The sequence below is a fragment of the Phyllobates terribilis genome, unplaced genomic scaffold (genome assembly GCF_046119375.1).
Source record: "Phyllobates terribilis strain yellow unplaced genomic scaffold, ASM4611937v1 Scaffold_8__6_contigs__length_399053987, whole genome shotgun sequence".
In the NCBI taxonomy this organism is placed as follows: Eukaryota; Metazoa; Chordata; class Amphibia; order Anura; family Dendrobatidae; genus Phyllobates; species Phyllobates terribilis.
In genome coordinates this window covers 312,404,614-312,548,792 of record NW_027362768.1, presented here as the reverse complement: position 1 = coordinate 312,548,792, position 144,179 = coordinate 312,404,614, and the positions used below count along the sequence as shown (strand labels likewise).

Here is a 144,179-nt window from a genome sequence, read left to right as displayed (position 1 = left end):
TATAAATTATGCTATTACAGACAGGAAAGAAGGGGGAGGCTCCTGCTGCAGCCAGTAGACTTACAACCACACACAGGACAGTGAAAAGGAGGGGGAATTGGTTGAACTCTTGAGACACAGAGAATATTTCTTTCTTTATATATATGTCACGTTATTGCCAGGGACAATGAGCACCTACCATGCCCCACAAGCTAGGGAAACCCTAGGCTATCCCTGTCCTCCGGATTACTCCTGATGGTGGAGACGCCGGGGTCTCGTACGTTGCTTGGCTCCTATATTAACACTAATCTGTTCCCTCTCCCATCCAGGAAGGTATGGGACAGAAGTGTATATGATAACACAAACCAGACTGACAGGGGTAAACAGACAGGGATAAAAGAAAACTATAATCATACAAATACACTCACAAAACAACCAAAGTGAGAAACAGGGGAAGTGTAGGAGGGACAAACCAAATGGGAGAAGATAGGGAGGAAAATGCACAAATCAACTCCAGGTAGAAATCTCCTGAAAATCAATCCAAAACAGTTGTCACTAACACCGAACTTCTTCTTTAACTCCAAACCCAATTGGTAAAACTATAACTGGCAAGGAAAGAAGCCAGGTTGTGGGTTTTTAAACCTGCAGGGAGTAACAAACTCAGAACAGCTGATACAATAAAGACAGAGACTCCAGGAGTCCAACTAAGCAGTTTCACCCTTGCAGCACCAGAGTAATGAAAGCCAGAACTGCTAATAGGACGGTGAAGCGGTTTCCCCGTGATAATTCATATACAATACATAATAATATGTATATTTATATATATATAATATATATATATTATTTTTAACGTACATATGAAAAAATTTGATCAAAAATGGTGTCCTAGGATTTAAAGATTGTTATGCTTTTTCTGTATTTAAAATGTTTCTACATTTAAAGAAGATCTACGGACAAGAAGGTAGAGATACTGGGCCAAGAAGTCACCTGACCATGCCCTAATCCTACCCAATCTGGTTTGATTGATTTTCCTGGTAACAGGGCATTCCCTAGGGATGTCAGTTAAGCCAGATTGTGTCTGAACTTTGCAGAACAATTTGCTGCAGTATGAACAGACAAAACTCAGATCCCAGTGTAACTCACCACTCCTGGACCCAGTGCCGGCGCAGCTTCCTCCTCCTCCCACCGACTGTGTTCCTAAGTGCATCTGTTTGCCATGGCATCCTGACGCACAACTCTGATGTCATTATCCCAGGCCTGGCCAGCTCTGCTTTGAACTCCGTGAGAAACTCAACTTTGCTATATCACTGAACCAACTTTGCCATTCCACATGCCATAGTGCTACATCACTGAATCTATTCTGTTTTAATGTGTCAGCTCTGCATTGGACTCTATGTCAAACCCAGCTCTGCTTCTTCTGATATTTCACTTGGTAACTCTGCTATAATTCTTTGCACCTCAACTCTGCTACACTGTTTTTTCAACATTGCTTCACCAGTTCTTCATCTATGAGACTCCTCTACTCCCTTGCCATTACAACTCTTTTACATCTCTTGCCATAATCTCAACTTTGCTACCTGCCTGTTGTGTCTGGCTCGATCTCTGTCGGTACAGAGCGGTCACAGGCCGTTCCTGTCGGCAATTCAGTGGCTTCCGCTGAAGTCACGTGCACAGAGCAGCGGCTTCTCTTCCGCTCTTCTCTGTTGACGGGGCGTGACTGCCGATGTCATGCTGATTGACATCCGGCTCCCCTTTGCCAAACCGCGAGGAGCTGGCTGTCAATCAGCATGACGTCGGCAGTCATGCCCTGTTAGCAGAGCAGCCCGAAGAAGAAGAGCTGCTCTGCTGACGAGGAGCAGCTGAATTGCCGGCAGGAGCAGTCAATCACAGCTCTGTGCTGGTGCCGAGTAGAACAGGCAGGTAGTTGCCTCTGTTAGGCCCATAGTAAAAAAAATATATAACATTTTATATCATCTGTCCATTCTGCATAACAGCTGCTCATTCCTCCGAGAGCTTTGAGGATCTACCTCACAGGTGAAACATAACCCAGACGTTTAACATTTCAGTGTCACAATCAAACTTGACCAAGACTGGTGGTGATGGTTCACTGACATGATTGCCAGGATTGATTTTACCTATGAAGACCTGACCCAGGATGCAACATATTGTACAAAGTTACACATGTATGCCACTAAATTGTAAGATATACTCCCTTTATGTTGCAAGTATGGAACAGTATGCACGTCTACTCTATTATCCATCCATGCCTGGAGGTCATTGGTTGGCAGACATATACATTTTATCATGGTATAGGGCAATATGGAACTAAGTTTAGGCAGTACTGTAGGAACACTCGGAAGGCAAGTTTACCTGCAGAGAATAAACCAAAGAAAATAAATTGCAAAAGAGGAACAAAAATCAAGACTGCTCAACAATCTTTACGTGTAAAACTTTTTTTTACCATTAAATTAAACAGACTTCATATCCAAGTTTTTATTGGATTTACACTACAAACCAGCGAACCATTCATAACTAGAATATATCCTTTATTGGCAAGAAATTCATTATTACTTTGTGCTGGTTTATGAAGCAGGTTATCACTGCTGTGGGGCAAGCAGAGCCACTGAGATACATTCCCCAGATGTGATAAATTCATTCAGCCTGTCCTACTTTTGCTAGCTCAGAGGATTAGGGGATAAAGGACTGCACTGGAACTTTGGCTATCAGTGCATTTCTTGGACTGGCGTAAGATGAGATGCCCTGAATTTACCTGAGCTAGACAAGAATGAACTAGGTATCTCAGCCTGGAAAGACACGAAGTGCAGACAAAGAATGAGCAACACAATGGGGTCTTTGATCACCAATATTATACAGGATATGAATTCTTCCCAAATCGGCTCATATTCCCTCCACTGAATATCCTGCTAGCCAAATCGAGGGTATCATTGGTTAGAGAGCCTTCCGTTTAATTAATTTGCTAATGTTTTACAAAGCCAAAAATGCACAAATATCCCGAATGATAGTTTATGAAATGTCAACAAAGCGAGACGCCTGAACCTGACCGTGAGAGCAGCGAGATAGGCAAAGAATAGAAAAGTTGTTGGATAAGCAGTGGACTGGAAAACACAACTCTCGAGGATTGGAGGAAGCTAGATTCTTTTCACTGGAGAAGATGGGGATTAAGCGAGATGTCATTATCTGATTGTATTCTGCACATGCCTAAACCTAGCACACAAGACAATGAAAGGGAGCCTGTTAGTACAGGAAAGTCCAGAATGATAGCAAGAAGGAAATGTCCAGTCTTATAGAATGATGAAAGTGACATGTGTTGTCGTAAAGGAAAACAGACTGCTGCCTCATTTGAGTACTTATACATGAAGCTACTGTAAAATACCATGAGTGTTTGGCTGCATGACAGCTGCCTGGCATTGGGGACTCGACTTATAGCTGCACAATTCACCAATTAGAAAAGTCTAAAATAAGGCTTTTATGGCCAGGTCTGAACCCTCTCCTATGACCTATAGTCAACACCACGCTCCCACCGCCAACAATATTGAAGAATGCAGGTGTGGTCTTATTTTACATTAGTCAGGCTGGGACTTGCGGTCCTGCACAGACCGAATATCTATATCTTTCTGTATGGTACTAGTTATCTGTCACAATCAGTTCTCTACTGTGAGGATTGGGTGGGACCACTCCCTATTTAAACCCCCAGCACTTGGTCTGTTGTTTAGTCTAGCCCTTGTATCATGTATCTTCTAGGTTTTTAGTTCCTGGACTTAGTTTTTATTTTGGATACCTGACTGTTTCTTGACAACCCTTCTTTCTGCCAGCTCGCTGCATCAGCCAGCAGCTATTCCATGGACATAACCCATAGGGCCCTGTGTAAGTCCAGATCCCTGTATAGTGGTTAAATGGTGAAGACTAGGGTTCCCCTGTGACCTATTAAATGGAGTAGCTTGTGCAAAGAATGACCATGGAAGTCCTATAAAGAGCTGCCTCGTTCAGTGGACTATTACACTTTTAAAAGGGACTGCACGAGATTAGGGCAAAAAAACAGCATCACCCTTGTTCATAGGCTATGTCTACTATTGCATCCTACTTGAATCAGGCTGAGGTGTAGGACTACAGTTGGGCCATGAAAGTAGACCTTTTTTCCAAATCTCATACAATCCCTTGGTTGTTTATTACTGATCAATAAGGGTGAGAAATAATATGAGCAGTTCACAGCTTCTTCTTCTACTGTCAGTAGAAGAACAGATAGAAAGCAGAAAATCAACTGCAGAATCAGACTACACACAGGGTTTGTTTGTAGTCTGTAACCATGGCGACACATAGATCTGCATAGGAACTGTATACACATAACCGAGATGACTTATAAAGTGGCTTTTTTTATTTTTCATTCATTAGACTAATCTAAAAGGGTAATAATAAAAAAAAAACATGGCCTCTATAGAAGCTGCTCTTAGATGTTGGACACTAGGGGCTGCCAACATGCTATTCCACCTCGACCAAAGCAGATATAGGGCTAATACAGGAAAACAAATCCTCGCTATTAGTGAAGGTATCCCTAGCTATGACTTGCAGCTTGCAAGGTATAAAATTAACCAGGATGGTGCTTCCTAACTCCAAGGACCCAATACCATTAGTACCCTTGCAACAGTGTATTGCATTTACAGAGATTTGAATAGACTGGATAAAATTGTAATAAACCCTCGGTTGTAAGAAATATTTGGTGCGGTCAAAATTTTTATCTTCTAGATGAAAATAGAAATGACCCCATTCACTGTCATGAAATAAATGTCGTGAATATGGTGATATATAGAATGGAAAGGAGATTTTACATTTACAATGGCCGACCAGTGTTTACATAAAGCGGAATTCCGATATGTGATTAATGAGCAGAATGAAAAATTTCACAATCTACTGTCACAATTGCAGTAACAATTACAATCAGGATTATGCATTTCAATTAATATCCACCTAAAAATGTCACAAGCACAATACATCGCCTTGATACATTGTTGCATGTCCCTCACTATGGGAATTACTATGACATCTTGCATTGGGGATGAAATACTGCTATGGTTACATGCAGAGTCAGATAAGGATACATTTAACCCGTCATGGTCTAAGTCTACAAGAAATTATTACTTTAACTTGCGTGTTTTGTCAGGAAATTAATCCTAGAGAATTAATATATTCAATAAATCAAGACAAGCGCAAGAGATTTGTGCTGTGGATATTAAGATAGTATTTTAAGTCAGGACGGCTGCGGCTGAAAAAAGCAATGTGAATGTCGTGGGTAAAATGTTAATGAGGCATTTTTTAGTATACACCGCTATGATCTAAAGGTATTTTCTGCCACAGGAGGAAATAAATTTTCAGGCTGATAATGTAGCGAGATATATATATTTGATTTTGACTTAGGAATGAAAGTTCAAAATAATCACAATATATTTATTGCTAGTATATTACCAGTAGTGACCCAGTTCTCGCATGCTGTGAGATAAGCCTAAATCTGCCTAAGTCTAATCTAGGTGTAATACAATATACAGTGGTGGCCAAAAGTATTGGCACCCCTGCAATTCTGTCAGATAATACTCAGTTTCTTCCTGAAAATGATTGCAATCACAAATTCTTTGGTATTATTATCTTCATTTAATTTGTCTTCAATGAAAAAACACAAGAAGAATTGTCCTAAAGCCAAATTGGATACAATTCCACACCAAACCTAAAAAAGGGGGTGGACAAAAGTATTGGCACTGTTTGAAAAATCATGTGATGCTTCTCTAATTCGTGTAATTAACAGCACCTGTAACTTACCTGAGGCACCTAATAAGTGTTGGCAATAACTAAATCACACTTGCAGCCAGTTAACATGGATTAAAGTTGACTCAACCTCTGTCCTGTGTCCTTGTGTGTACCACATTGAGCATAGAGAAAAGAAAGAAGACTAAAGAACTGTCTGAGGACTTGAGAAACCAAATTGTGAGGAAGCATGAGCAATCTCAAGGCTACAAGTCCATCTCCAAAGACCTGAATGTTCCTGTGTCTTTCGTGCGCAGTGTCATCGAGAAGTTTAAAGCCCATGGCACTGTGGCTACCCTCCCTAGATGTGGACGGAAAAGAAAAATTGACGAGAGATTTCAATGCATGATTGTGCGGATGGTGGATAAAGAACCTCGACTAACATCCAAACAAGTTCAAGCTGCCCTGCAGTCCGAGGGTACAACAGTGTGAACCCGTACTATCCGTCGGCGTCTGAATGAAAAGGGACTGTATGGTAGGATACCCAGGAAGACCCCACTTCTTACCCCGAGACATAAAAAAGCCAGGCTGGAGTTTGCCAAAACTTACCTGAGAAAGCCTAAAACGTTTTGGAAGAATGTTCTCTGGTCAGATGAGACAAAAGTAGAGCTTTTTGGCAAAAAGCATCAACATAGAGTGTACAGGAAAAAAAAAGAGGCATTCAAAGAAAATAACACGGTCCCTACAGTCAAACATGGCGGAGGTTCCCTGATGTTTTGGGGTTGCTTTGCTGCCTCGGGCACTGGACTGCTTGACCGTGTGCATGGCATTATGAAGTCTGAAGACTACCAACAAATTTTGCAGCATAATGTAGGGCCCAGTGTGAGACAGCTGGTTCTCCCTCAGAGGTCATGGGTCTTCCAGCAGGACAATGACCCAAAACACACTTCCAAAAGCACTATAAAATAGTTTGAGAGAAAGCACTGGAGACTTCTAAGGTGGCCAGCAATGAGTCCAGACCTGAATCCCATAGAACACCTGTGGAGAGATCTCAAAATGGCAGTTTGGAGAAGGCACCCTTCAAATATCAGGGACCTGGAGCAGTTTGCCAAAGAAGAATGGTCTACAATTCCAGCAGAGCATTGTAAGAAACTCATTGATGGTTACCGGAAGCGGTTGTTCGCAGTTATTTTGGCTAAAGGTTGTGCAACCAAGGATTAGGCTGAGGGTGCCAATACTTTTGTCTGGCCCATTTTTGGAGTTTTGTGTGAAATGATCAATGATTTGATATTTGCTTCATTCTCTTTTGTGTTTTTTCCTTGCAAGCAAATTAAATGAAAATAATAATACCAAAGAATTTGTGATTGCAATCATTTTCAGGAAGAAACTGAGTATTATCTGACAGAATTGCAGGGGTGCCAATACTTTTGGCCACCACTGTATATCTACTACTGCAGAAGTTAGCAAATGTTTTTTTTTGAGTGGGCTGCAGGGATATTGTTTCTTCTGCGGTATAAAGGTGTATTCTGGTTTATGTAAAGAAAGATTAATTACTGTGTAATGAAAAGTTATGCAACTTTCTAATATACATTGTGTGTTTTACTTTTCACCTAGAGGCTAGGTACAGGGTTAATGTGTTCATGTCCTTTCAGGAGTCTGTTCAGAATCAGGTGTCATGTGTGTTTACATGAGGAATAACATTATTTATGGCAATTATATGACTTAGCTCCTGCATTTTTTAACATATTTTAAATTTTTAGTTGCCTCTAAGCTAGTGGGTGGATGATAGCTGCTATGATGTCTCCCATACACAGCACACACAGTCATGATGGATTAATTTTCTTTTATTTCTATGGAGCACATGTTTCCTGAATCTTCATCTATAATTTTTATTTGCCTCTGAGCTAGTGGGTGTATGCTAGCTGCTATGATGTCTCCCAGACACAGCACACACAGCCATGCGGGATTCCTGCTCTCCTGTTTCTACATAGCACGTTTCCTGCATTTTTCAACATCTTTATCTATAATTTTCACTTGTCTCTGAGCTGGTGGATGGAAAGTAGCTGCTATGATGCCTCCCATAAACAGCACACGCAATCATGAGGGATTCCTGTTTCTACATAGCAAATGTTCTGCAATCATCGGTACATAACAGTGGAATACAAATTTTCATAATAGTTTTATAGTGAAAACATACACTGTAGCGCTTTACATTTCAGAATCTCCATGTACAAACAATATCAGACATTTATACCGTAGCATACTGTAATTTAGCAATTCAAACAAGAGGAGTGAGGGCCCGGCTCACAAGAGCTTACAATCTATGAGGACATAGGCAGGGGCGTACATAGAAATCATGGGGCCCCATAGCAGAAGTTCTAATTGGGCCCCCCTCCCAAAAAGAAAATAAATAAATAATTGTCGGGGTCACAGAAGAGCAGATCTCACAACTTTCCAGCCTCTACATAGTAATTTTCCTCCAGCTGAAGTCCTAGATTCCTCTTTCCTTGCCCCCATAAAGTATTATGCAAACAAAAGTGCCTGTCAAACACAGTATGATACCCTCATGGTGAATTCCTCCACGTGCACAGTATAATGACCCTACTGTACCCCACCTCAACTCCCAAGGCAAAGTATGGTGACCCCAACACAGTATGATCCCCCAACTGTGACCCCCCACACAGCTCTTCATGCAGTATAATGGGCCTACATACAGTATAATGGTCTGCACTAGCCCTACAAACAGTATAATGGTCCCCACACAGTATGAAAGACCCACACAAACCTTCACACTGTATAATTGCTTGCATACAGTATAATGTACCCCCACATATTATAATGGCCCCACATAGCCTTCCATATAGTATAATACGCCCTCATAATCCTCCATATAGTATAATGCACTCCCCATGGTCCTACATAGAATATAATGCACTCCCCGTGGTCCTCCATATAATAAAATGCTCTCCCCATGGTCCTCCACACAATATACTGCACTCCCCATGGTCCTCCATACAATATACTGCACTCCCCATGGTCCTCCACACAATATACTGCACTCCCCATGGTCTTCCATACAATATAGCGCACTCCCCATGGTCCTCTATACATATAATTCACCCTCCATTGTCCTCCATATAATGAAATGCTCTCCCCATGGTCCTCCATATAATACAGTGCACTCCCCATGGTCCTCCATACAATATACTGCACTCCCCATGGTCCTGCATAAAATACAGTGCACTCCCCATGGTCCTCTATACAATATAATTCACCCTCCAAGGTTCTCCATATAATAAAATGCTCTCCCCATGGTCCGCCATATAATAAAATGCTCTTCCCATGGTCCTCTATACAATATAATGCACCCCCCATGGTCCTCCATACAATATAATGCACCCCCATGGTCCACCATACAGTATACTGCACCCCCGGTCCTCCACACAATATAATGCATTCCTCCCATGGACCTCCATACAAAAAAATGCACCCCCATGGTCTTCCATATAGTATAATGCACCCCCATGGTCCTCCATACAGTATAATGCACCCCCCATGGTCCTCCCCACAATATAATGAACTCCCCCATGGTCCTCCACACAATATAATGCACTCCCCCCATGGTCCTTCATGCAATATAATGCACCCACCACACTGTATTATGGCCACCGGTCACTAATTTAAAAGAATAAATACATTACTCACCTCTCCTGCATCCACCTGATGCTCCAGTCTCCAAGTCCTCAGTGTGCGGTGTGAAGCACGGCCAGACATCTCAGAGCAGCGCGCGCCCTGTAATGACGTAATCGTGCCCGCTGCTTTGACACGTCAGACGCCGAGGAAGAATGATGGGGGTGGAAGCGTCTGCTGACGCTCCCTCCTCCAACATCATTGCTCACACTGGGCTCCCCCTCTGGCCGTCAGCGCCAGCAATTATGATGGAGGAGGGAGTGTCAGCAGACGCTTCCACCCCCATCATTCTGTGCGGGCGGCCAGGCAGTGCCGGTGCTAATGGGTGGAGGCAGGGCCCAGTGCAGTGAGGGCCCGGTGCGGGCCCCCCAGGCTCACGGGTTCCATAGCAGTGACGTGGCCTGCTTCCATTGGCGGTACGCCACATACGGATGACACAAAGGAAAAAGTTCTTGTAGTGTACGGTTATAATAAATAAGGGTATTCATGGAAAGCTACATGAAGCAGTCACCAGCCAATATCTGTACTTGTGTAGATACAAACCACTATTGAGGTCATGTAGTGTGTGGGCACAAATGGTATAAAAGACCAGATTTTGAAGAAAATGTAGGAAAGGAGAACTAAGAAAAGTTAGATTAGTGACGTGATATGATAAGCTTGTGTAGCGCCCCGAGGGTTCGGTCGCTACAGGGGTATTGCACCTCAACCAGAGGTGTGATATCCCACTCCCGGGTAAGGATGGTGTGTGGACCGGGACTCAGTTAGCTGCATGCATCACACACACCCCATTTCCGGGGGACAGCTCAACGGTGCTCCCATTAGTACAGTAATGCAGGCACGACAGAACATGTCCCTGGCTGGAGTGGGGAGGGGGGAGGAAAACCCAGTGATGTAGGAGCAGGAGGGGACGGTCTCTGGGCATAGGTAGGAGCCCATTGGTTGCAAGTCACCTGGGCTCATACACAGAGAGGGAGGTATATAAGGTGGGCACCATCTTAGAACAGGGTTCAGTCTGAGAGAGGAAGTGACACAGCAGGGCCTCTGTGGAGCTCTGCTCCGGAGGCGGGCCTAGCCTGTGAGGCCCAGCCAGCACTGAAAGAGAAGAAGTCAGTGCAGAGAGTTGGAGAAGAGAAGGAGTTCAGCCAGAGAGGGCTGACAGGGAGCTGTGGCTCAGTCTGGGCCCAGCTCCACGAGGCAGGCCTAGGGTGAAGGCCGGAGCCAGAAGGAAGGAACAGAAACAGAAAGGAACAGAGCACCAAGAGAGGCCCAGAGACACGAAGGCAGAAGGAACCCTAAGGACCCAGGAGATTGCGGGTGACGGGTTGGCAGAACAGGGTACCGGATCCCAAGTTGGTGGAGGTGACTAATCCTCAGCCAAGGACCGGCGGTCGTGATCATATCTTGGTGCGACCCCTCGCTACACCTACTAGAAAGGCACACCACATAGGGTCAGGGAAGAGGACACCCAGTCCTCCCAGGAGAAGACCCGAGGCAGCTGGACAGAGGTAGTGTCACTGGTGGGGCACGGCTGACGAAAGGATAGAAGGGAGTCCTGTGCCACACTCCGGAATTGCCTGGGGGTTGATCGAGCCCCCTGCCTGGTGGATGCAGAACGGCTCGGGCGGTCCTACCTGCGCACAAGTGACCTGGATGAGAACTGTGAGTAAAGAACTTGAACTGCAACACCTTGTCTCGGTGCTTTCTCACCGCATACAGCACTACTAGTGCTGGGACACCCGCACCATCATCCCCACCATCTACTACACTGCCCTGGGGCTGCACTCCTCTTGTGCGGAGTTACACGACCTCAGCTGCATACACCATCAGCCCCAGCGGTCTGCCTTGTAGCGGCGGTTCGCACTGACCGCAATCCACGGGTGGCGTAGTCGGACATTAAACCACAAAAACCCCATAAATTGACTGCCACTGGTTTGACCACCCTGAGTCGCGGTACCGGGTCACCGCCACGGTGACTACAACCCCCAGAGACTCGGCTCCGGGTAACCCACACGCTTGCACACACGGCCCAGGGGGCGAGTCACTTGTCTAAAGAGATATGTTTTTAGATCATGCATAAAACTGTGGACATTGGAAATAAATTGGATTTAATGGCGTAGTGCATTCCAGAAAACTGGTGCAGTGTGAGAGAAGTCTTGGAGACAGGAGTGGGAGGTTCAGAGGATTGGTCTTTGTTAGCAGAACAGACAGCATGGGCAGGGTGGTAGACAGAGATGAGAGAGGAGATGTAGGGCAGTGGAGAACTGTGGAGAGCTTTGTGGATGTGAGAGATAAGTTTATATTGTATTCTATAGTGGATGCGTAACCAGTGCAATAGCTGGCACAGAGTGGAGGCATTGGTGTAGTGGTTGTACAGAAATATGAGCCTGGCTGCTGCAACCAGGACATAGTGGAGAGAGGAAAATCAATTAGTATTGAGTTGCCGTATTTAATGAGAATGAATCGGAGTGACAGTAAGAGTTTTTGCCGTTTGAAAGAAAGGAAAAGGGAGGATATAGGGAGTGAAGGAAAGATCTGAGTCAAATATGACCCCAAGACAGTGAGCTGCTGCCTGGGGGTATAATGGTACCACACATAGAAATGGAAATATCAGGTTTAGTTAGGTTAGTAGAGGGAAGAGGGGGGGGTTTACATTTTGGAAAAAATCAGTTTCCAATAGAGGGAAGACATGTCATCACAAAGCAGACAGACAAGCTCTAGTATTTTGTAGTAATGCAGGGGTGATGTCAGGAGATGTGTATAATTGTCATGAGGATAGAGATGGAACTGAAAACCAAATCTGCTGATTGTTTATCCAATAAGAGGGGTGTATAGAGTAAAGAGGAGGGGACTAGGACCAAACCCTGATGAACCCCGACAGTAAGGGGAAGAGGAGAGAAAGAGGAGTCAGCAAAAGATACAGTGAAGGTGAAGTCAGAGAGGTAGGGAGAGAACTAAGAGACACCGGTGTCCTCAAGGCCGATAGAGTGAGGAGGAGCTGGTGATCCAAGATGTCAACCACTGCAAAACGGAGAATAAAGAGAGAAAAAAAGAGTAGTTATAGTTACCAATAGATTTTGCTTTTAGTAGATCGCTGGAGAATTTAGAAAAGTCAGTTTCTGTAGAAAGAGCGGAAACCGCATTTTAAGGGGTCAAGAAGAGTGTTATCAGATGAAGGTAGACCAAGCGTTCCAAGAGTTTAGAGATTAAGGGGGGTTAGAGACAAGTCTGTAGTTAACAGAACAGTTCTGGTCCAGTGATGGATTTTTTAGTAAAGGCTTTATGACGGCATATTTGAAAGAAAAAGAGAAGATATCATAAGAAAGAGAGGTTAAATACTTTAGTTAGGTAAGCAGTGAAAGCTTGGAAGAGATACTGGAGCAGGTGAGAGGGAATATGGTCACTGGTGCAGGCTGTAGGGCAAGAAGGAGTGAGGAGGTAAATTATTCTGTGACTGGCTCAAAGGTGGAGAGTGAACTGGAGGAGGAGAGGGAGGGAAGGGCATCCGTGCTATTAGGGTGGTGGAAGACAATTTCCTGTCATATATTAAAATTCTATTTCTTTGAAATAAGTAGCCAGATTGTTAGGACTTAGATTAGTAATAGGTGCTGCACTATAGGACTATGGAAGGAGTTTAAAATGTCAGTGACCTTCAGAAGTAAAGTTTCAAGTTGACATAGGGAGACTAATAGGTCATGCAACGTTCCCCTAGGAATTTAAATATGCCTTCTTATTTGAAGTAACAATCATGCAAATCAAAATCAACTCTTTAAAGTACCTCACTACATGACTTAGGATAAGAATCCAAACGAGAAACTTCATTTTCAGACGTTTAGGACTTCTACTTCCAATAGGTGGCGCTAGAGTTCTAGTCCTCTTCTTCCCTGAAGAGGCTATATACTTATTTAAATTCAAAGGGGAGTATTGCATGGCTTATACTGTAAGTCTGTGTGCCAACTTGTTACTCTCTACAAGGAGAAACACTACCTCTTAGAGCAGTGTTTCCCAAACTCCTGTCCTCGCCGCCCCTAGCAGATCATGTTTTCAGAATTTCCTTAGTATTGCCCATGTGATAAAACCTGTGGCAATTTCTGATGCCTTGATAATAATTTCATCACCTGTGCAATTCTAAGGCAATTCTGAAAACATGATCTGTTGGGGGCCATGATGACTAGAGTTTGGAAAACAGTGCCTTAGACCCTCTGTCAAAGGCCTCTCACCCAGCTAAACAAGTTATCCTGCTTTGCACTGATGAGGGGCAAACACCCCAAAACACTTTTCTGCGAATAGTTGGCACTAGAGTTCCTGTTCTCTCTAAAAGGCTATTTGCATATTTGAAGAGTTGTTTTAGATCATTGGAAGATGTGAATTTAGTGCTAGGTGGGATAAACACTTACTAGAAAGCAGTGGCACCATCTATGTGTCTCTCCACATGAGGGGTAGTACTAGAAAACATCAACAGCAACGTGTTACAAGAAAACCAGGAAGTGATAGGATTGCATGGGAACATTTTCACAAAAATATACCTTCAAGTAACATTTCAGGATAAGTTGTCCTAGGTGTGTACATGAGTAGCATCTGGCATTTTCACCAGTTTTCACCTCTGAAAGCACTACCTGTTAATTTGCAATTGACTCTTAGCTGGTATGGAGGATAATGGCTGTTATGATCTCTGCCATATACAGTAACGCAAAAAGAAGGATTCCTGCTCTCCATTCCTTTTTTAGCACAAAGACAGAGCCAACAAGGACATTATACAGCAGTACTGAGCTGTGTAGAAGTGAATCAAGGATGAGGTAAAAGTTAGAATACTGAATACAGTCAGCATTTAAGTTGGATTTACATGGGCAGAGTTCAGGCGTTAAACGAGCGTGATCGACAACATAGAAGTAACTTGGTCCTTGTTTCCCGGCCTCGATAACACCAGGTGAGGAAGAGTGATGGGGACAGAACGATCACTAATAAATCAATCTGTCCCCACACAGCATTATGTTATCAGCAGCATATCTGCAGTTTGCAGCGGGTGATGTGCTACTGAGAACAATGATTTTTGTTCCAGAATAAATAATCCAATCACCCCATAAAGAGACAGCATTTTACTAATTCGTTGGGCGATTTATGATGCTTACACCGATGGACTCCAGTCTGTGCTACCGGTATGTGTAAAATGACATACACGTACACACAAACTGCATGTTACACACACATGTATATACACATAGAGCACATACATATAGATACATGTATACACAGAGCACATACGTACAGGCACGTATGTACATACAGACGCATGCAAACATGAAGCACATACATCCAGATGCATGCATAGACGGAGCACATACATGCCGACACATGCGTGGATGGAGCACATACATACTGACACATGCACGGACGGAGCACACACATACACACACATACTGACACATGTATGGACGTAGCACATACACAGCGACACATGGGAGAGTGGGAGCCCTGGGCAATTGCCTAGTTCCTTCCCCTTTACGCCAGCCCTGCTTAGGATAGGTCATCAATGTCTCACTGGTGGGGGTGTGACATCCGTCACCCCCGCTGATCAGCTGTTTACAGGGTTGGCGGAGGCCAGCTACTGCAAATCTGCTTTCTATTCAAATCAATAGGGGGTGGATGTGCAGTAAACGGCCGCCGCCACTATTCATCAAGCGGAGCTGTGCAGTTCTGTAACTGAGTAGTTTCAGCTGACAACGGGAACAGCTGATCAGCGGAGCAGCTGGGTGTCACACCCCTACCATTCAGACATTGATGACCTATCCTAAGGATAGGCCATCAATGTTAAAGTCCTTAACAACCCTTTAACTGATAGGGCGGCAGCAGTCACTTCAATCTATCAGGGTTGCCAAACCTTTCAGAAATTCTTGGGCAGTCAGTAAAAGTAGGGCACTTTTTTCCAAGGGTCCTAAAAAATGTGATGCATCCATGATTTTTTGGTGCTGGAAAAGCTTGAACAGATTATTCTGACTGTAATTATGAGTTTACATGCTATTTGCTTTATATCAGACTTATGGACTGTTGACATATATCACTTAAATTATGAATAATTTATTATGGTTTTCTAATGTGTTTGTAAAAAAATAGCTTTTGTTTGTGAATTTTTGATAAACTGTCCAGAAAAAATAAAAATGCAAGTTGTTAATCTTGCAGGGTCTGTGAAGCCAGCGATTGACAGGACATCATGTCTGCAGTCCCGTCAACAAATACCAGCGGAGAAGCAGCGCTGAACTGGCGGGAGCTTCGATGGATAAATAACGCCTCTCTTGTTAATTTAAAAAATTGCCTGCTTTTGCCCAAAATTTCTTTTAAACGGGCAACCCCTATAAAGTCTACGATGTGATATAATTCTATCCATTGTGAGGTGAACAGCTTGGGCTTCTGGTTCATGTATTTTACCTTCAGTGAAACATTGTACTATTTGGACAAAATACAAATTGTGCTGCTGATGAATTTAGCTCACAAAGAAATGCCAACATGTGAGCAATAACTCATAGGAAACAGAGATCTTGGAAAAGGTGAAAAATTGAAATGTAATATGCTGTTTAGAGTTAATTTTTATATTAAACAAGAAAACCCCTTTAAGGAGGACTGGTCACTTGCCATTAATACGTACGAGTAATTATCTTATCTGCCATAAATTTTGTGGTTGTCTTTTTCTCTCCGTGCCTCTCTGTTCCTGACACATGGCCCCCATTTTCTTGTATGTAAGACTAGTCTTGCTAGAAAAGAGGGCAAAAAAGAGGAGTCCGTAACTTTGGAAAAGAGAGATGCAAGAACATTAGAAAAATGCCAGATTCAGAAGAATAGTGTTTTGTTGTTAAATATACTTATTTTCGTATATTTATTTATACAGGACTTGTTACCAGATGCAATTCTTCAAAGAACATATCATGATAATCTTACAAAAAATGTAGCGATTTATTCTTGGATTGTCCATTAAAAAGAATAATTGCAGCAAAACATAAAATAGGTGAAGTAGATACAAAGAGATTCATTCATGCGTATCCATCTTTCCCTAGATCCTGAATGGAATTTCTGTCTTTGTCAAGCATATGACTGAATAGAACACATGGCCAGGCCTACATTGTCAGCTGCCCTCAGTGTACAGATCCTTGGCCTGGTGTAGTGTGTAGTGGAGAGAGAGACCCTCCCTGTGTCTCACGTGGGCTATATAGGTCCCACATAGCATATGTTTTCTAGATATGGCCTTACTTCTACCCTGAGCTAAATGTACAAGAATAGACTGGATGTCATGTCAGCTAAAAAACCTGGATGTCATGTCACCTAAAATTGGCACATTTTGGTGACTTGTGCAATCATCTCTATTACCTCCAGCCCTTTATCTATTAAATCCCCCTATCACTCAATGGTACCCTAGGCAGCTACCTATTTTGCCAACCTGACCCTTGTCACTACTCACAATGACTTAAAATATTCACCCATCTTAGGGACCCCTCCAATTTTGTAAGTTCACCTTCCCTGAAGCTCCCCTGCCACATTTGACTTCACATGTGCCGACAATGCTAGCGCACAGTTGCTATGGAAACTGTATAATGCCTGACGAGCCTTTCACGTAACGTCTGGATGTTGCCATTATGGCTGCACTATCTCCATTAATCATATCATGAATGTAATCACATTATGTGGAGTCGGCATGTGTACAGATCCGCCTGACTGACTCCATGTATCAGCCGCCCTCACCCTCCGTACACATGTTTTCTTCACTATCTTCTCGGCTTATATGGGTCGCGACATTGCTGTATTTTTATTAATATGGTTCGACCTGGGCCAAAATTTGGTTTCTCTCCTATTCCAAGGTCAATAGCAGCTTAAAAATAAACACGAAAACTGGAAAATACCTGAATGGTGACAGATTCCTGAAAGGCCTTTCATTATAAACAGCCAATTTTTACAAGGATCAGCCATTGTCATGGAAACGTGGCCCGTTTCATAGGGATAAAGACATTTTTGTCTGCTTGCCTTCAGAAAAAAATAAAAATCTGCTTCCATTACTAAGGGCCGTTGTGAGAGATTTATTCGAGGCCGATATTATTATACAGTTAGCTGCAGAACATGAGGGCATAAATCGCAGGAGAAAGCCATGTTACACGAGACGCTTTGGATTTCTGTTAACCATTTACATGCCCCCTGTCAATCTCCGGCAGAGGCATCAAAATAGAACAAAAGCCAATGTTCGCAAACTCAAATGTGCACCCCGTGATGTGATAGTGGGGTGTCGATGGCTTACTTACTTACTATCTTAGGCTACAAGTTTTCAGTCACTATGCATCTTCTGCAGATTCCCAGCCACATTAAGACTAGACTATCCGGCATCGCTCAATCCCCTTGCACTTTGCGAGGCTGTTTCCATCTAGTTGGCATTTGACTCACATACTCTTGGTTACATACCCACGAGCAGCAGAGAATCCTCACAGCATGCAGTGCATACGATGTAAGGATTCAAAAGTCTGCAGTCAAGTAAAGACTTGTACCCTAAGGCCGGCCAACCTCTTTAAGCTTCAAAGGAGACCATGATTTTCATTATATACTGTAATACTGTCATGTAGTGACAAGGGACTGTGGGCTCCTCCCTGATCCCTTGAACTAGGAGCACTCTAGTCTATCCCTGTCCCCCGGATTACTCCTGAGGGTTTAGACGCCGGGTTCTCATACATATCTATGTTCCTAACTTAACCCATACCTGATCCCTCTCCCACCCAGGGAGGTGAGGGACCGAAGTGTATACGTGCCACCCCGGCAGGGCCACTGCGGTCACGGTACTGGCGCACGGCGGTCTGAGTGCTGGTATGGTCTGACAGGGGGCGTGCGCAAGTCTTTATCAATTGTGGGGATTAATAATAAAATAATAAAAAGGTATGGCCGGGTACTGATGAGGGCCCCTGGGAGTTAGGCGGTGATGAGCAGTGCCAGATGATTAACCCTACCCAACCAGGGCTGGCTCCCAGGTGAGTTAGAACAGGAATGGCGCAGCAGGAAATAATTAGCTTTAGAAAGGGTAATAACCAGTTTGTACCTTTTACTGGAATTCTTCAAACAGTTCCAGAAGCTTCTAGGCAATTCACATACAGGGGTTTGGACAGACCTGCATGGTGAGGGTTCAGATTCCTTGCTGTGAGGTTGTGTAGTCTCCCTGCTGCTAATTACACCTCTGGTAGATGATTCCTTGGATCCCCAGGGGTCAAAGGTAAACAGTTACTGGATCTGTGATCCCTTCCAGCGAGCAGGCAACATGAATCCTGTCAGAACACTCACTTTCTCTGGCAGCAGTGTCTCTGTGACTCCATGCAGTTGCTGAGCTCCCGGGAAAACACTTCACTGCTTGTTATATAAAGACTGAGCAGGCTCACAGTTTAGCACAGACTCTGGAAGTCTCTGCTCTCTAGGGACTGGGCCCTGCCTTGTGCAGTTTGTACATGCAGAGAGCATGCCTCTGCATCCAGGACCTCCATGATGCTACTTTCTTCCTCACATTACAACTACAACTACCGAAGCACCTCTTCCCCTCTCTGAAGGATTGTGCACAACTTCCTGGTTTGGACAAAAGTGCACAATCCTCCAGTAAGGGATCGGGTAACAATGTAACAATGTGTGTATGTAATGAAAACAGCAGAGAACTTATCCCTCACCATTGCTGGCAATACATAGGAATTATATTACACATGCTGGCATTTTGTGGCGCTATAGACACGGGCGCCACATATAGGAAAACGCTAACCAGACAAGGGTAAACAGACAGTGATAAAAGAAAACTACGATCATACAAATACACTCACAAAACAACAGAGTGGGAAACGGAGGTGGCACAGAAAGGGGAAACCAAATGTGAGAGGATAAGGAAAAACACGCAAACCAACTCCACGCGGCAATCTCCTGAAAAACTCTCCAACCGCCAACTCGAAACACTGAACTTTCTCCTTCAACTCCAAACCAGTTAGTGGTAACTATCACTGGCAATTCCCAAGTACCAGAGGAGAGCATATAAACCAGAAGGGAGTGGCCAACACTGAACAGCTGAGACAATTTAGGATGGAGAGCTCCAGGAGATCAACTGAACTGATTAACCCATGCAATGACATCAAGGAAAACCTCTGCTGTATAATAGGATGGTGAAGCAGTTCTAATAAGTGTTGAAGTTCGTGTAACAAGACGTTACATGTTACATCTTTTGGCCCCTCTCTGTCACGGTATCCCTGTGACAAATGCCATGGCATTGCAGTATACAGTATAAGTGATCAGACAATCGCAGGGTAAAGTCCCCTATAGGGACTAAAAATATAAAGTAAAAAAAAAAGTTTTTTAAAAAATATATATAACAGTTTGAATAGGCCCCTTTTCCTTTATTAAAAATATAGAAATTTAAAAAATTGGTATCATCGCATTTATAAAAGTCTGTTCTCTCAAAATATAAAATTTAATTAACCCAATTAGCAATTGCCGTAATGAGAAAAAAATTGAAACGCTGGAATTTCGGTTTTCTAGTCACCACTCCACCCTAGAAAATAAAAACAGATCAAAATGTTGTATCTACCATAAATTTACACACCCTTCGGGAATGATTTACTTGAAGGAGGGTTCTCGTTCCTTTAGAGCCACTGGGACTGGGAGGTGCTGAGCTTCCTTTAGATGTTCCCTGGTCTAGGTGATTGCTCACCTAATTAACTGATGTGTCTGTCCCAGATGGCTGCCAGTTATAGCTTTCAGCTCTGTGTGGCTTGTCCTCTGCCTTGTGCTCTGACTTCTGACATTCTGATCTTCTGTTGCTGGACCTTGGATTTGCCTATTGACTACCCGTTTGTATTACCCATCTTGTCTTGACACACTCTTACCTTGGAATTCTGACTCTAGACTATGACCTGACTACAACCTTTTGCCTTACCCCTTTGTATATGACGAGACCTCTTGGTATCTGACTCCGGACCTCTTCACTGCCCAAGTCTCACGGCTTGTCCATGAGTAGTGACTAACATCACTATTATATAGTACAGTCAATGGCGTCATTCAAAACTACAACTTGTCACACAAAAAAAAACAAGTCTACATATGGCTATGTCGATGGAAAAGTATAAAATAAAAAAAGTTATGACTCTCGGAAGAAGGGGAGGAAAATACGAAAGCGCAGAATATCACAACAGATTGACTGTCGGCACTGGGTCTGCAGGACAAACCTGATAAGTTAATTATCAAAACAATCAGAAAAAGAAAGCAATAACAAATGTTTTGTCTCACAATTATCTTATGTCTATGGCCGGCCTAATAGACCGTTGGCAATCCCTAGCATGTTGATGGAAATTCTGAAAATAGGACCATAATGTGTGGTAACATATTTTAGTATATTTTTAATATTTCTCAAATATTAGGGCTTATGTAGCATAAATTCTAATTCACAGGGGAAGGCTTACTTATATCAAGCTATTCAGTTATACAGGAAAGCATAAAGGTCCATGAAGATCACAGCACAAAATGAAAAATGGAGGGTAATGCTTTAATATTACTTCCACATTAAAACTTCTATCCTTTTTGTACACATACTATCAGACAGTGCATCACACATGACAGATCTGCTTGAGAACCATTAGCAATCCACATCCCATGCAAGTTAATGGTGTTTCCGCAACCTCATTCACGAGCAGGGTTCGATTGGGGTGTCTGGGGCCCACAGGGGGAATTGATCCTAGGGTCCCACCCTACATCTATATGCAAATATCTGTTATCCTTTACCCCTGTTATAGTGGCGCGTCGACTGTAAATCTCGTGAGGCTCCTACACATCTACTGTGCACCACCATAACTGGGATGTACAATTACGGAAGTTTACATTACAGGGGTTCTTTGATGAAAACAAATTATCACCGAATCACAGGTTAGGTAGGAGATATCTTATTGATCGGTGGAATCTGACCATTGAAAACCGCACCACTCAGAAGAATGTGAAACTTTTATACCTGACAGGGCACTTTTATCCCCATTTTAAAACGCACCGGCAGGTGGGACGTCTGACCGCAGCCTCATTCATTTACTTTGGGGCTTCCAGAAAAAAACAGGAACAGCCACTGAGGGAATGAATGGATCAGTGGTCAAGTCGCACATGAGCTCCAGTGTAATGGGGAGAAAAGCTCTACATTCTGCAGATAGGTGCAGGTCCCAGCATTCAGACCCCCACCAATCAATAAGTTATCCTTAGGTCACGTTCACACGTTCAGTATTTTATATCACTTATTTGTAAGCCAAAACCAGGAGTGGAACAATCAGAGGAATAGTATAATAAAAACACGTCACCACTTCTGCATTTATCACCCACTCCTGGTTTTGGCTTCCAAATACGGTTGTAAAGTACTGACCAAATACTGAACGTGTGAACGTGGCCTTAGGATGTGTGATTACTTGTTTTCACTGGAGAATCTCTCTAAGTGCATATTTGCTACTGTGTAATAGACACAGGACAGGGAGGGGTTAAACGTCAAAGCAATTAATCTGTATTGGAAATAAAGAATCTTCCTCTTATTGGTATCAGAGAGAACAAATGGCCGCCATACACAATCCACTGTACCAAGACCAAAACCACCACATACAAGGGACACATACCGTCACACCATGACCAGATCACATATTACCACCACATAGTAACCGAATAATACAACATACAAGGTCACCAGACCACATATTAGCATCACATAGTGACCCAATAATACCACATACAAGGAACAAATAACGCCACACCATGACCAGACTACATATTACCACCACATAGTGACCGAATAATACCACATACAAGGAATAAATACTGCCACACGATCACCAGGCCAAATACTACCACCACATAGTGACCGAATAATACTACATACAAGGAATAAATACCGCCACACCATGACCAGACCACATATTACCACCACATAGTGACCGAATAATGCCACATACAAGGAACAAATACTGCCATACCATGACCAGGCCACATGTTACCATTACATAGTCAACGAATAATACTACAATAAGAATCATGAATAAAAAAACACAATACTAATAACACAAATATTACCACTGGTAATATTATACACAGGAGTTCTGAATATAGTATCAGTGTACAGGTAATACAGGGATCACCAGTGACATTATACACAGGAGCTCTGCATACATTGTATAGTGTGCATTTACATGCAATACACCGACTCACCAGTGATGTCTCTAGTTGAAGTCCTTCATCTTCGCTTTTCTTTTTCATCCGGCACAGACCTCCATCACTTCTTCCAGCCAGGACTGGAACACAGTTATCAATAGCTGATTACTTCTAGAGCACATTCCACACTTATTCCCTAATTTCTACACTACACCAGATAAAGAAAAAAAGCGACATAGTGCCGCCCTGCACAGTAACAAGACCCCCCTTTTGTTACTTCCCCATGGAGAACAGTATCCTCAAAAGTAAATTATATTACAGCAGTAATGTTCCCTACAGTAATTATGTCCCCACTTGCCACCATAAACTAATAATACCTCATCCTGGCCCCCATACTGTAATTGTCACCCATCTTGGCCCCGTTTATTTAATAATGTCCCCCATCCAAGGCTCCCATGTATCCACCTTCCCTCCATCCTGGGCCTGTATATATCCCCCCCCACCCATTCTGGGCCTGTACGTATCACCCCCCATCATGGGCCCCCATGTATCATCCTCCCCCCCCCCATCATGGGCCCCCATGTGTGAGCCACTCTCTCGTCCCCCCTCCATCATAGGCCCCTTATGTGTGATCCACTCTCTCACCCCCCCTCTATCATGGGCCCCTATGTGTGATCCGCTCTCTGGCCCCCCCTCCATCATGGGCCCCTATGTGTGATCTGCTCTTCCCCCCCTCCATCATGGGCCCCTATGTGTCACCCCCCCTCCATCATGGGCCCCTATATGTCATATCCCCACCTCCATCATGGGCTCCTATGTGTCATATCCCCCACTCCATCATGGGCCCCTACATGTCATTCCCCCCTCCATCATAAGCCCCTACGTGTCACCCCCCCTCCATTATGGGCCCCTATGTGTCATATCCCCCCTCCATCATGGGCCCCTATGTGTCATATCCCCCCCCTTCTATCATGGGCCCCTGTGTCTCATATCCCCCCTCCATCATGGGCCCCTGTGTGTCATATCATCCCCCTTCATCATGGACCCCTATATGTCATATCTCCCCACTCCATCATGGGCCCCTATGTGTTATATCCCCCCCTCCATCATAGGCCCCTGTGTCATATCCTCCCCCCTCCATCATAGGCCCCGGTGTGTCATATCCTCCCCCCTCCATCATGGGCCCCTGTGTGTCATATCACCCCCCTCCATCATGGGCCCCTATTTGTCATTCCCCCCTCCATCATGGGCCCCTGTGTGTCATATCCCCCCTCCATCATGGGCCCCTGTGTGTGATATATTTCCCCCTCCATAATGGGCCCCTGTGTGTCTTATCCCCCCTCCCCCTCCATTATGGGCTCCTATGTGTCATATCCCCCCTCCATCATGGGCCCCTGTGTCTCATATCCCCCTCTCCATCATGGGCCCCTATGTGTCATATCCCCCCTCTCCATCATGGGCCCCTATGTGTCATATCCCCCCCTCCATCATAGGCCCCTGTGTGTCATATCCCCTCCTCCATCATAGGCCCCTGTGTGTCATATCCCCTCCTCCATCATGGGCCCCTGTGTGTCATATCCCCCCCTCCATCATGGGCCCCTGTGTGTCATATCCCCCCTCCATGATAGGCCCCTGTGTGTCATATCCTCCCCCCTCCATCATGGACCCCTGTGTGTCATATCCCCCCCCTCCATCATGGACCACTATGTGCCATCCGCCCCCCATTCATATAGGAAAAAAAAAAAACTTCTTACCTTCGTGCGCTCCCCCGGCAGCGTCCTCTGCAGCTTCATAACGGCGTGGATGCGTGGTCTGCAACAGGGCCGCCGATCCATCGGAGGCCACGCTCTGTCAGCAGCCCGCCGGCCAGAGGGCATCTCCACATCGCTGCTATGTGCTGCGCACTGACATCAGCGCCCGGCGCATAGCAGTGACGTTCAATGCCCGCCGGCCTATCAGAGGGCGAACGCTGACACGCACGGCTTTGATTAATCGGCGTCCTTTGAACGTCACTGCTATGCGCCGTCTGTGCGCAGCGCATAGCAGGGAGCAGATGTTCCCGGCGGCAGCAGCAGCCATCAAGAGGAAGGTATGGTTTCTGACCACGGGCCCATCAGAGGACCGCACCTGCGCACTAGATCTCTGCTCTACACTTGTACACAGACGGGCAGGGAAATAACAGGTGAAGTGCGCAGGCGCAGGATCCGGCCATGGGAACTGCAAGGGAGGGGATAAATATTTTAATTAAACAAGTAGGCGGGTTTCTTCCTGTCCCCCGGACGGGAACACAGCGTAACTCACAAGTAATAAAAAGCAATATGGGACATACAGGTAAGTATAGATTCACATTTCTATCACCTGTACCCATATTAGCGGTCTGATAGGTCCCAGGGGGGGTGACAGATTCCCTTTAAAGAATAATAGGAGGTGTAACCTGACTCCTCACTGTGATGGCAGCCTGTCTTATCATGAGCAAGATAGAGTTGAGCTTTTTTTTTTTTTTTAGAGCGGACAACAAGTTCAGGAAGCAGGGGAAGGGGAACAAAGTCAAAACGAGCAATTGTAAGTACACAGTGCTATATAATATGATGACTGCAATATATTAAGAGGATAGAAACTTTGATGGAAGGAGGAGGAGGAGTGCTTCTTTAAATTGCTCTTGTTTGATTTGTTTACTGCAAACAGCAAAACGTTTATAAATTTTGCTAATAAACCAAATTTGCAATAGGGAGTTGAATAATTTTTGGATTTTCTTCTTCGCCATCCAGCAAGGATCAGCTGTAAATTTCCTTATTTATCAAGACGGTATGAAACTCACTGCAGCTTGTCTCTCCTGCCCATCGTCATTTAGCCTGTAAGAACAGACTGACTGGTGATAAACTGAATGCTTATTACCAACCAAGCAAAAAAAAAAAATAAAAACAGGCAGAAACTGACAGTTTAACCTTTTATTGTTCAGCCTGCCTGCTGACTATACAGTTTGATAAATGATGCCCTTTCCTCATGTGTAATGAGAGAAGAAGAAGAAGTGGCATCTCCATCTGTAAACTCACAATCTCCTTTCTCAGATGAAGAATGTTTGATTTCCACCCTGGAGTCCCAGTGGAGATGTGTAATGAGCCCCAGTGGCCTGTAGAGGGCGCCTGTGAGCATTATCTTCCTGCAGCACATATAATACAGTGCACACTCAGTGCTGCTTACAGACACATAGATTTAAGCAAATATTTCACTCCTCAACTGTTTCTGTCCATTTCAGATTAGAGATTAATGAGTTTGCAGGCGGTGATCTGGGCCAGTCTGTCCCTGCAGTCATTATGCGTGCAGCAAGATTGATGCCTCATTAAACCTCTGCCAGGGATCTCCAGGATTCTCACCTGCTCCAGAGGTTTCCTTCCAATCTGCTCCTTCTATTGAATGAGGACAGAGCAGAAAGCATGCAGTCAGCCACAGCCTCAGTACTGGATCTCTCAAGAACTGTCCTGATCACAGAGGAGAAGAATAACTTGTACAACAGCACAGGTAAGAATCATGTCTGTCTGCTGTGTCACTTGGGGCTGATCCATGCACTGCACATATGGATCCAGCCACATATGGTAGAGTAATCTCATGCCCCTGCATGTAGTGTAATAAGACGTTGTAGAAAATCAATTGACTTGATGTAACATTTTCGTAACCAATTTCAAGTCCTGTGGTCCCAGGATCAAGAACCTTAGAAACTGTTTTGGAAAAATGTATCAGAATTGTTTGGAAAATATAAATGTTTTTGAAAGGAGTTTCTTGCCCCAGATAACCTTTCCTCATTCACCTTAGTACAGCTGGTTATGCTTATTAAAGGGTCGTCCCCTATAGCTGGTTATGCTTACTAAAGAGTGGTCCCCTATAGATGGTTATGCTTATTAAAGGATGGTCCCCTACAGCTGGTTATGCTTATTAAAGGATGGTCCCCTACAGCTGGTTATGCTTATTAAAGGATGGTCCCCTAGAGATGGTTATGTTTATTAAAGGGTGGTCCCCTACAGCTGGTTATGCTTATTAAAGGGTGGTCCCCTATAGCTGATTATGCTTATTAAAGGGTGGTCCTCTATAGCTGGTTATGCTTATTAAAGGCTGGTCCCCTATAGCTGGTTATACTTACTAAAGGGTGGTCCCCTATAGCTTGTTATGCTTAGTAAAGGGTGGTCCCCTATAGTTGGTTATGCTTATTAAAGGGTGGTCCCCTATAGTTGGTTATGCTTATTAAAGGGTGGTCCCCCACCCCTAATCAATTTTACTAGTGTGTTTTACAATCAGGTGTTCATTAAAATAAATTATTTATTAAAAGTAGGTAACTTAGAATGAGAAGCTTTCTTTGTCAGTGGTTCTTTATGATGCGTTTGGCTATGTTCGCACATTGCGCCTTTGGTGTGGATTTTTCATGTAGAATTCTAAACTGCATCTAAAATTTTTGCATATTTTCCGCACTTATTCATGAGTTTTTGTTGATGCAAAAACACACAAAAAGTGCAACAAAACGGCGTAACCTGCAGATTTAGGGTATCCATTGGATAAAATCTGCACCGAAAAAGGTGCTTTTCTGCAACAGAAATTGATATGCCGCGGAATTTAAAAATAGTAAGTACTGTAATGTTTGAACTGATTCCACACTAAAAAATAAGAGGTATGTGGATGAGATTAATTCAAAACTCATCCAATTTGCTGTTAATGTAAAATTCTGCAGATTCTACCTGTAGATTCCGTTCGTAATATTCACACCAAATACTCAACCTGTGAACCCAGTCTTAGTGGTGTCTTATGATTGGTTTGACTTTAAGGGCTCATGCACACCACCGTATTTTCGGCCCAAGTGCTATCAGTGAAAAAAATGGGACCAATGTTATTCAATGGGGCAACTCAGAGCAATTTTTTTTTCACTGACCAAATCTACATGTGAAAAAATAGCACCATATACTAGTTTGTTCCGTAAATCGTCTGAGACTCAACCATTCAAGTCTATGGGTACTTGAAAAAAATTGGATACCATATGGGGCCATCACATAGCATCCTATTTTTATGGTTACATAGGAAACTCTAAATGGTCTTGCATAGGAGAGCTCGACTTGGCCAAGTGCTCCAGTGTTTTCTATCAGCGACCCGCCTGATTCTTATGCTCCCAACTTGCTCTGACATTAGAGGGTCTGGCAATCTTGCCAATATCGGTGGGTTTGGACGACTTTTACCAAACGTGTATAGGAGCCTTGAAAGTCAATGTAGTGACATTTGTTATAGAAGGGGCGAAAGAACTTTTCAGGAAGTGACCCAAAAAATTCTAAGGCTATGTGCCCACGTTGCATAAATGAAGCAGAAAATTTCTGCTTCATTTCTGCAAGTCCTCTCCCGGAAAAACGCATGCGGAATTCCGCACGCGTTTATCGCGCGTTTATCACGCGTTTTCCACATGCGGAATTGCCTTGCATTTTTTATGCATTGGACAAAGGCAATTCTGCTTGCGGAAACGCAAAATTAATTGACATGCTGCGGATTTTTGAACGCAGCATAAACGCTGCGGAAAAATCCGCAGCATGTGCATAGAACTTGCGGAATCCCATTGGGGACCATGGGGTGCGGGTTACCAAGCGTTTTACAAGCGTTTCCGCTGTGGAAATTCCGCATCAAAAACGCTTGAAAAACGCTACGTGGGCACACAGCCTAACATGGATAACTGATAAAGATGATGATCGTGTATGCTGAATTCCACCAAGCAAATTTATTACTATGAAATTGTCCATTTTGGTCAACTTGAGACACAAAAATCGACATATTGAACTGGGATGATCCGAACTGGTGACCCACTTAAATTCACAAATCACAAATATGGCGAGTATTTGATGATTTGACCCTTTATACCATTTATCAATTACTTAACACTTTAACAGCACATCTTGAAACTCCAGTCTGCTTTGAAATCTTTGCCTGGGAGAGACCTTGCTGATGCAGTATAACTACCTTGTGTCTTGATGCTGTGGTCTATGACTTGTGGCATGGAACTGTCTTCTACAACCTCACCTTTGCAGTACAGTTTTGCTGTTCCTCACCCAGTTTTAAGCTTTTTATACCGCTCTTTCTGTTTCAGTTAATGACTGTGTTTTATCCTACATATGAAAATAATGATCATTATCACCTGTTTGATTTAATTGGCTACTCAAAACCTAACTACAATCCTACAAAATCCCTGACTTTGTGCAGGTGTACCTAGATGAATTGATTCTGGTTTGAAGACAAAGGGTGGTCACACCAAGTATTGAGGTCATTTAGATTTGTCTCTTTGTTCATTCACTTTGCATTTTGTTAATTGATAAAAATAAACTAGTATCACTTAGCATTTTTTCTCACTCCTATCTAAAAATTTTTGCACAGTACTGTATATGCCAGACCCTTTTATTATACAACCAGAATAGTGGATCATGCCCAAGAATTTAAGTTATTTACTTACAAATAAATGTGGGACCCCCAACAATCCTGAAAATGGGGCTCTAGAAATCAAGAATTGGGCTCTGCAGTGTCATATTTATAAAAGAAAAATCAGAGGTGCACATCCTTGATCTTAGCTTCATCCATTGTCTATGGTACTGATGGATCTAAGTGAGCGCTGTTCTGCCACTACCATAGACAATGAATGGAGTGAAGGTTGAGCATGGGCATCTCTACTCCATTCAATATGAACTTATATAAACAACTGGAGCAAAAGCCAAAAAAATGATAAAATCCAAATTTTATTGAATACAATGTTTAAAATATAATGACAACAATATACAAGGAGAATATCAGACATAAAGCTAGCCACAGGATCAAATACCAATACCAAGTCTATACAGCAATAGGGAACTATGCACATATAGATAGGAAAATCCCTTAGTCTATGTGTTACTCAAGTACTCTGCACTAATAAAGTAGGTAAAATGGCAGATAAATACGCAATAAATATAAATGTGGAAAATCCTACATGAATAAATAATTATTATTATTGCATTTCATAGATTAAACCTAAAATAAAGAATAGTGCATACACAATGAATGATCAAATATAAAAATCAATGTGAATCCATAATATCATAGTGCACCTATCTGCAGGTAATAAAAGGTGACCCAAGAGCAAACTGTAAAAATGAAGATATATTAAAATAAGTACATGACATGTATTGGGCTGCCACAGAAACCCCTGATGCGCGTTTCGCTGTGCGCTTCCTTGGAGGGGTCAATCCATTGATGATTGGACTCGGGTAGAGCTGAGTTCCTGGATTCCAGGTCCTTGTTTTCGTGATTGCTGAGCCATCAGATCCCAATTGATTGGTGATAACTTATTGTCTTGGGAAATGCAAAATCAAATATTTTAAGAGCTACACCTGATGAAGGATGACCTAGGCGAAACGCATTGTATTTTAATAAACCGTATTGAAGAATCCTGGAAGCATAGAGTGGAAGCGCCAATCTCTTGGTATATATTTTTTTCTACGAAAATCAAATATTTTCTCTTTTTACAATCGACCCCTGTTGGCTGTGAGCTACTTTCATTAGAGGAGTATATCTCAATTGATGAGCATTGATTTAAATTATACGAACCTTTTAACAAACTATTGATCAGTTTAGTGTTTTTGACCATATTTCTTTGTATCGGTGGCGTCACATTGTCTCTGTAATCCCTTATTAACGGCACTTAAATATACTAAGGGTGTTAAAAATGAGGCCGTAAGCTTTTAATGCCGCGCCGCTCTCTCCATTACTTGTACAGAACACATTTACTTGGTAAGCTTAAAGTCTAAAACCGTTCAGGAATTCCCATTCTTCTGAGTAATTAAATCCTTTTTTTCTGTAGAAAATAGCAATGCAGTCCCAGAAGTCCGCACTCCAGAAGCCTCGTTAGAGAAGAGTTTGACTCAGAAATAGGGAAAGTGATCTATTTCCCCTGTGGGTTTGATATGATCTATTTCATGGGCCGTTCTGACAGCTCAGTTCCAGTCTTTTAAATAACAATACAATGAGGACGAGTAAGAGATACACTCCGCCGGTAATTAAGCCATGCTTTTCAGAGCCAAGGTTAATCTCCTGCTGTATAATTTGTATTGAACAATTTGGGCCCGGTCATCTAATCAGCATCAAAAGTCATTGACGCGAAAATGATTTTTCCAAATTTGACCCATTGCCTGTCCATGTAAGCACAAATTCATAGTAACGGACTATACACATCAATGTACAAGCTGGCAATGATATACATAGCTATGTGCACAAAAATGCTATTTTATATGTCCTCAATTGTCAAAAGTGCCTAAAAGTTGTCCATATCAACCATTCAGAGTCAACTCTCAACATTTTTTTTAACCCTTTCCACGTCCAATCTCAGCTGTGGGTTTATGAAGCAAGCTCAGGAGCTGAGCCCGCACCCTCCACGGCTGTGTAATTACTGCCAGCAATAAGCTGATAACAGCTGCTGTTTAACCGTTTAAATGCCACCATCAATCTCTGACAGTGGCGTGATTGTAGCACAATCGTTCTGGCACCCATCACACCCCCCCCCACACCTGATTTGCTCTCATGGCAGTCGATGGCCTTCTTTGTACTTATATGAAACCCCTTGTCTGGACTTCATAGGAGATCAGTAATTTTACTATAATGTACTGTAATACTATAAAGAAAATATGAATACAAATTAAAAAAAGTTTGAGTCACCCCCACCTTCCTTTTTTCCAATTCAAAAATTATTTTCAAGAATATCAAAATGTCAAAAGTAAACATACTTAGTGAAGTCATGTCTGTAAAATTCTGATCCATCAAATATAAAATTAACTCACCCATATGGTAATAAAAGCCCTCATACAGCTATATGAACTAAAAAATAAAAAAGGTATGACTCTTGGGGAAAAAAGGAGGCAAAAAATTGTCAGCCGGACCTCCAGGATGGAGTTAAACTACTTTGTTAAAATAAAAGCCAACTGTGTTGACCACTAGACGTGCACCAGAGAAAATGATTGTGGGGTTTTAGCTTTTAGTGAGACCACATTTTGTCACTGTACACCTAGGTCAATGAGCAAACTAGTGAGAACCCCCCACATAACGGATCTACTCCTCAGATTTCGATGGGTTCATGGTCTCTTCTGTGTCTGGGTCTTCCTATTACATAAGAGCCAGTGTCCATCAAAGGAGCTTCTGGCCTCCCTGACTCTCCCCAAGTACACCGATGAAACCAACAGCCACAATATTTTGGGCTCTCGACTCACTATAAAGGACGAACAGTATGAATAAGTCACAGGTCATAATGTGGCACCCCAGGGGTCTGGTTTCCACAGTAACAGCAATGTTATGTCTGAGAGCAGGTGGGAGGTCTCTTGGTCAGGGATCCTATGCATGCCACACCTCCTGCCCAGTCCTGGGAGGGGAAGAACTTCCCCTATATAAACCTAGGGCTGAGGCAGGGTTAGTGAGTAGAGAAGAAGTAGAGACAGAGAAGCAGATATAGGAAAAGAACATCAGGAGCTCTGTGGGAGCAGTGCTACAAGGAGTCAGGGGCTGGCAGCTGCAGAGCTCGCCCTGACTGAGAAGTTATCACCGGACCCGGAGTCCGAGGCTGTGGGGACTAACTCCTATCCAGCAGCAGAAACCGACCGGCAGGGGATTGCAGGTCCTCTGGCCCAGAAACCCGAAGGCACGGTCACACGCGTGGGACCAGCACCGCCGTCGTGGAGCGTAAGCTACTAGAAGGCCCCGAGTCACCGGCCATACGGGTGAGCACCACACGGTACACTCAGGGACGTGGGCTACTTATACCCCCTTCTAGCAAGGTAGCCAGAAGAGTATCGTTAGTTTGGGAGGCCTACAACTCCGCCTGGCCAGGGGAGATCCCATCTGCTCAAGGACTGACCAGGCCCCAATCGCTAGCCAGCACTCCGGGAGGGTCTATCGTTGTCACCAGTAAAGACCCTGAACTACACCGTACCGTCTCCGAGTGGTTCCTGCTACCCCCATCATCCACGTCGGCTGCCCTGAGGCCATACCCCTCCCGTTGGGGGTTATACTATCACGCTGCACAATCCTACCACCGGCCTCAGCGGTCTGCCCTGCAGCAGCAGCTCCTTAGCTGTACTCATCGGGTGGCGTAGTCGTCCAACATCTACCGCTAATACAGCGCCACTTAGTCTGACTCCCTGGGCACGGACCGGATCACCGCCACGAGACTACAACCCTCAAGAGATCCGGCTCCGGGTAAGCTCCCGCGTGCGCAACGCAGCGCGACACAGGCCCAGGGGCGCGTCAACTTTTGGCGTAGTCGGCAGGATTTCGTGCCCGCAACCACCGGGTACTGCGTGCCTGAAAAAGACTGTTCAAACTTACCAGTGGTGAAGATTCCCGCCATCCGGCGCCATCTTCAGCCTTCTTCCCGCCATCGGTGAAGATTCCCGCCATCCGGCGCCATTTTCAGCCTTCTTCCCGCCTTCCGTGGAGTTTTCCCGCCGTTGGACGCCATCTTGAAGACGCCGCGCGGGAAGAAGAGGGGCGTGGACTCCAAAAGCGCGCGAGAACTGAAGCCCCGCCTCACGTCCGGACGTTGCGTAAGGTCCTGGAAGGAGCCCAGCAGACGCCGACGTCACAGGAGCGCGACGGAAGGTCCTCAACCCTGACGATTCACTGCGGAGCCGCGGCCTACGGAAAAGGATCATCGCAAGGTAGGCCACGGTCCACTAGGGGGGAGAAGGATGCCGGATACGGAGGAGAGCTTCACCGCTTCAACCCCCGCCAGCGCCACCGCTGTTGCGGTCATGCCTTTCACCATGCCCTATATCCCGGGGGCAGCCTGGCTACCCCAGTACTCAGGGGAGTCACATACCCTGCATGACTTTAGAGAAAAGCTGGATAGCCTCTTCCAGGTGTACCCCCTCACAGAGGAGCAAAAAGTGAGCATCCTGGTGGCCCAATTAACCGGGGCAGCCCAAAGGGAGGTAAAGTCCTGGCCACCTGGGGGGAGGACTGTCGCAGGGATACTAACCCGGCTGAGGGACACCTTTGATACCCGCACCTCAGCCGAGATCAAGCTTAGATTCTACAGGTGCAAACAGCGGGCACATGAGAGTATAAGGGACTATGCCCTGAACCTACAAGAGGCCCTGAGAGCCATTAAGCAGACCGACCCTGACGGCGTGGGAGACGAGGACAGGCTGTTGACTGAACAATTTATAGAGGGTTTATATTGCAATGCCCACCGAACCCAGTTGCGGGCAATGGCCTTACAGGACCCTCATCTGGGATTTGCACAGTTCAAGGACAGAGCCATCCGGGTGCTTCGAGAACCGGCACCAGGTGGCGTTGTGACCCCCAGACGCCCCACTACCACTTACTACCAGGAGGCGGCGCCCTTGTCGGCAGGGCCTGTGGGAGCTGATGCGCAGGCTTTGAACAATGACCCGGCTCCAGACCTGCACCATCAGGTCCAAGAGCTAGCTAAAAGCGTTGCTGCGCTAACCCGAACTGTGCAGTCTTTACAGGTTTCCATCCCCAGGAAAAAGATCACCAGGCCCATCGAACTGGCGCGACAAATATGTGGGAGGACGTCCAGTCTTACCCGTGGTACTGGATGGCATTCCTATGAGTGCCCTACTGGACACCGGGTCACAGGTCACCACCATCCCGTACGTGCTCTTCAAGCAGTACTGGAATGACTCGGATATCACCCGCTACCCTGACGACGACTTGAGTATCATCGCCAGCAATGGTCAGCCCGTGCCACAGATTGGATTTAAAGAGGTGACCATTAAAATTGGTAGAGTCGAACTGGCAGCACAGGGACTGATCATTGTAGACATTGACAAACACGAGAGTCACCCAAAGATAACTCTAGGAACTAATGTAATTGAAAATTGTCTTGCAGAGGTGATTTTCCTTTTACAGCAGGTTGCCAAGAACGCCAGCTCCGGCCAGCAGCGAGTGCTCCAGAAAGAGATCTGGGCACTGATGCGACGGCAACAGCTAGAACTCTCCGGTGGTGAGATTGGTAGCGTGCGAATGTGTGACCCTTTCCCTATTGCCATGCCCCCGAAAAGTGAAATGATGATTTGGTGCCGGGCAGCTATTGGTCTGAGAGGTAGAGATTACCAGGCAATGGTAGAACCAGTTTACTCAGACAGTAGGCCCACCATTTTGACAGCACGGGGGGTGGTCAATGTACGCCATGGGAGGGTGCCCGTTCGCATAATAAATATCGGGAAGAGGGAAGTGTACCTGCCCCGGTATGCCACGCTAGCCAAATTGTATACCATCAATCAAGATTCCATACAGTCCGTAGAACCCTTGCCTCCATCTTCCCCGGAGGAAGGTAACGGCTCTCAGAAAACAATGGAGGACTGGTGTCAGCAACTACATTTGGGTACTGACTCCACTCCCTCACACCAGAAACAGGGAGTCTATCGGGTGGTTCAAGAGTACGAGAGAGTGTTTAGTAAACACCCGTTAGACTTCGGGCGAGTCAAGGGGGTAGAACACCACATCCCCACGGGAGACCATCCTCCCATAAAAGAGAGGTATCGACCCGTACCCCCTGCACACTACCAACACGCCAAGGGGATGCTTAGAGACATGAAGGAGGCTGGGGTGATCAGGGATAGCTGTAGCCCCTGGGCAGCTCCACTAGTCTTAGTCAAAAAGAAAGACAACACCATGAGGATGTGTGTAGATTACCGGAAAATCAACCGTATCACACACAAGGATGCGTACCCCTTACCAAGGATAGAGGAGTCTTTGGCTGCTTTAAGATCTGCTAACTTCTTCTCTACCTTGGATCTCACTATTGGGTACTGGCAGGTTCCTGTAGCAGAGGCGGACCGGGAGAAGACCGCATTCACCACCCCGATGGGACTTAGCGAGTTTACCTGCATGCCGTTCGGACTCTGCAATGCACCAGGAACCTTCCAACGATTAATGGAGTGTTGTCTGGGCCACAGAAACTTTGAGACGGTCCTGTTGTACCTGGATGATGTCATCGTATATTCCAAGACGTATGAGGACCACCTGAAACACCTGGCGGAAGTGTTCGAAGCTCTGGCAAGCTACGGCCTAAAGGTGAAACCCTCCAAGTGTCACCTCCTGAAACCAAAGGTGCAGTACCTGGGACACGTGGTGAGCGCTGATGGAGTGGCTCCCGACCCTGATAAGATCACCGCAATTAAGGAATGGCCAAGTCCCTCCAGTGTAAAGGAAGTGCGGCAGTTCCTCGGGTTGGTAGGCTATTACCGCAGATTCATCCCCGGTTTTACCAAGAAGGCAGCTCCTATGCAGGACCTCCTGATAGGCCAGTCCCGGAAGGCCAAGAACCAGAAGCCACCCTTCAGATGGGAGAAGTTAGAAGAAGAGTCCTTCCGCCAGCTGAAGATGGCCCTCACGGGGGATGAAATCCTGGCGTACCCTGATTTTAGCCAGCCCTTTATCCTCTACACCGACGCAAGTAACATCGGGCTAGGAGCCGTGCTGTCCCAGATCCAGCAGGGGAAAGAACGAGTAATCGCTTACGCTAGCCGAAAACTGCGACCCACCGAAAGAAACCCTGAGAATTACAGCTCATTTAAGCTAGAGTTCCTGGCAGTGGTGTGGGCAGTCACCGAACGCTTTAAGCACTACCTCGCTTCTTCCCGGTTCACCGTGTACACGGATAACAACCCGTTGACACACCTGGACACGGCAAGACTCGGTGCCCTAGAGCAGAGATGGATGGCCCGTCTGTCCAACTACGAGTTCACAATCAAATACCGGGCAGGACGCTCCAATACCAACGCGGACGCCCTGTCCAGGATGCCAAACCTACCGGACGTAGGAGAAGATCCAGAGGGACTGGAAGAAGTCGAACTCCCCGCGTTCCACCATCATGGGACTATCCAGTATTCCCATCGGGTAAGGAGTAAGCAAGCCGCTACGTTTAACCCCTTGCCTCACTACAACTGGGAGGAAACGCAAGACAGTGACCCTGCCGTCCGGCTGGTGAAGGAGATGCTGACTCGGCCAGAGGCTCGCCTCGACCCAGACGCTCCGGAGGAAGCCAAGCAACTGTGGGCTGAGAAGAGTCGACTGTTCCTTTACAAGGGGAAGTTGTGCCGCAGAATGGTTAACTCCCGGACGCATGAACTAATCTGGCAAGTAGTGGTGCCACGGAGAGACGCAGCCATGGTGATGGAAGCATACCACGACGGGGCTGGACACTTCGGATGGAAGAAGCTGGAGTTCCTGCTGCGTGGGCGGTTCCACTGGGTAGGCATGAGGGGAACCATCGAGAGGTGGTGCAGAGACTGTGGCCCGTGCAACCTAAGAAGGAAGGACCGTGCCAGCCAGAAGACTCCCCTGCAGTCCATCGTCACCCGGCAGCCGTTGGAACTGGTAGCCTTGGATCATGTAAAACTGACCCCAAGCAGAAGTGGCTACGTCTATGCGTTAACCATTGTGGATCATTACTCCCGGTTCTTGGTTGTCGTCCCCGTTAAGGACTTAACGGCTCAAACAGCAGCTAGAGCCTTCCAGCAGCACTTCTGCCGTCCACACGGGTACCCGGACCAAGTGCTGACGGACCAGGGACCTGCCTTTGAAGCGGAGGTCTTCCAAGAATTCTGCACTCTGTATGGCTGCCGGAAGATAAGGACGACACCCTATCATCCGCAAACTAATGGACTTTGTGAGAAAATGAACCAGGTGGTGATAGATCTTCTGAAAACATTGCCCCTGGAAGAACGCAGTCTGTGGCCTGAGAGGCTGCCCGACCTAGTGGACCTATACAACCACATCCCGGTAGGTTCCACCAACTGTACCCCGGCTTACCTAATGAGGGCGAGACCTGGTAAGTTACCTGTTGACCTGGAAATGGGAGTCCTGACACCCGAGGACACTTCACCAGAAGCAGACTGGGACACAGAGAGGCAGCAGCAGTACCGGAAAGTACAGGAGAGCGTGGAGCGAAGTCTCTGTCAGGCTAGGGAAAGACAAGAGAAAACTTACAACCAGTATGCTCCCGCTGTTCCCCTGGTACCCGGAGAGCAGGTCTTGAAGAGGAAAAGACGGCTCCACAAGTTGGACGACCAGTGGGAGAAGGACCCGTACACCGTACTGCCCTCAAGCCACGAGAACCCGAAAGTCTGTACCATCAGTAAAGACGGAGGGGAGACCATAGCCATTGTATCCCGGGATCACCTGAAGAAGTGTCCTGAACAGCTACGGAACCCTGAAGAGGAACAAGAAGACCATCGACCCGTAGAGGAAAGGGAAGATATGGTTAGTACTGTGCTCGGAGACTTCCCTCGGTCCTGGACTCAAGTCAATGGTGCAGTTGTGGTACCCGTCCTCACGTTCCTCCAACCAGCATCCCAAGTGCCTACGGAGCAACAGGTAGAGCTGGAAGAGCAGCCGGTCCAGGAGGCAGAAGACTCCACACAAGCAGAACAGGAGGATCAACCCTCTGCTTATAGTGAGCCTGCCGTACCCCTAGTGAGCCAAAGAGCCGGTAGACAGCTGCCCAGTTTACCCTTGACAGCTCCTACACCCTGTAGTTCAGGGCTAGACAGTCAGCTCCGTAGGTCCACTAGGGCCTCTAGAGGCCAGTTACCCGCACGTTGGAGGATTTGAAGTGTATAAATTGTTTTATTTGTGGTTACCTGTTTTTCTTGTTGCTTGTGTATAATTATGTGTTTCTAGTTATTTATAGGAGTCCTTGGTGGATTTACCGGGAATCCTTTGTGTATAGTTGGAGCGTAACCCAGGACGGACTAAAGACTGTTAAGGACTCGGGGCAGGACAGACCCCTACCTGGTTACGTCTCCCTGTTTTGGTGAAATGGACACCTTGCTTTTCTTCAAAACTGCACCCGGTTGCGGACACGCCGTAACCATCTTTATGTGTTTTTCTTATTGTATTATTATTGTTTATACCTTGTTATGTTTTTCTAAAAATATGTTTAGTCCCGGAGTACTAAATTTCACTAGGGGGGAATGTGGCACCCCAGGGGTCTGGTTTCCACAGTAACAGCAATGTTATGTCTGAGAGCAGGTGGGAGGTCTCTTGGTCAGGGATCCTATGCATGCCACACCTCCTGCCCAGTCCTGGGAGGGGAAGAACTTCCCCTATATAAACCTAGGGCTGAGGCAGGGTTAGTGAGTAGAGAAGAAGTAGAGACAGAGAAGCAGATATAGGAAAAGAACATCAGGAGCTCTGTGGGAGCAGTGCTACAAGGAGTCAGGGGCTAGCAGCTGCAGAGCTCGCCCTGACTGAGAAGTTATCACCGGACCCGGAGTCCGAGGCTGTGGGGACTAACTCCTATCCAGCAGCAGAAACCGACCGGCAGGGGATTGCAGGTCCTCTGGCCCAGAAACCCGAAGGCACGGTCACACGCGTGGGACCAGCACCGCCGTCGTGGAGCGTAAGCTACTAGAAGGCCCCGAGTCACCGGCCATACGGGTGAGCACCATACGGTACACTCAGGGACGTGGGCTACTTATACCCGCTTCTAGCAAGGTAGCCAGAAGAGTATCGTTAGTTTGGGAGGCCTACAACTCCGCCTGGCCAGGGGAGATCCCATCTGCTCAAGGACTGACCAGGCCCCAATCGCTAGCCAGCACTCCGGGAGGGTCTATCGTTGTCACCAGTAAAGACCCTGAACTACACCGTACCGTCTCCGAGTGGTTCCTGCTACCCCCATCATCCACGTCGGCTGCCCTGAGGCCATACCCCTCCCGTTGGGGGTTATACTATCACGCTGCACAATCCTACCACCGGCCTCAGCGGTCTGCCCTGCAGCAGCAGCTCCTTAGCTGTACTCAACGGGTGGCGTAGTCGTCCAACATCTACCGCTAATACAGCGCCACTTAGTCTGACTCCCTGGGCACGGACCGGATCACCGCCACGAGACTACAACCCTCAAGAGATCCGGCTCCGGGTAAGCTCCCGCGTGCGCAACGCAGCGCGACACAGGCCCAGGGGCGCGTCAATAATAGTGTAGAATTGTACAGAGGAAACATACAAAAAGTCAATTTCAGTGGTAAAAGTGGGAAAAATAATTAAATTGTGGTTTTCATCAATAAGAAGAGCTACGTAAGGCAAAAGCCCCGATTCATCATCATCTTTGCGCCTGATTTTCATCTAGTTTTGTGCCTTTTTTTTGTTTCACCAACTTCATTATTTTTTTAAGTCTATTGTATATGTGCCTGCCTGTTATTTTTTTTCTTTTCCGCTTTGTGGGCCGAGTCTGTCAATTCCTGGTGGTTTTGCCTAATTCATCAATTGCGACTTTTTAAAATGCTGCTAAATTTGGCACAACTTCACTCCATTCTCCTTACTCACCCTCCGCCGCCGCCGATGTATTTTTGAGTACACCCAAATTTTGCTGCAATTTTTGCTACTTTTGGCTCCAAAAGTGGCAAAAACAGTTCAAGGTGAAAGAAAGCCCTTTTTCTTTTACTTTGTGCTAAATGCATGATTCGCATTTTAATGAATATGGTGGCAAAAAAACGGCAACTAACACCACAACACAAAAATAAAAAAGTGATTTTTAAAAAAAACTGCAAATTATGAATCAGAGCTGAAGTGACTGTCTGCAATCTATGGGGCTTTTCATAAATTGGCTTGAACCTTACGGCCACCATAAATATTGGGTGAAAGTTGGCTGAACCCACTTTTTCCTGCATGACCAGCTGAGCTGTTGATGCTTTGATGGACAGCTCAGCTGTCCAATCTGAGTCTGGGATGTGCTGAGCTTCTTACAGGTGCTCCCTGTTGCAGGTGATAACCAAGCTACTTAGCTGAGCTGTCGGTCCTAGATCTCTGCGAGACTTCGCATCTGCTCAGTGATTCGCCTGGTATTTCTGTGCTCTGGTTATTAATCTGTCACTGCCTGACATTGGACCTCATTCAGACCATCCATTTGCCTAGCCCCTTTGCTCTGATTCTCTATCTTCCTGGTATTCTGACCTTGGACCGTGACCTGACTTCGCCTTTGTCTTTCCCTTTAGTTTACGACTTGCTCTTTTGGTATCTGACCCCGGAATATTTGACTACAAATATCCAGGAGTAGTGACTAGCATCACAGATGGGATTTCTAAAAACCTAATCCATAATCCTGGTACTATAATCCGACGGGGCATTATCCTCACACAAATCATCAATGTAAAACTTGCTGCATATGATTCCTGTGCGCACATACACTAAAAGTGTGGCAAAGAATCATATCATTATTGCACCACAGAAAGTGTGGATACATGCAGTGTTAACTACTGCATTACTACCATATTAATTTTAACAGCAGAAATTATCGCCATGTTGATGTGGTTGAATATATGCTCTTACAGGGTGTAACGGGTCTGGGAGGCGGAACCTCTGAGCTACTATACAAGGGGGCGGTCCTTGTAAGGGAGCGGGTGGCGACCAGGCAGGCAGTCACAGCAGGTGACCGGGACAGTCTCTGGATGAACGGGCAGATGGTCACGGCAAGTGACCGGGGCAGTCTCTGGATGAACGGGCAGATGGTCACGGCAAGTGACCGGGGCAGTCTCTGGATGAACGGGCAGATGGTCACGGCAAGTGACCGGGGCAGTCTCTGGATGAACGGGCAGATGGTCACGGCAAGTGACCGGGGCAGTCTCTGGGTAAAGGGTTGGTACGACCTGTGGCGGCTGATGGTAGACGTGAGCTCCCAGGTGAGCAGGCGAGAGTCTCTGGATAAACGGGTGGTCACGGCATGTGACGGCGGAGCCTCCAGGAAGACCAACAGACAGGCGGCAGATGAGCGCTCCCAGGTGAGCGGGCAGAAGTCTCTGGACAGGCGGGTGGTCACAGCACGTGACGGCAGAGCCTCCAGGTAGGCTAGGAGACAGGCAGCAGATGAGCGCTCCCAGGTGAGCGGGCAGGAGTCACTGGACAGGCAGGTGGTCACAGCACGTGACGGCGGAGCCTCCAGGTAGGCTAGCAGGCAGGTAGCAGATGTGCGCTCCCAGGTGAGCGGGCAAGCTGGTCCAAAGACAGACTGACAGGAGTTGGAAGGCAGACCGTTGGACCTGAGGCAAGCAGGCAGGTAGCTGATGTGCGCTCCCAGGTGAGCGGGCAAGCTGGTCCTTAGACAGACTGACAGGAGTTGTAAGGCAGACCGTCGGACCTCAGGCTAGCAGGCAGGTAGCAGAATATCAGGCAGGAATAAGACAGCAAGCTGGCAGGAATCTGGCAGGTATCTGGCAGGTAACTGGCAACGGGACCTGAGGGCTGAAGCAGAGTAGTGAACAGTGCAACAACATTGCTCGGGCACCTCCATTTTGGAGGAGGTGCCTTATATATGGTGAAGTCCTCCGGCCATTGGCCGGGGACTCCTTAGGACGGCGTGCGCGGCCCCTTTAAGAGGGAGGGAGAGCGCGCGTGCGCGCCCTAAGCACAGTGGCCGAGAAGGAGCGCGCGCTGCCAGCAGAGCGGGAGAAGGACGCCGGGCACGGAGCAGAGAGGTGAGGGGAACAGCATCCCTGCCTAGCAGAGGGCAGGGACGCCGGCGCTACAGTACCCCCCCCTTTAGGCCCCCCTTTTTTAGGCCAGACAGAAATTTAGCAAGGATAAGAGGGGCATGGATGTTCTCCCGGGGCTCCCACGTTCTCTCCTCAGGACCAAACCCCTTCCAATCTACTAGAAAAAAGGTCTTTCCTCTTACCCTTTTGGTGGCAAGAATGTTCTCTACCTCAAACTCGTCCTCAGCAGAAACCGGAGCAGGAGGCGTACCTGTAGACTTGGAAAAAGAGTTAAGTACCACAGGTTTGAGGAGAGATACATGGAAGGAGTTAGGGATCCGTAAGTTGGCCGGGAGTTTCAATTTATAGGCCACTGGGTTGATCTGACTGATGACCTCCAGAGGACCGATGAACCGAGGCCCTAACTTGTAAGAAGGTATCTTGAGTCGGACATATTTAGATGAGAGCCAGACTTTATCTCCAGGACGAAATTGTGGAGGATCCAGGCGTTTTTTGTCAGCGTGTCTTTTCATCCGTTCGGACGACTGAAGGAGTGCGGATCGGGTACTCTCCCAAATGGAGGAAAATTTGCTAACGAGAGATTCCGCAGCCGGGTTGTCCACAGAGGTGGAGACAGGAAAAGGAATCCGAGGATGCTGACCGAAGACTACAAAAAACGGGGATTTGGAGGAGGATTCGCTCTCGTGATTGTTATAAGAGAACTCGGCCCATGGTAGGAGATCCACCCAGTCTGAATGATGAGCATTAACGAAGTGCCGGAGGTAACTGGTCAGGTTCTGATTGATCCGCTCCACTTGACCATTGGACTGAGGGTGGTAAGCGGAAGAGAAGTCCAGGGTGACGTCTAGCAGTTTACAAGTGGCTCTCCAGAAGCGTGAGGTGAACTGTACCCCACGATCCGACACGATGTGGAGGGGCAGGCCATGAAGACGAAAGATGTGACGAATAAAGTCTTTCGCTAGCTCGGGTGCAGACGGGAGGCCTGGCAGGGGAACGAAATGAGCCATCTTGGAGAAGCGGTCAGCGACCACCCAAATGACCGTACAACCGGCAGAGACTGGGAGGTCAGTTATAAAGTCCATTGCTATATGCTGCCAGGGGGCAGCAGGTACAGAAAGCGGAAGGAGGCGACCGGCTGGCAGATGTCTCGGAACCTTGTTGCGGGCGCAGGACACACAGGCAGAAACAAAGTCTATTACGTCCTTGTGCAGGGTAGGCCACCAGTAGTGCCGGGTAATAAGCTGGAGGGTCTTTTTCTGACCGGCATGGCCAGCCAGTTTAGACGAGTGACCCCAGTGAAGGATCTTCTCCCGATCAGGTACTGATACGAACGTCTTTCCGGGAGGGAGACGATTTAGACTCACGGGAGCCACCTGCATTACTCTGGCGGGATCGATGATGTGTTTCGGATCTTCCTCGAGATCAGACACCAGAAAGGATCGAGACAAGGCGTCCGCCTTGACGTTTTTGTCAGCCGGGCGAAAATGAAGAACAAAATCAAAGCGAGCAAAAAACAAGGACCACCGGGCTTGGCGCGGGTTAAGTCTCTGGGCATGCTGGAGGTAAGCCAAGTTCTTGTGGTCAGTGTAAATTATTACCGGGTGAAGAGCCCCCTCGAGCAGGTAACGCCACTCCTCCAATGCCAGTTTGATGGCCAATAACTCTCGGTCTCCTATGGAATAATTGCGCTCTGAGGAGGAGAAGAGTTTAGAGAAGAAGCCACAAGTTACCATCCTCCCGGAAGATGATTTTTGAGTAAATACCGCTCCGGCTCCAGAGGAGGAGGCGTCAACTTCCAGGAAGAACTGCTTGTTGCCGTCCGGGCGATGCAGCACCGGGGCGGAAGAGAAGGCCTGTTTTAAGGAAAGAAAGGCCTCCTCTGCTTCGGGCGGCCACTCTTTGGGATTAGTACCCTTACGGGTGAGCGCGGAAATTGGGGCAGTCCGGGAAGAGAAGTGTGGTATGAAGAGGCGGTAGTAGTTGGCGAAGCCCAGGAACCGCTGAATGGCCTTCAACCCCTCCGGTCGAGGCCATTTCTCGTTGGCAGACAGTTTCTCTGGATCCATTCGTAGGCCGGTCTGAGAAATAATGTAGCCCAAAAACGGAAGCGAGGTCTGCTCAAAGAGGCACTTCTCGTATTTAGCGAAGAGGTGATTCTGCCTGAGCCTGAGCAGGACCTGACGAACGTCCCTCCGGTGAGTCTGGAGATCCGGAGAGAAGACCAAGATGTCGTCCAGGTACACCACTACGCAGGAGTAGAGAAGGTCCCGGAAGATGTCATTGACCAACTCTTGAAAGACGGCAGGAGCGTTACAGAGACCAAAGGGCATTACCAGATATTCATAGTGGCCGTCCCGGGTGTTGAATGCCATCTTCCATTCATCCCCCTGACGGATACGAACCAGGTTGTACGCCCCACGGAGGTCCAGTTTGGTGAAGATTCTAGCCCCCCTCAGACGATCAAATAACTCCAGAATGAGCGGAAGGGGGTACTTATTCTTCACCGTGATCTGGTTAAGGCCTCTATAGTCTATACAGGGACGGAGAGAGCCGTCCTTCTTTTTGACGAAAAAGAAGCCTGCTCCCGCCGGGGAGGTAGATTTCCGGATGAATCCCCTGGCCAGATTCTCCTCAATATATTCGGACATCGACCGGGTCTCAGCAGCGGATAATGGATAAATACGCCCACGGGGAGGAGTAGTACCGGGTAACAGGTCGATAGGGCAGTCGTATGGTCTATGAGGGGGTAGTGTCTCTGCCTCCTTTTTATTAAAGACATCAGCATAAGACCAATAAGGAATCGGAAGTCCAGGTAGATTAGCTGGGGTAGGAGAAGGACGGACGGGATGGACGGGAACCAGACAGGTCTTATGGCAGTCCTGTCCCCAGCGAAGGACCTCTCCGGTCTGCCAGTCAAGCACGGGTGCATGTCTCTGGAGCCAAGGTAGACCTAGCAAGAGGGCGTGAGAGAGTCCAGGCAGAACATGAAAGGAGATACTCTCAGAATGCAGCATTCCCACCTGCAGAGTAATGGATTCGGTGATGAGTTGGATGGGGCGTGGTAAGAGACCCCCATCCACGGCAGCAACAGACAAGGGTACAGCCAGAGGTTTGGTGGGGATGCGGTATTTCTCTACCAGGGACTGTGAAATAAGATTCCCGGCTGCTCCAGAGTCAAGTTGGGCTAGTTCGAAATAACGGTTCTCCCCGCAGACGATTGAGACTGACAGCAGCAGAGATGGAGAGGATTTATTCTTGTCTAGGTCGACCTCTCTGAGCGAACCTAGACACAGGCGTTTCCCGACCTCTCCGGGCAGGCACGGATCCGGTGCTCCTTACTGCCACAGTAGAAGCAGCTCCCCTCGGCACGGCGTAAGTCCTGACGGGTTTTGACCATCTTGGTCTGGTCGACCTGCATAGGCTCAGGAGAGTGTACCTGGGGAGAGACGGAGGGAGTGACGGGTTTCTGAAGAGTAGGAGCTAGACGTGGAAACCTCCTCTCACGGGTGACCTCTTTGGCACGCTCCTGGAACCGTAGGTCAATCCGGGTGGCAAGAGTTATTAGGTCATCGAGAGTGGTAGGAATGTCCCGACCGGCAAGTTCATCTTTAATACGGCCGGACAGACCCTCCCAGAAGACGAATACCAGAGCATCGTTATCCCAGGCCAGCTCCGAGGCAAGGGTACGGAACCGTATGGCATATTGGCCCACGGTGAGACTTCCCTGACGGAGGCGTAGCAGTGATGATGCGGATGAGGTCTTCCGTCCGGGTTCGTCGAAGACTTTCCGGAAAGCCGTGAGAAAGGCAGGCAAGTCGGACACCAGGGGGTCTCCTCTCTCCCATAGAGGATTTAGCCAGGCCAGGGCCTCCCCGGTGAGATGGGACATGATGAAGGCAATTTTGGCCCGGTCGGAGTTAAACTGGTGGGACAATAGTTCAAAGTGCAGGGTGCACTGATTTATGAAGCCCCGAACCTGGGCGGAGTCGCCTCCGAAGCGAGGAGGTGCAGAAAGCCGGGGTCCGGGGTAGGATACCATGGTATTAGTGGGCAGCGGAGCTGCCGGATTGCGAGTCATGGCACTGGCGGAGGTTGCTGGCGGAGCAGTCAGAGTGTCCAGGCGAGAATTGACATTCCGCAGGTGACCCAGGATGGACTCCTGTTGGGACCTCTGACGGGACAGTTCATGACACAGGTCCGAGAGCGAGGGAGCTTGGGTGCCACCGGGTTCCATGGCCCGAGCAAACTGTAACGGGTCTGGGAGGCGGAACCTCTGAGCTACTATACAAGGGGGCGGTCCTTGTAAGGGAGCGGGTGGCGACCAGGCAGGCAGTCACAGCAGGTGACCGGGACAGTCTCTGGATGAACGGGCAGATGGTCACGGCAAGTGACCGGGGCAGTCTCTGGATGAACGGGCAGATGGTCACGGCAAGTGACCGGGGCAGTCTCTGGATGAACGGGCAGATGGTCACGGCAAGTGACCGGGGCAGTCTCTGGATGAACGGGCAGATGGTCACGGCAAGTGACCGGGGCAGTCTCTGGATGAACGGGCAGATGGTCACGGCAAGTGACCGGGGCAGTCTCTGGGTAAAGGGTTGGTACGACCTGTGGCGGCTGATGGTAGACGTGAGCTCCCAGGTGAGCAGGCGAGAGTCTCTGGATAAACGGGTGGTCACGGCATGTGACGGCGGAGCCTCCAGGAAGACCAACAGACAGGCGGCAGATGAGCGCTCCCAGGTGAGCGGGCAGAAGTCTCTGGACAGGCGGGTGGTCACAGCACGTGACGGCAGAGCCTCCAGGTAGGCTAGGAGACAGGCAGCAGATGAGCGCTCCCAGGTGAGCGGGCAGGAGTCACTGGACAGGCAGGTGGTCACAGCACGTGACGGCGGAGCCTCCAGGTAGGCTAGCAGGCAGGTAGCAGATGTGCGCTCCCAGGTGAGCGGGCAAGCTGGTCCAAAGACAGACTGACAGGAGTTGGAAGGCAGACCGTCGGACCTCAGGCAAGCAGGCAGGTAGCTGATGTGCGCTCCCAGGTGAGCGGGCAAGCTGGTCCTTAGACAGACTGACAGGAGTTGTAAGGCAGACCGTCGGACCTCAGGCTAGCAGGCAGGTAGCAGAATATCAGGCAGGAATAAGACAGCAAGCTGGCAGGAATCTGGCAGGTATCTGGCAGGTAACTGGCAACGGGACCTGAGGGCTGAAGCAGAGTAGTGAACAGTGCAACAACATTGCTCGGGCATCTCCATTTTGGAGGAGGTGCCTTATATATGGTGAAGTCCTCCGGCCATTGGCCGGGGACTCCTTAGGACGGCGCGCGCGGCCCCTTTAAGAGGGAGGGAGAGCGCGCGCCCTAAGCACAGTGGCCGGGAAGGAGCGCGCGCTGCCAGCAGAGCGGGAGGAGGACGCCGGGCACGGAGCAGAGAGGTGAGGGGAACAGCGTCCCTGCCTAGCAGAGGGCAGGGACGCCGGCGCTACACAGGGACACTGTCAGCACATAATGACTGTTCAAACCAAACACAGGCGCCCGGTGCCAAACAATTCAGTGCACATCCCACCTGCTTCTGACTCGCCCCCTGGGCCGTGGGGTACCCGGAACCGGGCTTTCTGGTGTATGGTGCTGATGGGGGTAGTAGTGGAAACCCGATCCCGTGGCTCAGGGTGGTCAGACCAAATTGTGGCAGTCTATTTATCAGTGTTTTGTGAATGTCCGACTACGCCACCCGTGGATTGCGGTCAGGGGTAACCGCCGCTGCAAAGCAGACCGCTGAGGCTGGTGTTAGTGTGCAGCACAGGGGTAGGATAACTCCCCACGGGAAGAGTGTAGCCTCAGGGCAATGTAAGTGGATTTTGGGGGTGATGGTGCCGGCGCAGCAGAAATCACACAGAGTCCAATGATGCAGTCCAGGGTCTTTTACTCACAGTTGATATCCAAGTCACTTTTGTCAGCAATGACTGCCCAAGCCGTGCTGCGTCCACCAGGTGAGGGGCTCGGTCAACCCCCAGGCAATTCAGGAGTATGGCACAGGACCCCCTTCTGTCCTTTCTCTGGCCTCTCGTGCCCCACCAGTGACCAAACTTCTGTCCGGCTACCGCGGACCGTGTCAGGTAAGCGTTGGCCCCCGCTTCCCGCTATCCTATATGTCGCCTTCCTAGCAGGTTTGGCGGGGGGTCGCACCAATAAATGATCACGACCTCCGGTTCTTGGCTGAGGGATGATTTACCTCCACCAACTTGGGAATCCGGTACCCTTCCACAGCCTGACCCTTCACCCGATATAACGCGGGTTTGCAACGGTTGCTGTCCGTTCTGCTCTCTTAGGGTCCCTTCTGCCTTCTTGTTTCTGGAGCCCTTCCACTCCTCTGTCTCTTCTCCTTCCTTCCTTCTCCTTCTTCTCTTCTCTTCTCTGGCCCCGGCCTTCTCTCTAGGTCTGCCTCGTGGAGCTGAGCTCAGGCTGAGCCTCGGCTCCCTGTCAGCTCTCTACTCCTTCACTCTGCTCTGCTTCTTCTACCCTGAACTTAAGATGGCTCCCACCTTTTATCTACTCCTCTGCCTCTGAGCTCAGGTGACCTACACCCAATGAGCTCCTTCCTATGCTCCAGAAACCGTCCCCTTCTGCTCCTACACCACTGGGTTCTCTCCCCCCTCCCCACTCCAGCCAGGGACATGGTCAGTTGTGCCTGGAATAAGATGGGAGCACCGTCGAGCTGTCCCCCGGAAATGAGGAGTGTGTATGTGTATGTGCAGCTAACTGAGCCCTGGTCCACACTCCATCCTTACCTGGGAGTGGAATATCACACCTCTGGTTGAGGTGCAATACCCCTGTAGCAACCGAACCCTCGGGGCGCTACACTTCTTTTCCCTCTTTCCCCACCTACCCCCACCTTCTTTGATTGACAGCTCTGGTTTCATAGAGCCAAAGAAGGGCAGAGATAGATGGAAAAGAAGTTGTGAAGGTGCACTTAACTGTTTGACCCTACCATGGTGCACCGAGCGCCTGTACTTGGTTTGAACAGTCATTCTGTGCTGACAGTCACTTTAAATCAGTTGTCTACTTGTTCTCTGTGAATCTGTCTGCTGATACCTAATGAGATAGGACTGAAAGAAGCTGCAGGGGATTGCACATTGTAGGATTATGTGGTTTCCAGTTAAAGGGAGTCTGTCAGCACAAAACGACTGTCCAAACTAACCACAGGCGCTCAGTGCAACCTTAACATGGCTGAGCAGATCAGTGCGCCTTCCCACCTACTTGTTTTCCATCTACCTTTGCTCTTATCTGGCACCTGTAATGCCAGAGCTGTCAATCAAGGAAGAGCTGGGTGGGGATAAATGGAAAACGATGCATTGAATTGTTTAGTCACACCAAGGGTGCACCATGTGCCAGTGCTTTGGTTTGAGCAGTCATTTTGTGCTGACAGACTCCAAATAAGTGATTTTTTTTTTCTTTTTGCACATTATTTGAGGTACAGGATCCCAAGCAGATATGTATGTTGTCCATATGCCCTAAGAAATATAGATCATTGAGGTTGACATATCATTTGAAACCGCTGGGAGAGCACATAGATAATGGATAATGCCACAGCTGGAGTGGCTTTTTCAGATCAACATCTAGGAGGACCAGGGACTAGAACTTGCACATACATGTTTTTTTTTTATTTTTTTTATATTATTAATGTACTTGAAAATAAGCGTGTGAATTGTTGAACTTTGAGTTGTGTAACTATGAAAGAACTAACGTATCTAATATTGAGTTACTAGGGGTAAACCATCGGTATCATCCTTTCTAACTCATTGTAATAAGTAACACGTTACAGTAAACTGCTTCTGAAACCAGTCAAGAATTACTTCCTGCTGCTTCTAGTTTCTTTTTATTGCCATTTATTGGCCCTCATGTATAAAATTTAGATGACAAAAAAGGAATAGTCACTCATGGATAACAAATAAAAAATCATCCCTACATTCACACATCCATGTAATGTAAAAATCCATCCATGTAAAAAAACAAAAAAAACAAATTCAACCAATTTTTTTTTTTCTCAGGTGTCATCCTGGTTGCTTCATTTTTTTTATCTTCCTTTTTTTTATCGTTGAAGAGTTGTGCTCGCTTCCAAGACAATAAAAAAAACTTCTTTGATGTTCACATGTCTTTATTCAAGTTTATAAGTAAGCGTCAGATCCATGGGTCATGGATGCAAATCGGGAGTGTGCTGTCCCAGAAAGAAAATCGAACAGCACTTGGATGTGTCACAAGGAAGTGTGAATATAGCCTTATTTAAAGGGTGTGTCCGCATTACCTTTAACAAATATGTTGGGGACGTGATTTTATGGCACTTTCTAATGTACAAATATTACAGGTTCTGCTCCTGCACTTATTAGTGCAAGCGTCTTCACATACTGCACAGAGCTCATTTTCTTTTTTTCTTACTTATATCCGGTACACTCTCATAATAACATAAATTGTAATGAAACTTTTTTAAGACGACCATCAAAAATTATAAAAAATAAATAAATAAGTAAAACTAATCCATAGCTCCAGTACATCAAATTAGGTATCTTTTAAAATTGCCTGTGAAGTGTCTAGTATCCAGCTCCTATACTTTCCTGTGTGTTGCCATGATAACAGACTACAAACAATCCTGGTGTAGTCTGATTCTGCCGTCTTACCCAGTCCAAAGGAGCAGCAGTATGGAAGACACTATACAGCAGTGCTGAGCAGTGTGACTGTGAATCCAGCTCTGAAGTCAAATAAATTTGCCAAAGCTGCAGCACCATCTGCTCTCACTGTGCTGAGCGCTCCTCACTCCTCCTCCTCACCCTTCCCTATAGAGTTTAATAGGAGATGTCACCTGACGCTGAATATGTATTGCTTTAATGGGAATCCGTGGGTGGGATCATGGGTGGGGGAAGGGGTGAATATTCCTTTTGGATTTACATACGCTTGACTAGCTGATGTGTGACTATTCATTTTCCGGGGCTTACAGCAGGACAACAGGGCAACGTACAGCAATAAAAGTTACTTATTCTGAAAGGACTACCCAATTCCTATTTCAGGATACTATTAGTATGGAACACAAAAATCACTTGACAGATTCCCTATAAGATTTATTTGAACTGTTTTTTTCAGAGTTCTGGTGAGTTCTGTAGGCAGAAAGAAGGGGAAGAAATGGCTCATGAGTTGAGAAATTTACAGACTTTTCTGAAAATATATGCTACTAAGCTTCTTATATTTGCATGAATTATTGATTTATGCAAAGTTGGCCGTGGGGTACTCGGCAGCCGGGCCTCTGTGTATGCCGGTGGGGGATATCACAGTAGCTGGCCCGGTCTGTGACCCAGGGCGGTCAGTAAAAAGGGGAAATATTTATAGGGGATTTGGAAAGTTCGTGACGCCACCTGTGGAATGCGGCTAAGGGGGTGCCGCCGCTGCGGAGCAGTCCTCTGGAGCTGGTGTTACAGCAGTAGGGATGGTGTGGCTCTCCACAGGTAGAGCCAGCTCCAGGGCAGCGTGGGGTGTAATGGATGGTGGTGCAGGGGAGAGACAGCAGGACGGTCCCGGAGGAAAGACGGACACTGACACGGGGGTAAGCTTCAGTACCTTTACTGGTGATGTTGCAGGCACGGTCCAGGGTACTCCAGGCGAAGGGCGCACTTTTGGACTCTCCCCACTGAGCGGGTATAGGGCCTCCTGATCCATTGCTTTACTCGCTAAGCTTCTGACCTGCCTGGAGCTAGGCCTAGCTTGGTTACTGTCTCTCTTTGCACCTGCTGACCTGGTGGTAGGGCCTTCTCTTGGAGATCACTCTCCCTGGACGCTGGGGCCTCCGTGACTCCTAGCCCTGGTACTGTAATCAGCTTTTGGTGAACCTGGGACCTGTAGTCCTCCAGGGGTTCCGGTGGTTCCTACTGGGTGTAAAGGGTCCCTGTAGGCGCTTACCTGGTGTCCGGTATATATCTCGGGGTGAGCCTGGTATGCTCCTCTGCCCCCTTGCTACTTCTTCCTTCTCCTCTCGCCTTCGGCCTTTCAGGCCCTCACTAGGCTTTCACTTGTGCTGTAGGCCTTGGCTCGCCTAAGCACGGCAACCAGCGTGCTGCCTCTTCACTGCTCTCTGAGCGTCAGCACGCTCTCTGCTCAACTCTGAGCTGTGTTCCTCTCTGTCTCTGAACACTAAACTGAGCTGCCTGGCTCCACTCTCCCTATATATATCCCTAACGGGCTCCCTCTGCTGGTCTGAGGTGGTAGGGTGGAGGTGTGTGAATGTGTGAGGGCCTCTTGTGGAGAAGTCCATCCATGCACCCTTCTGGGTTCTGTGGCACCAATGCACAGCAGGGCGACACAGTTCCATCTCAAATGCTGTACTATAAACTAGACAACCAATTTAAATTACTAGGTATTACTAGGTGTTTTGCATACATCCGTAAAAAAGTTTAGTGAAAGCTCCACTTGCCTGAATCCCAATAGACTTCATTATAATTCGGTGGGGTTCCCCGCCACTGTAAGTATCTGTTGTATTGTACAACACATTCAGCAATTCATCAAAGCAACTGTGGACTGAGCCTCTGTCATCACTCCAATGCAAATAATCAACCATTCTGTATTATTTATATATTATTTTGTGAAATTACTAATTAATTTAATATTTAGTGTCTTTTGTCAGTATACAACTGAATGTTATCTAAGTCGATAGAAAGAATAACAACGGCTCTAATGGTGCTAGTACTTTTTACCACATCTATTCGCTTTGGGTCTGCCGAATAGCTCGGTTCTCTCCACCAGTGAAAGGGAAACATTGTCAGAGGACCACAAGTGGATTTATTGTTGGAAGTGGATTCCATATCAGGAGACAAGGGAACCATTGGCATAGGACCACCAGCGGATTCCCACTCAGGAGACAAGGGAAACATTGGCATAGGACCACCAGTGGATTCCCTATCAGGAGTCAAAGGAACCATTGGCTAGAACCACCAGCGGATTCAATGTCGGGAGACAAGGGAGACATTGGCTTAGGACCACCAACAGATTCCCTATTGTGAGATAAGGGAAACATTGCCACAGGACTACCAGCAGATTCCCTGTTGGGAGACAAGGTAATAACTGGCATATTACCACCAGTGGATTCCAGGACGGGAGACAAGAGACACATTGGCATAGTAACACCAGCAGATTCCTGTTCGGAGACAAGGGAATCATTGGCATATTACCACCAGTGGCTTCCATGTCAGGAGACAAAGGATACATTGGCTAGGACCACCAGCAGATTCCCTGTTGAGAGACAAGGGAAACATTGGCATAGGACCACCAGTGGATTCCAAGTTGGGAGACAAGGGAAACATTGGCATAGGGCCACCAGTGGATTCCGGGCTGGGAGACAAGGGAAACATTGGCAAAGGACCACCAGTGGATTGGTAAAGTGAGTATTCCACTGTATTCCAGTGGATTCCAGGTCGGGAGACAGGAGACACATTGGCATAGTAACACCAGCAGATTCCTGTTCGGAGACAAGGGAATCATTGGCATATTACCACCAGTGGATTCCAGGTCAGGAGACAAAGGAACCATTGGCATAGGACCACCCACGAATTCCTTGTCGAGAGACAAGGGAAACATTGGCACAGGACTACCAGCAGATTCCCTGTTGGGAGACAAGGGAAACATTGGCATATACCACCAGTGGATTCCAGGTCGGGAGACAAGGGAAACATTGGCATAGGACCACCAGTGGATTGGTAAAGTGAGTATTACTCTTTTTTTGTTATTTTATGCCTTTGTCTGCTTTTTATAAAACAATTATGTGGTGCTGGAAAATTAATGAATCCAGATCTAGGGCACAGCGATTTCATTATGGACCTGCCTTAGCTGCCTACAGTAATTTTTTTTACAACTTCTCCAAATAGATGCTGCAAATGGTTTTACCATACTTTTTGTGATGCATTAATGTGTCTTCCCATCTCTGCAAGAATGTAACTATCAAGAGGTAGCCCCTGATGCCTGAAAAGGCCCTTCTTCTATGTAAGAATATACAAGTCTTGTAAATGGCACTTAGTAAGTGCTGAGCCGTGTTACAGAATTTGCATTGGGGCCATGCTGCTTCAAGTTACAGAAAAAGTTGTGTTATTGTCGTGTTTTCTGTCGCGGACTACATATATTAAAATTATAGGGTGACATCCAAGATTTTACTTTTGGCAAAATCCATTTCATGTTTCACTTATTTCTTATTTCCATGTTGTCACTTTGCTGCCAACTTCTTTAGTTTTGTGTAGATCGATCAGTGCTGGCATCAGACCAGAGGAAATAGTGTGAAACGACAATAAACTGAGTGCATGAAATAGCTGCGGCGCCGGGTGGCCTTATGATGTCTGTTACATTTTACACCAGCAAAAGATGCTTTTGTCACTCTCATGCTTGCAGTTTTAATCTAATATTCATTAAGCTCTGCTGTCTTATCGTATCAGGCTATTTATGCCGATATTATGTTATCTCAGAAATATTCATTGTCGGAGTTAGGTCAGCGAAGGAATGAGCTGGTGAGACATTACATTGGTAATTTTATTATGCTAAAATTGACCTTTTTTAGGTGCTGTGCATGAACGGTTTCATTCCAATTTATTGCTTCAGTTATGGCTTCTTCTTGGGATCAAACTAAGGGATGTTCTAATAAAATGTGGAAAGTCCTTTGTCAGCATTTAAAGGGTTAGCAGAGTCACTTGCCATTGAATTGCCGTTAATCGGTCGTGAAATTGTTTTGTGATTCCTGTCTCCTTTTCAACTAGCCGTCTGAATGTTCCCGCTACTAATATTCCCTTCTACATGTTCCCGTGTGTCTCAGTGCCATTGTTCCATAGATGGTGAGGACAACCTATAGGGTTCTTCATTTTGGCTTTATGAGTGATTTTTTAGTAGATATGGTCATCTTTCATTGAAAATAATTAAACCTACTGCATCATCATCTTGTGTAATGAGACCATGATGGAAATCTGGTGAAACGCAGCCAAGATCTATGTTTATTTGTGATGGGATATAACAATAAACTCATCATGCTTTAGATAAATTAAGTGTCTAATGCGTACATTTCCTCCTTGTGTAAAGTGCTAAGCTGGTGTAAAGAGACTTCTAGGCCATGCAATGCACCTCAGTATGCAAATAGCTTTTTTAGAGAAGAAGAGAACAGGAACTCTAGTGCCACCTATTGGATGTAGCTATCCTAAGAGTCAATATTAACCCTTTAAGTCTTGCCACATGACTTAGAAATCCAAACTAGATATTTTATACTGACTTTTAGATCAGCTACATCCGATATTTGGCGCAAGAGTCTTCTTCTTCTTCTCCTTCTTCTTCTTCTCCCCTTCTTCTCCTTCTTCTTCTTACATATTTAGTTTCTCTTAGGAACATGGCATGGCCTTTAAGTCTCCTCGCACAGGCTTATCACTCTCCACTACTCCACAAAGTAAAACTGATCTCATGCTTTGCATTGGTGAGGAGCAAACACCCCAGAACACGTCGGCAAATTGGGTGTGTGGTTTGGCTTCTTATCCTAAGTCATGTGGCAAGGCTCGTTAAAGGGTCATATTGACTTTTAGGATTGCTACATCAAATTTGTGGCACTAGAGATCCTGTCTTCTCTGAAGAGGCTATTTGCATATTGAAGGAATTAGGGTATATGGGTAGCAAAGATCTCAAGGTGGCCAAACACTTTTGATAGATGTTGGCTTAACACTCATCTGACTGACATCTGTTCCTCCCGACTGCCCAATATGTATACACTATATGGACACAAGTATTGAGAAACACCCATTCATTGATTTCAGGAGTGGTGTAAAGCCGCCACTACTGGACTTTGGATCAATGGAAATGTTCTTTCCAGTGACGGATCACATTTTTCTATCTGGCATCTGATGGACAAGTCTGGGTTTAGTTACTGCCAGGAGAAAGTTACCTGCCTGACTGCATGTGCCCGCTGTAATTTTTGTTGGACCTTATCCACCTTGAGAACAAAGGATTGAGAATCTTGAAATCCAACATGCTTAATTATTTTTTTGCCTAACGAATGTCTAGCTATCGACTAATATACATTAACAGTCGGAAAGATCTGCCTAAATTGACAGGTTTGGCCGACTTTAGTATGTGTGACCTGACCACCTTTGGGCATACATAGTGATATGAGCCTTGTGAGATGGATATAAATATTGTAAGGTTTGAGATGCATGAAGGTCAAGTCCAAGACTATGGCGGTATGGAGAGTTATGAGCTGTGAAGGTACTTGGGAGGTCTATCATGAAGGTACATTAGGACATGTTTAGCGATTAGTAAGAAGCTGTAGTTTCAAAGTACATAGAAAAAGAAAACATGGGAGATTATAATGTACGAGGACTTTCCAAACTTTTTCTACTTGGGTTCCCCAATCAGAACATGGTGGAGTCTATGCTTTTTCAGTGGTCCAGTTGTTATGAACAGAAACCATAACTAAAGTGTAAAATATGAAACTCAGAATTATGTGCAATTTCCTAATATGTTATTAGTCTTAAACATCAGTATTTTCTCTTTGGTAAGATGAGCAGCGCCCCCTCTGGTCCTGTACTAGACATAACACAATGATCAGTTAAATAGAAACTGTCTTTTTAATTTTTTTTCTTTTTGACAAATCAATACTACATGTGAAAATAAGAAATTTTGTATGCTATCTTATCATGGCAATCTGCTTCTTTCTCCTCCTGGACAGATCATTAATTCTCAAAATTCTCAATTCACATGTAACATTTGTTTTCAGTGACTACAAACTGTCCCATTACTGAGATAGGAGATGACAGTTTGTGCTCATAAAGTTATATGGAGAAGTGTAACTGTTGCTTATGCACCTCTACCTATAGCTCCTCCCTCTCCATAAAATTTTATAAGCACCAACTGTCATCTTCTATCTCAGAAATGGGAAAATCTGTCTTCACTGAACACAGATTTTCCCCCTGAATTGAGGGTAAAGGATCAATCCAGAAGGAGAAAGAGGCAGATTTCCCTGATAAGATATATTACAGAGTTGCCTATTTTTATGTGTGCTATTGATTTATGAAATAAAAACTAAAACTGCGATGACACTTTAAGCAAAAATAACCTGATAAGTAAACTTTTCCCTTAACGGTATAAACAGTATACTATAAGTTAATGGAGCTACTGATTAACTGTGGTGGAAAGATGACGATCCAGCAGACATAACATGAAAAAGAGTCCTGCAGGAAACCGTGGCTCAGCTGATTGAAGAAATTCATCTAGAAAACGTGTTTATGCAGTTCAAGGAGACGCCATAGTATCCATGATTCGTTAAAAGCCTTAAATAATTTATAGTTGTCGTGCCCTTGGTAGAAAAAAACCCACAAGTCTGCTCGGAGAACACTTCTGTAGGATGGATAATTGTAACATTTATCAGAACCCAACAGTGCTTTCCTTTGCTTAGTCATGTCTTGTTTTGAATGTTGGTGATGTATCTTGTACGACAGGCACTCTTGCTTTTAACTCCTACATGAACACGAAAAACGGGAACAGATCATATTGTTTAATAAGGATGAAAGCAATATGTATCCCAGCTGATCAGAGTCTCCGCTACATATAGACCGATCTCTTCACAAAAGATCCCAGTCCTCGGACCCTTAGTAATTTAGAAATTATGCCCTTCCACCTTTTGAAACCGACATTTTACCAAAAATCTACAGCCCACAATAACCCTACTGCCACCAAATAGACTACTCTCCCCTTCTGTCTTCTTTATTATTCCTTTGTAGGTTGTAAGCCATTTTGGATTAATTGCAATGTTATCCGGATTACACTGACCACAGTTGTCTCCAACTCCTTTTCCAACCTAAGGTTCCCAATGACATGGTTCACTGAGCGTTTGCTGGAAAAACCAAACAAATGAGCCGGAACATAAATTCGTATACGTGCAATGTGTAAGAGCACATTCACACTGTGGCCATTTCACAGACAACACCTTTGATAAAAACAAAATGAGCCTATACCATGTAGTAAGTAAATAGTAATGACTCGCCCCCTGGGCCGTGGGGCACTCGGATCCGGGCAATAGGGGAACGATGGGGGGTAGTAGTGGCAACCTGGTTCCATGGCTCAGGGTGGTCAGGCCAGTGGTAGTCTGCTATGTGCTGTTGATAACGTCCGACTACGCCACCCGTGGATTTGCGGTCACTAGGAACCGCCGCTGCAGGGCAGACCGCTGAGGCTGATGGTGTATGCAGCTGAGATAGCGTGACTCCCCACGGGAAGAGTGCAGCCCCAGGGCAGTGTAGTGGATGGTTGGAGTGATGGTGGTGAAAGTCCCAGTACCGGTAGTGCCGGAGGAGCGAAAAAGCACACAGACAACGTACTGCAGTCCAGGGTCTTTACTCACGGTTAATATCCAAGTCACTTCAGCTGGCAATGACTGCCCGAGCCGTGCTGCGTCCACCAGGTGAGGGGCTCGGTCAACTCCCAGGCAGCTCGGAAGTATGGCTCAGGACCCCCTTCAATCCTTCCTCTGGCCTGCCTCACCAGTGACCCACTTTTGTCCAGCTGCCGCGAACTTGTGCGGGTAAACGTGGATCCCGTTCCCCGCTGTTCTATATGGTGCCTTCCTAGCAGGTTTAATGAGGTGTCGCACCAATAAATGATCACGACGTCCGGTCTTTGGCTGAGGGTAGTTTCTCCTCCACCAACTTGGGATCCAGCACTTTTAATCTGCCTGACCCTTCACCCTGTATTCTCGTGGGTTCTTAGGGTCCCTTCTTCCTTCTTGTTCCTGAGCCCTTCTGTTTCTTTCTCTTCTTTTCCCTTCTCTGTTCCTCCTTCTTCTCCTTTCTCGTGGAGCTGGGCTGAGAAGTAATCCCTGCTCCCCTTCACCTCCTCTCTCTCTCCACTCTCCTCCTCGGCCTCTCTCTAGGCCCACTCTGGAGTAGAGCTCCTACAGAGCCTCTACTCCCTGTCTTCTCCTTTCTCTGCACAGACTGAACTGAACTGAACTCCTGTCCTAAGATGGTGCCCACCTTTTATACCTCCCTCTAGCCATGAGCCCAGGTGACCGGCAACCAATGGGCTCCTACCTACGCTCAGGAACCGTCCCCTATCTGGTCCTACATCACCGGGTATTCCTCCCCCCTCCCCACTCCAGCCAGGGACATGGTCTGTCGTACCTGCATTTCTGTCTAATGGGAGTACCGTTGAGCTGTCCCTCGGAAATGGGGTGAGTGTGCTGTATGCAGCTAACTGAGCCCTGGTCCATACTCCATCCTTACCTAGGAGTGGAATACCACACCTCTGGCAGAGGTGCAATACCCCTGTAGCGGCCGAACCCTCAGGGCGCTACAGTAATACTACATGTAAATAACATAGGGGACTTAGTTGACACTATTTTGATCAAAAAGCATAAAAGCACCACGTCAAGGTGACCCCAAACTGGACGGTCCTATCTTCTAGTATTAAAACTTCACCTAGTGTCAGCCAACCTCATTGTAGATGAGGGCAGAGCAGGACAGAGACCCGACTGTTCAGACACCTGGCCATGGAAAGTTATGTAGATGAGATGCCTAGCTCAAAGAAGGGGAGCGACAGTACAAGAAACTACAGCAAAACCAAAGAAATGAGCCGGAACATAAGTTGGTATACGTGTAATGTGTAGGAGCACATACTGGGTACATAAAACACCCATGTGAGATGGCTCTCATATATTATTCTTAGTATGGAACCATTGAAGATATTTCTGAAATAAGGATGGGAAGAATATCTTGGAAGTATTGACAATAGTGAGAATGAGTACTTACATACTTAGGACAAATAAACCTACATTTGCATCAAAATCATTTTACAAATGCTCCGTTTTTGTTGTTCAGAACTTATTTTGACAAGTAACTTTTTGCCACCCTGCGTGCGGCCTCTAATTGTCCTGTAACCAGTTGCGACAAAACAGGGAGCAGATGTCACCTCCGTAAAATGTGTAACATCTACGGATCGTCAGCTGCCGCCGACTTGTTGGGTTTCATTATTGACACAGTCAGCTCTAAGAGACAGAGGAATTGCTCTGGGCAATAAAGTCATTAGTCAAATCCCTTTCCGATTTCACAGAGTTTGTGGGTTTCCAAGGAGTAATTGGGAGAATTAGTGGGAAACATTTCAATTCCACCAAACTTGCCAAGCATGGCTATGAAAAACTCTGATGAGATGCAATTATTCCCTGCAGAAAGTGACATTATGTCATTGTGTCACCATAAACTAAAAGGAAGTGTACGCTTTATTTTAACAAGAAGCCTGAATATGAGAATGAAACTGAATGTGAGAGCGATTCTGGGAGATTCCTACTGGTTACATTGTATATAGAATTAATTGGTATAATCCTGTAGATATAGTTACACTATGTGTTGCATCTGGATTTGTGAATGCTGCGTTTTTATTCCGCACAACCTCATATTTTGACATTATGGATCCAATTCATTATTGCATTTGCGCCTTCTTTTTGGTATTTTTCGCCTGATTTTGATTCGCAAAACATTGCTATTTTATTTTGAGCCTTTTCTGAAGTCCATTTTATATATACACCTGTTTTTACTTTTTTAGGGTGGCTACCATTATGGGTGAATTTTTTTTTCAGATATTTGTTGCGAATTCATCAATTTAAACTTTTTGCAAAGTCGCTATATTTTTTTGTGTAAATGTATTGCAGTCGCCATCTGGAGCAATGTCAATTTTTTTTAATTTTTTTTGTATGCTTAAATTTTAGAAAATTTTAGCGAAACGTGCAACTTTTTTGTTTTAAAAAGTTGAAAGAAAAGTTAAAGAGAAAAAATAAAGAGTATTTTTAATTTTGAACAAACTTTGAGAACCATGTGTGTTATTTTGAAGACATTGGCGCAAAAAATAAATAAATCCATCAAACAATGCCACTAGAGAATAAAAAAAGAAAAATGACTTAGAAAAAATGCAAATGATGAATCTGGCCCTATATTATTATTATTGTTATTTATTATTGTAGCGCCATTTATTCCATGGCGCTTTACATGTATATGTATAAATATAAATTTTTTAAATATTTTTTTTACTGATATAGAAGTCAAGTCAATAGCGTCTCGTATGTATTAGTACTACTAGAATGTAGCATCTGGTGCAGAACTTTTTAGGATTGTCCGGATCCACATGCAGAGGTGTTTATTTTATGGAATGTCCCTCTTGAGGTTTCGATGGGTATTCTAGGTGGTAACTTAATTTACCTTGAAATAGAATGCAATCAGCTGTTTACTGAGGTCTATAGCCGATGCGGGAAGGAGGCATTTGTTACACATTGCTGCACCTTGCTTTATTTTCGGAGTTTACCTTTTTAGTTTTCTTCAAAGTTCATGAAGGAAATCAGAATGGAGCGGACCTTCCATAGACTGATCCTGATTAGATGAATTTTATATAGCGCTGCCTTAGGCTAGGGTCGCATGACCGTTTTTCTTCCAGCTGAGAAAATCAATTCGATTATGCTAATCACACTCTGATCGGTCTCTGGTCAGAGGGTGATCAGAGTGTGATCCGATTTTCTCGGATGAGGAGAATAAAAAAAAAATAAAAATTCTCCATTCAGTCTGTTTGTGAAAATTGGACCGCACTCAGATGTCATTCGATTTTTTTCCACAGGCCCATAGACACGAATGGCTAATCGGATGCAACTCGTCCATGCTGCAATTTTTTTTTTTCCTTTGGACCATCTCAGTCCAACGGAAAAATTAGACATATGCACTGCCCCATTGAAAAACATGGGGACAAGTGCCATCTGTCAAAACGACGGATACCATTAATCCAATTTTTATGTTGTGTGCATGAGTCCTTACTCTTAGGAGTTTTCAAAGACTACGCTCCGACCCAGTCTGGTATTTCCCATCTTAGGGTACGCTCACATCTGCGTATATAAAGTAGCTGAGATTTTCAGCCAGAAAAGTTGGTGAGTGTCATGCATTTTTTTCTCACCAAGCATCCGTATGTCATACAAGTGCTATGCAAGTGTGCATTTTTTACTCCCCTATCATCTTTCGGACATGCGTATGCAATGCGTTTTTAGCATCAGTTTTTACATACAGTAATTCTCTGTCATTTCAAGCTAGTTTTCTAACTAATAAAACAATTTTATATGTAGATAGATGATAGTAAAGAAATATGTCAGTGAGACATGTAATCAGTGCTTTGTGTGTGTAGTTTTCTGCACTTGTATTTAGCTAATAAACAAAAGAAAAAATGGCATGGGGTCCCTCTTATTTTCATGAACCAGTGGAGGGAAAGCAGACAACTGAGAGATGATCTTAATAGTCTGGGAAGGGGGCAATAAACATGGAGCTTCCCAGGCTATTAATATCAGCTCACAGCTATCTAGTTAGCCTTTACTGGTTATTAAAAAGGGCTGACCCCCCAAAAAAATAACATGGGGCCCCCCCTAGTTTTAATAACCAGAAAAGGGTAAGCAGCCAGATGCGGGCTGATATTAACAGGCTCAGAAGGGGCCATGGATATTGCCCCCCTCCCAGACTAACACCAGCCCTCAGCCACCCCAGAAATGGCGTACCTAATTTTGGCGCTTAATCTTGGCTCTTCCCGCTTGCGTTGGCAAGTGGTGTAATAGGATTAGGGTTGATGTCAGCTGTGTAATGTCAGCTAATATTAAGCCATTCAATCAGTGTATAAAGACCAGCTCTCAGCTGTCTGCTTTCCCTCAGCTGATTAATAAAAACAAGGGGTACTCTGCGCCATTTTTTTCTTAGCTAAATACATGTACAGTAAGCTACACATGCACTGCACTAATTATATATGTCACTGACATCTTTCTATCTATCTATTTTATGTATATATTTATTCAATCCTGACAGTTGACTCTGTGAATTTACTATACTCTGTTGATGAAATGTCGGGTTTCCTATGAGATGGGTGCGTAAAAATCGCACGGCACATGCATGGTCCATGCACCGTGTGATTTTTTTTCGTACCCATTCACTTGCATTGGTGAGTCTTGGCCATTTTATGCCGCCATACGCAACATGTTGCGATTTTTTTTTTTCCTCACCCCAATTCCAGGTGAGGAAAAACTCGCAGATGAACACTGCCTAATTGAATAACATTGTTGCGAATGCAATGCGATTTTTTTTCCACATTGCACTTGCTGATTTTATACGCAGATGTGAGCGAACCCTTAAACACAGACTCTCTAGAGACAATTTCATGGAAAGCTAATTAAACTTCTTAAGGACGCGGGCATTTTTCTTTTTTTTTTGCATTTTTTCCTACCCTACTTCCAAGTGCGTGCTTTTGCAGAACGAGTTTTAGTATTGAGTGAAGAAACACTTTACCGTAAAAAGTACTGAAAAATAAATCCTGGGGGGGGGGGGGGGGAATAGTGGGGTAAAATAGTAAAGAAAATAATTCTGCCATTTTTTTTTATTACGTTTTATTCGGTGATCATTGTGTAATAAAAATTTCCTGGCAATGTGATTCTTCAGATTAGTAGAATTACAATGATGCCAAATTCATACAGATTGTTTTATTTTATTTTAATGCTTTTAAAAAAATTCAGAACTTGTTTTTAAAAGAAAATTGATTTGTGTCACTTTTTTTTTTAAGTAACTTTTTTATTTTTTTCATTGCTGAAGTTGTTGGTTTTTATTGGTACCATTTTTAAGTACATCAAACATTTTGATTACTTTTTATTGCATTTCATTGGGGAAGTGCAGTGACAAAAAAGACAAATCTGATGGTTTTGATTTATTTTTTTTCTAGTTTTCAGTATGGATTAATTATATTTTGTTCAGATTTTTACAGGCACTTCAATGCCATATCTTCTTTTTGCAGGGCAGCCGTAGGCTTTTACCGCAGGAAGAAGGGGGAATGGGCGGCAGAAGAGGCGTTCTCACTATTATATACCGTTTAAATGCTGCTGTTAGATTAACAGTGGAATCTAAATGGTTAAACAGCAACAAACAGGGTTTGCTCCAGTCGCTGCTGTTAAGGGCAGGTGTTTACTGTATAGCACAGTTCCTGAGAGTGTTCCATATATCCGCCCCCGACCTGTGATAGACATATGCTTTACAGGTTGTTAAGGGGTTAAACAACATAGGAATAAGGTGCAAACAGAGGAAAATTGGCAAACTGGATGCTAGTTTATTTCCGATCACTATAGACATGATGGATCCTGGCAACAGAGACTTGTGACCGCGGCCAACTTCATGGGACATGATATCCGATGTGGACAGAAGAAAAGGGGGTTTATAGAAAAAAAGTAAATGAGGTTTACTCCAGTTCTGACCACTATATTCTATACCAATACAGTGTTAGGCTCACCTGGTGAGGTGGATCCACTAAGTCTCAGGTCCGGGTGGGCACACAGACCCCGGGCGTTGGTGCAGCTTCCTAGAGGACACATAGAACCATGAGGACTTGGACAATCTCAAGAGCAATAGGACCGATGAAGTGGAACACAGCAGGGATGAATGCAAGTTGAAGCACAGGATGCACAAAAAATGGAGCACACCGAACCTAGGACTCTGCAATCTAAATCCTAAGACACAGGTGTGTGTCTTAGTTCGCCTTAATAGACTGAGGGAAATTATATCACTGAGACACACTGGGCAATGTGCAAAACCTGACGTGGAGCACAACAGAGGGCAGTGGACGTCGGGGAAGGAAGCAGAGCCCAGGATACCCGGGGCAGGTGTGTAATATACATAAGGGACAATAATGCGTTCTATTGCAACCAAACGGAGCAACCCCCAAGATATACTGTACATGCTCTTGTAAGTTATTCAGAACACTTCCGCTCGCACATTCTGTTCGTTTGTTACATTTAGAGAAACAGACAAATGGAATTCATGTGCAAAATACAAAACGGAACCTACATATACCCCATAATGTTCAATGGGTCCCTCTGCTTCCGTTTGCATCAATATTAAAACGGATCAGTTTTCTCTTCCTCTAAAACAGAACATACGACTGGCATGTGCAAACGGAAATGTGAACGCTGCCTAAGTTTATATGCAAGTGTATGTAAAGTTATGACACCAGCCCTGTTTCTATCATCACTGCATAGTGAAAAATATGCAATGAAACTGTGACTTGTGTATAATTAAAATATCTGTTCCTCTTCAAAGTCCCAAGAACAGGCATCCATCAGAGCATGGCTTGAGGTGCTAGAAAAGTAGATAATGTTGTTACATTTATCCAATTTTTTTTTTTTTTTCATTTTTGCATAGAAATTGAATTAAATTGTTTAGCCTTTCCCTTCTATGTGTTACTATAGGCTATTGTGTTTTCAGCTGGTTTATGCTTTAAAGGATGTTTTCCACAATAACAATCTTACACCTATGGATAGGATTAATGATAATTGTATACTTACTGGGGATACCACCATTGAGACTCCTAATGGACCATGGGAGTAAAGATCCTTTGTTCACTGAAGGGAGTGGTTGTCAAATGTGCGCATTCATGCAATGTCTATGGGACTGACAGTTGAGTATAGAGCGCTTGACTTTCTCCATCAGTCCCATCCACTTTCAATGGAAGTGTGAATACTCGACCACCAATCCATTGGTGGCTTGGGACCCACATTTATGTGACCATGGGGGTTCCATTGGTGAAACCTCTAGCAACTGGACTCCTCACCTAGGTTGTGGTTGGGGATAATAAGATGTGATTCTGGGAACACCCCTTCAACCAAGGATGGACATATCATTGGTGCAAGTTGTGCAGGGGCCCAAGAGGAAAGGGGGCCCACTTTCAGCTCCAAAGCAGGTGGAATTGAGCGCTATGATGAGCTATTAAACTGCAAACGGCCCATTTATTGTTCTTGCACAGGGTCCCTCGTCTGTGTCTGCTCTTGCCTTCAACAGATGAAGATGTAGCGAGGCATTCCTTCATCCAGTGCAAAGATTCCTTTTGCTGCCCTAGGTCTGTATCTACATGCCCTAGTCAAGGCAGAGTGGCTTTGTGGCATATCCTCACTACAGCCGCCAACACCAGCACATGTCCTGCCAATAGTTGTAGAAGCATAACTAGAATTTCTTACGGCGGCACATTAGAAAAAGTTTGACTGAACCTAAAGATTTTGGTGGGAACGAATGATTATCGAATGTGTATGGAGGCCTCCAGATTTTCCTTCCTACAGTTTGTTGGGGGTCATAAGGTTCGGTCGGTTGGAATTCCTTTGCTCAGCTAAGGAACTAAGTCGCTGCCAGCGGCGCTTTCATAGAGATCATAGAGACACTCGGTCAAGTAGAATTCAGGAGAAAAAGCTGCTAGCCGAATCACTATTCAGCCAACAGTTAAACCGGTCATACAGATTAGATGGCTGTTGGCCGAAAGATCATTCAGCTCCCAGCCAACTCACCTGACTCTCACATACACAGGGGTGCTCGTTCGGCCGAGTGCTCCTGTGTTCTCGATTAGAAAGCCACCAACTAACATGTTGGCTGGCTGTTTATTTCGGGGGAAACAATGAGATCAGCAGCTCGAAATTGGACATCACTCCCGATTATCATTTGGCCGGCAACCCCTTACACATTAGACCTTCGGCCGAACCTGTCGAAATCTGCGGGTTTGGCCAACATAAGTCTAATGCGTATGACCAGCTCAATCTGTAATAGTGCTGCCACCTATTCACAATACCAGTTTCATCTTATATGGAATGAGACCTTCGGACCATCTCAGTCTCAGGGACTAGGGGCGACTGCTATCTCTGCACCCCTTAAAGCTCCCTGTCTGCTAGTCTTTATTATTCCAGCACATATCTTCTCAATTCCATCCTACATGAAAAGAATAACGTGTCGTTGTTCATTTTATTTTTTTTTCCCCTTATAAACCATTCGTCTTCGGCTCTTTCAATTGGAAACTGTCATCACCACAAATCAAGTGTATTTTTTTCTATATCTTATTTTTATTTCATTTATGCTTCAGTTGTCACGTTGAGTGCTTCTGATTAGTCTGCGGAGCACTCTATTTACTTAAAAATGCTGCTCTCTTCTGTTCAGCGCCGCTGGTATATTCTCTGTAATTATTTTCAGAAAAGCATAGCATATTTCATCCCGCTTTACATTTCACACTCGGGAAGTAGATTTCTTTTGTATCTAGAGACTTCGGAAAGCAGAATACTATTGTTCTGTGTGCTTTTTCCTGGCTTTTTCATTGTATCATGTTATGAAGGACGATAGTTTCCTTTGGTCAGTGTATCAGCGATTGTTTCAGACGTGCAATGAATCAACTGACAAAAATATGTCACCGCATTCTACCTGAGAGAGTTCACTTGATTGTTACCATAGAAACCACGGCCGGGCTTCATATAGCCGAAAGTGACTTTATTGTAGTTAGAACTGATAGGAGAGCAACTTCTTGGAGAATCTCATGCAACTATTCCAGAGAGATTTTTCCTGATCCCTCCTGGAGCCATAGGTGCTCACTTTTTAGATGCTTCCGTTCCAGAAAAATGTTGCACAAAGACTGTAGATGTAAGTGTAACTAGAAAAATTGATAATGTTTTGAAGGCAAAGGGCGGTCACACCAAATATTAATGCGATTTAGATTTCGCTTTGTATTTTGTTAAAGGGATTGTCCACTACTCAGACAATCCCTTCTCAATCACTATATTTCCCCCATGTAAAGTAAAAGCAGCTATACCCCCCTCTGGTGTGGGCATTGTTCCAGCAATGTCAGAACCAGATTTCCAGGGGCTCGCGTGACATTATTATGTCATACGAGCCCTGGGGCCAATTGGAGACCACTTCTGTCTCACTTTCTTCGGATAAAACTGACACCTGGAAGAGGTGAGAGCTGCTCCTGCTCTCAGACTGCCTCTAGATGTTAGTTTTGTCTGAAGGAGGGGAGAGTGAAGCAGCAGCTGATTGGCAGCAGGGCTTGTGTGACATAATGTCACGTGAGCCCTGGGAAACCTGGCGCTGACTTTGCTGGAACGATGCCCACACTGGAGGGAAGTATAGCTGTTCTGTCATTCTAGTTATAGGAAGAACCCAGCGTACGATGATGGGAAAAGGGGGAAAGCCCAACAACTAGGGAAAGGGGGAGTGGGGACCCTTAAGCAGATCTAACAACACCTTGACTCCCCTATCGTCCCTAAATAGATTTCGCACCTATCGCCGAGCAGGATACCTTAGCCCAGCTGACCCTAAAGCTAGGCCCTAGGTAGGAAGGGGGAGGGGTGAGCACTAGTCAGCCCCACTGTAACTAAAGACAAACAAGGGAACCATACAAGGGGACACACTACGACTACAATCCACAAAGGAACTCCAAGAAGAATCTAGCTGACTGCTAGAATTCCAGACCTGAACAGAGGAATTAACTCTATCACCAGCACCTCTCTGGAGAAACTGAGTGTATTTAAAGATCCAGCAAGGGTGTGTAAATTAGTAGCAGAAGGTGGAGACCACCGCTGGGTCCTAGAGAGGGAGGGATGACGATAGGATCAAGAAGGTGTCTGCAAGTCCAAGTGCACCGACCTTCTACAGCCCGATCCAGAATTACTGTCTGTCGAACCTGACACACCCGCGACATGTTATTACTTTCCATGGAAGAAATATAGTGATTGAGAAGGGGTTGTCCGAGTAGTGGACAACCCCTTTAATTGATAAAAATAAACTATTAACACTTCTATTTTTTTTATTTTTTTTACTTTGCAGCACTTTTTTCTACAGCAAAACTTTTGCACAGTACTGTAAATCAGGCTAATAGTAGAAAATGTCAATGATATCTGGATTTTCAGAAAAATAATACATTGATGCTTAGGATTGTAGAATACTAAATGTATGGTGACCCTATTTGCAGTCCACAATTATTATGTATTACTTCTTGGGGTACCCTGAACATATATGATACTTTTGATCTTGAACACTCATACTTTGACCATTTGATCATTGACCACTTAGCAGAGCTGCAATAAATGAATACTTCTGTTTCTAAAACAAATGTACAAACATTGAGTCCTAGAACTATGTTACTTGATCATGGGATCCAAATAAAAGAAGCATTGGCAATGTTGGATGTAAAAATATATATGTGTGGTAACAAAAACTAGACCATATTGCTACATTTCATCATGAATCTAAGTTGATATTCCAGAAAGTGGAAAGTGGTTAAACATTTTTTAACTCCAGAACTAACAGTATACAGTGAAGCCTTTTTTTATTGCATTAAGGGCTCGTTCACACCTACGTATACAAGTGCTTGAGGAGTACTCGTTCACACCTACGTATACAAGTGCTTGAGGAGTAGCGTACAAAATGCCAGTCTTGATGAATCGGGCTCTATTCGTCTCCCTTCTGTCTAATTTGCTGTTCACTGTTTGTTGTCAAGTGTAATCCGTCTATCATAGCAGAGATGCCGAGACAGAATTAAGCTATTGCGGTGGGGTTGGTCTGTTTCCAAAATTGATGCTGGACAATTGAAACAACATATGTTCCTGCACCTATAGTGCTGGCAGAATGCTGAAAATGGGGAACCACTAACTCAAAATGACCGGTTGGTATGTTACAGAGCATAAGAATCTGAATGGTTCCTGGACGTTCACCAAAAGCAAATTTACTTTCTTGTGATGGATGAGGAGGAGGCTAAACACCGTCTTGAAGAACCCTTCGTCCATACACCATAATGTACTGATAAAAAACGTTTGATGCCTTGAAGTCAAATTTGACTCGTGTCTATTCGTGAATTTTTTGGCTTAAAGTAAAGCAGATCCGGCGTGATGAATGTACTGTAATACTTGATTGCAGCTCCGGGTATGCTCCGAACTGTACAAGCAAGAATCATTCAGTGATTAATTTTTCAACAGGTTGCTAGGAGCAACAAATGTTATTATTTCAACAATGCTGGTTTCCATAGAAACCAATAGTTTTCACGTAGTCAAATAATTGAAGCTCAGGTTGGGGTAGAATAGAACCTGCTGCACGTAAAAATATAAAATCATGGAAATTCAGAACCTGATGAATCAACACATCCAGGAACAGCGGAGACTCTGTGATTGTGACTCACCTGCGGTTATTCTTCGGAAAGTATTTATAAATCAGCCTTTTTTCTCGCCGGTTCATGAATTATACATAGACACTCCGCCGCGTTGTGCTGTATACTCTGGTCCTCGCCTGACTACAACGCTGTTGTACAAAATTATAAAGTCAGGTTATCTTTTAAGTGGATTACTCCGAGAAAATGATTTGAATTCTTTCCGCTCAGGCAAACATCTGCTACATGAAGACATTTTTTTTTTTTGGGTGGGGGCGAAGTGTGGGAGGCAGGTGAGGGAACAGACATCAGGTTATAAACAGCTGTTCATCTGCTTCTTAGGAGGAGAATCAGAAAAAATAAGACCGGACTTAAAGGGTAAATACATGCTTGGCATATTTGGTGTGACTACTCAGCACGTGCAGAAAATCCGTAACTTACTACAACAATGGCTAAATAGAAATCTCATCTACATGTTGCTAAAAAAAAAAATCTGTCCAGAAATTCACAAGATGTGGATTTTTCAATTTGGTGGCGGATGGAAATTCTGATTTCACCCGTTGCAGTAGAAATGGTGCAGAATCTTCAGTAAAATCTGAATGTAACAAACTGTTGGAACTAAAGCTGATAGACCTCATATACTATATAGGGGGTGATGTAAGGGACTTTGGTTACACTTGTATTTAAAAAAAAAAATGGAATTCTAACATAAAACAGTTTAAAATGTTGCATTTTCTTGTACAAATATTTTACAACATTTGGCTTTTTTTTAATGCCTTTTTATAAAGTGGGTGAAGTTTGATTGGAGGGGTACGGTTAAACACTGCCGACAAACTACTCAGAATTTGGCATAAATTACGATAGACATGTACTCCTCTTAATGAATTAGGCACATTTTACTTTGTATGTCTTGATGAATCGAGGCTATAACGTTTAGTAGTTGTCTAATATATAAATAGACAAAAATATTGTGATACTTCTTAATTGAATTCGGCTTGAGATCGTGTTTGTCATACAGTCCCATTGCCCCCTTGTGTGTAACATCCTGCCCCTCATCTTCCAGGTGTATAACATCCGTCCCCCGCACCCTGTGTATAACATCCAGCCCCCACCCCCTGTGTATAACATCCGGCCCCTCGTCTCCCCGATCTATAACATCTGGCCCCTCCCCCCCAGTGTATAATATCCAGCCCCTGGTGTATAACATCCGGACCCTCACCCTCCCGGCGTATAACATCCAGCCCCTCACAACCCCTCGGTGTATAACATCCGTCCATTGTCTCCCCAGTGTATAACATCTGTCCCCTCACCCTCCGGTGTATAACATCCGGCCCCCTCGTCTCCCGGTGTATAACATCCAGCCCCTCGTCTCCCGGTGTATAACATCCGGCCCCTCGCCCCCGGTGTATAACATGCGGCTCCTCGTCTCCCCGCTGTATTACATCCGGCCCCTCGTCTCCCCGGTGTATAACATCTGGCCCCTCATCTCCCAGTGTATAACATCCGGCCCCTCACCCCCGGTGTATAACATCCAGCCCCTCGTCTCCCGGTGTATAACATCCAGCCCCTCATCTCCCGGTGTATAGCATGCGACCCCTCGTCTCCCCAGTTTATAACATGCGGCCCCTCGTCTCCCCGGTGTATAACATCCGGCCCCTCGTCTCCCCGGTGTATAACATCCAGCCCCTCGTCTCCCGGTGTATTACATCCGGCCCCTCGTCTCCCTGGTGTATAACATCTGGCCCCTCGTCCCCAGTGTATAACATCCGGCCCCTCGTCTCCCCGGTGTATAACATCCGGCCCCTCATCTCCCAGTGTATAACATCCAGCCCCTCGTCTCCCGGTGTATAACATCCAGCCCCTCGTCTCCCGGTGTATAGCATGCAGCCCCTCGTCTCCCCGGTGTATAACATGCGGTCCCTCGTCTCCCCGGTGTATAACATCCGGCCCCTCGTCTCCCCGGTGTATAACATCCGGACCCTCGCCCCCCTCGGTGTATAACATCCGTTCATTGTCTCCCCAGTGTATAACATCCGGCCCCTCACCCCCCGGTGTATAACATCCAGCCCCTCATCTCCTGGTGTATAACATCCGGCCCCTCGTCTCCCCGGTTTATAACATCCGGCCCCTCGTCTCCCCGGTGTATAACATCCAGCCCCTCGTCTCCCGGTGTATAACATCCAGCCCCTCGTCTCCCAGTGTATAACATCCGGCCCCTCGCCCCCGGTGTATAACATGTGGCCCCTCGTCTCCCCGGTGTATAACATCCGGCCCCTCATCTCCCAGTGTATAACATCCAACCCCTCGTCTCCCGGTGTATAACATCCAGCCCCTCGTCTCCCGGTGTATAGCATGCGACCTCTTGTCTCCCCGGTGTATAACATGCGGCCCCTCACCCCCCGGTGTATAACATCAGCCCCTCATCTCCTGGTGTATAACATCCGGCCCCTCGTCTCCCCGGTTTATAACCTCTGGCCCCTCGTCTCCCCGGTGTATAACATCCGGACCCTCGCCCCCAGTGTATAACATGCGGCTTCTCGTCTCCCCGATGTATAACATCCGGCCCCTCATCTCCCCGATGTATAACATCCGGCCCCCCGCCCCCGGTGTATAACATGCGGCCCCTTGTCTCCCCGGTGTATAACATCCGGCTCCCCGCCCCCGGTGTATAACATGCGGCCCCTTGTCTCCCCGGTGTATAACATCTGGCCCGTCGTCTCCCCGGTGTATAACATCCAGACCCTCGCCCCCGGTGTATAACATGCGGCCCTTCGTCTCCCCGATGTATAACATCCAGACCCTTGTCTCCCCGGTGTATAACATCCGGACCCTCGCCCCCGGTGTATAACATGCGGCCCTTCGTCTCCCCGATGTATAACATCCAGACCCTCGTCTCCCCGGTGTATAACATCCGGACCCTCGCCCCCGATGAATAACATCCAGACCCTCGTCTCCCTGGTGTATAACATCCGGCCCCTCGTCTCCCGGTATATAACATCCGGCCCCTCATCTCCCCGGTGTATAACATCTGGCCCCTCATCTCCCGGTGAATATCATTCGGCTTCTTTTCTCCGCAGTTTATAACATCCGGCCCCTTGCCCCTCGGTGTAGAACATCTGGCTCTTCGCCCCCTTTCTGGTGTATAGTATCTGGCCTAGTGTAACAAGTGCACTCATGACATTTCTTCCTCCTGGATCTTCCCCTATCACCTGTGAGTGACATTACTGAGAAGTGGAAGGAATCGCAGCAACACAGCCAGGAAGTCGGCAAACTCATCAATGCTTTTCTGATTCTTTAACGGCAGAGTTATAAAACCTCCTTTGGCATTAACATCAGCACATAAAGAGCATGCTGAAAGCTTTATGGCACAGGTTTCCCTGGCCGAGCAGTTGCATACAGTCTTACATTACCAAGCACAATGCCAAGTGTCAGATGCAGTGGTATAAAGCCGCCACCACTGGACTGTGGAGGAGACGTGTTCTGTGCAGTGACGGATCGCACTTCTCTATCTGGCGTCTGATGGATGAGTCTGGGTTTGGTGACTCCAGGAGAACGTTACCCCCTGACTGCATTGTGCCCGCTGTACAGATGGTAGAGGAGGATAATACTATGGGCTGTTATTAGGGGTCGGCCTCAGTCCCTGAGTTCTAGTAAAGGAAAATCTTAAGCTTCATCATGTAAGACATTGTGAATAATTGTAGCCTTGGGCAAAATAAGAGTAGACAGGGCCCCGGGCAGTTTAGACGACGCTCCCCTCCCCCCAACACCCGACGTAAATTTTGTTCCCTTATGTACAGCGCAATATATAATAGAGAATACTATGCAATAAGAAATGGCGCTATATATAACAAGAAGACGCTATGTGATAAGGGACAGCGCTATGTATAACAGGGGATGCTATATAATATGGGATGATGGCTCAATGTGCGCATTGTTTAAAGGGGTGGTGCAAAACTAAATTTTATTTTCATGCTAAACTCTAATGTCATAATCTAATCTTTTTTCTAATATACGTTAATTAAATATACCCTATTCTTCTCTAATTACATTATCTAAATGCTTTTTTTCCCCTACTTCCTCTTTGATGATGCTTTGTTTGCGAATCCCAGAGCATGCTAGGATACTCAAACAAAGCATTATCAGGGGGTAGATGCTGCAATCCCTGCCACAGCCTCTGCCCCCTCCCTGAAATGAAGTGTCATCAGCGACCTCCATTTCAGTGGCTGGGCTAGTCCCTGCTCTACTGAGCGTGTGTCGGATGTTAATTTTAAAGGATGCTCAGTAGATTCTCGTCACTGTGCACTGTACTTCTCAGTGCACAGTGACAGTGCGCTCCATCGCCGACTCTGATCATAAGTGATGAGCCAGTAACAGAGCGCACTGTCATGCACAGTGTAAGTAAAGAACGAGCGACGTCATTTGTGGGGGCGGTGATGAACTCGTTCTTTACTTACACTGTTAAGGCTGTGTGCCCACGTAGCGTTTTTCAAGCGTATATGCTGCGGAATTTCCGCAGCGTAAACGCTTGAAAAACGCATGTATATCCGCACCCCATGGTCCCCAATGGCATTCCGCAATGTCAATGCCCATGCTGCGGATTTTTACGCAGCGTATATGCTGCGGTCAAAAATCCGCAGCATGTTCATTAATTTTGCGGAAGCGCAGCGGAATCAATGTGCGGATAGTACCCAAGTCTGGAGGAGAGGAGACTCTCCTCCAGACCTGGGTACCAAAGAACCTGTAAAAAAAAGAATAAAATAACGTTTATACTTATCTTCTGATGTTTTCCCTCCGTCGCGCTGTTGTCTGAAGGACCTGCCACGTCATTGAGTCATGTGACCCACCACATGACTCAATGACGTCACCGCAGGTCCTGCACACAACAGCGTGAGCCGCTCAAGCCACCGGACGGGGCAGAGAATGCATCAGAAGGTGAGTATAAAGTTTGTTTTTTTATTTTTTACCATTCTGAACAAGTTGTCAAGCACTTTTCCAAGTGATGCTTGGAGAAGTGCTTGATAACCCGCATGCGGAAATGCATGCAAAGACGCCTCACAAACGCTTCTACCTGGCGGGAAAACCGCATGTAATATCCGCATGCGATTTTCCCGCCAGGGAGAAGCTTAAAAAATATGCTTCAGGTCCGCAACGTGGGCACATAGCCTGAATCACAGTGTACTCTGTTGCCTGCTCGTCATTTCTGATCAGTGCCGGTGAGAGAGCACATTGTTACTGTGCACTGAGAAGAATATTGCATAGTGACAACATTTTGCTGAGCAACTTGTGCAAGCTCAGTAGAGCAGGGACTAGCCCAGCCCCTGAAACGAATGTCACTGATGATCCACCTATGATTGTTGCTTTCAACTTTGAGGGAACAGTTTGGGTAAGATCCTTTTCTGTTCCCTATGACTTTTCCCAGTGCACAAGGTCCATAACCTCATGGCTGGGGGAGTTTGGTCTGGAGGAATATGACCGACCGCACAGAGACCAGATGTCATCTCCATCCAACACCTTTGGGGTGAACTAGAAAGGAGATTCTGAATCTGGCCTCTGAATGAAGGGACAAAAATTCCCGCAGACACCTGCAGAATATTGTAGAAAGTCTTCCCAGAAAAGTGGAAGCTATTATATCTGCAGAGGGACTGACTCCATATTAATATCTTTGGATAGGTCAGAAATGTTTTTGTAGGTAAAATGTGGAGGGGGCACAATACTTTTGTCTATATAGCAGTCAGTGTACAGTGCCTTGAAAAAGTATTCATAACTCGCAAACTTTTCCACATTTGTTCACTTTACGCACACTAATTAAAATGTATTTTATTGGGATTTTATGTAATATACCAACACAAACTAGCCAGGAATTGTAAAGTGTGAGGGAAATGATACATGGTTTTCTAATTTATTTAAAAAACTTAAATCTGAAAATTGTGTATTTTTCATGTTCACATTTCCTAACACACTTCAATAGCTCTTACAACATATGCATATTATACTGTTTATCCTACTTATTTGACTTAAGATGTTCTTTTTCTCATCGAGTACAGTAATTTCATCCAGAGATGTAGCATAAAGTGCTTCATAGTTCATCTAGTACGACCGTTATCTTAGAGATATCTCTGCTTTCAGCGCTCCTCTCCATTGTTTGTAGCCTGCATTACATTCTTTGAATAGCTAAAAGAGATTGTTTAACTTTTCTAGAAAACTTTTACAAGGGAGTCATGGAGGATATAAGTGTCGGCAACATTACTGATATGTGGGGGTATAAATAAATGTAGACTGCTCATACTGAACAATATTGGACCACCTAATACTTCTGTTTTAAAAGTCATAAAAAAATATAATCTCTAATTCAAAATGCCAATTAGTTCTTCATGTCATGGCTGCGAAATGTAACATTATAAAACCATCAATGGATGCTTCTGATGTACGCTACCATATACAGTGGCATATTAAAGCATATACATGTGAAAAATATATGAATACCAATGTAAACCAGCCCATAGAATGCCAGAGGGACCGTATGAATGTATTTTGCATATTTGCTAGATGTTTTGAATTATGAATGGACTTTAAAGGGGATGTCCATTTTGGCACGAAAGTCAGCTGTCACTCTATGTGATTGCAGACTTGGGAATCTCACATTCTGCCTAGCGCATGTTGTCAGGATTCTCCAGTGCCAGCGCCGTAATGTCTCGGGTGTGTCAGGTGTAATAGACAGTCCCTATGGATCTGGCTGTAGAAGGTCACTGCGCTTTGCATTACAGACGCATTCTTAATCCTTCTTCCTTTAGGACCCAGTGGCGACCTCCCTCCTGCTGCTGATTGACACACCCTTGTCTGGGAGTTAAAAACACTCAGTTTGCTCCAGGGAATCGCCGGTGACACTTCTATGTACCTTTGTGCAGGCTTGGAGCACTAGTAGTCGGCTAGCTTCTTCTCTGGTGCCCTTGGAGGACAGTTGGCCTTACTCCTCTGTTGTCTGCTCAAGCTAAGTTTATCCCCTTTGTTTGTCTACCTTATTGTCTTTAGTTTGTAGTGGTGCCTGACCAGTGTTCACCCCTCCCCCTCCCAATCTAGGGCCAAGCTCTAGGGACATCCAGGTCTTCTCGGCGATAGGTGTGAAATCTATATAGGGATGGTAGGGTAGGCAGGGTGATAGTTGATCTGCCTAGGGGTCTCCACTTCCCCTTTCCCTAGTGTTTGGGCTTCCTCTCCCTCTTCCCTTCGTGTTGCACTTAGTCTTTCCCACACCTTGCCTGACACGTGAGAGGGAGTTCATGTGACCGCAACTATGCGATTTGCATACTCACAGCCACATCCCGACTAGACATGTGCAGCCTCACTCCACACAAGCATATTGAATGAGATCACACACGTCTAGTTGAAATGTGGTTGGATGTATGATAATCACATACTTGCGGTCACATGACCCTTTTCTGGAAAATCCTAACAGCGTGCAGTGTGTGCAATGTGAGGATTCCCAAGTCTGCAGTCACTTTGAATGACTGCAGATGTTTGTGCCAAACCTTGACAACCCCTTGAAGTCCCAAACCCTTTGCTGCTTCATTTCATGACTTGTGAAATTATATTATTTTATGTGCATATTATTTTTGGGCTACTCTTAAGCTTTTCAAAGTTTTTCATAGTTGTATCTATTTTATCTTTCATCTTTAGCCTGGAGATATTCTCCTTTCCCTTCATTCGTATCACACAATGGGGCAGATTAACTATTGAAAACGCTCCAGCATTCTGTCTTAAATTGAGCCAGAAGGGCATATGTGGTGTGCCACATTTACTAAGTATTTAAGAGTATGATCATGCAAAGTTTTTTGTTCTTTTTTATGGACTTCAAAATTCATGGAAAAATGTTTTTTGACTTGCTTTTATTTTCAGTTCTAGTTTAATTTCAATAGGAAATTTTACACTGCAAATGCTCCAACAATTGACGCGTCACTTTTTTTTTCAATGCTTTAAAAAAAAACGTACAAATAAAAGTCACCGTATATAATTAGCACTCTTTCCTATTGAAATATATGGGATTATTTTTAGGATTATTTTTACTAGGAGATTTGAAGCGATTTTCTAAAGAGCAGAAATTTAAATTATGAAAACACAGGTTATGCTGAATATTTTATCATAAAACTGTATTACATTCTGCTCCGCTCCTCCTGCCGCCCTATAACTTGGTGCCTGCAGATTGGATGGCATTTTCACGTTCCCTTTAATGATTGATGAGATTACATTCAGCTCGCATTTTATCCTCCTTGACATACATAGACTTCATTGATTCTTCTGCTTGACTCAATTAATGAAGCAAAATGTAATCTTACAGATAATTACCTCCAACATATCTGATATAGACGAGGATCCTTGAATAATTTTATGATGTCAAGCACATGAAAATTTCCTTATGTATGACAGGTCTAGTGTGATGAGCTTAGGGACTTTATGTACTGTATATCCGCATTGCTGAATTATACCTAACTGAGATTATTAACAATGTATCTGTGTGCTATATCCAAGGATTGCCCAATGTATAGTCCTGATATTAACATGACATTATTTCAACCACAACCTGAAGTTGTTAAATGTCCGCTGACATGTCAATTTTTCTAAATCCTAGAGATGAGTGAATCGATTTGCAGGACCCTGATTCCCAACCAAGTGCGCCACATTCCATGGCTGCCAGAAGAGAGCGCTGCAATCCTCCTCATACCTGCCGACATCCTGGCGCCTCTTCTGATTAGCGGGCCCCTCACAATGTCATGCGTATGTTACGCCATAAGAATGGCGCTGCACCAGCCCTACAAATCAGAAGAGACGCCGAGGACTCCAGAAGGTAAAAGCTGACCTCCCCCTATCAACAACCCATCCCCCCCCAAAATAAAATATTCAACAGAGTAGGCTGGATCATGGTGCATTGGTGCAGACACAGAAGGGCATAACTCCCAACTTTTAAAGATAGGGACCCACACATGACACACAGTCATTTTGCCCCTACTGAAGCCTCTTAGTGTTCTCATCGCCTCCATGATTCCCCAGACACATAGGATGATACCCTCATAATGAATTCCCCGACACATGCACAGGGCTCTAAGCACGGTATGATGCCGCCTTATTGACTTCCCTGCACGTTATGGTGCAGCCAAGGTACAAACACAGTATGATGTCCCCACAGTGATCCACAATATCATATAATACTCCTACAGCCATCTAATGCAGTATGATGCCCTCACATTCGTCCTGCTCACAGTATGATGGACCCCACACACTGTCATGGACCAAACAGTCCCCCACACACAGTATCACAGCTCCTACGGATGCCCTCCCACACACAGTATAATGCCCTCACAGTCCCCCACTCCCACGGTATGATGCCCCACTTACAGTACGAATCTCCCACACTCACAGTATGATGGCCACAACACAGTATGACGTCTCCCCAGTCATCCCATGCACAATGTCATTGCCCTCACAGCCCCCACATACAGTATGATACCTCCCACACAGAATGATGACCCCCATACATAGTATATCCCCCATTCCACCCTCATCTTGCAATAGGCGTTGTAATGCTGCTCCTCCTTACCTCCTAGCTTATGGCTGCAAATCATGAAAAATAAATGTACGGTACGATACGATGCGATACACTTTATTGATCCTGAGGGAAATTGCAGCAATGAAGATTTATATACAATTCAACTACTGCTATGGAAAACCACTATGACCACTGTAATAGTTTATAGGGTTAAAATTTCTTATGGTATTGTATTAGATTGGGGTCCCATACGTCTTACCCCTAATGATTTAACATTACGGCTATGATTACACATAGCATTCTTACACAATGCATTTTTGGTGCTAATTTTCCATGCGTAAAATGGACACCATTTTACAGTAGCAGTAAAGTGCATGAGTTTTAACGTAATATGATCTGGTATCTGCGCAAAAAATTAATTTTCTTACTTTTTGTAAATCCACAGCATTTATGTATGGTATCTGATAAGATATATTTCAAGAGTTTCTTATTTTCATGTGTTCTACTGATTTATGAAATAAAAATTAAAATGACGGTTACAGTTTAACTTTTGTATGAACAATAAGAAGAAATTCTGTGCAGTCTCTAAAATCATCCCGAGAAATTAAATCAAGTGCATAAAACACGAGGCCATGTTTTTACCAGTACTAATTTGCTCATCGTTCATCTCTCGAGTCCTATAAATCTTGTAGTTTTTAGTTTTTTATAACCCATCGCTTGCACTTGCACTTGCAAAACAAAGTAACAATGTGGTAAATATACGAACGTGCAGGTTACAATGTGCGGCGTCAAGAGAAAAGGCCAGGAACATTTCAGATGGTTTGATAGAAACTTTCCGCTTAGTGTAGCATGAAACTACAATACTTAGAGATGACCTCGTATTTACCGTCTACACGCTCAGCCTCCCGCTTATTGATTATCTGAAATCCTAGCAATCATTGCAGCTTTTCTCTCTGCTTGTTTGTAGGTCAGTGTAAAAAGATTGTGCCGCCGGAGTCTGGCTCGTTACACATTTTGCACGGAAATGGCTCTTCACTTGGAACAATTATCATGTTTCAGTGCTCCTCTTCATATCAGCTGGTTGGAGAAGACTTAACGACCTGTGTCTGGAAAGGAAATAGCACCTTGTGGACAGCCGGGGCACCTTCTTGTAAATGTAAGGAATTATTTAATTTTTTTTTTTTATTAGTTATTCAATGGTTTACTCCTGGTGTCTTCACGTGGTGAAAATGAGTTTTATATTTAGAGAATCCAAGGGGTAACGTTTCTACTTGCGGAGAGTGACATTTCAAGCCTGACCTGCCAAAGTGAGGAGACTTTTAAGCTGTAATAAGTACCCCGGAGCACAATGTCTGCAAATTGAGATTTTGGTTTTGGCTATTATCCTAAATCATGTGACAAGGCTTGTTAGAGAGTCGATATTGACTTTTAGGATAGCTGCTTCCTATAAGTGGCACTAGAGTTCTAGTCTTCTTCCTTTGCATATTTCCTAAAGGAGCATTGCGGCTTAAAAGTTTCCTCACTTTGGCATGTCAGGCTTGAAATGTCACTCTCTGCAAGGAGAAACATTACCCCGTGGATCCCAGTCTGGCGCCTCTCACCCAGCCAAACCAGATCTCATACATTGCACTTTGCATTGACGAGGGGCAGTATCCCGAAACACAGTGTCTGCAAATTGAGATTTTGGTTTTGGTCATGTGATAAGGCTCGTTATAGAGTCAATATTGACTTTTAGGATTGTTACTTCCTATAGGTGGCACTAGAGTTCTAGTCCTCTTCCTCTCTGAACAGACAGTTTGCATATTTGGAGAAAGAAAGGATATATTTCCATGGAAAACTTTTATTCCCTATCCAAAGGGTAGATGATAAATGTCTGATCATTTTGGGTCTCATTTCTGAGATCTAAGGGGTAACGTTTCTCCTTGTGGAGAGTGACAAGCCAGGTATGGCATGTCAGAGTGAGGAAACTTTTGTGCTCTGCAGTCCTATAAGAAAATTAAATATGCAAATTGATTCTTCAGAGAGGAAGAGGACTAGCTGAAACACTCACTGATGCCTAGACTGGCCATTCTTTTTAGCTGCGGTCAAAAATTAATAGAGGACATTGTTGCACATGCGAGAGGTCACTCTTTGCATTGTCCAGTGTAGATTGCTGATCAGAATGCTCTGCTATCTCCTGCCATCTAGTAAATAATGAATGGAGTTGCTACAATACCAGCCCATTCATTTATTCATTTGCAGCTAAGAAGAACAGAAGAACAAAACCCCATTCGAGTGATCGTTAAAGGAAATGTCATACCATGAGAACCCTTCCGGGAACCTATATTTACCAAAACAAGAAGGGAACCTGACATCTGATACACGCTGCCCGATCCACAGGGAGCATGTATCAGGCACTGGTTTCGCGATTTCAGCCATATATGTTTAACTCTGAAATATTACGACGTTTCTGTTCTTAAAGGGTCAGCGCGCATCTGCAAGATGGCTCTCAGCCAATAGGTGGGAATTATCCTGTTTAACAGGCACGCTCCCCAATAGAGAGGTGCCAAGCAACACAGTAAATCGTTAGGTAGTGTGGTAGTCTACTAGTGAGTTGTGAGGTCCCCTGGTCCTGGTGTGGCCTCTGTCCTGAACCCAAAGTCCCTGGTCCTTGGGCGGCCAGTTCCTGAACCTCATCCCCCAGTCCCTGTGCAGCCGTGCGTCTGAACATGTGCTTAACCGAGTACTCTGTATGTCCGGACTGCTACAACCAGTCTCTGAATCACCCCTGTCTGAATCTCTGTGTCAGTAACCATTCTGCAGTGATCCTGAGCCTAGTAGTCTGAGCTGAGCCCGAGTCCATGTCCATGTCAGTAACCGTTCTACCAGAGGATCCAGAACCTAGTAGTCTAAACGGAGCCCAAGTCCATATCCGTGTCTGCGTACCTGACCCCTGGGGTCAGCAGCTGCAGTACCGGGGACTATCTAGGATTGGTATCTGGTAGTTACCTGAAGATCAAGCCTGACTCCACCATCAGGAGCTCCAGTGATCACCAGGTAGCCATTTAGCTACGCCCCTCCTAGGTAAGCCCTGCTCCGTGGCACAGTGGGTCCATGAACCACGTGCGCCACCAGCGTGCATAACAATTGTTGAGTGACTGAAAGTCTTTTAACAACCATGTAGTCGTAAAAATAAAAAAAATCCATGTCTGAATGCAAGGAAGCACAAAAATGGGTTTTCCAAGAGAAGAAAAAATGTCAGCCCCCACGATCACATAATAATGGCCTACCATAGGAAAAAGCACCTGCAAAAAGCCTTAAAGGGGTTAACGTCAGCACGGTGGAGACCTCGTTAAATAAACATGTTGTTGTTTATGGAGCATAATATTAAATAAGGTTGAAGGAAAGATGTTTATTCCTTATTGCTGACTCATCAGTTCTCTCCCCATCTGTCAGTGCTGACTGCAGCGCACGACTCAGGAAGGGTAAATGGAGATCAGTCAGATATTTGGAGATTTGAGAAAAACATAAAAATCACAACTTGGTGATGGCAAAAAAACATTTAATTCTCCTTTGAGAAAATGCTTAAAAAGGTCATAAACACCTTTCGCTTTGATACAAATAAATTGATGGCCCATAGAATGCAATGCTGCAGGGGGTATAGTCATAGGGACAATTAAACATTGACCTCACTGCCGGCAAAGTTCTTAGTATAGACTTAGTGTCATAATAGCTGAAAAAAAAAAAAATTATTGATCTTTTAGAAATAAGTTCCTGCCGAATCAGCGAGATTAGCACAGTAGGATATATACATATACACACACAGTGAATAATGTATATGTGTGTCTGTATACAGTTAGGTCCAAAAATATTTGGACAGTGACACGTTTTGGCATTTTAGCTGTTTACCAAAACCTATTCAAGATACAGTTATGTAATCGATATGGGCGTAAAGTGCAGGGTATAAACATCCTAATTGGAGTAAGGGTTTAGGAATTATTGCTCTTTAACACGTAGTTTCCTCTTTTTAAAAGGGCCAAAAGTAATTGGAGAATTATCTAAAAAGCTCTTTAGGTGAGCTGCATGGGCTATTACCTCATTAATCCATTATCAATTAAGCAGGTAAAAGATCTGGAGCGGATTCCAGGTGTGGCATTTGCATTTGGAAGCTGTTGCTGTGAACCCACATCATGCGGTCAAAGGAGTTCTCAATGGAAGAGAAACAGACTATCATTAGGCTGAAAAAAAAGAAATCCATCAGAGAGATGTCAGAAATGTTAAGAGAGGCAAATCAACATTTTGGTACATTCTGCCAAAAAAAGAGCGCACTCGTGGGCTTGGGAACTCAAAAAGGTCTGGTCGTCAACAGAAGACAACAGTGATGGATGATCGCAGAACCCTTTCCATGGTGAAGAAAAACCCTTTCACAACATCCACCCAAGTGAGGAACGCTCTCCAGGATGTAGGTGTTTCACTATCTAAGTCTACCATAAAGAGAAGACATCATGAGAGCAAATAAAGAGAGTTCACCACAAGCTGCAAATCATTAATCAGCCTTAAAAATAAAAAGACCAGATTAGACTTTACCAAAAAAACATCTAAAGAAGCCGCCCAGTTCTGGAAAAGCATTCACAGGACAGATGAAACTAAGATAAATCTGAACCTGAATGATGGGGAGGAGAAAGTATGGAGAAGGCTTGGAACGGCTCATGATCCAAAGCACAGCACATCCTCTGTAAAACATGGTGGAGACAATGTGATGGCATGGGCATGCATGGCTTCCAATGGCACTGGGTCACTAGTGTTTATCGATGATGTGACTGAAAACAGAAGGAGCCGGATGAATTCTGAAGTGTACAGGGCGATACTTTCTGTTCAGATTCAACAAAATGCAGCGAGGATGATTGGACGGCACTTCACAGTACAGATGGATAATGACCCAAATCATACTGCGAAAGCAGCCCAGGAGTTTTATAAGGCAAAGAAGTGGAATATTCTGCAATGGCCAAGTCAATCACCAGATCTCAGCCCCATTGAGCAGCATTTCACATGCCTAAGACAAAACTTAAGGCAGAAAGACCCACAAACAACTGAAGTCAGCTGCAATAAAAGCGGCAAAGCATCACAGAAGAGGAAACCCATGGTCTGGTGACGTCCATGGCTTCCAGACTTCACACAGTCATTGCATGTAAAGGATTCTCTACAAAGTATTAAAAATGAACATTTTATTTATGGTCAAGTTAATTTGTCCAATTACTTTTGAGCCCCTGAAATGAGGAGGCTTTGCAGAAAAATGGTTGCAATTCCTAAACGTTTCACAGGATATTTTTGTTCAACCCCTTTAATTAAACCTAAAAGTCCACACTACAATTGCATCTCAATTGTATGTGTGTATGTAATACATACTGTATATATGTATATACTGTATATATATATATATATATATATATGTACAATTGTGCTCAAAAGTTTACATACCCCGGGGGAATTTTTGCTTTCTTGGCCTTGTTTTGGAGAATATGAATGATAACAAAAAAACTTTTTCTCCACTCATGGTTATTGGTTGGGTGAAGCCATTTATTGTCAAACTACTGTGTTTTCTCTTTTTAAATCTTAATGACAACCAAAAACATCCAAATGACCCTGATCAAAAGTTCACATACCCTGGTGATTTTGGCCTGATAACATGCACAGAATTTGACACAAATGGGTTTGACTAGCTACTAAAGGTAACATCCTCACCTGTGACCTGTTTGCTTGTAATCAGTGTGTGTGCATGAAAGCTGAGTAAGTTTCTGGGATCCAGACAGACTCTTGCATCTTTCATCCAGCCACTGACATTTCTGGATTGTGAATCATGGGGAAAGCAAAATAATTGTCAACAGATCTACGGGAAAAGGTAGTTTAACTGTATAATACAGGAAAGGAATACTACAAAATATCCAAGGAATTGATAATGCCAGTCAGCAGCATTCAAACTGTGATTAACAAATGGAAAATCAGGGGCTCTGTAAAAACCAAACCACGATCAGGTAGACCAACAAAAATTTCGACCACAACTGCCAGGAAAATTGTTCGGGATTCAAAGAAAAACCCACAAATAACATCAGCTGAAATTCAGGACTCTCTGAAAACTAGCGGTGTGGCTGTTTCAAGATGCACTATAAGGAGGCACTTGAAGAAAAATGGGCAGCATGGTCAAGTCGCCAGAAGAAAGCCATTACTGCGCAAATTCCACTAATTATCTCGCCTACAATACGCAAAACAGCACAGAGACAAGCCTCAAAACTTCTGGAACAAAGTAATTTGGAGTGATGAGACCAAAATTGAACTTTTTGGCCACAAACATAAACGTTACATTTGGAGAAAGGTCAACAAGGCCTATGATGAAAGGAACACCATTCCTACAATAAAGCACGGAGGTGGATCGCTAATGTTTTGGGGATGTGTGAGCTACAAAGGCACCGGAAACTTGGTAAAAGTTGAAGGAAAGATGAATGAAGCACATTATCAGCAAATACTGGAGACAAATTTGCACTCATCAGCCCAGAAGATGCACATGGGACGTACTTGGACGTTCCAACATGACAACAATCCAAAACACAAGGCCAAGTCGACCTGTCATTGGCTACAGCAGAACAAAGTGAAGGTTCTGGAGTGGCCATCTCAGTCTCCTGACCTCAATATCATTGAGCCACTCTGGGGAGATCTCAAGCGCGCAGTTCATGCTAGACAGCCCAGGAATTTACAGGAACTGGAGGCTTTTTGCCAAGAAGAATGGGCATCTTTACCATCTGAGAAAATAAAGAACATCATCCACAACTACAACAAAAGACTTCAAGCTGTTATTGATGTTAGAGGGGGCAATACACCGTATTAAGAACTGGGGTATGTGAACTTTTGATCAGGGTCATTTGGATGTTTTTGGTTGTCACTAAGATTTAAAAAGAGAAAACACAGTAGTTTGACAATAAATGGCTTCACCCAGCCAATAACCAAGAGTGGAGAAACAGTTTTTTTGTTATCATTCATATTCTCTGATACAAGGCCAAGAAAGGAAAAATTCTGCCGGGGTATGTAAACTTTTGAACACAACTGTATATATAGTGTATATATATATATATATATATATACAGTGTGTGTATATGTATGTATGTGTACCCCCTATAGCTATACCCCTCATTTCACAATTGGAGCTTGCATGTATGATACTCAGACACATGATCCCACCAGAGGGCAGACAAAAATCAAAGCCACACTAAGAAGAATTAAAATTCCCCCAAAAATTCAAGAAAAAACACAGCAAAAAAGGGCAGCAGTGTTTACTTGCCCAGATCTTCAAAGCCAAATGCACTACCAGGATGCAGCAAACCCACATAAAGATGGTGCCTACACAGGTGCAAAATACTGATGAGACAACCACTCACAACCTACCATTTCATGGAGGGGGTGACTGTTTAGTATTTGAATTGCACACAAAAAGGCTTGTATAGGGTGCTGTTCACTACCGGATACTGTGCACTACCCTAGTGGGTAGTAGTCTTTATGTGGGTTTGCTGCATCCTGACCTGGGCAGGTAAACATTGCTGCCCTTTTTTGCTGTGGCAGACAAAAATCCCAGAGTAGCATTGCATGACCTTTAAGTCTCCTTATGCCATCTTGATGTTCTCCACAAGGAGAAATGCTGCCCTTTACACCATCACCCAGCCATATCTGTTCTCCTGCTTTGCACTGATGAAGGGCAAACACCCCAAAATACATGTCTGCAAATAGTTTCTGGTTTCGCTTCTTATCCTAAGGCATGTAGCAAGGAAAACATCTAAAAAGAAGAGAGTCGTGTCAATGTGACCAAGTCGTCAACGAAAGGGGTTAAAGGAGAATGTCAAAAATCATTCTGAGGAGCAGGCGGTGCACGGTCAAATAAGTTGCAGCTGACTATAATGTGTCTGAATGCGCAAATAAGGTTGGGCAGATCGATTCATGAGATTCTGGTCCATCAGTTAGGTCAGTAGTCTCTGGCTGCTGGATGGGAGGCTCGTGTATCTCTTACCTTCCAGGATCCCCCGCTCAACTTTTGATTAGCTGGGCTGGTGTGACATTATCATTGCATCATGACGCATAGATGACTTTGCACCAGCCCGATTAATCAAAAGGTGCGCCAGGGATCCCAAAGGTAAGCATCCATCGAGCGGCCAGAGACCTGGCCAATGAACTGGTGTCCCCAAATCGATCCACCCAACTCCGATGCACAATTGAATGTCCCTTAGTACAGATGAACTATAACTACAGATGATAAGACTGAGTGCCATTGCAGTCTACGGAAATCAGAAAGACAAGTCTCCAGTGGGCGAAAGAGTAGAAAAATGTAATCACTGAGAAATGGAAAATCACCTAGATTTCCTGATATCTTTTGCACCATGGATAAATTTTGGCACAAGCAGCATGAATCTATAATCCCTTCCTCGCTGGTGGTGTTAGAGTAATGGTGCCAGAAATGTTTTTTTTGCCACACTCTGGGTCCTCTGATAACTGTGGGATGGATGCTTGTACAGTAGAGGTTACCTAAGCATTGTGGTTTATGACATTGATCCCTTCATGGTAGCTGTTTACACGATGGTAGAAGGACACTTTCAGAAGGACAGTGCACTATGCTTCAATGGTCATATAGTCGTGTATTGGTCATGGTAACATGGCAGCGAGTTTTCTTGCTTCATTTGTCTTCACAGCCTTAATAATATACAGCGCTTCGGGATGAGGTAAGATGACCTGTTCAGGGTATATCAGAATCTCCCATCTAATTTGCCGCAATTACCAGAAGCTATCTTGTCCATTTGGCCGAAAATCCTACAGAACGATTTCAAATCTATGCCAGGACAAATTTCTGAAGGTCAAAGGAGGCCCTTCATCTTACTAGACGGAAGTCTCTAATATTGTGTCAGTTTAGTTTATATGGCTATGCTTAGACTAGAGATGAGCCGATCAGGCGAGATTCGAATTTGCTAAATCATGTCGATTTCATTGGGATATTGGAATTGCAGTTGACTCGCCCCCAGGGCCGTGGGGTACTCGGCAGCCGGGCCTTATGGCTGCTTTTGGGGGAGATCACGGTGGCTGGCCCAGTCCATGACCCAGGGCGGTCAGTGCAAAAAGGGGATATTTATAGGGGATTTGTCGTGACGCCACCTGTGGTGTCTGGTGAGGATCACCAGTGCTGCGACAGTCCTCTGAGGCAGGTGTTAGGGCAGCTGGAGATGGAACGGCTCCCCACAGGTGGAGCAGGCCTCAGGGCAGTGGAAACGATGCAGGTTGCACTGGGCGTTGTGGTGCAGGGGGAGCGATGGCACAGCAGAAGTAACGGACAGAGACAGGGGATTTGCTTCATTACCTTTACTGGTGCTGTTGTTAGGTACGGTCCAGGGTACTCCTGGTGAAGGGCGCACTTTTGGACTCTCCCCAGTGAGCGGGTATAGGGCCTCCTGATCCGTTGCTGTCTCTGTGTATGTTCCTGGCCAGCCTGCAACTGATCCTAGACTATGTGTCCTGCTTTTACTTCCCCTGATGCTCAGAAGTAGGACCTCTGGTTGGTAACCACTTTCCCTGGACGTCGGGGCTTTCGTGGTTTCTGGTCCTGTAGGTGTCTAGCTTCAGGTTTGCCAGGGACTTGTAGCCCTCCTGGGATTCCGGTTATCCCTACTGGGTGTATAGGGTCCCTGTAGGCTCGGACCCGGTGTCCGGTTTGTATATCGGGGTGAGCTTACTAGGCTCCTCTGCCCCCTTAGCTCCACTCTCTTTTTCTCCTCGTCGTCGACCACACTCGGGGCCCTCACTACTCGGCAGCTGGCGTGCTGCGTCTCTCTGAGCGTCGGCACGCTCTCTGCTCACTCTGAGCTGTGTTCCTCTCTGAACACTGACTGAGACTCAAACACTCAACTCTGACTGGAACTCACTAACTGAACTGCCTAACTCCACCCTCCCTTTATATATCCCTAACGGGCTCCTTCTGCTGGTCTGAGGTGGTAGGGTGGAGGTGTGTGTATGTGTGAGGGCCTCTTGTGGAGAAGTCCATCCATGCACCCTTCTGGGTTCTGTGGCACCAATGCGCAGCAGGGCGCCACACAGTGAACTTATTCTATGTGAATTGAATGTTCCTTATTTTGCTCTGGAGTCTCTCCAGACCCCAGAGCATTATAAATCTAAAATGTAAAAAACAATCTACTACTCACCTCCCCGTGGCTAGCTACCTGACGTCGAGTCCTGGACAGCTCTTCTTTCCGCCACTGTGCTCCGCATCTTCAGTGTCTTCATTCTTGGAAGGGACTTCTAGATGTGACCTGGCCTCGGTCACTTATTGTGACATCGCATATGTTGCAATGTGATGTATGTGATCAACATGTAGTGACATTCGTGGCCTGGTAGAGCATCATAAAGTAAAGTGGTGGGAGATGCGGCTCCTTATGGCGGAAAGGAGAACAATGGAGGATCAGTATGCAGCCAGCAAGAAGCAGGGAATCTGGAATGGTGGGCAGTGAAATGAGATTTTTTATTTTAACTTTTGCTGATCCTTTATGGTTCAGCAAAATGTTCTGAATTCACACCAAGCAAATTACAAAAAAAATCTGTATTCTGGAGAGTCATAAAAATAATTAAAATCTCCAGAAGGAGAATCTAAACCTCTCTTTGAAATAGAACCACATGTTTAACATATGGTTTAGTGAGGAAATTATGTGTAGCTAGGAGTTGAGAAAAACCCATTAAAACACCAAGGGAAGCTAGGACCCCCTGGTGTTGACAGGTAATTAAGACTGGTATATTTGCTTGGAATGGACATGAAGTCTGGGGTTTGTTTAATAAAAGGAGAAGTAGGCTCCTCTCAGGGATGAGCTGCTGTGATGAAAGAACCTCCCCAGACTTTGTGTCCCCAATGTACATTTATGAATATTGGGGTTAGTGTTGATCAGATATTGATGGGACATACATTTTCATCTTCAGGATTAATAGGGGAAGAATATGCATATTTTTTTCATAACTGTGCGACATGCCAATCATCCCCAAATTAATAGTGCCAGATAGCTGACAACAGCCATGCCATGTTTCCTATCTTTGAAAAGGTAAAAACCCGATAAAAAATATGACAGCGATATCGAATGTCTGTGATCGTCAGGAGTGAAAATATCGTGAATGTTGGGAATCTCATAATTTTCTGAAACTGAAGCCATATCCCATGACCAGCCTTGTTATGAGTCATCAAGGGGAGGTGTGTGGGTGTAAATTAGGTGCTGATAAAGAGACAAGGCAAATTATGATCTATATTTAATGCTGGAAGATACATCGCCGTGTAGACTTGTTCCACATTTAGTAAGTTTCTTTTGTTAATCATGTTTATTTAATGTAATTGTATATGCTGTATTGTTTTGTCCCCGTTATAAAATCTTTTGAAGATTTTTTGTAAACACTGCCTATTTTTCTGGTTTAAATATAAAATTTAATAGTTCTGTTCCTTTTTGTTCTGTAAACCGCACCCCTGAAAGTCATACGCTCCCTGTCAGGTGTCCAATCGGCCTGTATAAACAACTGGTGGTGGCAGCTAATAATCTTTCTTGGGTTATTGCGGAGCTGGCATTGACTGTCCCGCGGGTATATACATATATTCCATGCATTGGTGTATATACCATACGCTCACTGTGAGTTCTCCAATAACCGGCCTAGTAGTGGTAACAGACGCGGCCTCCTTCGTTAATCGTCAGTCAATTGCGTAATTGTCCTGACGATAGCGCTCAGCAGAGATCTGTGACAAAAAGGTAGCAGAGTGGTGGGTTGAACGTGATCCCTCTGACTGTGATCTTTGACATGGAGAATACAGATTTTTATAAAATTTGACTACAGATCAGTACCGCTTGAATAAATTCTCCCATCTCTAGCTTATACTTATTCTCACTAATCCCAGTAATTGCAGTTTTATAAAACTATACATCTAACATTGTTATAGCACCTAAATGCAATGAAACCCTGCCTGAGTCATGAATATACATATATGCAGCATTTATCACCGAGGTCTACTTGGCTTGCTGTTACCAATCCATATCTGTCACCAGGTAGTCTCAAGTATTAATGACATAAAATAAGATAATAAAGAACACTTTGTAACTCGAAGCTTGAATGACATCCAAAATGTAACACATTAAAGACTAGTCTTTAATTCGGCAATAAAAGGGGAGGGGGAGTTCAACAATGGCCTAATGATTAAATGGCTCATCCATTTGGTGTGCTTATCCATAATTTATCTCATTTTACAGCTTTATCAAAATACGAGACGTTTGGATTTAAAGTGGCCGTCATTGCCTCCATCGTGAGCTGCGCTATCATCCTGTTGATGTCAATGGCTTTTTTGGTGTGTTGCCTTGTGAACTGCGTGAAGAAAAGTGAAAGGAGGCGATCGGAAAGGTGAGATGGATGGAAAAAAAAGTTCTGACCACTACTTTATACACTTATATTACTTGCTTTGCTCCTCTTTGATCAGCAAGGACAAGAGGAGGCATCAGACATTTGCCACTGACGATACTTTCCTATTGGTCTGCACATTGTCTCTAATAATATGCATAAATATCCAATCCAGGCCATATTAAAATAGCAAAAGAAAATTATCTTTTTTTATATAGTGCCAGCATATTTTTCTGCACTTTTGCAAGTGGGGAAGTAATAAATGAGTAAAATAACAGTGAGTTTTGCAATGGGTGCAGCACGGGAGAAGACCTGCTGAAACAAAAGATGTAATAATATATTGTATACTGGGTCTTTTGTAGTTTGTTAATATTAAAGCCTTATTCACGTGTCATTTTTGGTCAGTATGTGATCAATATTCCCAAGCCAAAACTAAGAGGGGATCCAAAACACAGAATGAGAGTGAATCTTTCAATTATAGTTTTTCACTCTGTAGGTTCCACTGTTGATTTTGGCTTACAAATGTTAACTAGTGGATGTGAATAGTGCCACATTATTCCACATGATTGGTAATAATTGTAAGGTCACTTTGTGTCCAACCAATGGGACTCAACAATGATCCTAAAAATGGTGGTGCCAAGGTCCTCTGAGTGATTACATCCATGGTCAGGCAGTGCACTACTGCTCCATCCACAGGGAACTTTGGGATTCCCGTTCTCTCCTTGGTTGGACTACAAGTGATCGTACATTTAACATCTATCCAGCGGATTGGTGAGAAAAGTATTTTAATTAAAAAAAACTCTTTAAAGGATAACTATACTTTCAATTAACCTTCCACAACAAATGAACTACATGGTGTGTGTACATGAGGAATAAAACTATTTATGGCTTGTATCCTGCTTTTTCACTATGTTCCCCTCCGCAGGCTCTACCTCTTAATTTGCAATCGACTGTTAGCTGGTAGTAGGAGACCAGCTGCTATGATCTCTCCCATACAGAACATAGAGAGGGATTAATGCTCTTCATTACTTAATTATCATGCAGACAGAAGCGGCAGAAAGTGGGAAATTACACAGCCCTAGTGATCAGTGTAGCTGTGAATCCAGCACTGAAGGTAGATAAAAGAGCAGCATGATCGTTCTGTGTCTCCCTCTGCTTGTTTCCACACTCTGCTCCCCTCATCTTTCCATAGAGTATAATGTACTTGAGTAAAATGACACCTGCAATCCATCTTGTCTGAGCAAGATGGATTTCAGTTGTTTCTACCGAGTAGATGACAAGTTCAAAAGGGAAGTAGGAGGGGAAGAAGTGGAGAAAAAAGCTGATAAAATATGTTATAAAGTTTATTTTATTTACATTTTACAATTAATTTATGCAAATATAGTTAAAATTACAGTTCCATCCTAATTTTTGAAAATTTTAGTTTACTTTGAACAGATTAGGTGGAGACAAAATGGTAAGAACAGTGGAAGATATGGGGACCATAACATGTATATAACGACAATATCTAGACACAGAAGATTATTTTTTTTATTGTACTTATTCCATTGGGAAAAATATTAATAAACAGGAAAAAAAAACAAGAAATAGCTTCATAGGACAACACGATAAAAAAATATATCTGAATGCACCCTAGTAAGTGGCGTCCTCACCTTGCGTGGTTGCACTAGGAAGTGCAACTTCCTTACGGGCCTGTAACAAACAAACAATGGAGCGACTGACAAACCTCCGCAGATAGCGCTGGAGAATATGGAATCGTATTAGCGTATTCCTCTATAATGGTGTAGGAGGATGTACAACGTGTTTCAAAAACATATCACTCTGTCTCTTAACCTAACTTTTAATTTATGGTGGTTTCTACCTGAAGAAGAGAGCGTTATACTCTTGAAACGCGTTGTATGTTCTCCTACTTCATAATATAGGAATACACTAATACGATTGCTTCACTTCTTCTGGATATACACCGGCCAAGATGTCATGGTTTCCTTATTCTCCAATGCTATTTGGAAAAATATGTATTGTCTGATCTAAACAAGTCAGTTAATATTTCTCCCTCTAGGAATATGAAGTATGAATAAAGGGGCATTTCCAACTTGTAAATGTATAGTATATATACCAATGGAACGTGTATCTGTCTGAAGAACAAAGCCCTGTCTTGCAAAGCTGTCAGTGCAGAAGTGATCGGAATTCCTATACAAAAGAATGAGAATTCCGATCACCTTGCAGGACACCAGATAAATGGGGGTCCCATTGGTGGGACCAGCATCTCCTATGCACTTATAACATTTCCTATGGATTTTAAATAAATGAACGAGATGGTAAAAAAATACCCCTTTAATAACAACTCCTTGCCTGGAGCCATTTTCTAATTTGGGTGGGTCCTGGTGTTTTTTAAAGTACTAGTATCCATAGTTTTTATCAGATATTTCAATTTGTACCTCTACAATTTGCAAGCATCGTATAGAAATTCACAGCAAAGCCATGATTTTAGAGAGTTGCATGCTGATTGGCTGGAATCTACATTTGGTTACATTTGTAATGTGAAAACAGTGTCTTGATTGGTTGCCAAATACAATGGCCCCAATTCATCAAGACCAGCGATTCTGTCATCAGTCTTGATGAGGGACACATTGGAGCGGACGCGCCACGCCCCATCTTGCCCCCGTAAGAATGGCATAAAAATTGTGACTTTTCAAAGCTTTTTTTTCCAAAAATCTGTAAAAAAAATCATGGACAAATCGCTCTTCTTTTCTCTTCTTCTGTAGTTTTGATGAATATTCCCCCATTACGTTTTATTTCTGGCTCATTTCTGAGATTTCTTGCCTATCTGCTTGTATATCCACACAACAGCTTTTGTGTTATATCCCGGGAGAGTAGAAGCAAATCATGGGTAATAAACCAAGAATAAATCCGTAAAGAGAAATTAATGTCTTTTAATAAAATGTAGCAGGGGGCACATCCGGACTAAATATCCTCATCAGAACGCAGGAGGTCGTGCCTTCCCTGTTGGATATAAATACATTTGTGCGGCGATACGTCCTCTGTCGTGTAATAATGAAATGCAACCCATTATTTGGAGTTTACACCGTCCATGTAGGAAGCGCTCGCACCGGATTCATTTTTGCGCTGACTCAGTAGTTTCCTTGGTTACCGCTGCTATTGGTTCTCTCATTATAAAACCTGACGCCATGAATTAGCTATTGCTATTGCAACTCGGGAGCTTCAAACACTAAATGCTTCTGTATTTTACATTTTCTGGACGTCAGCACAATTACCTTTATGTTGCAGATTGGCATTTCTCAATATTACTAAGCCAAGCACCCCCTACTCAATTTAATTACGTTACAATATTCTCAAGGCTATGATCATAAACACTGCTATGTACAGAAACGCACAACATGAGGGCAGTGCAAGTACCAGCTAGCAATATGCCATGTCCCCCAAGGCTTTGTGCCTTTTTTCAAGCGCGGTATCAGAAGCGCTGGAGAAGTGAGAGGTGAGTAGCAGAGGGGCTGTAGCGGTGAGCGGTGAGTAGCAGAGTGGCTGTAGCAGTGAGTAGCAGAGGGGCTGTAGCGGTGAGCGGTGAGTAGCAGAGTGGCTGTAGCGGTGAGTAGCAGAGTGGCTGTAGCGGTGAGTAGCAGAGGGGCTGTAGCGGTGAGCGGTGAGTAGCAGAGTGGCTGTAGCGGTGAGCGGTGAGTAGCAGAAGGGAGCGATGAGTAGCAGAGGGGCTGTAGCGGTGAGTGGTGAGTAGCTGAGAGGCTGGAGAGGGGAGCAGTGAGTAGCAGAAGGGCTGTAGCGGTGAGTGGTGAGTAGCTGAGAGGCTGGAGAGGGGAGCAATGAGTAGCAGAAGGGCTGTAGCGGTGAGTGGTGAGTAGCTGAGAGGCTGGAGAGGGGAGCAGTGAGTAGCAGAGGGCCTGTAGCGGTGAGTAGCAGAGGGGCTGGAGAGGGAAGCAGTGAGTAGCAGGGGGGCTGTAGCGGTGAGCAGTCAGTAGCAGAGGGGCTGGAGAGGGAAGCAGTGAGTAGCAGAGGGGCTGTAGCGGTGAGCGGTGAGTAGCAGAGGGGCTGTAGCGGTGAGCGGTGAGTAGTAGAGGGGCTGTAGCCGGGAGCGGTGAGTAGCAGAAGGGAGCGGTGAGTAGCAGAGGGGCTGTAGCGGTGAGTGGTGAGTAGCTGAGAGTCTGGAGAGGGGAGCAGTGAGTAGCAGAGGGGCTGTAGCGGTGAATGGTGAGTAGCTGAGAAGCTGGAGAGGGGAGCAGTGAGTAGCAGAGGGGCTGTAGCGGTGAGTAACAGAGGGGCTGGAGAGGGAAGCAGTGAGTAGCAGAGGGGCTGTAGCGGTGAGCAGTGAGTAGCAGAAGGGCTGGAGAGGGAAGCAGTGAGTAGCAGAGGAGCTGTAGCGGTGAGCAGTGAGTAGCAGAGGGGCTGCAGAGGGGAGCGGTGAGTAGCAGAGGGGCTGTAGCGGTGAGCAGTAAGTAACAGAGGGGCTGGAGAGGGAAGCAGTGAGTAGGAGAGGGGCTGTAGCGGTGAGCAGTGAGTAGCAGAGGGGCTGGAGAGGGGAGCGGTGAGTAGCAGAGGGGCTGGAGAGGAGAGCGGTGAATAGCAGAGGGGCTGTAGCGGTGAGTGGTAAGTAGCAGAGGGGTGCAGAGGGGAGCCGTGAGTAGCAGAGGGGCTGGAGAGGGGAGCGATGAGTAGCAGTGGGGCTGGAGAGGGAAGCGGTGAGTAGCAGAGGGGCTGGAGAGGGAAGTGGTGAGTAGCAGAGGGGTTTGAGCGGTGAGTAGCAAAGGGAGAGGGGGAGGTGAGTGGATGAGTAGCAGAGGGGCTGGAGAGGGGAGCAGTGAGTAGCAGAGGGGCTGTAGCGGTGTGCAGTGAGTAGCAGAGGGGCTGCAGAGGGGAGCGGTGAATAGCAGAGGGGCTGGAGAGGGGAGCGGTGAGTAGCAGAGGGGCTGAAGAGGGGAGCGGTGAGTAGCAGAGGGGCTGTAGCAGTGAGTGGTGAGTAGCAGAGGGGTGCAGAGGGGAGCGATGAGTAGCAGAGGGGCTGGAGAGGGGAGCAGTGAGTAGCAGAGGGGCTGGAGAGGGGAGCAGTGAGTAGCAGAGGGGCTGGAGAGGAGAGTGGTGAGTAGCAGAAGGGCTTGAGCGGTGAGTAGCAGAGGGGGAGGTGAGTGGGTGTTGAATAGCAGAGAGGTGGGTGAGGTGAGCAGTGAGTAGCAGAGGGACCGGAGAGGTGAGTGGTGAATAGCAGAGAGGTGGATGAGGTGAGCAGTGAGTAGCTTCAGGGCTGGAGCGGTAATAAGCAGAGGAGCTGGACAGAGGCGCGTTGAGTAGTAGAGGGGCTGGAGCGGTGAGTAGCAAAAGAGATGGAGAGGGGAGCAGTGCGTAGCAGAGGGGCTGGAGATGGGAACGGTGAGTAGCAGAGGGGTTGGAGAGGGGAGCGGTGAGGGGTTGGAGAGGTGAGTAGCAGAGGGGCTGGAGAGGGGAGCTGTGAGTAGCAGAAGGGCTGGAGACGAGAGCGGTGAGTAGCAGACGGGCTGAAGATGGGAGCAGTGAGTAGCAGAGGGGCTGAAGAGAGGAGTGGTGAGTGGCAGAGAGGCTGGAGAGGGGAGTGGTGAGAAGCAGAGGGGCTAGAGAGGTGATTGGTGAGTAGCAGAGAGGATGGAGAGGGGAACGATCAGGAGCAGAGGGGCTGAAGAGGTGAGTAGCAGAGGGGCTGGAGAGGGGAGCGGTGAGGGGTGGAGAGGTGAGTGGTGAGTAGCAGAGGGGTTGGAGAGCGGAACGATGAGGAGCCGAGAGGCTGGAGAGGGGAGCAGTGATGGGCTGGAGAGGTAAGCGGTGAGTATCAGAGGGACTGGAGATGTGAGAGGTGAGTAGCAGAGGGGCTGGAAAGGTAAGCGGTCAGTAGCAGAGGGAAAGGTAAGCGGTCAGTAGCAGAGGGACGTGAGAGGTGAGTAGCAGAGGGGCTGGAGAGGTGAGTAGCAGAGGGGCTGGAGAGGTGAGAAGCAGAAGGACTGGAGAGGTGAGTAGCAGAGGAACTGTCGAGGTGAGAAGTGAGTAGCAGAAAGGCTAGAGAGGTGAGTAGCAGAGTTGCTGGAGAGGGGAGCGGTGAGGAGCAGAGGGGGAGGTGAGTGAGTGAGTAGCAGAGGGACTAGAGAGATGAGTGTTGAATAGCAGAGACGTGGGTAAGGTGAGCAGTGAGTAGCAGAGGGGAGCGGTGAGGGGTGGAGAGGAGAGTGGTGAGTAGCAGAGGGGTTGGAGAGCGGAACGATGAGGAGCAGAGGGGCTGGAGAGGTGAGTAGCCGAGGGGCTGGAGAGGGGAGCAGTGATGGGCTGGAGAGGTAAGCAGTGAGTAGCAGAGGGACTGGAGAGGTGAGTAGCGGAGGGGCTGGAGAGGTGATTGGTGAGTAGCAGAGGGGCTGGAGAGGGGAACGATGAGGAGCAGAGGGGCTGAAGAGGTGAGTAGCCGAGGGGCTGGAGAGGGGAGCGGTGAGGGGTGGAGAAGTGAGTAGCAGAGGGGTTGGAGAGCGGAACGATGAGGAGCAGAGGGGCTGGAGAGGTGAGTAGCAGAGGGGCTGGAGAGGTGAGTAGCAGAGGGGCTGGAGAGGTGAATAGCCGAGGGGCTGGAGAGGGGAGTGGTGAGGGGTGGAGAGGTGAGTAGCAGAGGGGTTGGAGAGCGGAATGATGAGGAGCAGAGGGGCTGGAGAGGTGAGTAGCAGAGGGGCTGGAGAGGTGAGAGGTGAGTAGCAGAAGGACTGGAGAGGTGAGTAGCAGAGGAACTGTCGAGGTGAGAAGTGAGTAGCAGAAAGGCTAGAGAGGTGAGTAGCAGAGTTGCTGGAGAGGGGAGCGTTGAGGAGCAGAGGGGGAGGTGAGTGAGTGAGTAGCAGAGGGACTAGAGAGGTGAGTGTTGAATAGCAGAGAGGTGGGTAAGGTGAGCAGTGAGTAGCAGAGGGGAGCGGTGAGGGGTGGAGAGGAGAGTGGTGAGTAGCAGAGGGGTTGGAGAGCGGAATGATGAGGAGCAGAGGGGCTGGAGAGGTGAGTAGCCGAGGGGCTGGAGAGGGGAGCAGTGATGGGCTGGAGAGGTAAGCAGTGAGTAGCAGAGGGACTGGAGAGGTGAGTAGCGGAGGGGCTGGAGAGGTGATTGGTGAGTAGCAGAGGGGCTGGAGAGGGGAACGATGAGGAGCAGAGGGGCTGAAGAGGTGAGTAGCCGAGGGGCTGGAGAGGGGAGCGGTGAGGGGTGGAGAGGTGAGTAGCAGAGGGGTTGGAGAGCGGAACGATGAGGAGCAGAGGGGCTGGAGAGGTGAGTAGCAGAGGGGCTGGAGAGGTGAGTAGCCGAGGGGCTGGAGAGGGGAGCGGTGAGGGGTGGAGAGGTGAGTAGCAGAGGGGTTGGAGAGCGGAATGATGAGGAGCAGAGAGGCTGGAGAGGTGAGTAGCAGAGGGGCTGGAGAGGTGAGTAGCAGAGGGGCTGGAGAGGTGAGTAGCAGAAGGACTGGAGAGGTGAGAGGTGAGTAGCAGAAGGGCTAGAGAGGTGAGTAGCAGAGTTGCTGGAGAGGGGAGAGGGGAGCGGTGAGGAGCAGAGGGGCTGGAGAGGTGAGTGGTGAGAAGCAGAGGGGTTATGGAGGTGAGCGGTGAGTAGCACAGAGGCCGTAGAGGGGAGCGGTGAGGGAAGTATAAGGTTTCGTTGTTTTATTTTTTTTAACCTTTTGATGTCTCATTATGGTTCAGAAAAATGGTATTCAGCAGTCGCTATTTTGCTGAATTCGCATGACAGTAGGTTACAAAAAATCCTCAATTTGGTGAATGCGGATTATGTAAAATTTGAGTAGAATTCAATTCTACTGCAATTTATTCACCCATCTCTATCCAGCAGCACAAATGTGCCACAGGTCTGAATTGTCAATCATTCTGGAGAGCACTGCCCCCTGGCAAGCAGGAATTCAGAAGGCAGGGGAGTGGTGAACTATGGAAAATGCATCATGAGACAATGCCTTTAAAAAAAAATGGGAAAAAAAAACCCTCAGCCAGTCTTGCTTACTATGGGTGCAAAGTTGCAGTTGCATAATCCAAGTCTAATGCTACGAGAAGGGTTTCCTTTTACAGAATTTCAATGATTAGCAGAATATGAAGTGTATTTGAGAATTTCCTCACATTCCCGAGTACAGATTGGTTATATGACTTATAATATCTTCCAAATTAATTTTCTTCTGACACCTGAAAAAAGAGACATTAGACTCCTCTTTAATCGGCCTGGGGAACATTATGTTTTTGCTAAGCTTAAATTGAAATTGTGTTAAAGTTAATTAAGTGGAAAGTAAAACTAAAAATAAATGAAGAAGAGGAAAGCCGAGGAGAAAAACGACACATAGAATTATCATCAAAATATACTTGCCTTATGCGTTGGGTTAAATTAATTTTACTTATCATTTGTATTATAAAAATACCTTTTAAGTGTCTAATGGACATTTTGTTCAGAAGATAAAGCCCATAATTGCCATTCACATAGTCCCTGGATTTAGGAGACAAATTCAGTGTGTATTTAGAATTGAGACAAAGGCTTTGGACTTAATCGGTGAAAGTGACTGTGTTCTACTTATTAGGTTTTGGGGGTAAGTGGTGGCATTGATGTTACTATTCGTAGGATTCTACCATAATTTATTTTATTTATTTTATCACAATAGGTCCAAAATTCACTGCTGGTGGTTGGAGCTCTCTTCTTCTAATACAGATACATTTCTGAATAATTGCAGCCTCCAGAAGAGAAGCTGACTGTATTTAACAGCACTGGCTATTCAATTACTGTCTTAAAGGAGTTATCCAGAACTATATTAGGGTTTTTTTGGCTCATAGTAAAAAAGACTAACAGGCAGGTAGTTGCAGTTTGTTCTACCCAGCACAGAGTTCCTGACAACAATTCTGCTGCTTCACGTCAACAAAGCAGCTCTTCTTCTTCCGTGCTGCTCTGTCAAAAGTGCGTAACTGTAGGTGTCTTGCTGATTGACAGCCGGCTCCCCGCAGTAAGGCAGCGGGGAGCCGGCTGTCAATCATCATGACATTGACAGTCACACCCTGTCAACAGAGCAAAGAGCAAGAGAAGCTACTGCTCTGTTGATGTGTCGTCAGCAGAAGCTGCAGAATCGGTGCTGAGCACAACAGGCAGGTAGGTAGCAAGTACCTGCCTGTTAGGCTCATAGTAAAAAATGATTATAGTACTGGATAATCCCTTTAAGAAATTAGTGTTTTATATGAAATGCAAGGAATGACTGTAATGCACACGCCCGGGCTGAGTGGCGTGTGCGTGTATATGTAGTGATTCCACTGGACCGTGCCGGAGAGTGAATGCCTGGAAGGGCATAACTAAGTATCCACCTGATCCGACCAGGGTCGCACGACGGCATACGACGCCAGTGCACCAAGGAGGAACCGAGCAGAGGGACCAGGTGCTAATCCAGGACAGACCCCGGACACGGCTGTTGACCCACACAGGGGAATACAGAAACAGGCAGGTTAGGCTGGCACACAGACTGCTGGGTATAGGCAGACAGGGCTGGTATGCAGACTGGCGGATGCTGGTAAGCACGACTGGTATGCAGGCAGGGAGGTACTGGCAGGTACGACAGGTTGGAGCACCGAGTGGATAGGACCCAGTACAGACTGGGACTCAGGAACAGAACCGCAGATGCGGTGGACAAACAGCAGAGTGAGGCCGCCCAGAGCGGCGAGCAAGAGCAGAACAAGATGAGACTGCCTGGAGCGGTGAGCGAGAGAAGAGCAGGACAAGGCCGCCTGGAGCGGTGAGCAAGAGATGAGCAGGACAAGACTGCCGAAGCAGCGAGCAAAGGGTCAGAGCAGAGCGAGACTGCCGGAGCAGCGAGCAAAGGGAGCAGAGCGAGACTGCTGGAGCAGCGAGCAAAGGGTCAGAGCAGAGCGAGACTGCCGGAGCAGCGAGCAAAGGGTCAGAGCAGAGCGAGACTGCCGGAGCAGCGAGCAAAGGGTCAGAGCAGAGCGAGACTGCCGGAGCAGCGAGCAAAGGGTCAGAGCAGAGCGAGACTGCCGGAGCAGCGAGCAAAGGGTCAGAGCAGAGCGAGACTGCCGGAGCAGCGCGCAAAGGGTCAGAGCAGAGCGAGACTGCCGAAGCAGCGAGCAAAGGGTCAGAGCAGAGCGAGACTGCCGGAGCAGCGAGCAAAGGGTCAGAGCAGAGCGAGACTGCCGGAGCAGCGAGCAAAGGGTCAGAGCAGAGCGAGACTGCCGGAGCAGCGATCAAAGGGTCAGAGCAGAGCGAGACTGCCGGAGCGGTGAGCAAGGCAGAGCAGGCAAGAACCGCCGGAGCGGTGAGCAAGGCAGAGCAGAGGGGACAGGGCTCTGTTCACACGGAACAGACTGGAAGGGAAAGGCAGAACCAGGTACACACAGGATACTTGCAATGAAGTAGCGAGAGGACTCTAAACTCACAAACGGGAGTACAGGGACAACGAGTAGGAGTTAGGTACGGGATCAGATTCTGCAGGAAAAGGGAAGATACGGACATAGAGAAAAACAGGTAACAGGCTAGGAGAGTATTCAGACAAGAACAGACACAGCAGCAAGATACAGGAGCGGGTCTAGGTATGCGGCCCCAAGAAGGCGGAACGAAAAGGCTAGGAGCGTGTTCAGACAGGAACAGGCAAGATACAGGAACGGGTCTAGGTATGCGGCCCCTAGAAGGCGGAAAGAACAGGCTAGCAGCGTGTTCACACTGGCCTGGAAATACAGCCTCCAGGATAGGCAGAAGACAACAGGCTAGAAGATAGTTCAGACAGGACACAGTTCAGACACGGGAACTGATACCGCAAGGCAGGAAGCATAGACAAGACCTGGCACATCAGTGACTGGAAGCCAAATGACAGAACACAATGCTCAGGCATGGATTCCAGGGAGGAGCTGGGTTAAATACCAGATGACAGACAGCAATAGGCTGAGGATGCACAAGGGGTGTGCCTGCAGCAGCTACAAGAAGCAGGAAGTGATTGTGCGCCACCCTTAAGCAGCAGAAACAGAGGCAAGCAGACAGCATGGAGGGAAGCCAGGCTAGCAGACTGGACTGGAGATCAAGTGCGCGCTCTTGCACAGTGGGAGATGGACCACTATGCAAGGACGCCGCCAGGTATGTTACAATGACCACGGCATTGTTTAATGAGGCATGTAAGCTTCCTCTTTTTATTTAGCAAAAATGATGTCCATCCTGCAAAAATTGTCATTGTTAATTTACATCCATAAACCTTTACTCTATAGAAAACAATAAACATAAAGGGTTACCCTCTACTTTTGATTAGACTTTCTAAGATAAGTAATCAAGATCAATGGGGATCCGACATCCCATCGATAAGCTGTTTGCAGTTCCACGGCTGGATGTAAAACTTTATACATTAATCTGTTCAGCTTCTCCAGAACTACAACATGGTACCTAGAGGATTGCACAACTTTTCCAAGCAGACAGGTTCACTTGAAATATTATTCCTTTTCCAATATTAGGAGTTTTTTACACAATAAATAAGCATATTGATAACACATTAATGTAATGCACAAATACTGTCTTGTGCCAAAGGATATAGACCACGGCTCTGCCAGTCTATAGCCCTGGATAAATAGCTCTGAACTGTGTGAATATCAGATAGAACTCACAGAAGGTGGAAGATTAAACTAATTAAATGGTAAAAATAAACCTAGAGTCAAGGTCTCTGTCACCACAATGTCACTGCCGAGTAATTAACACACAGTGGAAATCCCAGTGAAATGTGAAAACAAATATTGTTGATAAATTGTCCGAGTGTTGGAAAAATAAACGTCTTGTAGAAGCTCTATGGCTTTTTCAGAAGACAAGAAATCCTTGGGTAAAGCCAAACTGTGGGTAGGAGAATTTAAATGCTTACAAATGGTTCTGATTTTGGGGGATAATTATGTGAACTGAACCACAAAGTAGGGTTTGTGCAACCTCCAACCAAACATGGGCAGGTTGAGGCTGTCCCTGGGAAGTTCTACGCGTAGGGCATTGAAATGTTGGTTAATATGAATTGGTGAATGGTATATTTTTTGCAGTTTCCAGGAGCTATGGCATGGGACATAATTACCTGCTAAAGCTCCGCAAGCACGCTGTGGCATAGAGTTCAGCAGAACGTTTGTAGTGGGTGATGCCAAGCTGAGTGTTCAATTAGCTGCTATCTAAGGTGTATAGGTACAGGATCCAGAATTCTTCACAGATAGTGGGGATCAGCCCTAAATAAATATAACTTGTTGCTGAACAATGCAAGAATTCCTGTTCTTGTACGACTCACAGTCCGGCCTCTCAGGTGTTGCTATGTCATATCTAGTGCTAGTCTTGGTCAGTGCATCTTACTGTGTCATCCTTTTTTAACTCAAGGCTTCCCAGGCCAGCTATGGGTCACCATAAGAAATATTTCCCTTTTCTAGGGTCTTTGCACTTACTCTGGTCCTATCCTGCCTTGCTTCTGCGAAATGGACAGCACTGACAGCCATGTTGCCTAAATTATGATTTTTTTACCTTATTTTGCTACCTTCCCTCACAAGCACTATGCTGTAGTGCTGTTTCACTGCCCAGATCATGCTCCTTTAGAAGCTCCTTTCATCTGCTGCCTGGAAAGTTACTTACAATAGGTGGTGCTATAGAGTTCAAGTCCTCTTCATCTCTGAAGTGACAATTTGCATATTACATTTCCCAGAGGAAATTGAACGGCGAATAAGCCTCCTTACATTGACATGCCAAAGCTGGTATGTCACTCTCCACAAGGAGAAATGTTACCCCTTAGACCTCAGTCCAGAGCCTCTCACCTAGACAAATCAGTTCTCATACTTTGCACTGATGAGGGCCAATAGCCCAAAATACCATGTCTGCCCAAATTGAGATTCTGATTTGGCTATTATCCTAAGTCATATTGCACGACTCGTTAAAGGGTCGATTGTGATTTGTAGGATTGCTGCTTTCAATAGGTGGCGCTATAGAGTTCAAATCCTTTTCCTCTCTCTAGAGGCAATTTGCGTATTACATTATATTCAAACTCTCTGTACTGGACTTTCACTGTCTGAGCCTCTCTGTTCTCAATCCCCCTCCACCTACTCAGACAGAAAAATCCCAAAACGCAGAATATTTTTTAATTTCTGTCTCAGGTGATTAGCTCAAAAGGCAACCTCAGACAGACTTGGCTCTAGCCACTCCATCCAGCAGATCGCAGAGGATCACCAGCCTTCACCCTTTACTGACCTCATCTTACTGTTGGGTTGCATTCAAGTAGTAGCTGCTGGCCGGAGGAGCGAGCTTGAGGCAAGGCTGGTCAAATGATGGTGGGACAGTGTAAAGAGGGACAAAACCAGAAACAGAAGCTGGGATCAAATACCAGGAGGTCAGACAGGAGGTCAGACAAGCTTGGCTCAAAATCAGGAGGAGATTATGGAACATATGTGGTCAGGGTGACTAGCAGACACAAACTGAAAAACGCCCTCTTGAGCCCCTGTGCAGCTGCACAGGATTAGCCATTGATATGTCCATCCCTGAGCACTAGAGATGTCAAGATAAACCAAACAAGAACTATCAAGTCCCAGCAGAATGCTGAAAATTTAAGTAGAGTGTAGTACTGTCCCAGTGGCCTCAGCAGGAAGCTGATTACTGCTCTTGGACAGCGGACACAGCCCCCAAAGTCACAGCCACACTAGTATCCCTGGCTAGACAGGGCCTGCACCGCCCAGCAATATTGGCCATAATGTTTCCTCTGTCGTCCGTGACCCCCACAGAGTGGATACTATGATGTCTAGCGAGAAAGGCAGACATTGCAAGAGCAGGTCTGGGAAGGTAGTGTATGGAAAGTACAAAGCAGCAGTTAAAAGCAGCTTCTAAAAGAGCATGAATTGTACATTGAAACAAAGCTGCAGCATGCTGTTTGGGAGAGAAGGAAGCAAAATAAGATAATGATGAAGTATATTTAAAAAAAATAACATACGATAATAATACATACATACAGTAATTAAATAAAAGAGAACTTCTAGTTACTTTTGAAATGATTACGCACCCAGCAATAAAAAACAATATTACTTAAAAATAACTTGAAATAAACAATATATTACACAAAGAAAGGCTTCCACATCAATCCAAACCAAGATGGTCTCTCCACACTTTGTAAGATTACTGCGAATCACCATTGTTTTGTTATGTAGTGTTCCTCTCCTCCAGATTAGCAGCAATGTGTTTTTTTAGCCAGCGATACAGGTGGAAGCATAAACAGTAAGTGCAATGTCCTTTATATGTACTTACCACTGTGAAGCAAACAACCTGCTGAGAGAAAAGAGAGACAATACACATCATCTCAAGCCTGACAAGTATTTGGAATTGTAAAATGCATGCCACTAGTCTGCTCCCTCAATCTGTGGTTCAGTGCCCCAGCTGTGTGGTGGTGGAATTTACAAAATACAAAGTGTCTTAGAAAATAACTTTTTTATTCTTTTATTATTTATTTTAATATATATATATATATATATATATATATATATATATATATATAGTTGTGCTCAAAAGTTTACATACCCCGGGGGAATTTTTGCTTTCTTGGCCTTGTTTCAAAGAATATGAATGATAACAAAAAAAAATGTTCTCCACTCATGGTTATTGGTTGGGTGAAGCCATTTATTGTCAAACTACTGTGTTTTCTCTTTTTAAATCTTAATGACAACCAAAAACATCCAAATGACCCTGATCAAAAGTTCACATACCCTGGTAATTTTGGCCTGATAACATGCACAGAATTGGACACAAATGGGTTTGACTAGCTACTAAAGGTAACATCCTCACCTGTGACCTGTTGGCTTGTAATCAGTGTGTGCATAAAAGCTGAGTGAGTTTCTGGGATCCAGACAGACTCTCTTCATCCAGCCACTGACATTTCTGGATTGTGAGTCATGGGGAAAGCAAAAAAATTGTCAATGGATCTACGGGAAAAGGTAGTTTAACTGTATAATACAGGAAAGGAATACAAAAAAATATCCAAGGAATTGATAATGCCAGTCAGCAGCATTCAAACTGTGATTAACAAATGGAAAATCAGGGGCTCTGTAAAAACCAAACCACGATCAGGTAGACCAACAAAAATTTCGACCACAACTGCCAGGAAAATTGTTCGGGATGCAAAAACCCACAAATAACATCAACTGAAATTCAGGACTCTCTGAAAACTAGCGGTGTGGCTGTTTCAAGATGCACTATAAGGAGGCACTTGAAGAAAAATGGGCTGCATGTTCGAGTCGCCAGAAGAAAGCCATTACTGCGCAACTGCCACTAAGTATCTCGCCTACAATACGCCAAACAGCACAAGCCTAAAAACTTCTGGAACAAGGTAATTTGGAGTGATGAAACCAAAATTGACCTTTTTGGCCACAACTATAAACGTTACATTTGGAGAGAGGTAAACAAGGTCTATGATGAAAGGAACACCATTCCTACAATAAAGCACGGAGGTGGATCGCTAATGTTTTGGGGATGTGTGAGCTACAAAGGCACCGGAAACTTGGTAAAAGTTGAAGGAAAGATGAATGCAGCACATTATCAGCAAATACTGGAGGCAAATTTGCACTCACCAGCCCAGAAGCTGCACATGGGACGTACTTGGACGTTCCAACATGACAATGACCCAAAACACAAGGCCAAGTCGACCTGTCATTGGCTACAGCAGAGCAAAGTGAATGTTCTGGAGTGGCCATCTCAGTCTCCTGAACTCAATATCATTGAGCCACTCTGGGGAGATCTCAAGCGCACAGTTCATGCTAGACAGCCCAGGAACTTACAGGAACTGGAGGCTTTTTGCCAAGAAGAATGAGCAGCTTTACCATCTGAGTAAATAAAGAACCTCATCCACAACTACCACAAAAGACTTCAAGCTGTCATTGATGTTAGAGGGGGCAATACACGCTATTAAGAACTGGGATATGTGAACTTTTGATCAGGGTCATTTGGATGTTTTTGGTTGTCATTAAGATTTAAAAAGAGAAAATACAGTAGTTTGACAATAAATGGCTTCACCCAACCAATAATCATGAGTGGAGAAAAAGTTTTTTTTATTATCATTCATATTCTCTGAAACAAGGCCAAGAAAGGAAAAATTCTGCCGGGGTATGTAAACTTTTGAGCACAACGGTATATATTACTGTGGAAAGGTTTTAGGCCGGTGTGGAAAAATGCTGCAAGGTAGCAATGCTGTAAAACAATAGAAGTGTTTATAGTTTATTTTTATCAATTGTGAAAATTGGTGTTTGTTCCAAACATCTTGGAGAACTAACCACACATCTTCTGTGGATGTCAAGAAATCTTTCTGACTCTTCATGTAATCCTAGACAGACTGGATGATGTGAAATCAGGGCTCTGCGGGAGCCAGATCATCACTATCTGGACTCTTTGTTCTTCTTTAGACCATAGATAGTTCTTAATGACATTGCCTGGATATTTGGGGTCTTTATCCTGCTGCAGAATAAATTTGGTGCCAAACAGACGCCTCCCTGATGGTATTGATTGATGGATACATATCTGCTGGTATTTCTCAGCATTGAAGACACGAAGAAATTGACAACAATGGGGAGTGTAGATGCTGTGGTCGGCCAAGGAAACTTAGTGCAGCAGAAGAAACACACATCTTGGTTACTTCACTTCAAAATCGGAGGATGTCCAGCAGTGCCATCAGCTCAGAACTGGCAGAAGCCAGTGGAACCCAGTTGCACCCACTACTCTACTGTTCGGAGGTCTGACCAGAAGTGGTCTTCATGGAAGAATTGTAACCAAAACTATACTTTCTGTAAAATATAAATCAGAGATTTTGGCGCACATAGGGCATCACCAATATAAGGAACAAAACTGAAAAAAACAGAACTCCTCACCTGATGGTTTGTGCTACTGTAGATACAGTAGAGCCAGTGTCAGACTGAAGAACATTGGGCCCACCAGAGCATTTGATTCTGAGGGCCATTATGGTAATGGGGTGCTTATGGTCTCATCATTTATTCACGGGCAGTGAAGTCCTGTAAAGCGATTACTGCATTAAAGTTACTGCAACGCGTTTCGGAGTAACTTCTTCATCAGGCAAAACAAACAGAGCAATGTAACAGATATATCTAGATCCAAAATGGCAGGGGTTAAAATAAGGGGTGGAGGAAGAAATAAGCATTATTCTAAAAAACAGTCTAAAATAGTATATAAAGATATAATGTATACAATCACAGTCCATCTACGTACAAATAAATAAAGAACATACACATGAATAATCACATTAAAAAACATGCAAAGCACAGAGGGGTATAGAATGAATACTATCACCTCCCCTCCCCCACCCCAACCCCCAGTGAAGTAATTTTCATAAAGGAATCAGTTTACTGGATTTAACTGAATGCACATTTCTGTGAGTTAGCCCCAAACAAGGTAGTCATTGTTACTTTCCCACGCTTTCCAAAACCATGCTTTTGACATAGAAACAAGGTCAAGTGACTCAACTATGCCGAAAAAAATAGGAATTGGGAGTGTAGAAAAATGGAAGTAGGTGCTCTGGACCGATGAGTCAAAATATGAAACATTTGACTGTAGTAGAAGAGAGTTTGTTTGCTGAAAGGCTGAAGAGCGATACAATAATGAGGGTCTGCAGGAACAGTGATGCATGGTGGAATGTCCTGGCAAATTTTGGGCAGCATTTCAGCAAAATTAAGTTGTGGCTTTGGTCAGAATTAGAGATGAGAGAATCTTTTGAAATTCGAATTTGCAGAATTCAATAAATTTTCCCACAAAATGTTATTGGCAACATATCAATATGCTTAAATTTCAATACTGGAAAGCTTGTCATTGTTCAAAACACACACTTAGAGGAGAGAAGAGAGAGAACCCTGCTAACGATAAGAGCTTACACTCTACAGAAGAGAGAGGACCTCAGTGACCATAAGAGCTTACACTCTACAGGAGAAAGAGAGAGGACACTGCTGACCATAAGACCTTACACTGTACACTGTGTGCAGAATTATTAGGCAAGTTGTATTTTAGAGGATTATTTTTATTATTGACCAACAACTATGTTCTCAATCAACCCAAAAGACTCATAAATATCCAAGCTTAAGATTTTTGGAAGTTGGAGTGGGTTTTTTTTTAGATTTGGCTATCTTAGGAGGATATCTGTTTGTGCAGGTAACTATTACTGTGCAGAATTATTAGGCAACTTAATAAAAACCAAATATAATCCCATCTCACTTGTTTATTTTCACCAGGTAAACTAATATCAGTGCACAAAATTTAGAAATAAACATTTCTGACATGCAAATACAAAAACCCCCAAAAATAGTGATCAATATAGCCACCTTTCTTTATGATGACACTCAACAGCCTTCCATCCATAGATTCTGTCAGTTGCTTGATCTGTTTTCGATCAACATTGCGTGCAGCAGCCACCACAGCCTCCCAGACACTGTTCCCAGAGGTGTACTGTTTTCTCTCCCTGTAGATCTCACATTTTATGATGGACCACAGGTTCTCTATGGGGTTCAGATCAGGTGAACAAGGGGGCCATGTCATTATTTTTTCTTCTTTTAGACCTTTACTGGCCACTCTGTGGAGTAGTTGGATGCATGCGATGGAGCATTGTCCTGCATGAAAATCATGTTTTTCTTAAACGATAGCGACTTCTTCCTGTACCACTGCTTGAAGAAGTTGTCTTCCAGAAACTGGCAGTAGGTCTGGGAGTTGAGCTTCACTCCATCCTCAACCTGAAAAGGTGCCACAAGTTCATCTTTGATGATTCCAGCCCATACCAGTACCCCACCTCCACCTTGCTGGCGTCTAAGTTGGAGTGGAGCTCTCTGCCCTTTACTGATCCAGTCTCTGGCCCATCAAGAGTCACTCTCATTTCATCAGTCCATAAAACCTTTGAAAAATCAGTCTTAAGATATTTCTTGGCCCATTCTTGACGTTTTATCTTATGTTTCTTGTTCTAAGGTGGTGGTTTTTCAGTCTTCCTTACCTTGGCCATGTCCCTGAGTATCGCACACCTTGTGCTTTTTGATACTCCAGTAACGTTGCAGCTCTGAAATATGGCAAAACTGGTGGCGAATGGCATCTTGGCAGCTTCATCCTTGATTTTCCTCAATTCATGGACAGTTATTTTGCGCCTTTTTTGGCCAACACGCTTCTTGCGACCCTGTTGGCTATTTGCCATGAAACGCTTGATTGTTCGGTGATCACGCTTCAAAAGTTTGGAAATTTCAAGACTGCTGCATCCCTCTGCAAGACATCTCACAATTTTGGACTTTTCAGAGCCCGTCAAATCTCTCTTCTGACCCATTTTGCCAAAGGAAAGGAAGTTGCCTAATAATTAAGCACACCTTATATAGGGTGTTAATGTCATTAGTCAACACCTCTCCTCATTACAGAGATGCACATCACCAGATTTACTTAATTGGTAGTTGGCTCTCAACCCTATGCAGCTTGGAGTAGGACAACATGTATAAAAAGTATCATGTGATCAAAATACGCATTTGCCTAATAATTCTGCACACAGTGTACAAGAGAGAGAGAGACTTACCCAGTGACTCTGGAGATGGAAAATGATTCTGCCGTACAAACTGTGCTCCACTGGGAACCACTGATCTGTAATGGCCCTGGTACTGACCACCACTGTGCGAGTCCGTAAGATGTCATCGATGCAGGGCATTATGTGGAAACGCAAAATGACATTAGCCCGCTCTCTGATGCTTCTTTTTCTTCTCTGCTTTTTTGTTTTTTGCCGATCCGCAAATCAAATCTCAAAATGTTTGAACTCGCGAACTCACATCAAGCCGTGAATTTTAGGAAATTCGACTTGAATTTGATTCTCCACAAATCGATCATCTCATCTCTAGTCAGCATTAATGGTATTCTCACTGCTCAGAAATACAGGCGGATACTTATCCATTATGCAGTACTATGAGCGAGGCGTCTAATTACAGTAGCTGCTAATTTATTCTGCAGCAGGAAAACTACCCCAAACATCCAGCCAATGTCATTAAGAACTATCTATAGTGTAAAGAACAAGGAGTCCTGGAAGTGATGATCCAGCCCTCACAAACCCTGATATCAGTGTCTGATCGAGTCTTTCTGGGATTACAGAAAGAGATGAAAGGATTTGCACATTAAAAAAAAAAAATAATGATTTGCACAAGCCTCATACACAAGATCTGTGGTTAGTTCTCCCAAGATGTTTGGAACAATCTCACTGCTGAGCTCCTTCTAAAACTGCATGCATGTGTATCACAAAATATTGATGTGATTTAGATTCCGCCTTTGTTCACTCACTTTGCATTTTGATAATAGATAAAAAATAAACTGGTAGCGCTTTACTTTCTAAAGCATTTTTGCAGCACTTTTTCCACACCTGCCCCAAACTTTTGCACAGTACTCTTGTAAGGGCTTGGGAGGGTTACCTATGACAATTATTTAAAATTTGGGTTAACCCAACAGGAACCCTTACTAACAAGTCCTAAAACTTAACTTTTATTATGGATTAAAATAGTCGGGGTAATACTAAACATGAAACATTCTGTCCCTATATTGCCTAAATGATTCTAATATAATGTAGAGGCAACTGCCAAAATATCACTTAGTGACACCCCGGGGTGTCAACATTATAGGGGAAACAGGAGAGTTTTTCCTAGAGCATGTCCTTCCAACATGTTTCACCGCAGATGCGGTGTCATCAGGGGATGCGACCATAGCTAGAAAGTCCATATTTATTTTAATCCATAATAAAAGTTAAGTTTTAGAACTTGTTAGTCAGGGTTTTTGTTGGGTTATCCCAAATTGTAAATAATATATATATAATATAAGTTACTGTGTAACCATTGTGTAGTATTAAGATTACATTTCCAACTGAAGAAGCAAAGAATAGTGAGATTCAGGCTTGAGGTCTGCAGAATTATGAATTCCTGAAAAATTGTATTTTTCCACATAGCGAATGCACTGTGTTTTTTCTCCTCTATTGCAGTGTGTGCAGAAAATCTGCAGCATAACATAAAATTTCATCCACGCAATGCTTAAAAATTCTGCGCCGTAAATTGACAGGCACTGTGGATTTTAAATCTGTGATTTTCATCCTGGATTTTACCTTTTTCATTGCATTTCCACATAAAATCTGCATTAAAAAGATGTGTGCTTTGATGCATTGTTTGCTACAGCGGATTCTAGCTGGAATTATTTTCTGCTGCATTCAGTCCTGTAATAAAGTTTATGACTCAGAATCATTACCAGACAAAGTTACTTTTCTTTTTTTTTTGCAAAATTATTCTATATCTAGACTGTAAAATTATGAAAAAAAGGTGAACATCGAGGTGAAAAATGAAAAGTTTCCTCTATCAGATTGACTTGTGATTGAGCCATCAGACTTTTTCTCATTTTATAGAAAACATACAGAATTTTCTCATTTATACTTCAGAATCTGCCGCTCTGCTGTTTTTTTTTTCCCATAAAATGCATAGCAGGATAAGCGGCTTCCCAAACAATGAAGCTGAAAGCAGAAAAGGGTTGTACGTGATCAAAATGGATTCATGTTAATATTCTCAACTGTGAATGGAAGACAAACAGAATGTAACATTCAGCAAAATATATCAAATTGTGACATGAGACTGAAGTCTCCGCTGTTAGATGTGGCTCCGAGAGAAGGTGCATTGACAATATGCATATACTGATGATTTGTCTCCCGCATTCATCTAATCTTTTATCATCTCGCGTTGTGCAGAGACAAGGTCATGTGGCATCAATTAGAGTGTGAGGAGCTGGAGAAAATGCAGGCCGCGTACTTTGCAATGAAAGGAAGAAATAACAATAACAACAAGCCAGGGAGTCGGCCGAGAATTGACGACTGGATGAATATGGCTTATGAGAACCAGGGATTTTGTAGGTAAGGATCAAATATACAATATATAATTTCATTATCATATAATATGGGACAACACATGGGCATATACTAGATTTGCTACTACTTTAATTAGTCCTTGTGCCATGTGGGGTCAGCAATCAAATGGGTTGTACCTATGTCGCACATATTAGAGATACAGATGAGCGGATCAGGCAAAATTCCAATTTATCGGAAATTCAGTTTGAAGAGAATTTATTCTCCACAAATGTAATGCCCCTTATTATGCTCTGGAGTCTTTCCAGTCCAAAAATGATCAAATATAGTCTAAAAATTATCCTTACACTCACCTTACTACTCATTTCTCCGGCCACTCCGCTACTCACTGCCATCCGGCCATCCCCGTCACATCTTTTGATTCCCCCATCCCTCGCGTCAAAATCCTCGTGCCTCTCACACTGAGCTGGGACTTCCGGCTTTGACGAGATAGAAGTAAGGTCATGACGCCATAACATGCGCCATGATTTTGCCTGATTAGAGCCCACAGTCCCGAATGGGTAAGAGTGTCAGCACGAGTGGCAGAGGATCAGAAGATGCCACGAAGACCATATGGGTAACAATGAGGAGTGGAGGGAGAGCGGTAAGGGGAGTATAAGTATTTTTTTAATCTTTTCATGGCCCTTTACGGTTCAGAAAAATGGTGGCCGCTGGCTCCATGTGGAAGCAAATTGCTAAAAAATCTACTTTTTGCCAAATACGGATTTTTATAAAATTTGAGTAGAATTCAATTCTACTCAAATTTTTTCTGTTGATCTCTAATTTGAGCCAATTAGCTAGAAAGACAATTAACCTATTATATTTTTAAGATGGGTAGAAGCCCATACAAACTGTAACAATCAGCTGAAAATGGGCTTCCATGGTCAGGCCACTTGGTTAAAGGGGTCTGAGAGTCTCCCTTTAATCTGCTATTACAGAGGTCTTTTCTATTTTGCTGCAGGGGCTCCTAGCAGGTTGCATATGCCGAGTGGTTGCTCACCGGTGGAGCGAGTTGAAGGAAAATACAAAAACAAACCGGGTCAGGATCAGAAAAGACTACAATTGGATCCAAATGCATAGTCAGCGATAATCAGATCAAAGTCTGGGAGATCAGGCAGGATAAACAAGCAGAGAGTGGTCAGAAAGGTCTAGGTGAAACCATTACTTTATCTGGAGTATGGTCAGGGAGTGATCTGGGTCTGAACACAGAAGTAGCAGATTGATGGCGACCAAGGGTCCAAAATATATAATGGCTTACAAATGGCAGAGCACTAGGGGGACCTACTTATGGTACCTGGAATGACAATGGCTGCCAAACTGTTTAGTTATTGGTCCCCTGACTGGCTTCTCCAATTTAACCTTCCAGATCTCTTATGCAGCTAGTACAATTGACTGTCAGGCAGCCTGGGTCGCGCCTGCGTTGGCCACTTAACCACAGCCATAGAGTACGAAGCATCATTGGGAGAACATACATGCACCCAAGGGCCTAACTTGAAGCTCGTGGACCCCATTGCAAAATCTCCAACAGGGCCCCCAGCGATCACAGTTCTTTAACAGCAATAGTCTTTTCATGTATGCCAAAGGGACCTTTTTTGGCCCCCTAATCCACGGGTCCCGGGTGCAATTGCAACCGCCGTACCTATTACAGTTACGTCCGTACATGCTAATGTCACCCTTGATCAAACTTGAACCCAGTGCTAACCATTGTGCCTCTGTGCTGCCAATGTGTAGTCTGCAGCACATTTAAAAGAAAAAAAATGATGTTCTACTGGAAATTGTGCTCATTACCGAAGGCAAACTTCCTGCTCCAATTACCTTACCTACATGATGACTCCTTCCTAAATTAGCTGGCTCCCTCGGATGGCATTTTCCCTAGCGATTGGCAGTTTTTCTGTCACTTAGTCAAGTAAATTATTCAGGTCAGTGGCCTCCAAGTCACAGACTGTCAAGTCTAGCAATGGTGCCAACTGTCTGTATGACTAGGAGTTATACAACTTTTTTTTTTCATTTTTGTTAAACAGTTGCAAAAGTTGTGAAAGAAAAAAAAGGATTTAGACTTCCCTATGCAGGTGTAGAGCTGGCGATCCATGGGTCCTCACAGTCTTTGGCTATAAGCAATGTAGCTGCTGCAGCTAATCAGTGGTCATGTGTCACACTTTTGGCACCTTTGTTCAGTGATGGCAGCCATGGTGCCAGTACGGCATTCTCATGACTACTCATTCATAAAGTGCAGTACTCGGCATTAGTAGAGGCTCAGCATTAGTAAAAGGTATGTAATGTATGCACATAGGTACATGGTGACATCACCAGCAGAATAGTGAGTGCAGCTCTGAAGTGTAATACAAGATGTAGCTCAGCATTAGTAGAGGGTATGTAATTTATGTACACAAGCACAAAGTGACATCACCAGCAGAATAGCGAGTGCAGCTCTGAAGTACAAGATGTAGCTCAGCATTAGTAGAGGGTATGTAATTTATGTACACAAGCACAAAGTGATATCACCAGCAGAATAGTGAGTGCCGCTCTGGAGTATAAGGGCTGTAAATTGGGATCAGTGTAAGTAATATGTTACGCACACGCCCGGACTGACTGGCGTGAGCATGATTAGTGATACCACTGGACTATGAATCAAGGAGTGCCTGGAGGGGCGTAACTAAGTATCAACTCGGTCCGACCAAGGTCACACGGCTGCTCAGTCGACTCCGTGAACCAGGGAGGAACCGAGCAGAGGGACCAGGTGTTACTCCAGGTCAGACCCCGGTCACAGCTGTTGACCCACACCGGGGAATGCAGGAACAGGCAGGTTAGGCTGACATACAGACAGGTGGACACTGGCAGGCACGGCTGGTATGCAGACAGGTGGGTATTGGCAGGCACGGCTGGTATGCAGACAGGTGGGCACTGGCAGGCACGGCTGGCATGTAGACAGGCGGGTACTGGCAGGTAGGAACGCAGGCAGGATAGGGACCAGTACAGACTGGGACACTGTAACGGAGCCGCAGGTGCGGTAGACAAGCAGAGCAGAGCAAAACCCGCAGATACGGTAGACAAGTAGAGCAGAGCAAAACCCGCTGATGTGGTAGACAAGCAGAGCAGAGCAAAACCCGCAGATGCGGTAGACAAGCAGAGCAGAGCAAAACCCGCAGATGCGGTAGACAAGCAGAGCAGAGCAAAACCCGCAGATGCGGTAGACAAGCAGAGCAGAGCAAAACCCGCAGATGCGGTAGACAAGCAGAGCAGAGCAAAACCCACAGGTGCGGTAGACAAGCAGAGCAAAACCCGCAGATGCAGTAGACAAGCAGAGCAGAGCAAAACCCGCAGATGCTCTAGACAGGAAAGGGCTCTGTTCACATGGAACAGACTGGAAAACACAAGAAGATAGCTGGAACACAGGAGTTAGATACGGAGGTAGGGAAACAGAACAAGCAGAACCAGATACACACAAGGTACTTGCAATGAAGTAGCGAGTCGACACAAAACTCACAAACAGAAGTACAGAGACAACGAGTTGGAGTTAGGTGCAGGTTCAGATACTGCAGGAAAAGGGAAAGGTGCAGACATAGAAACAAACAGGTAACGGACTAGGACACTGTTCAGACAGGATCTGAACCAGGAACAAGATACAGGAACGAGCCTGGGAACTCAGCCCCCAGAGTGGTGGAAACTGACTGAAGTCACAGGTACAGGTAACAGGCCTGGGTATACAGCCCCCAGGGTGGCAGAAACAGACTAGATACAGGACAGGACCTGGCAACTCAGTTGCAAGGAACACACAGATGGAAAGTGTTGCTCAGGCACCTCCTACTGGGTGGAGGGGGTTTAAGTATCCAGTGACTCACAGCAATAGGCTGGGGACGCATTAGGACTGTGCACACTGTAGCTTTAAGAATCAGGAAGTAACAGCACCGCCGCCCTAAGCCAGCAGACAAGAGACATACAAACAGCAGGTACTGGAGCAAAGTGTGCAGCCTGGCCTGATAGGTAAGATTGCGGTCATGCATGGTGGGAGGTGGTAAGCCATGCAAGCACGCCGCCAGGGATGTTACATAATATAATCTTTTTGCAAAGTTATTAAATGTGGTGATGTATATGTGGCACCCCAGAGGGTCTGGTTGCCACAGTGGTAGTAATACCATGTCTGGGAGCAAAACAGGGGTTTCCTGGTCAGGAACTCATTACAGGCAATACCTCCTGCCCCAGACCAGAAAGGGGAGGATCCTGCCCTTTATAACTGGGTCTGGAGGCGGGGTTGGGGAGTCTAGAGTCAGAGTCTAGTGAGGAGTCAAGTAGGACACGAAGGAGCAAGGAACTGAGGACTGGAGCTGGCAGAGCTCGTCCTGGCCGGAGTACATACAGAGAACCGGACACCGGAGTCCGAGGCTGTGGGAATTGCATACCCAGCAGCAGAAACCGCACGGCAGGAGATTGTAGGTCTCCTGGCCCCATCAAAAGCCTGGAGGCTCAGCCACACAAGAGGATCAGTGCTGCCACAGAGGAGCGAGGAATCCATGGGATCCGAGTCGCCAGCCATACGGGTGAGCACAGCACGTTACACTCAGCGACGTGGGCTACAACACGACTATAAGTGGGATAGCCAAAGAGTACAGTCAGAACGGCAGGCCTACAACTCCACCTGGCCAGGAGGATTCTAGGATTGCTCCCAGACTGACCAGGCCCTCATCCCTAGCAAGTACTACCGTTGGGGCCTATATAATTGCCACCAGTAAAGAAAACCTAGGACTCCATGTTGTCATTACTCATCCCTGCACTATCACCACCATCATCTATACATGCTGCCCTGAAGCTCCACTCTTCCTGTGGGGAGTCACATTACCTTGCTGCACACACCATCAGCTTCAGTGGACTGCTCCACAGCGGCTGTTCCCAATAACCGCATTCCACAGGTGGCGTAGTCGGACTATATATAACAGACACCCATAGACTACCCTGGTTGACCGCCCTGGGTCACGGACCGGGTCACCGCCACGGTGACCTGTACCCCCAGCATTTACAGGCCCGGCTCCAGGTACCCCCACGGCCCAGGGGGCGCGTCATATATGTATTATTTGTAGATTTTTAGAACATAATATTAAAAGATTCTGGCCTTGATTCATCATTAGCATTTTTTGTTAAGACACTGTCTCTTTTTGTCTTGTGCTATTAGTTGCCATTTTTGGTGCCAAATTCATCAACATGATTTGTGAATTTGGCGCAAAGTAAAGAATGGCGCTTTTTTCTGTCTTGAACTGCTTTTGTGACTTATGGTGCCAAAAGTGGCAACAATTGCACCAAAAATGGAAATACACCAGAGGGGCTAAAGTGAAATTGCCCCAAATTTTGCAACTTTTTAAAAAGTTGCAATTGATGAATCAGGCAAAAACATCTGGAATCGTTAAACTCTACTCTACTACAGGCGAGCACATATAAAGTAGACTTAAAAAAGGTGCTGTCACATAGCGACTAGGGACTGTGTGCACCTATCCAATCCCTCGAACTAGGGGCGCCCTAGTCTATCCCTATCCCCCGGATTACTCCTGAAGGTGGAGACGTTGGCATCACATACCTTGCTATGCTCCTAACTTAGCCCTTATCTGATCCCTCTCCTACACAGGGAGGTGAGGGGCCGAAGTATATAGGAACACACTAACCAGATAAACAAGGAAAGACAGGCAGGGATTAAAGAAAACTACAATCATACAAAATACATTTGCCAAACAACAGAGTGGAACAGAGGGGAGGTATAGGAAGGTGAAACGAAATAGGAGAGGATGAGGATGAACACACAAACAAATTCCACGCAGAAATTTTCAGAACAACTCTCCAACCACCAACTCCAAACACTGAACTTCACATTCAACTCCTAACCAGGTAGTAAGAACTATCACTGGCAATTCCCAAGCTCCAGAGGCGAGCATATATATAGCAGAGGGGAGTGGCCAACACAGAACAGCTGAGACAATCTGATTAACCCTTACACTGCCAGTTAGGAAAAAAACCTGTACTGTATAATAAGATGATGAAGCAGTTCTAATCAGTGCAGGAGTTCATGTAACCAGACGCCATGATCGTGCGGCCCCTCTCTGTAGCGGTATCCCCATGACAGGTGCAAATAGAATAATGAATTGGGTGCAAAAAAAAAAAAAAGGTGCAAAGCCATACAAAACTAAACAGTGATGAATTTGGGTTTATTTTTCTCAAATATGCAAATACATGACTTTTTTTTTTCTCTTGCAGATGCCAAGACATTTGTAATAATGATCACATGGCGCATAGTTATAGAGAGAGGCATTGTGGGTATTGTCACAATAAAGTCAGTAAGGACCGCTCGAGCAGATCTCTGGACCCTGGTTCTAACGTTGCGATACAGACTATTAGCGGAATGCACATTGTTGAGATTTACGGACATGAAAAAAATCCGCATAGGAGACCTGAACCCTACGTCCCTGAGTAACAGCATGGATTGAGGTGACCAGCATTTTTGGACTGCTATTTGCTATAACTATGTGCCTTAGAAATGAATGAACAATTGACATTTATAAGATTAGCGCAAAAATTCCTGGAGGATTTGTCTGATTTCACATGATCCAAGACGCAGAGGAACTCTACCCTCGAATCAGAGACATGAGAAGATCCCAACCCCAGGACACAATCCTCAACTGCCATACCAGGTGCATTACTGTAAAGTGTGATCTGCTACTGTACATATGTGTAATGATACATGGAATAATGTAAGATACAACATTTTCAATACAGGAATGTATTTTTTACATTTATAAAGTGTCATCAGATTTGTTCAAAGAAGCGTCATCACCTTTTCATGGGACTTTATCAATGTGGTGCATTACTCAGATATGATTTAGTAATCCCTAAGTGAGGACCACCACAACTCGTGTTCTTACTCATTGCTCCAAAATCTGCTCCTTCATCCCTTTTTTGTTTTCACACAAATTCACTTTTTCAAGAGGCGATTATTGTGACCACACACCTTCCTAACCTAACTATACACCAAACATGAGTCAAGAATAAAACAGTGTTCCCACGAGTTACAATACTAGGAAGGTAGGGGATGACCGTAGGAACTGAAAATATTGTCACCAAAACTCAGAAAACTACTACTACCGAAGACCTTAAAATGTCCAAAAATAATAAAAAATGAAATGTAAGGAACATAACTAATACGGATACGGCAAATCCTTATGTATAAGCATCAGATGAAGCTCCTGGAGGCTGTGAATCACTTTTTTTTATTAAGAATAGGGCTGCTTCTTATATAAAAATAACCAAATGGATCCACCATTACCCGATATCCAAAGAGCACAGGAAGACAGCAGGACGATATATGTAGTATAAGTAAAGAGCAGTACAGGACATGTAATACAGGTAAAGGGCAGAATAATACGTACATGTAATACAGGTAAAGGGCAGAATAATACGTACATGTAATACAGGTAAAGGGCAGAATAATACGTACATGTAATACAGGTAAAGAGCAGTACAGTACATGTAGCACAGGTAAAGGGCAGTACAGTACATGTAATACAGGGAAAGGGCAGTACAGTACATGTAGTACAAGTAAAGAGCAGTACAGTACATGCAATACAGGTAAAGAGCAGTACAGTACATGCAATACATGTAAAGAGCAGTACAGTACATGCAATACAGGTAAAGGGCAGTACAGTACATGTAATACAGGTAAAGGGCAGTACAGTACATCTAGTACATGTAAAGCGCAGAATAATATATGTAGTGCAGGTAAAGAGCAGTACAGTACATGTAATACAGGAAAAGGGCAATACAGTACATGTAATACAGGTAAAGGGCAGTACAGTGCATGTAATACAGCTAAAGGGCAGTACAGTACATGTAGTACAGGTAAAGGGCAGAATAATATAAGTAGTGCAGGTAAAGAGCAGTACAGTACATGTAATACAGGTAAAGGGCAATACAGTGCATGTAGTACAGGTAAACAGTACAGTACATGTAGTACAGGTAAAGAACAATACAGTGCATGTAATACAGGTAAAGAGCAGTACAGTACATGTAATACAGGTAAAGAGCAGTACAGTATATGTAATACAGGTAAAGGGCAGTGCATGTGGTACAAGTAAAGAGCAGTACAGTACATGTAATACAGGTAAAGGGCAGTTCAGTGCATGTAATACAGCTAAAGGGCAGTACAGTACATGTAGTACAGGTAAAGGGCGGAATAATATATGCAATACAGGTAAAGAGCAGTACAGTAAATGTAGTAGAGATAAAGAACAGTACATGTAATACAGTTACTGAGGAGTACAGTACATGTCATACAGGCAAAGAGCAATACAGTATATATAGTACAGGTAAAGAGCAGTACAGTACATGTAGTGCAGGTAAAGAGCAGTACAGTACATGTAATACAGGTAAAGAGCAGTACATGTAATACAGGAAAAGAGCAGGAGAATGTAGTACAGTACATGTAGTACAAGTAACAGTACAGTACATGTAGTACAGTTACTGAGGAGTATAGTACATATAGTACAGGCAAAGAGCAGTACAATACATGTAGTATAGGTAAGGAGTAGTGATGAGCGAGCATGCTCGCCACTGCTCGGTACTCGCCCAAGCATCTCAGTACTCTAGATGCTCGGAGCTCGCCGAGTACTTGCGCGATGCTCGGGCGGGAGCTCGGGTCCCCGTCCTGCATGTTTGCCGCTATTTAGAGCGCAAATCAGCATGCAGGGATTGTCTGCCACTCACTGTAATGCCACAGCCATGTTGGTTGTGGCATTACAGTGATTGCCCAAATCGATGGGAACAGTGTCAGTGAAACATGAAAAGCCGGCAATTCAGCAGCCGTATACAGTTATAACATCGGTACCCGACAATTTAGAACAGAAAGAATAGAGCATCACACATAGATTAGATAGATAGAAACATGTCAGTCACATATATAATAAGTACAGTGACAGTGTTGGTTACTGTACTTGTCATTTAGTGTTAAAATAAAGGATTTATTAAAAAAAAAATTGGCGTGGGGTTCCCCGTAATTTCAGTCTCTAGCGGAGGTTAAGCAGACAGCTGGGGCAAATGTTTGAAGCCTGGGAAGGGGGTAATACCCACGGAGCTTCCCAGGCTACTAATATCAGCCCCCAGCTGAATACTTAGCCTTTACTGGCTATTAAAATGGGGGACCCAAAACAAAAGTGACGTGGGGTCCCCCCCTATTTTAATAGCTAGCAAAGGCTAGGCAGACAGCTGGGGGCTGATATTAATAGCCCAGGAAGGGTGCCATGAATATTGGCCCCCTCCCAGGCTAGAAACACCAGCCCTCAGCCGACCCAGAAATGGTGCATCCATAGGATGCGCCAATTCTGGCACTTAGCCTCGCTCTGCCCAATGGGCGATACGGTAAGTAGAGTTTAATTTAGAATATTAAAGTATTGTGTCTTTATTTCAATTAAAAGATTTTATTCTGGGTGTTGGTGTTTTTTTTCACTTTCACTATGGGGTTAGTAATGGGGGCGTCTTATAGACGCCTCCCCATTACTAACCTGGGCTTGATGTCAGCTGGCATTATAAGCTGACATCAACCCCAACCCTATTACCCCACTGCCACCGCTACAGGGCAGTGGGAAGAGTGAGGCTAAGTGCCAGAATTGACGCATCCTATGGATGCGCCATTTCTGGGGTGGCTGAGGGCTGGTGTTTCTAGCCTGGGAGGGAGCCAATATTCATGGCACCCTTCCTGGGCTATTAATATCAGCCCCCAGCTGTCTGCCTAGCCTTTGCTAGCTATTAAAATAGGGGGACCCCACGTCATTTTTTGGGGGGTCCCCCATTTTAATAGCGAGTAAAGGCTAGGTATTCAGCTGGGGGCTGATATTAGTAGCCTGGGAAGCTCCGTGGGTATTACCCCCTTCCCAGGCTTCAAACATCTGCCCCAGCCGTCTGCTTAACCTCCGCTAGAGACTAAAATTACGGGGAACCCCACGCCAATTTTTTTTTAAATAAATCCTTTATTTTAACACTAAATGACAAGTACAGTAACCAACACTATCACTGTACTTATTATATATGTGACTGACATGTTTCTATCTATATAATCTATGTGTGATGCTCTATTCTTTCTAAATTGCCGGGTACTGGTGTTATAACTGTACGCTGCTGCTGAATTGCCGGGTACTGGTGTTATAACTGTACACTGCTGCTGAATTGCCGGCTTTTTTAAAGACACAGGTGCATGAAAATCAGAGGGCACTAGTGTGTTCCCAGTGCCCTGCTATGTTTTTCATGCATCCTCCTATATACCCTGCCTGCCTGTCTGCCTATATATTCTGCCTGCCTGACATGCTTCATTGAGCACTGTTCGCATCGATTTGGGCAATTTTTGACCTTCTGCAGACCGCCGGGGGGGTCCGCCAGAAAAATGCTCGAGTTTCCCATAGACTTACATTGGGCTCGTTGCTCAGGTCGAGCACCCGAGCATTTTAGTGCTTGCTCATCACTAGTAAGGAGCAGAAAGAGAGCAGTATAGTATATCAGCCATAGGTAAGGACTGATGCAGCCTGGATCATGCCGGCTTTACCGTACCCCGGGCTCCATGTGGATTTTAATATGATTTGAATAAAGTTGGATGTTTTTTATGAAGGACTCCCTGGATCCTGGACTGTCTGTATTTCAGTTTGCCAATGTCCTGTCTCACTGTTTCCATGCACAGGAGTGACTCTGTGCTCAGGAGTGGTGAGCAGAGAATATTTGTTTTCTTTTGTTAGTACAATACATATAGTACAGGTAGATGACCATACAATGTATGTAGAAATATAGAAAGTAGTACAGTAAACATATTACAGATAGAGAGCAGTATATGTAGGCGGATAGATGGCAGTACTTTACACTTTACATGTAAAATAGAGAGCCCAGTAGAGTAGATGTAATACTGATTGAGAGCAGTACAGTACATGTAATCCAGTTAGATACCTGTATAGTATGTGTAGTACTGATTGAGAGTGGTACATGTAGAACAGGTCCAGAGCAGCATAGTACATGTAATATGGCTAGATACCTGTACAGTACATATAGTAGAAGTAGAGTGTAGTACTGTACCTGTAATACAGGTATATAGCAGTACAGTACATGTAGAACAAGTCCAGAGCAGCATAGCACATGTAGCATAAGTACAGTCCTGCTCATCGTTATTGGCACCCATGAAGTTTAAGTAAATAATGTGGAATATTTCCTGAAAAAAATGGAACAGTTTTTAGAGCATTTGTTAAATACAAAAGAGCAAATGATTAAAAATAATTTAAAACAAAAAACAATGCGAGGGAAGAATAGAAAAACCTAAAGCTTGCTGTGTCATTGGTATTGGCACCCTTTACATTAATTTAGTATGGAACCACATTTTGATTTGCCTGTGGTAAAGCACAAAAGAGATTCACATGTGATTAATTGTCGATGTCCATGTCACATGAATTAGCAAATAAATGATGACTTCAGTATTTTAAAAAGCCACATGGTAGGCCCTGTTCCTTTGTCACAATGGTGAAGACAAAGGAGCTGTCTGAGGACATCAGAACTGCTATTATTAGCAAACACAAGTTTTCCAAAGGGTATAATGCCATCTCCAAAGAACTTGGTATCCCAGTTTCAACAGTGCGCAATGTTATTAAGAAGTTCGCCAAGCATGGAACCGTCAAGAACCTCCCTGTGGGGAAAGAGGAAAATTAACAAGAGATGTCTTCGAAGGTTGGTGCAAATAGTGGAAAATAGACCACGTCAAACATCCAAAGACCTGAAGGCCAACCTGGAACAGTCTGGGGTCATGGTTTCAACAAGTACCATATGCCGCACACTAAACCAAGCAGAGCTTTATGGGCGAAGGCCAAGGAAGAAACCATTGCTGAAGAAAAGGCATAAAAAGGAAGGAATGATCTTTGCCAAAGAGCACCTTGACAAACCACAATCCTTCTGGGAAAATGTTCTGTGGACAGATGAAACAAAACTAAAGCTTTTTGGCAATGCAAAGCGACAGTTTGTTTACAGACAGCGCAATAAAGTTTATAAGGAATAGAACACCTTACCAACAGTTAAGCATGGTGGAGGATCCATAATGCCTTGGGATTGCTTCGCTGTGTTTGGTTCTGGAGGCCTTGACTGTATCACAGGAATCATAAAATCAGAGAAGTATCAAGAGATTTTAGAGCGAAATGTCCTGGCCAGTGTAAGAAAGCGTGGTTTAATTTAAAGATCATGGGTCCTCCAGCAAGACAAAGACCCAAAGCACACATCCAAAAGTACACAGGAATGGTTGAAAAAGAGAAATGGACTGTTTTAAAATGGCCAGCAATGAATTCTGATTTCAATCCCTTTGGGGTGAGCTGAAATCTGCCATTGGGAAAAGGAACCCTGCAAACATTCAAGAGCTTGAAAAAACTGGAAGAGTGTGAGGAAAATCCAGCTGAGAAGTGCAAGAATCTTATCGATGGCTACAAGAAATGTTTGGAGGCTGTCAGCAATGCCAAAGGGTGTGCAACCAAGTATTAATTAGGAGTGTCTTTATTGCTGCACATGCTGTTTATTGTGTTTTTTCTTTGAAATTGCAACATGGACGTTGGAATGTTTTATTGTTATATTACTTTGGATCACTAATTAAAAAATCCTGAGGATATAACTTTGGTACATTTCCATTTATTTTTGAAGATATTGTACAGTCTATGAAAAAAATGAAGGGGTGCCAATAATGGGAGCAGCACTGTATATTGCAGAACAGAGTATGTATCACAGAAATACCAGTGCAGTACCTGTAATACCGGTAAAAAGAAATATAGTACATGTAGATCAGGTAGAGAGAGCAGGAGAGCACATGTAGTACAGCACAGAATGTGCACTACAGATAGAGCAGAGCAGCACATGTAATACATGTAGAGAATAGTACAGTGAGTGCCTGTAGTACTGTTAGATAGTACAGTACATGTAGTGAAGGTAGAGAGCAGTACAGGACATGTAGAACAGAAAGCACAGTGCACTATTAGATATAATCTAATGCTCTTTCCCGTATTACATCAATTATACTGCTCTCTACCAGTATTACATGTACTGTACTGCTCTACCTGTACCACATGTACTGCACTGCTCTCTACCTGTGCTACATGTACTGCACTGCTCTCTACCTGTACTACATGTACTGCACTGCTCTCCATCTGTATCACATGTACTGTACAGCCTACTACCTGTACCACATATACTGTACTGCTCTCTACCTGTACCACATATACTGTACTGCTCTCTACCTGTACCACATATACTGTACTGCTCTCTACCTGTACCACATATGCTGTACGGCTCTCTACCTCTACCACATGTACTGTACTGCTCTCTACCTGTACTACATGTAGTCTACTGCTCTCTACCTGTACTACATGTACTGCACTGCTCTCTACCTGTACTGCATATACTGTACTGCTCTCTATCTGTACTACATGTACTGCACTGCTCTCTACCTGTACTATATGTACAGTACTGCTCTCTCTTCCTGTACTACATGTACTGTACTGCTTTCTACCTGTACTACATGTACTGCACTGTTCTCTACCTGTATTACATGTACTGTACTGCTCTATACATGTACCACATATACTGTACTGCTCTCTACCTGTATTACATATACTGTACTGCTCTCTACCTGTACCACATATACCGTACGGCTCTCTATCAGTATTACCTGTACTGTACTGCTTTCTACCTGTACTACATGTACTGCACTGCTCTCTACCTGTACCACATGTACTGTACGGCTCTCTATCTGTACCACATGTACTGCACTGCTCTCTACCTGTGCTACATGTACTGTACTGCTCTCTACCTGTACTACAGGTACTGCACTGCTCTCTACCCGCACTACATGTACTGTACTGCTCTCTACCTGTACTACATGTAGTCTACTGCTCTCTACCTGTACTACATGTACTGCACTGCTCTCTACCTGTACTGCATATACTGTACTGCTCTCTACCTGTACTACATGTACTGCACTGCTCTCTACCTGTACTACATGAACAGTACTGCTCTCTCTTCCTGTACTACATGTACTGTACTGCTCTCTCTTCCTGTACTACATGTACTGTACTGCTCTCTCTTCCTGTACTACATGTACTGCACTGCTCTCTACATGTACTACATGCACAGGTAGAGAGCAGTATAATTCATGTAATCCTGACGGAGATCAGTACAGTACATGTAATACTTGTAGAGACTTGTACAGCACATATACCACAGGCAATATGGCACATGTAATACTGGTAGAGGATCGTACAGATCTGCTGACCACCTGCCAAGACACTTACTGATCACGCTGTCCCAGCGTATAGGGTTCTGGACACACAAGAACTTGGTACGTATTGGGTTCCGCTCACTGTGCACAGTTACAGCTATTTTATCTTCATCTTGCAAATTCTCCAATTTAAAGGTTCCCGTCTTGGAAACAATTTTGTCGAATCATTTAAGTAAATGTAATTTTAATATTGCTCCTTTTTATATTCCCGCCTTGTGCTACATTTTCAGGCGTCACAGTTGATCTAATGCACTTTTAGTGCCCTTGACGGGTAACATTTGTCATTGTTATATATTAACACTTTTTTTTTTCTTCAATCTGATTTGCATTTCCTCCAATTACATTATGTTCTACTGAAGAATACAATAAATCCTCGAGTGACTGCACTCCCCGAAAGTTTACAACATGGCAGACACAAGGAATAAAATGTTACAGGAATGTCCATGGAGAGAGCAGATACAATATATATAGTAACTATCTTCTTACCTAAACTGATGGTGAACCGTCACTTAGTTATTGATGGAACAGATTGAAAAAAAATATCAGCCGGTAACTAATGTGGTTGCACTTCCTTTTGTCACTTTTGCAAAAAATTTCAGTTATTAATAGGCAATTAAAGGGGCTTTCCAGGCTTGGGCTTCAAGTCTGCAGTCATTCTATGTGACTGCAGACTTGTCAATCCTCACAGTGTGCGCTGTCAGGATTCTCCGTTGCTGGGAGCAGGTGAAATTGCTTAGAGTGACTGCAGACTTGGACCCCTAGCCTGGACCCTTTAAAATACTTTTAACATTCTCTTGTTAAAGGGGCATACCATCCATAGTGGTGGAACAGAGAACATTTATTCTGCACACAAATCAGCAGTGCCAACTGGAGTTGAGCAAATAAATTTGAAAAAAAATTTAATTAGACTCGAATTTTACAAAAATCCACATTCGAGAAAATGCAGATTTTTTGTAATTAGTTTCCTCGCGGATTCAGCTGATTGATGCCTCCATGACCTTTCATACGCTTGCTCAGAACCCTCCCTGTCCTCATCAGAGCTGAGAGTCCTAGATGATGTCAGAGGCCTAGGGATTTAAGCGTGAGCGGCAAGGTTCAGAAGATGTGGCAAGAACCGGATGGATGACAGTGAGAAGTATAAGGATTTTTTTTATTTTTTTAAATATTACATTTATTATGCTCCGGGGTCTAGAGAGATTTCAGAGCATAACAAGGGGCATTAAATTTGCAAAGAACAACTTCTCTCCGAAATAAATTTCCCAAGAAAAACCATACGAACCGGTGAATTCAAATTTTGCCTGATTCGCTCATCTTAAGGAGCGTAAACTCTGCATTTTTTTTCTGCTATTTTTTTTTTTAGCACAAAACTTGCAGCTACTTACACTTTAAGCAAAGCGGATGTGACTTCATGAAAATTCACACTAATCCTGTATCTAAAGTTGCTGTTGAACTGCGCATTCTGGTGCAAAAATCCAAGCATTTTTACATAAAAAAAAAAAACTCGTAAAAAATGAAGTGTCAAATCTTCACCAAAACAAATGAAAAAAAAAAAAAGAAGAAGAGGAAAACACATAAAAAGACGCTGCAAAATGCAATAATCAAAGCTGACCGCTGTTGGAATTTTAGTGCTGACACCTGCTGAAAAAAACGCTGCATTTTTTGCACTTGGGTACATCGTCAAACATTTCAGTGCTGCATGTAGTGTCTAAAGGGTGTAACCCATAACATAAGGGCTAGGTAGGATTCCCCTATATGCCTTTTTATTGACCCTTGAGCCAATTTTCATCCCTCATACTTCTAATACCACTGTTCTTCCTACGAGGGGAGTGCACAGGTATCTGCCGCCTATTAGCAAAGGCTTGGCCCCGTTGCTCATGTCCTACTTCTATGTGACAATCACCCATGGACTTATCCTAGCAATATGCCATCACTTGCCACAACTGCAATACCTCTTTACATTCTTTAGCATTTCTCTTTATTCTTCAAGTCAAATGTTGTATCTGCGTCACTGCGTGATCGTGTGGGGCACAGGATGGTCTATGGCCAATAATCTAAATTAATTCAGCACAACAGCAAATGCTGATCCTGTAACAGAAGCGGTGACCTCCCCATTAATGTGATTATATTGGTGAGGAAGGTGTATGTAAGGAACAAAAAAAAATACATTAAATTCTGAGTTCACTCAAGCATTGGCAGAGGGGTGCCCTTCAGTTCCTTCCAGCGTTATCATGGCTCTCATCGCTGTAGTGACTGTTGTGGCCAGTGATTGACAGCAGCAGTCACATGCTTAGCATTTGCAAAGAAAGCTGAAGGGACCATTGGAGTGCCAGCTCTGGATTACTAGAAGAAAGAAGGGGTGAGTAGTTTTGTCTAGCTCCAGATACAAAAATCAAAATGTCTCCACTTCACCGCCTTCTAATATATAGGATCTATGGCCATCTATTTAGGGCCAATGGGGTTATAGCATAACACTACAAATATTTTTGTTATTAATGAGTTATTCTCAAGTTCTTTAATAGATAAAATTGAAAAGTGCTTGGAAAAGTAAGCAACTTTGCTATTTACTTTTTATTAAAGAGATTTTCTTGGTACGCAGATTTTTAAAGCGTTATAAAGTATTTTAGAAATGAAGAAATGTCATAATTTACTTGCTGTTAAGATTTTGCCAAGTTCCCGAGCTGTAACATGTGGTGATGTGACCTCCAGCTCCTTATTTCCTGCTCTGTTCAAAGCACAGAGCAGAGATTTCCTGTCTGTGCTTTGGTGATGTCATAGAGGTGGTGTCCTGTGATCCTGAGCAAGTTTACAGTGACTGGGGATGTGCACAAGATTATGTCATAGGGGGTGTGGCCTGTGATCCTAAGCAAGTTTACAGTGACTGGAGATGTGCACAGGGAGGGAGAGAGAGGGGAGAGCATGGCAGGCTCCACACAGAACAATTAATCTTATCAGGTTGTGAATTGAACCAGGGGAGATGGACGTTCCATAGGTTAAAAAAGACAAAGGTCCATCATGTTCAGATTTTCTCACCCAAATAATTAGACATTATATATCACTAGATTATTTAGAATCCACAATGCCACTGGTTATTAGGAAAACATCCAGACCTTTTTTAAATTCTATAATAGTGTCTGCTGCTACTACCACTATAGAACGGTATTCAACAGTCTGAATACTCTAACTGTAAAATTAGTCTAGACTTCTAGATTATATTAGGATAAATGACTCCATTATACAACTTTTTTCTCTCCTACAGTACACAGAGACAACCAGTGTCATCAGCTGGAGCATTATTGAGTGCATGAGAGTGTCAAGATAGAACATAGCTGAAGCAGGAGGAATGTTAGGATGGAAAATCTGGATGTGCAGTAATTTATCCACTTTGAGACTTTATAGGAGTCTCAGAATGGTGCTCTGTAGGTAGATCTATCTTTGGGAATTGTGGTCTAGAGACAAAAGGTTTAGGACGTATACAATAACAGATCACAATGATGTCTGCTGAAGGCTGAATGGGAGAGAAAAAATTCATGTGTGACGCTGAGCCACTTCTCATGGACAAGCCGTGAGTCGGAGAAGTCAAGGAGTCCGAGGTCAAGAGCCAGGAAGGTATGTCATAAACAGAGGGAAGAGAAAAAAGCGTAGTGAGGTCACAGTCTGAGGTCAAAATTCCAAGGTTAGAGTGCGTCAAGGGAAAAGGGGTAATACAAATGTGGCACCCCAGGGGTCTGGTTTCCACAGTAGTAGCAATATTACGTCTGAGAGCAGGTGGGAGGTCTCCTGGTCAGGAATCCTATGCATGCCACACCTCCTGCCCAGTCCTGGGAGGGGAAGAACTTCCCCTATATAAAACTAGGGCTGAGGCAGGGTTAGAGAAGAAGAAGAGGAGTCCCAGATGTAGACATAGTCTAGTCTGGAGAGGAGCGGCTATAGGAAAGAAAGATCAGGAGCTCAGTGGGAGCAGTGCTAAAAGGAATCAGGGGCTGGAAGCTGTAGAGCTTGCCCTGATTGAAGAGTTCTTACTGGACCCGGAGTCCGAGGCTGTGGGGACTAATCCTTACCCAGCAGCAGAAACCGCCCGGCAGGGGATTTCAGGTCCTCTGGCCAAGAAACCCGAAGGCACGGTCACACGCAAGGGACCAGCACCGCCGTCGTGGAGCGGAAGCTACCAGAAGGCCCCGAGTCACCGGCCATACGGGTGAGCACCACACGGTACACTCAGGGACGTGGGCTACTTTTATCAGCCTCTAGCAAGGTAGCCAGAAGAGTACGATTAGTTGGGGAGGCCTACAACTCCACCTGGCCAGGGGAGATTCCATCTGCTCACGGACTGACCAGGCCCCGATCGCTAGCCAGTACTCCGGGAGGGTCTACCTTTGCCACCAGTAAAGACCCTGAACTACACCGCACCGTCTCTGAGTGTTTCATCATCCACGTCCGCTGCCCTGAGGCCATACCCCTCCCGTTGGGGGTTATACCATCCCCGCTGCACAACCGTATCACCGGCCTCAGCGGTCTGCCCTGCAGCGGCGGTCTCATGACCACATTCAACGGGTGGCGTAGTCAAACATTCTAACATCTACTGCTAAATACTGCCGCTCAGTTTGACTCCCTGGGCACGGACCGGGTCACCGCCACGAAACTACTACCCCTCTCAGATCCGGCTCCGGGTAGGCCCCCGTGTGCGCAACGCTACGAAGCACAGGCCCAGGGGCGCGTCAAACTTTGGCGTAGTCGGCAGGATTTCGTGCCCGCAACCACCGGGTACTGCGTGCCTGAAAAAGAGACTTTTCAACTTACCAGTGGTGAAGATTCTCGCCATCCGACGCCATCTTCTACCTTCTTCCCGCCATCCGTGGAGTTTTCCCGCCGTTGGACGCCATCTTCTGCCTTCTTCCCGCCATCCGTGGAGTTTTCCCGCCGTTGGACGCCATCTTGAAGACGCCGCGCGGGAAGAAGAGGGGCGTGGACTCCGAAAAGCCCGCGAGAACTGAAGCCCCGCCTCACGTCCGGACGTTGCGTAAGGTCCTGGAAGGAGCCCAGCAGACGCCGACGTCACAGGAGCGCGACGGAAGGTCCTCGTCCCTGACGATCCACTGCGGAGCCGCGGCCTACGGAAGAGGATCATCGCAAGGTAGGCCACGGTCCACTAGGGGGGAGGAAGATGTCGGATACGGAGGAGAGCTTCACTGCCGCAGCCACCGCCAGCGCCACCGCTGCTGCGGTCATGCCTTTCACTATGCCCTATATCCCGGGGGCAGCCTGGCTACCCCAGTACTCAGGGGAGTCACATACCCTGAATGACTTTAGAGAAAAGCTGGATAGCCTCTTCCAGGTGTACCCCCTCACAGAAGAGCAAAAAGTGAGCATCCTGGTGGCCCAACTAACCGGGGCAGCCCAAAGGGAGGTAAAGTCCTGGCCACCTGGGAGGAGGACTGTCGCAGGGATATTAACCCGGCTGAAGGACACCTTTGATACCCGCACCTCAGCTGAGATTAAGCTTAGATTCTACGGGTGCAAACAGCGAGCACATGAGAATATAAGGGACTATGCACTAAACCTACAAGAGGCCCTGAGAGCCATTAAGCAAACCGACCCTGACGGCGTGGGAAACGAGGACAGGCTGTTGACCGAACAATTTATAGAGGGACTATATTGCAATGCCCACCGAACCCAGTTGCGGGCAATGGCCTTACAGGATCCTCATCTGGACTTTGCACAGTTCAAGGACAGAGCCATTCGGGTGCTCCGAGAACCGGCACCGGGTGGCGTTGTGGCCCACAGGCGCCCTACTACCGCTTACCACCAGGAGGCGGCGCCCTTGTCGGCAGGGCCTGTGGGAGCTGATGCGCAGGCTTTGAACAATGACCCGGCTCCAGACCTGCACCATCAGGTCCAAGAGCTAGCTAAAAGCGTAGCTGCGCTAACCCGAACTGTGCAGTCTTTACAGGTTGCTGCTCCAGGGAAGATCCAGCTGGCATCCGGACCGGAGGACATCCCGTGGCGTCGACCAAGGAGGACCCCACCGGCCAGAGGAAGACCCAGCGACCGATACAACGAGGACGGACAACCCATCTGCCGCCGCTGCAATCAACCCGGACATATGGCAAGGTACTGTCCTTTAAACTGGCACAACCTGGGGTAGAGGGCCAACCCCCAGGAATAAGATCATCAGGCCCATCGAACTGGCGTGACAAATACGTGGGAGGACGTCCAGTCTTGCCTGTGGTACTGGATGGCATTCCTATGAGTGCCCTACTTGACACCGGGTCACAGGTCACCACCATCCCGTACGTGCTCTTTAAGCAGTACTGGAATGTCTCGGATATAACCCGCTACCCTGACGACGACTTGAGTATCATCGCCAGCAATGGTCAACCCGTGCCATAGATCGGATTCAAAGAGATGACCATTAAAGTCGGTAGAGTCGAACTGGCAGCACAGGGACTGATCATTGTAGACATTGACAAGCGCGAGAGTCACCCAAAGATAACGCTAGGAACTAATGTGATTGAAAATTGTCTTGCAGAGGTGATTTTCATTTTACAGCAGGTTGCCAAGAACGCCAGCTCCGGCCAGCAGCGAGTGCTCCAAAAAGAGATCTGGGCACTGATGCGGCGGCAACAGGTGGAACTCTCCGGTGGTGAGATTGGAAGCGTGAGAATGTGTGACCCTTTCCCTATTGCCATGCCCCCAAAAAGTGAAATGATGATTTGGTGCCGGGCAGCTATTGGTCTAAGAGGTAGAGACTACCAAGCAATGGTAGAACCCGTCTACTCAGACAGTAGGCCCACCATTTTGACAGCACGGGGGGTGGTTGATGTACGCCATGGGAGGGTGCCCGTTCGCATAATAAACATCGGGAAGAGAGAAGTACACCTGCCCCGGTATGCCACGCTAGCTAAATTGTTCACCATAAACCAGAATTCTGTACAATCCGTGGAACCCTTGCCTCCATCTCATCCAGAGGAAGGTAACGGCTCTAAGAAAACAATAGAGGACTGGTGTCAGCAACTACATTTGGGAACTGACTCCACTCCCTCACACCAGAAACAGGGAGTCTATCGGGTGGTTCAAGAGTACGAGAGAGTGTTTAGTAAACACCCGTTAGACTTCGGGCGAGTAAAGGGGGTAGAACACCACATCCCCACGGGAGACCATCCTCCCATAAAGGAGAGATACCGACCCGTACCCCCTGCACACTACCAACACGCCAAGGGGATGCTTAGAGACATGAAGGAGGCTGGGGTAATCAGGGATAGCTGTAGCCCCTGGGCAGCTCCACTAGTCTTGGTTAAAAAGAAAGACAACACCATGAGAATGTGTGTAGATTACCGGAAAATCAACCGTATCACACACAAAGATGCGTACCCCTTACCAAGGATAGAGGAGTCTTTGGCTGCTTTAAAATCTGCTAACTTCTTCTCTACTTTGGATCTCACTAGCGGGTACTGGCAGGTTCCTGTAGCAGAGGCGGACCGGGAGAAGACCGCATTCCCCACCCCGATGGGACTTAGTGAGTTTACCTGCATGCCGTTCGGACTCTGCAACGCACCAGGAACCTTCCAACGGTTGATGGAATGCTGTCTGGGACACCGAAACTTCGAGACGGTCCTGTTATACCTGGACGATGTCATCGTCTACTCCAAGACCTACGAGGACCACCTGAAACACCTGGCAGAAGTGTTCGAAGCCCTGGCAAACTACGGCCTAAAGGTGAAACCCTCCAAGTGTCACCTCCTGAAACCAAGGGTGCAGTACCTGGGACACGTGGTGAGTGCTGACGGAGTGGCTCCCGACCCTGATAAGATCACCGCAATTAAGGAATGGCCAAGCCCCTCCAGCGTAAAGGAAGTGCGGCAGTTCCTCGGGTTGGTAGGCTACTACCGAAGATTCATTCCCGGTTTCACCAAAAAGGCAGCTCCTATGCAGGACCTCCTGATAGGCCAGTCCAGGAAGGCCAAGAACCAGAAGCCGCCCTTCAGATGGGAGAAGCTGGAAGAAGAGTCCTTCCGCCAGCTGAAGATGGCCCTCATGGGGGATGAAATCCTGGCGTACCCGGATTACAGCCAGCCCTTTATCCTCTACACCGACGCAAGTAACATCGGGCTAGGAGCCGTACTGTCCCAGATCCAGCAGGGGAAGGAACGGGTAATTGCTTACGCCAGCCGAAAACTGCGACCCAACGAAAGAAACCCTGAGAATTACAGCTCATTCAAGTTAGAATTCCTGGCAGTGGTGTGGGCAGTCACCGAACGCTTTAAGCACTACCTCGCCTCTTCCCGGTTCACCGTGTACACGGATAACAACCCGTTGACACACCTGGATACGGCAAGACTCGGTGCCCTGGAGCAGAGATGGATGGCCCGCCTGTCCAACTATGAGTTCACGATCAAATACCGGGCAGGACGCTCCAATACCAACGCGGATGCCTTGTCCAGAATGCCAAACCTACCGGACGTAGGGGAAGATCCAGAGGAATTGGAAGAAGTTGAACTCCCCGCGTTCCACCGTCATGGGACTATCCAGTATTCCCACCGTGTAAGGGGTAAGCAATCCGCTACGTTCAACCCCTTACCTCATTACAACTGGGCGGAAACGCAAGACAGTGACCCCGCCGTCCGACTGGTGAAGGAGATGCTGACTCAGCCAGATGCCCGCCTTGACCCAGACGCTCCGGAGGAGACCAAGCAACTGTGGGCTGAGAAGAGTCGACTGTTCCTTTACAAGGGGAAGTTGTGCCGCAGAATGGTTAACTCCCGGACGCATGAACTGATCTGGCAAGTAGTGGTGCCAAGAAGAGACGCGGCTATGGTACTGGAGGCATACCACGACGGAGCTGGGCACTTCGGATGGAAGAAGCTGGAGTTCCTGCTGCGCGGGCGGTTCCACTGGGTAGGCATGAGAGGAACCATCGAGAGGTGGTGCAGAGACTGTGGACCGTGCCACCTAAGAAGGAAGGACCGTGCCAGCCAGAAGACTCCCTTGCAGCCCATCATCACCCGACAGCCACTGGAACTGGTAGCCCTGGACCATGTGAAACTGGCTCCAAGCAGATCTGGGTATGTCTACGCCCTCACAATCGTAGATCATTACTCCCGGTTCCTGGTGGTGGTCCCGGTCAAGGACTTAACGGCTCAAACAGCAGCTAGAGCCTTCCAGCAGCACTTCTGCCGTCCACACGGATACCCAGAGCAGGTGCTGACGGACCAAGGACCTGCCTTTGAAGCGGAAGTCTTCCAGGAGTTCTGCACTCTGTATGGCTGCCGGAAGATAAGAACAACACCCTATCATCCGCAAACCAATGGACTCTGTAAGAAAATGAACCAGGTGGTGATAGACCTTCTGAAAACATTGCCCCTGGAAGAACGCAATCTGTGGCCTGAGAAACTGCCTGATCTGGTGGACCTATACAACCACATCCCGGTAGGTTCTACCAACTGTACCCCAGCTTACCTAATGAGAGCAAGACCTGGTAAGCTCCCTGTTGATCTGGGATGGGAGTCCTGACACCCGAGGACACTTCACCAGAAGCAGACTGGGACACAGAAAGGCAGCAGCAGTACCGGAAAGTACAGGAGAGCGTGGAGCGAAGTCTCTGTCAAGCTAGAGAAAGACAGGAGAAGGCTTACAACCAGTATGCTCCCGCTGTTCCCCTGGTACCTGGAGAGCAGGTCTTGAAGAGGAAGAGACGGCTCCACAAGTTGGACGACCAGTGGGAGAAGGACCCGTACACCGTACTACCCTTAAGCCATGAGAACCCGAAAGTCTGCACAATCAGTAAGGATGGAGGAGAAACCACAGCCATTGTATCCCGAGATCACCTGAAGAAGTGTCCCGAACAGCTACGGAACCCTGAAGAAGAACAAGAAGACCCTCGACCCGCAGAGGAAAGGGAGGAGATGGTTAGTACTGTACTCGGAGACTTCCCTCGGTCTTGGACTCAAGTAAATGGCGCTGTTGTGGTACCCGTCCTCACCTTCCTCCAACCAGCATCCCAAGTGCCTACGGAGAAACAGGTAGAGCTGGAAGAGCAGCCGGTCCAGGAGGCAGAAGACCCCACACAAGCAGACCAGGAGGATCAACCCTCTGCTTATAGTGAGCCTGCCGTACCCCTAGTGAGCCAAAGAGCCCATAGACAGCTGCCCAGTTTATCTTTGACAGCTCCTACACCCCGTAGCTCAGGACCAGTCAGTCAGCTCCATAGGTCCACTAGAGCCACTAGAGGCCAGTTGCCCGTACGTTGGAGGATCTAAGTGTTTAGACTGCTTTATTTGTATTTACCTGTTTATTGTTGCTTGTGAATAATTGTGTATTTTTAGTTATTTTATAGGTGTCGTTTAGGGATTATCCGGAATCCTTTGTACATATGTTTGGAGCGTAACCCAGGAATGGACTAAAGACTGTTAAGGACTCGGGGCAGGACAGACCCCTACCTGGTTACGGCTCCCTGTTCCTTGGTGAAATGGACACCCTTGTTTTCTTCAAAAACTGCACCCGGTTGCGGACACGCCGTGACCATCCTAATGTGTTTTTCTTTATTATGCTGTTTCTGTTTATACTTGTTATGTTTACAAAAATATGTTTAGTCCCGGAGTACTAAATTTTACTAGGGGAAAATGTGGCACCCCAGGGGTCTGGTTTCCACAGTAATAGCAATATTACATCTGAGAGCAGGTGGGAGGTCTCCTGGTCAGGAATCCTATGCATGCCACACCTCCTGCCCAGTCCTGGGAGGGGAAGAACTTCCCCTATATAAAACTAGGGCTGAGGCAGGGTTAGAGAAGAAGAAGAGGAGTCCCAGATGTAGACATAGTCTAGTCTGGAGAGGAGCGGCTATAGGAAAGAAAGATCAGGAGCTCAGTGGGAGCAGTGCTAAAAGGAATCAGGGGCTGGAAGCTGTAGAGCTTGCCCTGATTGAAGAGTTCTTACCGGACCCGGAGTCCGAGGCTGTGGGGACTAATCCTTACCCAGCAGCAGAAACCGCCCGGCAGGGGATTTCAGGTCCTCTGGCCGAGAAACCCGAAGGCACGGTCACACGCAAGGGACCAGCACCGCCGTCGTGGAGCGGAAGCTACCAGAAGGCCCCGAGTCACCGGCCATACGGGTGAGCACCACACGGTACACTCAGGGACGTGGGCTACTTTTATCAGCCTCTAGCAAGGTAGCCAGAAGAGTACGATTAGTTGGGGAGGCCTACAACTCCACCTGGCCAGGGGAGATTCCATCTGCTCACGGACTGACCAGGCCCCGATCGCTAGCCAGTACTCCGGGAGGGTCTACCTTTGCCACCAGTAAAGACCCTGAACTACACCGCACCGTCTCTGAGTGTTTCATCATCCACGTCCGCTGCCCTGAGGCCATACCCCTCCCGTTGGGGGTTATACCATCCCCGCTGCACAACCGTATCACCGGCCTCAGCGGTCTGCCCTGCAGCGGCGGTCTCATGACCGCATTCAATGGGTGGCGTAGTCGAACATTCTAACATCTACTGCTAAATACTGCCGCTCAGTTTGACTCCCTGGGCACGGACCGGGTCACCGCCACGAAACTACTACCCCTCTCAGATCCGGCTCCGGGTAGGCCCCCGCGTGCGCAACGCTACTCAGCACAGGCCCAGGGGCGCGTCACAAACAGATAGACAAAAGGCAAATCCAAGGTCCGGTAACAAAGATCAGAAAATCAGAGTTCAGAGAACAGAGCAAACACACCACTGAGCTGATAGCTATGACTGGCAATAGTCCCAGCGAAGGCCAAGCAAACTGAATGGCCAAGCAATCACCATGAAAGAGCGACACATGGAGGATTTCCAGCAGGCCCAGCCTAATAGTGCTGAAGGAAATCCCATACACAAAACTGACAGCCCGGCACAACTCTGCATACTATAGGATGGCCGAGCTGTCACTCACAAGACTGACAGCCTGGCACTCTCCTGCAAGCCATAGGATAGCTAAGCTGTCACTGCGTCCCTAGGACAGAGTGTGTAGCGGGATTGTGAAAGCCCTGCAAAATGACTGCAACAGTCAGATAATTTTTTTTTTGTGCCTGGAAAACCCCTTTATAAATTATTTGTCCTCAAGAACGGAGTTTTTTTTTATTTCACAGTTTACAGCTCAATGTGTAGGGAATCAGGCAGTGCTGCAGAAGTGGCCAGTCTCCTAGGCAAGGAGCGTAATAACCACAAGCTCTTTGCTGTAGAGATTGTAAGCGCTGCTCTGAAGCTGACTGGATTCCTCCGGTCCTGCAGAGTCTAAGCTGTTTCTGCTAGCAGCATCAGAGAGCTCACAGTTCAGACCAGCTGTGCAGCCATGCCGCTAGTCCAAACTGTTAATCATTGAGTAGAGCACTGCCCCCGGACAAGCCGTAAACTGGGAGGCTTGGGAATGGTGCAAGTCTTTAATTGTTCCTTGTCTATTGAATGCGGTTGCATTGCAGGATCAAAAACATTTTCTGTTAACACTGTTAAAGTTGAGTTATTTTTGCACATACAGTAATTCTTCAAAATTGCATTGTATGAAATAAAACTAATCTCATAAAGGCTTTTTTTCCTGATTTGAGATACTACTAGAAACATGGCTGGCTATATGCAAAAAAAACAAAAATCGGACATTCATTCTGGGAGTGACCAGTAAAGCAGTCATATTCAAGCCTACTTGTATGCATGCCAGCTGTTTATTTTGTGGTTCATGTAATGAAGAAGAAGGTTGGAGGCCAGCATAACTAATCCACCATGTCCATGTAGTCTTATAGCATATAAACCATTGACTACTCAAAGTGGCACAAAATTTTTTAGGTGTTTCCCACCATAGTAAGTAATGACATATCATTAGCATACGTCATCACTTATTGATCAGCGGGGGTGCACATGCTAGGCCAAGCTCCTTCACAATGTATCCATGCACAGCAGTGTCCCTTTGTCCTCTACTTGAAAAATACCATATTATTCTTTGGTTGGAATAACCAAAGGATGTCTTTGTACAAGAAATTTGGAAAAGCATTTGCTGTAGTTCATATGATCATTACCACAACTAAGAGCAGGAATCCAAGACTTTTATCTTCTTCATTTACGTCATACAATTCTTGGTTTATAGTAGTTCCAGTTTTTCCAAGGAGAAACCTTGAACTGTGGTTACTGAGAGGCCCTGTGTCTTCGACTCCATCAGTAAATATTTTTCTACTGTAGATGTAGCAGTGATCAGAATGCTGAGCTGTGTAGAACCCCGCCCACACCCCTGATTGGCTGCTTCCTCTGTACACTGTAAGCATGCTGCCAATCAGCAGTAGGGGCTGGGTTACAAAGATTAGCTGGACTGGTTGGCATGTGACACCTAGTCCTGCAGTGATTATATCCTGCTTTTACTCCTGCATTGAAACAACAGCACACAGCTTAGTAAGTGATACATCGCTGGATTCAGGTTCTCTGCCCCTACATTATGCTGAAAAACCTGCTGACAGATTCACTTTAAACTGTGTCATATCTAGGTCCTGAGAACATCCAAAAATCCACAAAAATAGAAAATCACAGCCCACAAGTTTCATCACCATAGATTATAAATGTGCTGTTTGATCCCTAGCTGAAGAGATCTCATGTCAGCTAACAAGATCTCACAGTTACCGGATAAAAAAAGCACTTTTTTTATATTTTGCTGACAGTTACAGGTTATATATACTAGATTCCTTGATAGGGCGTTGATCCAGGGAACTAGTCTGATTGTCGTATGGAGTCGGGAAGGAATTTTTCCCCCAATGTGGAGCTTAGTGTTTGCCACATAGGTTTTTTTTTGCCTTCCTCTGGATCAACATGTTAGGCTATGGGTTGAACTAGATGGACTTAGTCTTCCTTCAACCTTAAAAACTATGTTACTATGTTACTGAAATCGAGCAGTGGAAGTGGGCAGCAGCAGCTAGTGCTTGCAATTTACCAAAAGTTGGGTTGCTCCACAAGATACATGCAAAAGTGCAGGAAGAGGAAAGAGGTATTTGAAAAATTTACTGAATTTTACTTTTCAATCAGTATTGAACTAAAAATGTAAAGACTAGTCCAAAAATATTACGTTATTCCCTATCCAGCAGCCCGAAGAATGAACATGTTACTTCTTTTAACAGCTCCTAGAGCAGAAAAATACTGAACATGTGCACAGCAATTTGTCCATATTTTGCTGAGCTTTGTGCGAAAAAGATGACATGTGCACATAGCCAAAGAGTGGAAACTCCAAATTTTTGAGGAGTCTTGAGATTTGGAGGATCTCTGCATAGATTCTGCTCCAAAAATTCAGCACAAAAGACTCAGTGTGCACATACTCTTTATGCTGTAGGGATTCACTCTCTCAGGTAGGAATTAGGTAGCGTTCACGCAGGCAATGCAGTTTAGTTCAAGCAGGTTCAATTTTATTGCTTTCATGAAACTCCAAGTGATTCAAGACCAAAAACAGCCTCTTATGGGCATAAAGGTATCATAGAAAATAAAGCGTTCATTTAGAAGGCACACATATGTCAGTGTGAGCTCACCCGAACAGATTACATAATTTCTCCTGGAGCAAATTTCATACACAGAAGAGGCACAATCCCACCAGTCTTGGTATCTCCTTCAGCCTGAGTTCCAACAGCAAACAAGAAGTGTTCAACTCCGGCCACAGCTCACACTGAACAGGCTGCAGCTTCTATAAGTTATTCTGTAGCTCCAACACACATACTGCTCAGCTTTCCTATCTGACACCTGCAGTCTCCATTCAGAGTTATAGCTCACATTTTGGCTGGACACTCACCAGCTTCAGCACACTCCACTGTGCTTCATTCAGCAGACTGACACACCTAATGAACACACGCCCTGGTTATTAGTTAGAGCTAGCCAGGTGTATCTAATCAAGACCTGCAGTGCTTGGATTTCACCCTGTCCTACCTGGCATTGCTACAGTGCTTTAATTGCTATCTCCATTCTTCAGAAATGGCAGTTCAATCAAATATGCTAATCAGGATTCTCAGTGTACCATTGGTGTGGCCAAGAGGCTTAATGCACTAATTTTGCATGTGTTCACCTCCCTCACTAATGACTAAGGACTGTGTTGGCTTGCCTGTGTGAACACTGTCTGCAGGTATATCAGTCTTTCTTTCATTATTATTCTTAATTTTTAACTGTTCTTGACTTTGAAAAATTCCTCTTTTCTATTAGTGTATGTGCTCACTAGATGGTGGAGATCTTAGAATATGGCCAATCTCCTTTGAAGATAATTGGGAACTGTTTTTAATACAGAAATCTGCCATTCGTCATTTCACTGGACATAACCTATGGACATCATGTGAAATGCCTGACACCACAGTCTCCATCTATTCTCCCATGTTTTATTCTGCATGATTTCTATTTTGCTAGTTTAAATGAAGCATATCATTTACTTTGAATTGATTGTAAGTGTTCTGCTTTATCTATTTTCAATCTCCTAAACACGGTAATTATCTCAGGAACTTCAGCAAGTTCAATTTATTTCTAATTATGGGAAAACTCATATTCTGTAAGATCAGAATAGACAGATGCTCCGAATTCTGTGAGCGTGCAGCTCTTCATCTTTGGCAGGGAACGGATATTACTGACTCAGATTTTCTTCCTTGTATCTCCATCAATTTTGGACAATTATCAATTTTTTCTCAACACAAACAGATTAGTGTTAATCCTACAGTATTTCTTGGGAAAAAGCCAACTCAAGTCAAAACTGCTTGAATTTAAAAAAGCATTGGCACCAAGCTGACCCATAAAAAGAATCCATCAATTTCACCAATGTACCCACAATAAACACAATTGTCTGTTTCAGCAATGCACATTATTAACAGAATTTTAATTAAAGGTTGTCAACAAGTATTGTACCTAGAGAACGGCGTTGTCACGGGTGTGTTAGTTGTAACAGACAATCGCTTTGGATCTGGCTGTAGAAGGTCACTGCGCTTGACATTACAGATGCCTTCTTAATCCTTCTTCCTTTTGGAC

General features: G+C 45.3%; 1 protein-coding gene across 1 annotated transcript; it reads left to right on the top strand.

Annotated features, from left to right (window-relative positions):
- The first annotated feature begins 25,712 nt into the window (after nt 1-25,712).
- Nucleotides 25,713-120,602, top strand: SUSD3 (sushi domain containing 3). Its single transcript, XM_073644554.1, has 5 exons — nt 25,713-26,094; nt 80,547-80,735; nt 91,852-91,999; nt 113,746-113,907; nt 120,133-120,602. Exons 1-5 carry the CDS (start codon nt 26,010-26,012, stop codon nt 120,347-120,349), a joined length of 801 nt encoding a protein of 266 aa, XP_073500655.1. The 5' UTR covers nt 25,713-26,009; the 3' UTR covers nt 120,350-120,602.
- Nucleotides 120,603-144,179: the final 23,577 nt, after the last annotated feature.

Coding starts and splice junctions, on each gene's coding strand:
- SUSD3 (XM_073644554.1), top strand. CDS start 26,010: ATGCAGTCAGCCACAGCCTCAGTACTGGATCTCTCAAGAACTGTCCTG. Junction 26,095..80,546: donor TAACTTGTACAACAGCACAG/GTAAGAATCATG, acceptor GCTTGTTTGTAG/GTCAGTGTAAAAAGATTGTG. Junction 113,908..120,132: donor GAGAACCAGGGATTTTGTAG/GTAAGGATCAAA, acceptor TTTCTCTTGCAG/ATGCCAAGACATTTGTAATA.